Consider the following 144,179-nt stretch of genomic DNA (forward strand, 5'->3'; position numbering starts at 1 on the left):
CCTGATTTTTGCTGACGGATCTACTACATCTGCTTTCGCAGTTATTCTTTCAGCAGTATACGTCTATGAGGTGTAAAATGAGTTCTAAACTGAGATTTCAGAACAATGGACCACTCATTAAGCCTTGTGGACATCTTTTGGTAATTTTTATGAGATCCTTGTTCTGCCTCGGGAGTCAATGAGCAGTGCGTCCTGCGAAAAAATCGGCAAAGCTGTTGCAGAGATGCTGGGCAGGGAGATCTCGTAGAGGTGCAAACAGCGGAAGCCCACATTTATCATCGAAGGCGCCTATGTTGTTAGTGACGACTGGAATAGTTTATTTTCGTGTCGAGAAATTTGGTGTCGTACTAGCATTGAAGGCGATATTTCAGAGTAATTATCTGTAAAGAAGGAGACAAATAGCTGGCCGTGTACACTTGCCTCTCGAGTAGAGCCGCCGCTGCCGTGAGTTTTCGGCGTTGCCGCCGAGGCTCTGCCTCCCTCTGCGGCCCTCAGCTGACTAATGTGGTGTCATGAAGGCTGGACTGAAATCAGTTTTTTATGAGTTTGCTCAACAGGCGGCGAAGCCAGATCGCAAGTCACACGCGTGAGTTACGGCAGTAATTGAATAGTCCATACTATTTGAGCGCACGATATATTGCCTTCTAACTCTGTAGACCAACATTTCTGGTATACGAGTATATTATGGACAAGGTGGACATGCGACACACAGGACAATTCTAAGTTACGAAAGTCTACTTACGTATGTTTTATGCCATATCATTCCTTTTGCTCCTCTGAGGGACTGGTACAGTACCCAGTTCTAATTTTAGACACGTCATTTCTCGTTTGTAACAGTTTGTCCTCACTGCACCTACAGTCCTGGTTGCCGTCATTTCTGTAATCCGTGTGAATACTGCTCAGCTTCATTGTACCTGTCGGAAATCCACTCCGACAGGTGTGATAAATCGTGCCGATTTGTATGTAAATAGCCACAAAAATCTGGTCGGTGTTGTGAAACAAATTTTTTTTTGTTCATGGAGGCAAACTGCACAAAATAATTATACTAGGACATGATGGATCACAGGGAATTGTTATATGCTCCCTTTACCACAGAGGAAGACAATACTGTGTGACTAAGAAGATGAGCAGCCTTAAGATGAAAATAACAGGTTTTAACGGGAAAAGTTTGCTTCCCTTGAAGGTGAACATTGCTCCAGCGACCCAGATAGAAGCAACTATCTAAGAAGAAGTCTTGGTAGGCTGTCGTTTCTGGGGACAATTTTGTCGTTCATCGAAGGTATGCAGATATATATGACATCTTTGGTGAATGGTTTCAGTGAGTCATTAATTACATGTAAATATTGTTGGTATGGCTCTTCAGCTGCGTAATGTCTCTGTACTGAGGAAGGTCATGAGAAACAAACAGTTGACGTTCCTGTAAAACTGGGCTCGACGTTGTATAAAATTCTTCAGTTTTCTCTTAAAAGGCAAGGTCTAATAGTCGGCCGATACTTGTGAAGCGGCAACTGGAAAAATAAGATGTGGAACAATTTCTCGTAAAAATCAGAAGTATGCCATCCACGTAAGTCAATGGAATTTTGTGGATTCAAAGATTGCAAAAATTGTAGCCTGTAACATTTGCGACCTGAAGAGGAAGTAACTTTAACTCTGATTAATAGAAGATATTAATTCAAATATAATTCCACTCAAAAAAACATTTAAAGAAATTTAATCAATAAATTTTGTGTTTAACGGAGAAGTTATATTTTACAACAAATATTTGTATCGTTGGAATTAAAGAAACAACATGGACAACCAAAACCAGGTAGACCCATAGAGAGATTTCCTGGAACACAATTCAACATTTCGGCTATGAGCATCGCATACACATTCTGTTGTGCGCATTTCTGTTTGAGATATCGCTGCAGGGATTCCCGCTTCCACTAGATGTGTTCAAAGTCAGGCGCAGGTTAATGATGAAATTCAGAGGTTGAGTTTAGAAGAGGAAACGATAGAGAAATTTCATAGGCAGAGGTGACTTCCGAAATAACAGGCCACGAAAGCGCAGCACTGAATGAAACCACTCGTGAACCCACACCGCAGCCTTTAGGAGCATCGATCTGCAGAAATTTGTGATACGGATACTTCAAGAAAAGCGAGGAAGTATTAAAGAAAAACAAAAAACACAAGTGACTCGCAATTCGAAAAATTGGACGAATGATCCAAAAACGAGGAAATATCAAAGAAAAGCAAAGAGAAAAATGAACAGGATTAAAGAAAAGCGAGGAAAAAAGGACAAACAAATTGAAGAAAATTGCAAGCAATCTAAAAATCTGAACAAAAAGATAGACAAACAAGTAGGGGCCATGAATAAGAAACTTGATGAACATGTGAAGAAACACAAAGAGCAAATAAAATCGTTAGACAAGAAGACTGATAGCCGGGTCACCATGGCAAAGAAACAGCTGACGAAGAAGGTCGATGAGGAGGTACAAGACTTTTAATACGAAAGTAGACATGTTGACGCAGAATACAAAGGGAACTACAGACGGCTTAAATAAAGATACTGAGACAATCAAGTCATGGAAGGAGGAGTAAGAAGTAACAGAAGAATACGCTACGGAGTAACAGATCAAGTCGAAGTATTAACCAAGGCCGTCGAGCAGTTGTCGACATGCAGAGAAACTACATCTGATAGAATAGCACCAGCGAGCTTATGAAAAATTTTTTATTAGCTCTTCATTTACTATGTAATACTGAAATTTAATTTCCTGAATATTACGTTCCAATTCCACTCCTAAGTATGATAAAAATAATAACTGGCAAAATGTTGCACGAGGCCACGTCCCTTTCTTGTTCTGTATTTACTCATATTATTTATACATGCGGCGTTTCCTTCCAGTTTTATGCAATCACCATGCAGGGAATGTTTATGTACAACGCCAAGAAGTCTGTCGAACAGTATCACTATGACTGAATTTGTATTCTTTGGTTTATGGTGTTTGTTTACAAGTGGCTGCAAAGGAATAAAGTTTACGAAAGCTGTATGTAGATCTGTTATTACAATCTGCAGCATGCTTCGTTATAATAAAGTGTAATTACTACGCTTTAATAGTCTTGGCAGACTAAGAACTCTGCAGAGGCTAGGATTTGATCCAGGAGCTTTCACACAGTCCATATTGAAGGAAATCGATAACAGGAGAATTGCTGCAGGTGACATTAATGCTACTCAGTTTCAAAATCAGAGTAACCAAAGACAAGCAAAGAAAAGAATTCTTGGAGATGAAGACGAGTATGCCTATGTTTTGCACTAGTTCACCCGCAAAAGGTAAGGCCCCATACCAACACTGTCAAATCTTTGAATTAGGTTTCTCATAACTCACATTTTGAAAACTTTATGTACCTTTTCCTTACAAGCCACTGACCTTAGAGTACTTAAATTTGGCATGCAACTCTTCAGTGCTGTAGTGAAATATTCTGTGGACCAAATTCTCATTTAATGTAATAGTGAGGCTTTTATGTAAGAGAAATCCTTAAAATTTGGTGCATTTTTTCACAGACATCTGGATAGCCCATAAAAATCCAGCAAAATGAAGATCAAAATTTTGTTCCACAGATATTTGTAATAAGGGTATATTAAACTTTGTACAGAAATGCTTTACTACCTTATTAAAATTGAATTGTTTGTAATTAAAAATGATTAATTCCGATAAGCATGAAAACTGATGTGTGTATGCATATTAAATTTTTTAACAACTATGCCAAATGAAGGAACATTGTCTTGAGATCTCTGGCTTTTAGAAGTTTTTTTTTTTTTTAAGTATTACAATTTCGCATGCGTCCCCCATTAAGGAGAGGCGGCCCACATTAACTGGAAGAACAGGGAAATGAATAATGAAAGATAAGGAGAGTAGTAGAAAATCAAGCAGTAATGGTGGAAGAAAGGAGAGAAAAATTGGGAGGAAGGGAAATTTAAAAAACTTATGATAGGTCACGTCGCATCGGGGGAGTACCGACACATTAAAGTCCACCGGTAATCGCCACTACAACCGCCGAAACATAGACATGCGATGTAGATGAGAAAGAAATTAGAAAACAGTCACACAGACTGTTTTCTGATTTCTTCTTCTGGATGCATCGAACTGCTTACAACCAAAGATTTGGACTGAGCCGTTCTGAGATGCTTTACCTAGATAGTGGAACATGTTCTGAAGATTAATTTTGTATACACACACCTTAGAGAATAGGCGGCAACGAGAATGTGAGTGATTGCTGCAGAGTGTAAAATGTATGACGAGCTCAAATGCACTTTTCCTTCATGAGTACTGATCGAAGGCAAAACAGGATACGGATACTAGGGATATTGACAATGGATAATTATGCATATTCGAGGTGTCAGGGCCCCATATGGTTTTCCAAGGAGATGGCCGTCAGGAATCAATTTCTTGATGCACCTCACAAGCCAGCAGAACTAGTGAGTATTTGTTGGACGAAATTTCCGTGTCGTAGACGGAGAGAAATTATTATCAGCGATAGAAATGTGCACGATGTGGGAGGATTCCGGCATTTATTGCAAGAATTAAGTTACAGTCGAAGTACAGAAGCATTGATACCTAAGCACTTTATTCAGACGTACGTACTTGCCATGTGAAAGTCAGCAAACGAATAATCAAAAATAGAGAGCCAGACACCACAGTGAAGAACTGGAAATGGAGGGGATGTGTAAAGTGAAAACAGACGATGGGAACCACAATATTAGGCAGATGATTGGAGAAATAACTGGAGACGTGATGAGCACCAGTACAACAAGAAGTATGACGAACAAGATGGGAGAGTTGAAATTGTAGAAGTTTGCAGACCTGACCCAAGACACAACCAGAGGAATGAAAAACTAAGGATTACACAAAGAAGCTGATTAGCAATGAATGCTGTGGCAGCACAGCTAGTTACGGCCAGTGTACCAGGAAAATTATGTATAAACTGCAAAGAACTTAATGGAACGTTGGCATTATGAATTACGGAATTTGTCATCGCATATTCGATCGTAAGTGTGAACACGGGACAAAAGAAGTGCAGTGTATACTTGATTTAGGTAGACCAGTGTCGGTGTTGGACAGGGAATTCTATGGGTTGTGTGATAGGGAGAAGCAGTGGCCATTATTTAAGATGGAAGAAATACGAGGTGAAGTGAACAGAAACATGTGCAGAGGTTAAAGAGCCAGTCAGAGCGATTTTGAGCGCCAGTCACGTGCATTTAGGACACATTTTTTGATTGTGAAGAATTTGACGGTGAAAGCCATATTAGTACTCGGTTTTCTGAAACGTTACCGTGTCATACTACTTTTTAAGGAGAGGCTTGCACTTGTGGCTCTCGAGGACGAGAATAATAAATTAAAATTCGTAGATAACACAGAAATGTCCTGAAAAGGTAGTTATTCGATATCTCTGGTTAACACAAAAAGATTAGGGAACAAAGAGGAACAAGGTGGAGAAATAGTAGGTGAAGTTAACCACGAACCAGCAAGAGATTGTGAGTATTTTCAGTTGGGTGATTTGACAGAATGTCACTCTAGCTTAGATTGCAGAAGTTGTGAAGAAAACAGATGGTTTAGAAAATGAAAAAGACGACAAACATTAGGAAAATGTGTGGACCAGCGCATCATAAGATAGAATACGTAGGCTGCAAGTAATAGAAGAGGATTATCCAATTTTAACGTGAGAGAATTTGTTGATACACTATTAAGTGCACCAGAAGAGGAAGAGCACATGAGTGAGAATTAGGTCGTTTCAGCCGCTGGGAACTGCTCATTTGTGCTACTGATAGGAACAGAGAAGAAAGGGAAGAGCAACGAAGGGATAACAGATAGTGATTGTGTTCTGTGAGGTAACCTATATGATGGAAATAATTACACAATAAATACGCGTCTGGAATTTCAGAAAGGTGAAGGAACTTAGTGGAATCACTCTAAATGAAAATTGTGTAGTAGGATATGAGAAGGATTAGATAAAGGAGGATACTGAATAAGACTTTTAGACTAGCCACCTGTCAGGTGTAAATGCCAACAGGAAATCGTAAAATTAGCATTGGAGAGGATAAGTGCAAAAGCAGAGAAGTAGAAGGAAAATCAGCAAGGACTTTCTTGCGTTAAAGGAAGCAGTCAAAGAAGAGTTGATATTTAAGCAGCAAATCCTTTTACGTATTTATTTTGTGAACTTTACCGTATGGGGAAAATTAAGCATCACAACGTTGTATAATTAGAAACTCTATGAAGCTGCAAATCAATTGAAAATCACAACATTTCACAAATCAGGTTGTTTATGGAACGTAAAATTTTATGAAATGAGTGGAGACATGGCATCCAGTCTCACGCCTGTTGTAAGAGTGTGAAATAATAACACATGAAAAAGGAAAAGAATCATGAGGTCGTAAAAGAGAGTTCTTGTATGAAACCTGTCCAAGTGTCATCAGGAGAAGACATGGAGATAATGTACAAGGCACTGATAAGATGCATTAAATGAATCATCAGCTGCAGGTGCCCAATAATGAAGATGAACATAATGGTTCAGTTTTTTTGTGTATGTTCACCAGAGGCAAAGGAGCACAGAGCAAAAAGCCACGGAGCTCGATAACTCAGAGGAGTACGAATGTTGCCGGATTACTTTCGTCGTCGTCGTCACGACGGCCCACCATTTGTCGTGACAGTGTGGGGCTCCAGTGCGTGGACAACACGATCCCCTGTGGTTCGGATAGCCGGTAATGTGGAACCTAGGCGAGGAATCTCTGACGCGTTAAATTCGATAGCTGTGCCTTATCACCGAGGTCTCCGTGATGTTATGTTTCAGCAACCTAACATAAGATCGCATGTTGCCCGTGCTCTCCTGACCTACCTCGACACAGAGGCTATTCAGCTACTGGCCTGGCCAGAACGTTCTCGAGGTCTCTGACTCACTTGAAATATCTGGTGGTAAGTTTCCGAGCTACCGGCACGCCGCCAATGCCAGCCAGCACGACGGGTGAACTACAGCATACGATTGAAGCAAAATGGACTCACGTAGAATAGGAGAGGGTAAAGCCACACAGTTCTCAGTTTTTCTAACATTGTGGTTCAAAAAATTGTTCAAATGTGTGTGAAATCTTATGGGACTTAACTGCTAAGGTCATCAGTCCCTAAGCTTACACACTACTTAACCTAAATTATCCTAAGGACAAACGCACACACCCATGCCCGAGGGAGGACTCGAACCTCCGCCGGGACCAGCCGTACAGTCCATGACTGCAGCGCCCGAGACCGCTCGGCTAATCCCGCTCGGCCATGACTTTATGCACCTTTATATTTCTGGAATTAAAACATTCTCGACAATCTTGGAATCACTGGGACCGATATCTAACCAGTAGTAGTGTCGATAACAGGCAGAAATGGTCGAAATACTCGGTTTCGGAAGTGGATGAACTGCATATATACGTATTGAAGTTTGTACGGTGTCCTCAGCGCTCGAGTCCTATTCGCATCTGACATTTTTGTTTGTTTAATTTGTAACTGATGTACTGAAATCTAGCTGACGGCGTTTTGTTTCCATAGCATGTCTTCTTTCCCAGCACCAAGATCACATTTTCCCATGAATTCTTTTTCAATTCATTCTTTATTGGGTGTCGATGTTACAAGCACAGATTTCAATGCTTTGCCAGAAAGTTTCCTCTTAATACAAATGAAATGACACGATTACGTAGACTTTAATGGTCGCATACAGGTAGGATTTTATGTATATATACTGAAGCGGTGAATGAATACACCTGCCTAATAAGCAGGAGAGCCGGGTTCAATTTATGGCCATGGTAAAAATTTTCACTCACTGCTTCAGTCTGTATACTTAAAATCTTTCCTCTTAATCTTTATTTTGTATAGCAAGTGTGTACCTCTAAGTGAGAAAATCTTACGTAATGTGGACTAAATGTCATCTTTTTGAGCTTTTGAGCTGTTGTCATTGAAGAATTGCTGTCTCTTTGTTACAGGTGCGGGGATTTATCTCAAAACACCTGCGAGGTTTTCCCCCATTTCGCCATTTTCTGACAACTTTGCCCTCGTCGATTTTGGTTACCAACTGGAACAATTACGAGGGGTGTTTAGAAAGTATGGAGCGATCAGTCGTGAAATGGAAACAATTATGAAAATTTAAAAAAAAATGTTGTACCTCAAACAGTTAGCTACACCTTTCGCGTACTTCTTTACACAATCGCCAATCCGACGTAGACATTCGTTATACCGTTGTACCAGCTTTCCAGCAGCCTCGCTATACAGGGTGTTACAAAAAGGTACGGCCAAACTTTCAGAAAACATTCCTCACACACAAATAAAGAAAAGATGTTATGTGGACATGTGCCCGGAAACGCTTAATTTCCATGTTAGAGCTCATTTTAGTTTCGTCAGTATGTACTGTACTTCTTCGATTCACCGCCATGATTTCATACGCGATACTCTATCTGTGCTGCTAGAACATGTGCCTTAACAAGTACGACACAACATGTGGTTCATGCACGATGGAGCTCCTGCACATTTCAGTCGAAGTGTTCGTACGCTTCTCAACAACAGATTCGGTGACCGATGGATTGGTAGAGGCGGACCAATTCCATGGCCTCCACGCTCTCCTGACCTCAACCCTCTTGACTTTCATTTATGGGGGCATTTGAAAGCTCTTGTCTACGCAACCCCGGTGCCAAATGTAGAGATTCTTCGTGCTCGTATTGTGGACAGCTGTTATACAATACGCCATTCTCCAGGGCTGCATCAGCGCATCAGGGATTCCATGCGACAGAGGGTGGATGCATGTATCCTCGCTAACGGAGGACATTTTGAACATTTCCTGTAACAAAGTGTTTGAAGTCACGCTGGTACGTTCTGTTGCTGTGTGTTTCCATTCCATGATTAATGAGATTTGAAGAGAAGTAATAAAATGAGCTCTAACATGGAAAGTAAGCGTTTCCGGACACATGTCCACATAACATATTTTCTTTCTTTGTGTGTGAGGAATGTTTCCTGAAAGTTTGGCCGTACCTTTTTGTAACACGCTGTAGAAGGCAGCCGCCGGTGTTTACCGCCAATTCTCTACGCTAGTCTACACCCCGCTGTCTGTGCCAAAATATTGTTATCATAGCCAGTGGTTCGTGTAAGCAGAGATGACAGGGGAGCCAATTACAGACTGTATTCTGGCTGACCCAATACTTCCCCTCGAAAACGCTGCAGGAGAATCTTCATTGTCCGTGCAGAGTGCGGCCGAGAACTGTCGTGAAGAAGGAAATGCAAGGCATATGGGCTGCATGAGGACGGGCGAAATCTCTCACCAGGCTCTCAAACCTGGAGGGAGACTCACTTGTTCTAGTCGTTTTTTCAGCACTGAAAAGAGCGCAACGTGACGCGATCGACGGGCATACAAGGGACACTACTCAATATATCTGTGCAACGCTTCATCGGATTTTCATTGTGGTTTCCATTTTGCGCCCGATCGGACCTTTCTTTCCGAATATCCCTCATCTTTTCATTCAGAAGTTCAGTAGTGTCAGCAAGTAATTCGTTGAGTCTACTTTTCAAACCCTACATGATACAATGTTCAAATAAAACATCACAAAAGTTACCTAACCTATCCGTATCTGTCATCCAAGCTCAGCTCGACTCGATGCCTACCCATGTTAGATCCCTTGTTGGTGCCAGAGGTAGTACGAGGGCAGCTCAATAAGTAATGCAACACATTTTTTTTCTGAAACAGGGGTTGTTTTATTCAGCATTGAAATACACCAGGTTATTCCCTAATCTTTTAGCTACACAACACTATTTTTCAACGTAATCTCCATTCAATGCTACGGCCTTACGCCACCTTGAAATGAGGACCTGTATGCCTTCACGGTACCATTCCACTGGTCGATGTCGGAGCCAACGTCGTACTGCATCAATAACTTCTTCATCATCCGCATAGTGCCTCCCACGGATTGCGTCCTTCATTGGGCCAAACATATGGAAATCCGATGGTGCGAGATCGGGGCTGTAGGGTGCATGAGGAAGAACAGTCCACTGAAGTTTTGTGAGCTCCTCTCGGGTGCGAAGACTTGTGTGAGGTCTTGCGTTGTCATGAAGAAGGAGAAGTTCGTTCAGATTTTTGTGCCTACGAACACGCTGAAGTCGTTTCTTCAATTTCTGAAGAGTAGCAGAATACACTTCAGAGTTGATCGTTTGACCATGGGGAAGGACATCGAACAGAATAACCCCTTCAGCGTCCCAGAAGACTGTAACCATGACTTTACCGGCTGAGGGTATGGCTTTAAACTTTTTCTTGGTAGGGAAGTGGGTGTGGCGCCACTCCATTGATTGCCGTTTTGTTTCAGGTTCGAAGTGATGAACCCATGTTTCATCGCCTGTAACAATCTTTGACAAGAAATTGTCACCCTCAGCCACATGACGAGCAAGCAATTCCGCACAGATGGTTCTCCTTTGCTCTTTATGGTGTTCGGTTAGACAACGAGGGACCCAGCGGGAACAAACCTTTGAATATCCCAACTGGTGAACAATTGTGACAGCACTACCAACAGAGATGTCAAGTTGAGCACTGAGTTGTTTGATGGTGATCCGTCGATCATCTCGAACGAGTGTGTTCGCACGCTCCGCCATTGCAGGAGTCACAGCTGTGCACGGCCGGCCCGCACGCGGGAGATCAGACAGTCTTGCTTGACCTTGCGGCGATGATGACACACGCTTTGCCCAACGACTCACCGTGCTTTTGTCCACTGCCAGATCACCGTAGACATTCTGCAAGCGCCTATGAATATCTGAGATGCCCTGGTTTTCCGCCAAAAGAAACTCGATCACTGCCCATTGTTTGCAACGCACATCCGTTACAGACGCCATTTTAACAGCTCTGTACAGCGCTGCCACCTGCCCTCGTAATACTGTATACTAAATTTTGCATCCTCTATACCCCCAGTCACTTAAAAAATTAGTCATTTATTCTTCGTATTATACTGCATGAGCACAATTAGCCCAACTTCATTATTTACTGTCCTTTCTTAGAGATGTAGTTTCAATGGCGAGCAGTGTACTTCGAAGGCGACCATCAGCAAGCGAATGTATTTGGTAATTATATAAATTTTGCAGTGCTCGCCTCATTTCTACTGCGTCGTTCACCTTACACGACATCTCTAGGTGGATCGAAAGTGCGCGTCAGTAGTTAACTGCCCTTTCATTTGTACTGCGCTGACACGTTTTGACGGAACTTATCACTACGTACCCACGATGTTCTAATTTGGACAACATTCATGCACAAATAACCCACTACAAATAGACTTTCAGTTATGCAGGGAGTATTATTTCTCTTTTTTCTTACTTATTAGCCAGTTACTTGAGGTCGAAGATAGTAGTCAAACATGTGCAATAAAACTACTGATGTAGTCTAGCTACAAGTATGAAACGAAATGGACTAAAAGAAAGACAGTCCATTCGCTGTGTTCGCGCACAGACTGAGTGCACTAGCGTTGAACAGTTTGTGACCAAATATACATGCTGCTTTCTCCCGAAGGCGGTAGAACTCGGGCGCTAACAAATGGCTGCTCTTTCAACGGCCACGAACCTCTCATTACTTGGGCACGTGTGGTGAACACGTAGCGGAAATTGCTGAGCCGAAACGAATCACGAGGCGTGGTTGTCAGCTGAATCTGCTTATCGCGCGCTTACTGGCATCTCGTAAACAGCCCCAATGGCAGCTCTTGCAGCCATGCCTCTCTCTGCCGAGACTGGCTTTCAAGTACAATAAAAGCGATAGATTTTATGAAGTTACTAGGTGAAATACGAAATGAAGAGATAATAAAAAGAGTAGGCGATGAAAGAAGTTTGTGGGAAAGCGTTTATTACAAGTAGGACTCGGACGATGGATATTTAAGGGAACAAGGAATAATTAATTGTTGATGCAGTAGAGGCTAAATGTTACAGAAATAGGTCTGACAAATGTTCGAGACATGGTTGTTATAGTATGCATGATTTATGTTTGTGATTTGGGTAGTCAACGCAGCTAAGTACATTAAAACAGCTGTACTATAGTTCTGATACTAATTACGTGTAGAATGGAAGGCGCTTAATTGATCACTTAATTGTGAAATCTTTAGATTTTTTTCTAAGATTTCTGCGGGTCTGCTTTCATCTTACAAGATGAATAAGCGAGGATTTTCAGATATAGTGCAGAATACGTGGGCAAACAGGAGAAGGAACATGACAACGTTTCCTCTGACATAATTTTCCGCTTTGCCTTTCTACATCTAAAATTACATCTATACTCCTCAAGCAAACTATGGTGCGTGGCGAATGATACTTCTGGTGCCACTATATTTTTCCCCTTGCCTGTCCCATTCGCGAACGGGCGTGGGAAGAGTGGTTGTTGGTGAACCTTCATATCCTTCATATGAGATCTAATTTCTCTGATGTTGTCGTGGTTGTATCCTGAGACGTAAGTGGGAAGAAGTCAAATGTTGGCTGATTCTTATTGGGACGTAAGATCTCGAAAATCAACACTAAACCTCTCCGTGACGCACAATGCGCCTCTTGCAGCGTCTGCCACTAGAGTTTATAGAGCATTTTCATAACACTCTCTACCAAAATATCCCGTCAGGAAATGCACCACTCTTCGTTGGATGTTCTTTATCTCATCTCTTAATCCAACTGATGAGCAATACATAAACTACTGGCCATTAAAATTGCTACACCAAGAAGAAATGCAGATGATAAACGGGTATTCACTGGGCAAATATATTATACTGGAACTGACATGTGATTACATTTTCACGCAATTTGGGTGCATAGATCCTGAGAAATCAGTACCCAGAACGAACACCTCTGGCCGTAATAACGGCCTTGAGTCGAACAGAGCTTGGATGGCGTGTACAGGTACAGCTGCCCATGCAGCTTCAACACGATACCACAGTTCATCAAGAGTATTGTGACGAGCCAGTTGCTCGGCCACCATCGACCAGATCTTTTCATTTGGTGAGAGATCTGGACAATGTGCTGGCCAGGGCAGCAGTCGAACATTTTCTGTATCCAGAAAGGCCCGTACAGGACCTGCAACATGCGGTCGTGAAATGTAGGGTTTTGCAGGGATCGAATGAAGGGTAGAGCCACGGGTCGTAACACATATGAAATGTGACGTCCACTGTTCAAAGTGCCGTCAATGTGAACAAGAGGTGACCGAGACGTGTAACCAATGGCACCCCATACCATCACGCCGGGTGATACGCCAGTATGGCGATGACGAATACACGCTTCCAGTGTGCGTTCACCGCGATGTCGCCAAACACGGACGCGACCATCATGATGCTGTAAACAGAACCTGGATTCATCCGAAAAAATGTCGTTTTGCCATTCGTGCACCCAGGTTCGTCGCTGAGTACACCATCGCAGGCGCTCCTATCTGTGATGCAGCGTCAAGGGTAACCGCAGCCATGGTCTCCGAGCTGATAGTCAATGCTGCTGCAAACGTCGTCGAACTGTTCGTGCAGATGGTTGTTGTCTTGCAAACGTCCCCATCTGTTGACTCAGGGATCGAGACGTGGTTGCACGATTCGTTACAGCCATGCGGATAAGATGCCTGTGATCTCGACTGCTCGTGATACGAGGCCGTTGGGATCCAGCACGGCGTTCCGTTCCGTATTACCCTCCTGAACCCACGGATTCCATATTCTGCTAACAGTCATTGGATCTCAACCAACGCGAGCAGCAATGTCGCGATACGATAAACCGCAATCACGACAGGCTACAATCCGACCTTTATCAAAGTCGGAAACGTGATGGGACGCATTTCTCCTCCTTACACGAGGCATCACAACAACGTTTCACCAGGCAACGCCGGTCAACTGCTGTTTGTGTATGAGAAATCGGTTGGAAACTTTCCTCATGTCAGCACGTTGTAGGTGTCGCCACAGGCGCCAACCTTGTATGAATGCTCTGAAAAGCTAGTCATTTGCATATCACAGCATCTTCTTCCTGTCGGTTAAATTTCGCGTTTGTAGCACGTCATCTTCGTGGTTTAGCAATGTTAATGGCCAGTAGTGTAAGAGTCTATCGAACAAGTGTTTCGTATTGCACTCCTTTCGTGGATGTAATACGTTTACTTAAGTTTCTGCCAGTAAATTTAAGCCTGAAACCTGATTTTTCTATATTTGTTTTATATGGTTATTTCATGTTAGGTCGATCCAGATGGTTATTCACAAGTGTTTTTCGGTAGTTACTGTTTCCAACGATTTGTCGCCACTAGTGTACAGAGCACCGAGTAAGGTAACAAGCATAGAGACAGGAATTCAGCTCGGTAGGTAGATCAACTTCCTGGCCTCTGCGGATTATAGTTTTAAAACCACACAATGAGCAAGATCTGATTCAGATGGCAAGAGCGTTGATAGAAGAGGCAATGAGAGCAGGCTTGAAGATGAATGTGGATAACACCAAATACCTCGTAGTGAGCAGAGAGAACGGTGACAGACTTTCAAATGTGGATGGTAAAATCTTTGAAACGGTAAGAAACTTCAGGTGTCTTGGGACAATACGTGTTGAAATGAACGACGTAGATCATGAAATAATAGAAAGAATACAAGCAGGGAACAGGTCAAGGTTCGCCTCAGAAAGCTGTTCAAGTCCCGGGTTCTATGGAGATCCACGATCATCAAGATCTACGGGACGCAATATAACCTGTCATCCTGTACGGAGCAGAGAACTGACCTCTGACCCAAAAGACAGAAAGAACGCTCCTGGCTTCTGAGAATGCTGTTTTGAGACAGATTTTTGGACCAATGAAGCAGACCCGATCTACGATATTACCGAACCAAGGCAAAAACTTGCTAGTGCCCCCCCCCCCGCCCCCCACCCCCTGTCGAGCATTTGAGATAGGGCATCAAAGATTCAAGACATATCGATTTTTCAAAAGTATGTTCATTTTGTAGCTCACATCCTTCTGAAGAGATTGATATATAAAACATAGTGTGTTTCAGAAGTGATGGTCAATATTCAGAGATGACAGGGAACAAAAAAGTCAAGTAAACATGAACTCTCAAACGCATTCCTTAAGAACTATGAGCAATTGTTGATCTTCGATACTGTAAAACAAATCTCTTCTAATCTTCTTGTATGAGTACTTGTTCAACAGAAGACGAACAAGTAGCGAAGACGAACAAGTTCTCATGGTTCCTAAGGTATGCATTTTAGAGCATATGTTTACTGGACATTTTTTTACTGTTTTGGTCCATACTACCACTTCCCAAAATATCGAATGCAAAGAGCTTGCAGTAGAAGAGATCTGTGTCACAGTATCGAAAATCAAAAGTTTCTCATAGCTCTTAAGGTAGGCGTTTTAGAGTCCATGTTTATTTGAATTTTTTGTTTCGAATGATCATTCCTATCATATCCCTGAGTCTTAGCCATCACTTCTGAAACACCCTGTATGTGTTTAAGGAAATGTAAAACATGTTATTTGGTCTTAAGTGTGCTAAAGCGCAGCGCCACGCCTCTTCACACAGCATTATTCTAACGGTCGACACTGTATTTAGCTCTGTGGAATTCAAACGTGTATGTTTTCTAATGGAAGCCATCACGCCTATATTCAGGACAGTGGAAATTAAAAGGTCCCGCTCCCAGTCTGCCAGTTTGACATCCTACTCCCACTTAAAAAAATGTCACAATTAATACTGGGTGGGATTATGTATAACTGGGAGAATAAGAACTCTTCAGAAAATTTTCACTCCCTCTTGCCTATTAGCTAATAACTTTCTCTTTTGAGTGACACAAAATTAAATATAGGAAACACAAAACCAGTAAAGACAAGAGACAAGCAAGGCACTATACAGGTCTTCAGTTCACAGATCCCAGAATTTTTTCCTGTCTAATCTTGCTACAGCTTTACATGGCATACTTTCATTTCTGGGAAAGAATTTGTTACGCCATCAAAGTTCCTCAAACGTTACTACACGAAAAATTAATATGTCGCTGTCTAATACTGAAAAAGCTGGTAATACAAATAGTACCCAAGACGTGTGGTTTCTAGATTTGATTACATTTATGTTCTCACTGTCTGCTAGATAAAACGAAACAGGCCTTTCTAATAATGCAGCAGCTGTAACACACGCCAAATAAGCGAGACTGTTTTGGCACAAATGATCATTTTTATCTACTTCATTTACATAAATAACACGACAGAATATAATTCACGAACTACCAATATCAAATACCTATTAGGCCTACTACAAGCAAAAAGTTTTATGAAACCTACCGGCAGATTAAAACTATGTGCCCGACCGAGACTCGAACTCGGGACCTTTGCCTTTCGCGGGCAAGTGCTCTACCATCTGAGCTACCGAAGCACGACTCAGGCACGGTACTTCTAAAAAGTTTCATGTTAGGAAATAGTTTCATATTTCATTCATACGCTCCATTTTCTCAAGCATGAGATCGAAAAGAGCAGTACATAATTTTAATATAAAATTGGAATCGTCATATTCTTTCATATAATTTGTGTGATGTCACCATTTCTTCTCCTTTCTGATTCTAACAAACAATCTTGTCATTGCCAGTTCTATAACTATTCCTGCCATGTCAAAGCCAGAATCACGAGTTTAGTTATCCCGCGTTTATTCTCCGGTTAGACGTTGTTACGTGTTCGTACTACGCGTTTTCCGCGCTATTCCAAGAATAGAACTTAAGCGGCTGCTAACCGGGAACTGTACAACCGGCCCTTAGCAGTGTAGCGATCTAGCAAAAATTATCTGTCAAAATTTCATTTTCTTGGATGCACTGAGAAAATTAATATATACCGTGCTCTTTCTTACCTGTTATACCTGTTATTTATTTTCAGTCTGGTAATCTGAATGTATGGATTTCGCTAATGATTATAACAACGCTGATCATTTGCACATCCAGTCGACCTCATAAGCAAACAGCGATTGGTATTCATCCGTTTGGGTTTATTCGGCTCAGCTCGTGTAGTCCCGCCCCCTGTTGTCTGTAGCAAAGTTCTTTATTTCGAGATGTGACGGGAATTCCCTGGCAGAGGCATCACGTACACTATGCATTCATTCAATCAATTTATGATTCGTTTAGAAATCAACCTAGAATGTGTTCGAAAATGTTCAAAAACCAACAGGGATGCGCTTCACAATCATATGAATAATCGATAGATAACGTACGTTGGATGCTAGGCGCTTTGTGAAACAACGTTTTTTTCTTCAAAAATATGAATTTGGCGTCCCGTGAAATTGCCGTCCGGGGCAGATACCCTAGTTTCCCCCCCCCCCCCGCCCTCTCCCCTCCCCCTAGATCCGGGCTTGCAATGAAGTCTGGAGATGACTGGAGAAAAAGGAAAAACCGCGAAATGCAGGAATTGTACAAATCGCTGGACATTGTAGCCGTTGTTAAAGAGAGACGACTGAAGTATGGTGTGCACGTAATGCATCGAGAAGGCCAGACCACCAGGTCGGTGATGAAGAAGACATCAGACGCAACAGACCAAGGGGAAGACCACTGCTGAAATGGATTGACTGGATCAGAGAGGACGTGAGTTCGGCTAGATTAGCTGGAGAAGAATACATGGATCGAAGAAGATGGAGGAGGTTGATTGGCAGTGCCAAAGACCGACTGAGGTTTTTGTGGCCAACGTCGTAAGAAAGTAAGCGTAGTAGAACAGTAGTGTACCTTTTCACCAGTTTATTTACTCTCAATGTGAAATGACAGTTCCTGCGCCAAACATCTCTCCCAATATGAGACATTATCATAAGCTAAGGAGACATTTGTTCAAAAAAGTGTGTGTGAAATCTTATGGGACATAACTGCTAAGGCCATCAGTCCCTAAGCTTACACACTACTTAACCTAAATTATCCTAAGGACAAACACACACCCATGCCCGAGGGAGGACTCGAACCTCTGCTGGGACCAGCCGCACAGCCCATGACTATAGCGCCTCAGACCGCTCGGCTAATCCTGCGCGGCAATGAGACATTTGATTCGTCTTCGTTGATAACTGGCTATAAGCTTAGACTACACTTTCTTATCGATCTATTGATGCGTACTTTATCATGACTAATTTTTAGGGGTTTTTAATTTTTATTATTATTTTCGTATATACTGCTTACACAGAGAAGGCATAAAACATATGCATATTTTTTTAAAGTTTAGAGAGAAAGTAAGAGAGTTCCGTGAATACTACGGTCTACGCAACATAATGTTATTTGATTAGCGTTGTGTAATGAGATAAAGACGATCAGTTAGTGAGCTACTATCGCTTCCGCGGCACCGAAGCTGCGACGGAAGGGCGTACTGTTGCTGAGACTGTAGGTCAGTTGCCGAGCAACGGACGTCCTACAGAAGTAGCTCTGAAAGCTTGTTGATTTGATCGCTCTGAATTATTTGTCTTAAAACGAGAAATGTCGGGTGCGCATCTGTCGCGAGAGCGGTCCGCTAGCGTTGTGTTTCTGTTTGATACTTTATTCGGTGCAACTGATGGACAGTGGCCAACACGGCGAAGGGGGAGAATCGTTGGACTCTCGAAGCTGTACATCGAAAGCGCTGTGTCCACGCTATAGGCCCAGAACACAGACAGGAATAATACAGATTGTCCATCTACGAAGTTCTTTAAGCTGACAACAACCACGAGAGGCAGGTCACGGACCAACCAAGGAAACACCAACATGAAGAGAATAAAACAGAACGCCTATCGGCCAGCCAGTCTACAAGCGATACGCAGCTGACGTGGGCACCAACGCAATCCAGTGACATCAGCCTGAATCAGTGAACAGCGTGAGTAGTAACAGCAATGATCTGTTTTTAAATAATCACTCAGTCAACCAGTATGTGGTACATGATGGTAATCTGTTTAGACTATGTACATAAATTATCAGTAGCTTACATTTAATATCACTCAGGGAAAAAACAAACCAGTATAGCAGTAATACAGGAAACTAAGTATGGATTGGGACACAAAGTGAAGATTTTTATTTATCTGGCATTTATCAACGAACTATTAAACCACAAACTATGAACACGACGCGTTCCAGTGACAAGAGTACTGTAACAAAATGAAACACGTACGCGTAACGTAACGATGAACCACAATATCACTTAACAACAAAACACATGCAATTACGCACTCATCGCATCAGAGATATATGGAAATATACGTATTAACTTGACATAATAACAATTCAATGTTAGCAGTAAAAGTATATTCCTAAGGAACTCCGTATGTTTGTGGATTATTACAATCGATCCGATGCACTCAGGTCGTGGGACGTCAGTCTTCAACAGTTTAAATCGACACGTTCCTCTGTACGCACCGTTATTCCTTCAAGAGAAGATAATACTTTAAATTTTTCCCGCCGAATTGTAGTCACAGTCGTAACTGGGCGAATCTAACAAAAAAAAAAAAATTGGCTCTGAGCACTATGGGACTTAACATCTGATGTCATCAGTCCCCTACAACTTAGAACTACTTAAACCTAACTAACCTAAGGACATTACACACATCCATGCCCGAGGCAGGATTCGAACCTGCTACCGTAGCGGTCGCGCGGTTCCAGATTGAAGCGCCTAGAACCGCTCGGCTTCACCGGTTCGACGGCGAATCTAACAAATGAACTCTGTGTAGATAGGTGAGAAACTGCTGTCACTGAATCCAAAAGTCACATTCAGAGCACTAAACCATACTAATTTCCAATTTACGTTATTTCTAATACATGGCATACACTTACTGAGGACTTACATATTCCTCGAAACGACGTACGTAAACACGGTTACGGAAGGGTAACTATATTCACGATTTAGAATATACGGTATTCTTGTAATAACCATAGCAGTATTCCTTAGATCCACAAAATACTATGGAAACATGTTAGCTACCTACAAATTGCAGCATTACATCTTCGATGCAAGCTGGCCATTCCATGTCTGTAGAGAAGGCGACAAACAATGTGTAGATGTAATCGTGAAGATCGCAATGCTGATCTGTTAATGGCAGGCAAATCTATAGTGCTGCTAAATGACGGTTTCTCAGCAAGAGTAGTCTTAATGCTGCAGAAGAGATCAGGAAATAGATCTAAGCTTTGCATTACCACAAGTGTCGCTAGAAATCATTTCAGAAGTAGTTCCGTTAGGTTCCGATAACCTACACATTGTTTTGATAATCCCAGGTTTAGGGGAAGAATCAGAAATACCAACTGAAACCATATTGCAGATTAAATGTATAGTAGGAGATTCACCTGTGTGATAAGATAGTCTTATCTGTACAGTTACTTTTCGGACTTAGTCTGAGCTTTTTGCCATTCTCCACCAATCACAGTTTCAGATGTTTTCGTATGATTTTCGGCAGATCTTTTTCCCGATCATGGTTCACAATCGTGTCACAACTGAACCAATCCTTCGTTTCGTCGCACAAGAGTTAATTCAAACTGCTGTCGCTCCTATTGTGAACACTGAAGAACAATGGTTTTTGCTTGATCTTTTTCCAGAATGTTATTCATAATTCATGCAGGTAATTCCAACGTCTGCATATGAAAGCAAGAAAGGGAGACAAAGAGGGCGGGAAGTCGTCGAGGATACCTACATCCACATTTCAACACTACAGTCTACGGTGCCGTAATGAGCAATATTTGTGGCAGAAAAGAAATTCTACGATAAAACGGGGCAAAAGGCAAGTAAACAAGAATTCGCATAGGAAACGAACTATGTGTTTGCTGACCCTAGGTTTCCCGAGATTAATCTAATACCAAATAGCGAAAAGCGAATTTGATCTGAGAGTGCTGATCAAAAGGTTAAAGAATTTCATGGAAGTAATGTAGCTCAAATTAAGAGGGCAGTTCATTCAAAACTTTTACATTCTTCTACTCTGGAGATTTCAACCGAATTTTAAAATTATGTCTTAACATGTAAAAATGTAGCAATACCCAAGGTTTGACGTCTGGAACTTCAATGATTTTTTGAATTTTTGATATGATTTCAATGGCTTTTTGAAAAGCAACTTTAAGTATTCAGAACTCCATTTTCACATTCCAGATTTTTTTAAGTACACTAACAGTGCTTAGTTCAACAGTTACATGATTTTATGAGAAATATTATTAATTTGCTTTCAGGATTTTTGGAAGTTTCAAACTTAAATTTTCTTTAATTATCAGCACATAAATGTTACATTAAAGTAGACAAAATATATTTTGAATAATATTAATGCATAGAAGTATGCAAATATCACAAATCATTTCCTACAAAAATTTCATTGAGATTTTTTAATATTTACGATAAAACAGTTGTCACTGAACTTATTAAAAGAAACTTATGGGAAAATCGATTTAAAAATTTTATTAAAAAATAAATGTTAGTTCAAGACAAATCCTCATTAAAATTTACGATCACCAAAGTCTTCCAATCCTGCTTCTTGTCTTGCAATTTTGAGACCAGTGCAGCCTTTCTCTAGAATTCTTCCTTCTCTAGGCAGCATCTTATGGACTGGTTGATCCGTCGTTGATCTCTAGATAAGCAACGAAAGAAGTTTTGGCACTGCCGCTTTCTTCAGTCTCGAAGTATCACATGGTGAACTGAGAAACAAGACGCAAAAGCTTCTTTCTCTTTTGTGGCTTGCCATCCGTGCATCTTGCCAGTAGTGCCTCAGTTGCAGGTCTACGCCGGACGCGTACCACCATGACCACTCTTGCAGTTGTCAGTGTGCCACAGCCCCTCTTGCAGTCCATATTTCAAGTATGTTTTAGACGTACATGTAACTCGAATACAGTCAAATGATTTTGGGATCTGAGAGCAAACACTCCAAAGATGTGAAATAAGCATTTATTTTTTAAATTGAAGTTTTAACGTGGAGTCTGTCCTTAGATGAGTAACACAGCAGCTCTACAAAATTTTTGCGTATCTCTGAAGAAAAAGGTGATGGAACGCCTCAAAAAGTGAGAGAACGGTCGTTAGGCTGTAAAGCAATACTTACATGATTCGCGTGAATGAACTGAAAGAGGGACTTATATCTCCGTTTTATACGTACTGTGTATAGAGAATGCGAATAACGCCTCCCGTGACCCGGTAGAAATAATTAATTATTTGTGTCTAATGAGGAAAGATATATTTTGCGTTAACTACAGCGATCATGTAACGTTGATTGTCTGAGTGTTAATGCCAAGCTTACTATGATCGGGGTGGCATTAACATCTCTGTTACTACCATAAATTACGGTGCGTGACCGATTTTGAGCTGTATTGTTCTAGCACCTTTCTGTTAGACTCTCGAACTATCCGATTCTATCTTGTCAGACATTTTAGTTCTAGTGAGTTCTGTTTCCTAATACTGTAATTATTCCTTGTACCTTATGTCATATCGTCACCACAATTACTGCGATATTATTATTTTCCACGATGATTTCCTCTGCCGATGAGCATTCTAATTTCTAAACAGGACTAAACTTGGTAAACGATAGGTAATTTTCGCAGTAAGTTGGCAAATTCCATTGTGTTTTCTTTGCAGAAGATGTCTGCCTTGAAACTTATACATGTACGAAACAATTTTTCTAAATAATAATCTCAATTATTGTAAAATAAAAACGGGATAGTTTTCACAAAAAAAATATTTATTAGTTAGATTTACAGAGTGTCAGATATTCTATATTTCATCGTTAGTCGACCCCACTTCTGGGCACTAATAAGAAAGAATATTTTTTTCTGAGCGAAGTTTTACCTAGCTCTTTAAAAGCTAGCCGGTATATATATATATATATATATATATATATATATATATATATATATATATATATATATATATAAACCAATATTTTTACCAGTGAATGACTTCTTCCAGAACTCAGAACTTCGCTACAGAAACTACAAAAGGTAAATTTCAAGTTACTAACTTAACTTATAAAAGTTACTATTTATTGTCAATAGACGTCGTCTCAGTTATAAAATATTCTCTCTATTTAACAAGATTTAACATTTCTTCAAGTAAAATATAAATAGTAAGTTATATTTTAAGAAATCTTTTGAAATTGGGATTTTAAGGAATTTAGGTGATTCATAAGAGTTCTAAACTTCCGTTACTTGCCGAGAATACTTGTACGTGTATAATTGATTCTGAATGGAGCGTCTCGCGATCAAACAGAGGCGATAGCATAATTTGCCACTTTCCAAAGGGGAAAAAGATGTTGAAAGGAGTAATGTATCGGACGTGGGACGCTAATTTTAAATACGAAGCCAATTAAGACAGCCGTAGTGACAAATGTTCCGTTCTGCCGGCGCAGACGGTACGGAAAACCCTTGAGTTGAAAGCTGTGTTCTTTAGATTGCTCTCCTCGGTCTGCGTCCAAGGCGCGTCAGCCGCTAATGAGTGGAGGGTGCGGCGGGCAGCGCAATCTGTGGGGAGTCTGTCACCAGCGACAACAGGAACCTGCTCCCGCAGAAATGACGGACGCGCAGTGAGTGCTCGCCCACGCCGCAGGTGACCGATATCTGATCTGGCTCCCAGCCGTACTCATTGTCGTACCATTACGGCTACTCACACAAGTAACACCGCACTGGACGTCGACGCAGTGTCCATTATTGGTGTTATCTCGTCCTGACGGCCACATTGAAAATGCTTTGAAGTTATAATGTTTAATACATATCCTCGGTTTTCTTCGTGACTGACATCCTTACATAGTGTGCATATTTATGAACTGGACATTCATTTAAGAGAGGTGGAGATTATAGAAATGTATCTACACTACTGCCCATTGAAACTGCTACACCACGAAGATGACGTGCTACAAACGCGAAATTTGACCGTCAGGAAGAAGATGCTGTGATATGCAAATGATTAGATTTTCAGAGCATTCACACAAGGTTGGCGCCGGTGGCGACACCTACAACGTACTGACATGAGGAAAGTTTCCAACCGATTTCTCATACACAAACAGCAGTCGACCGGCGTTGTCTGGTGAAACGTTGTTGTGATGCCTCGTGTAAGGAGGAGAAATCCATACCATCACGTTTCCGACTTTGATAAAGGTCGGATTGTAGCCTATCGCGATTGCGGTTTATCGTACCGCGACATTGCTGTTCGGGTAGGTCGAGATCCGATGACTGTTAGCAGAATATGGAATCGGTGGGTTCAGGAGGGTAATACGGTACGCCGTGCTGGATTCCAACGGCCTCGTATCACTAGCAGTCCAGATGACAGGCGTCTTATCCGCTTGGCTGTAACGGATCGTGCAGCCACGTCTTGATCCCTGAGTCAACAGATGGGGACGTTTGCAAGACAACAACCATCAGCACGAACAGTTCGACGACGTTTGCAGCAGCACAGACTATCAGCTCGGAGACCATGGCTGCGGTTACCCTTGACGCTGCATCACAGACAGGAGCTCCTGCAATGGTGTACTCAGCGACGAACCTGGGTGCACGAATGGCAAAACGATATTTTTTCGGATGAATCCAGATTCTGTTTACAGCATCATGATAGTCGCATCCTTGTTTGGCGACATCGCGGTGAACGCACACTGGAAGCGTGTATTCGTCATCGCCATACTGGCGTATCACCCAGCGTGATGGTATGGGGTGCCGTCGGTTACACGTTTCGGCCACCTCTTGTTCGCATTGACGGCACTTTGAACAGTGGACGTTACATTTCAATGTGTTACGACCCGCGGCTCTATCCTTCATTTGATCCCTGCGAAACCCTATATTTCAGCTGGATAATGCACGACCGCATGTTGCAGGTCCTGTACAGGCCTTCTGGATACAGAAAATGTTCGACTGCTGTCGTGGCCAGCACATTGTCCAGATCTCTCACCAATTGAAAACGTCTGGTCAATGGTGGCTGAGCAACTGGCTCGTCACAATACGGCAGTCTACTCTTGATGAACTGTGGCGTCGTGTTGAAGCTGCGTGTGCAGCTGTACCTGTTCACGCCATCCAAGCTCTGTTTGACTCAATGCCCAGGTGTATCAAGGCGGTTATTACGGCCAGAGGTGGTAGATCTGGGTACTGATTTCTCAGGATCTATGCACCCAAATTGCGAGAAAATGTAATCACATGTCAGTTCTAGTATAATATATTTGTCCAATGAATACCCATTTATCATCTGCATTTCTTCTTGGTGTAGCAATTTTAATGGCCAGTAGTGTAATTTCATGAGGCAGCCTCTTTCATTTAGTAACTTTTACCAGCTCTTGCGTCTTTTATACGTGGGCACGTGTGACTGTATACAGTTACGTACGCTTTGCATTAAGCAATCTGGTCGTATGATCACTAGGCGGATCGAAGACTTCTGTCAAGTCACTTGTCGACGAGTCAGGTATGGCAATAGATGACGGCAGAAGAAAAGCTAAAGTTTTAAATTTCGCGTTTAAGAAACCATTCACGCAAGGGGATCGTACATATATGCCGTCGTTTGGGTGCCGCACAGAGTACAGCATGGAGAACATAGGAATAGGCATCCCTGGCCATATAGAGAAGCAACTGAAAGAGTTCAAAGTAAGTAAATCGCCAGGTCTAGATGGAAGCCCATTTCGGTTTTACAGACATTACTCTGCAGAATTGCCCCTTGCTTAGCTTGCATTTATCGTGAATCGCTCGCCCGTGGCAAAGCCCCGAGCGACTGGGAAAAGCCGCATGTGACTCCTCTGTATGAGGAAGGTAAAAGAAGGGACCCGCATAATTACGGACCAATATCCTGAACATCAGTTTGCTGCAGAATCTAACATATTCTGAATTTCAGTATCATAATTTTCCTTGAAACATATAAGCTAATGTCTACAAATCAGCATAGGTTTAGAAAGCATCGCTCGTGCAAAACTCAGTTTGATCTTTTCTGACGTCATATCCTGCAAACCATAGATGATGGGCAACAGGTAGATTCTACATCTACATCTACATGGTTACTCCGCAGTTCACTTTTAAGTACCTGGCAGAGGGTTCATCGAACCATCTTCATACTACTTCTCTACCATTCCCCTCTCGAATGGCGCGTGGGAAAAAGGAGCACCTAAATCTTTCCGTTCGAGCTCTGATTTCTCTTATTTTATTATTATGATCATTTCTCCCTACGTAGGTGGGTGTCAACAAAATATTTTCGCATTCGGAAGAGAAAGTTGGTGATTGAAATTTCGTAAATAGATCTCGCCGCAAAAAAAACTGCCTTGATTTCAGTGACTGCCACCCCAACTCGCGTATCATATCAGTGACACTCTCACCCCTATTTCGCGATAACACGAAACGGGCTGCCCTTCTTTGCACTTTTTCGATGTCCTCCGTCAATCCTGCGTGGTAAGGATCCCACACCGCGCAGCAACATTCCAGCAGAGGACGGAGAAGTGTAATGTAGGCTGTCTCTTTAGTGGGTTTGTCGCATCTTCTAAGTGTTCTACCAACAAAGCGCAGTCTTTGTTTCGCCTTCCTCACGATATTATCTATGTGGTCTTTCCAATTTAAGTTGCTCGTAAGTGTAATTTCTAGGTATTCAGTCGAATTGACAGCACTTAGATTTGTGCTATTTATCGTATACCCAAAATTTATCGGATTTCTTTCAGTACATATGTAGATGACCTCACACTTTTGTTTAGTGCCAGTTGCCACTTTTCGCACCATACAGAAATTCTCTCTACAACATTTTGTGATTGTAGTTGATCGTCTGATGATTTTACTAGACGTTAAATTACAGCATCATCTGCAAACAATCGAAGAGGGCTGCTCAGATTATCACCTAGATCATTTATGTAAATCAGGAACAGCAGATATCACTTCTGTTCTACTCGATGATTTACCGTCTATCACTACGAACTGCGACCTCTCTGAGAGGAAATCACGAATCCAGTCACACAACTGAGACGATCATATGCACGCAATTTGATTACCAGTCGCTTGTGAGGAACGGTATCAAAAGCCTTCTGGAAATCTAGGAATACGGAATCGATCTGAGATCCCTTGTCGACAGCACTCGTAACTTCATGGGAATAAAGAGCTAGCTGTGTTGCACAAGAACGATATTTTCTGAATCCGTGTTGGTTATGTATCAATAAGTCATTTTTTTCAAGGTGATTCATAATGTTCGAGTACAGTATTTGCTCCTTAAATCCTACTGCAAATTGAGGTCAGTGATATGGGTCTGTAACTCAATGGGTTACTCCTATTTACTTTCTTGAATATTGGTGTAACCTGTGCTACTTTCCAGTCTTTATGAACAGAACTTTCTTCAAGTGAGCGGTTGCATATGATTGCTAAGAAAGGCGCTATTGTGTGTGCATACTCTGAGAGTAGCCTGACTGGTATACCATCTGGACCGGAAGACTTGCCTTTCTTAAGTGATTTGAGTTGTTTCGCAACACCTAAGATATCTACTTTTATGTCACTCGTGTTAACAGCTGTTCTGGTTTCTAATTCTGGAATATTTACTTCATCTTCTTTCGTGAAGGAATTACGGAAAACTGTATTTAGTAACTCCGCTTTAGTGGCACCATCATCGCCAACATTTCCATCGATATCGCGCGGTGACGGTATTGACTGTATTACTGTATTTCTTCTAGATTTCCGGAAAGCGTTTAACGCGAAGCCCCATTGCAGACTGAGCATACGGATTAGGCGAGTGGCTCGAAGCCTTTTTAAGTAACAGAACACAATACGTGGTCCTCGATGATGACAGTTCGTCAAATATAAGGGTATCGTGAGGAGTACCCCAGAGAAGTGTGATAGGGCCGCTCTTATTCAAAAATGGCTCTGAGCACCATGGGACTTAACATCTGAGGTCAGCAGTCCCCTTGAACTTAGAACTACTTAAACCTAACTAACCTAAGGACATCATACACATCCATGCCCGAGGCAGGATTCGAACCTGGGACCGTAGTGGTCGCGCGGTTCCAGACTGTAGCGCCTAGAACCGCTCGGCCACCACCGCTCTTATTCTCTGTATACATAAATGATCTGCTGGGCAGTGTGCACTACAGTGTACGGTGTTTGCTGATGACGCTGTGGTGTACGGGAAGGAGTCGTCCTTGCGTGACTGTAGGAGGATACAAGATGACTTAGACAAAATACGTAGTTGGTGTGACGAACGGCAGCTCGCTCTAAACGTAGAAATATGAAGTTAATGCGGATGAGTGACTTTCAAATATATTATCAGTAATGGACTGCTTGATACAGACAGCTCGATTAAATACCTATGAGTAACTTGGGATGAGCACGTCAGGGTGGCATGGGGAAGGCGAATACTCGATTTTGTTTTATTGAGAGAATTTTCAGAAAGTGTAGCTCATCTATAAAGGAGATTGCATATAGGACGCTAGTGCTACCCATTTGCGAGTACTGCTCGAGTGTTTGGGATCCTTACCAGGTCCAATTAAAGGAAGATATCGAAGCAATTCAGAGGCGTGATGCTAGATTTGTTAACTGTAGGTTCGATCAGCACATGAGTGTTACGGAAATGTTTCGTGAATTCAAATGGGAATTCCTGCAAAGAAGGCGATGTTCTTTCCGCGACTCGCTATTGTGGAAAGGTAGAGGACCAGAATCTGTATATACACTGCTGGCCACCGTAAATGCAACACCAAGAAAGACAAGAGGTAGCACAACAAGATTTATTTTGTAGATAACATGTTGACCAAGTATCAAATGATTACGTTTACAGACGTCTGTGACATGTGGTTCCTGCCAGAATCAGTAGCCAGAGTAGCCGCCATTGTTGGAGATCACCGCTGCCACACGTCTCGGCATTGAGTCAAAGAGACGTTGGCTGTGTTCCTGGGGTACAGCAGCCCAAGCAGCTTCCACACGTTGCCAAAGATCATCTGGTGTGGCAGCTGGGGATGTAATCTGGGTCACTCGTTGAGCAACCATGGAGCACATGTTTTCTATCGGCGAAAGATCCGGAGAGCGAGCCGGCCAGGGAAGCAATTCAATCTGGTTATTGACGAAGAACCTTTGGACAATGCGTGCCACGTGTGGTCGCGCATTATCCTGTTGAAATATGGCTGTGGCCGAGCCCTGAAGGTAAGGAAGGACAACTGGCTCCAGCACCTCGGATATGTAGCGCCGGCTATTTAAAGTACCGGCAATGCGTACTAGAGGCGTGCGAGAGAAATATCCAATACCGCCCCATACCATAATACCCGGTGCAAGACCAGTGTGGCGGTGCATAATGCAGCTGTCCACCATCCTCTCTCCACGGTGTCTCCACACTCGAATCCGACCATCGTGGTGCTGCAGACAGAAGCGTGCCTCGTCGGTAAAGGCAACGTCATTCCATTCTGCCGTCCACATCCGTCTGTCATCACACCATTGGCGACGGAGACGTCTGTGGTTCTGCGTCAATGGTAGACGAAGCAATGGACGTCTTGCGGACAGACCACTCTGCTGTAAACGGCGTCGAATGGTACGCGCAGACACTGGATGATGCATTACAGACGCAATGTGCTGTGCTATGGTTCGGGATGTCACTGAGCGATCTGTCACTACCATGCACACAATTTGCCTATCAGCACGTGCAGTGGTGCACCGAGGTGAATGCGATCGACCACGTCAGTCCGTCGTACCCTCCTGCATCCAACGGTCACATATCCGCATTACAGTTGTTTGGTTTCGTCCAACACGACTAGCGATTTCTCTGTATGATAATCCACAATCTCGGTAAGCCACTATCCTTCCTCTGTCGAACTCGGATACTTGATCAAACGATGTTCGCTGTTGTCTACGAGGCATAACTGATCGTCTTGTGAAACAACCACAAGGTGAACACATGTGCCGAACGTACACTCGTCGAAATCGCTAAGCCTTAAATGGCGCTATGAGGTGGTGCCACAGGCGCACGTGATGTGCGTCTGCGCTGAAATTCTAATCAGTTGCATATCTCATCGCTGCAAACCCATGGTGTAAATTTCACTCGATTCGGATGCTTCCTTCAGGGTGTTGCATTTACGGTGGCCAGCAGTGTAGTCTTAGGTGAATGTTTTTTTTTCCGAAAACTGTCCCATAACTAATGTAAAATCAGAATATAAAGAGCGATCAGATCGGAATAATTAATCAACACAAGGAAATGAAGTGCACATCAGTACCAGCGACACTCACTAGTTACTTAACATAATTTACTCGCACATTTTATTCGTCATATAAATACAAAACCACGTTGAAAGTAGACTAGAATGAGCTACCAGCACTCAGGCGAGCAGTGAGGTCACATAGACGGACCAGGGGACCACCCCCAGCGGAATTTTCAGATGGTAGTGTTATAGGTCCTTTGCTGTTCCTTATCTATATTAACGATTTGGGAGACAATCTGAGCAGCCGTCTTCGGTTGTTTGCAGATGATGCTGTCGTTTATCGACTAATAAAGTCATCAGAAGATCAAAACAAACTGCAAAATGATTTAGAAAAGATATCTGAATGGTGTGAAAAGTGGCAGTTGACCCTAAATAACGAAACGTGTGAGGTCATCCACATGAGTGCTAAAAGGAACTCGTTAAACTTCGGTTACATGATAAATCAGTCTAATCTAAAAGCCGTAAATTCAACTAAATACGTAGGTATTACAATTACGAACAACTTAAATTGGAAGGAACACATAGAAAATGTTGTGGTGAAGGCTAACCAAAGACTGAGTTTTATTGGCAGGACACTTAGACCTACTGAGACTGCCTACACTACCCCTGTCCGTCCTCTTTTAGAATACTGCTGCGCGGTGTGGTATCCTTACCACATAGGACTGACGGAGGACATCGAAAAAGTTCAAAGAAAGGCAGCACGTTTTGTATTATCGCGAAATATGGGAGAGAGTGTCACAGAAATGATGCAGGATTTGGGCTGGACATCATTAAAAGAAAGGCGTTTTTCGTTGCGACGGAATCTTCTCACGAAATTCCAGTCTCCAACTTTCTCCTCCGAACGCGAAAATATTTTGTTGACACCGATCTACATAGGGATGAACGACCACCACGATAAAATAAAGGAAATCAGATCTCGTACGGAAAGATATAGGTGTTCATTCTTTCTGCGCACTATACGAAATTGGAATAATAGAGAATTGTGAAGGTGGTTCGATGAACCCTCTGCCAGGAAGTTAAATGTAATTTGCAAAGTATCAATGTAGATGTAGATGTAGATGGACGTGCCGGCAGAGCTGCAGATCAGTGCCTCTCGGCTGACCAGACTTCCCTTTGAGATACAACAACTGGACATTGGGTACTCCACATGCAAGATAGATAAGATCTCCCATGATGTAAGGCATCCAGCAATGCTGTTTTTAGCCAGTCCAGGAAAGGCACTATTGTGACACAGCCCTGCGGACCCCATTCTCCTGGATACGGGGGGGGGGGGGGGGGGGGGGGGGGGAACTATGGAAGGCACCAACTTGAACACGGAAAGTAAGAAGCGACAGGAAATTTCGATAAAAATCGGGAGCGGGCCTCTGAGACCCCTCTCGTGTAATGTGGCTAGAATATGGTGTCGCCAGCTGGTGTCATACACTTTTCGTAAATAAAAAAAGACGGCAACCAGGTGTTGGCGTCTGGAAAACGCTGTTCGGATGGCAGACTCGAGGGACACAACATTATCAGTGATAGAGCGAACCTGGCGGAGGCCGCCCTGACATGGAGCCAGTAGGCCACGTGACTCCAGGACCCAGCCCAACAGCTGACACACCTTACTTTCCAGCAGCTTACAAAGAACGCTGGTGAGGCTGATGGGCCAATAGCTATCCACGTCAAGCCGGATTTTATCGGGTATGAGCACCGGAATGATGGTGTTCCCCCGCCATTGCGATGGAAAGACGCCATCGCACCATATCCGTTTGAAGCCGACGAAGAGATGTCGCTTGTTGTCAGATGAGAGATGTTTAATCATCTGACTGTGGATCCGATCTGGCCCAGGAGCTGTGTCGGCGCAATGTGCAAGGGTACTGAGGAGCTCCCACTCTGTAAATGGGACATTATAGGATTCACTGTGGCGTGTAGTAAACGAGAGGACTTTCCCTTCCAGCCGCCGTTTGAGAGTGCGAAAGGCTGGGGGTAATTCTCTGATGCAGAGGCACGAGCGTAGTGCTCAGCAAAGTGCTCGGCAATCGCGTTTGAGTCGGTAGATAACACGCCATTTACGTTAACACCAGGAACAGCTGTTTGGTACCCAAAAACACGTTTCATCTTTGTCTAGACTTGGGAAGGTGATATATGTCACCCAATGGTCGGGACATATCTATCTAAACACCCCTGCTTCCGTCATTTGATAATTTGGCGAACGCGAGCACGAAGCTGTTTAAAGGCTATGAGGTGCTCCAAGGGAAGGGTGCCGCTTATGCTGCTGTAGAGCTCGCCGACGCTCCTTAATTGCCTCAGCGACTTCCGGCGACCACCAAGAGACTGTCTTTCGCTGGGGCACCCTAAAGAGCGAGGGATCGTGTTTTCTGCCACAGAAATGACTGTTGTAGGTACCTGCTCAACCGTCACATCGATGTTACCGTGTGGGGAGATTGAACGGTGACAACAGAGGTGAAAGTTTTCCAGTCCGCCTTGTTTAAAGCCCATCTGGGTAGTTGTCAGTGGGCCTGACGCCGGGGCAGTGACAGTAAGATGGAGAAGTGGTCTCTACCACACAGGTCGTCATGTGCTTTCCAGTGGATAGATGGGATAAGTCCTGGGCTGCAAATTGATAAACCAATGGCCGAGTAGCTACCATGAGCCACACTGAAATGTGTAGCAGCCCCAGTATTAAGAAACAGAGGTCGAACTGAGACAGTAAAGTTTTGATATCTCTGCATGGTGCCACCCCACTAAGGGTTATGGGCGTTAAAATCTCCCAAATGTCGGAGGGAGTTGATCAATCAGTGCAGTTAATACATTCAGGGATACTGCACCACCTGGAGGAAGATATACATTACAGACAGTTATTTCCTGCGTCGTCCTTATTCTGACAGCCACAGCTTCAAGATGGGTTTGAAGGGGCACAGGTTCACTATAGACTGAGCTTAGGACATAAACTCAAACTCCACTTGACACTCATAGTCGCTATGGTTCCTGTAGTATCCCTTATAGCTGCAGAGGGCAGGGGTCCTCATTGCCAGGAACCAGGTTTCCTGGAGGGCACTGCAGAAAGCAGGTGTAAAGCTTAACAGTGGCCAAGCGGTGGAAAAAACCGCCGGAATTCCACTGCAGGATGAAGTCATCGTGAGACTGGGAAGGCACGGAACATTCAATGAGGCAGTTTGGCCTCAGGGGCACCTGCTGCCACCGACTTTTTGTCTGAGCAGTCTATATCCATTGTGTCTGAGGGTCCGGGATGCCAGAATCTCCACCTCATTCGCAGATGCAGAACTTTTAGGTAGCAGTGGTGTGGATGCCACCGCAATTCCCTTGCTTTTGGGAACCTTCCTTTTGGATTTATCTCGCTGCTCTTTGGGTATCCCTGGCTGGGAGGACTTTACTGATTCAGTTCCTGGGACTGAGGATGAGCGTGAAGCCCTTCAACCAGCTGCCTTTGGGCTTTTCAGCTACTGGCAGGTGACATCTTTCCCACTAACAGAAACTTGGGAAGGGAGTGACCCAAGGGACCCCTTCCTAGCGAGAGGATCCGAAGAAGACTTACACTTCTCTGGCTCAGAAGTGGGGACTGATATCCCAGATGGTTGTGAGGGTGTTGCTCCCAAAGTAGGTGGTGTGGGAGCAACAGGAAGGGGGGTGCTCCCCCCACAATCAAGGGGGTAGGTGTAGTCTTCTGGTTCTGAGAGGCGACAGGAATGCGAAGAACTGATGGGGCGACAACTGTTCTCGTAGCGGCGGCATAAGAGGTGGTCATAGCTACAGGATGTAGGTGCTCAAATTTTCTCTTAGCCTCAGTGTAGTTCAGTCGGTCAGGCATTTTATATTCCACGATTTTCCTCTCTTTCTGTAAAATCCTGCAGCCTGACTAGCAAGGTGAATGCTGGTCTCCGCAGTTGACGCAGATGGGAAGGAGGGGGGCTCATGCAGTATTGGGATGTGATGGATGTCCACAATCTTGACATGTGATGCTGGAAGTACAGTAGGAAGACATATGGCTGAACTTCCAGCACTTAAAGCACCAATCAGAGGTAGGATATATGGCTTGACATCACAGCTGTAGATTATCACCTTGACCTTCTCAGGCAATGTGTCACCCTTGAAGGACAAGATGAAGGCACCGGTGACAACCTGATTATCCCTCGGACCTGATGGATGCGCCAGACGAAATGAACACGTCGCCACTCTAAATTGGCGTGCAGCTCGTCGTCAGACTGCAAAAGAAGGTCCCTGTGAAATATAATACCCTGGACCATATTTAAGCTCTTATGGGTCGTGATGGTAACAGAAACATCCCTCAACTTGTCAAAAGTGAGTAATTCCCGTGACTGGGTACAGGATGCTGTTTTTATCCAGACTGATCCAGAGTGCATTTTGGAAAAGCCCACCACCTCCCCAAACTTGTCCTCCAAATGCTCCACAAAAAACTGAGGCTTCATGGACTTGAAAGATTCCCTATTAACTCTCATAAATACGAGGTACTGGGGTGAATAAGCTTCACTGCCATCCTTAGTCTGGCGATCCTCCCATGGTGTGGCCAGCAATGGGAACGATTTGGGGTCATATTTCTTAACATTAAAGTTAGACTTTGCCCACTTAGAGACTGGTGACGGCGGACCACTAGCAAGAGATGATGTACTACGCTTCATGGCGTGTCATCCGCTTTGATTCCAACCACTCTGACCAGGGGCTCTCCCCACGGGCACCATTCAGCTTCAGCAAGGGCCACCTGGCAGGATGGCCATTACCAGGAGTCCCGAAGCCCCAGGGAGATGGGCATACCTGGGGAGTTAACGGAGCAGGCATCAGTAGAGCGATTCCTGTGTCGTCAGAGGGCTACAACCAACAGGGTACATGGCGGCCCTACCACAATGGACTGGCTACCATGATGGATATGAAGTGCAAAGAATTCCATGGTCCTCATCGGTGCAGAAAACGACCCTGCTTGGTGGGTGGAGGAAAACGCAGCCAGGAAGGTGTCCTCGCTCAAGAGATGGAGGATGAGTGGGACTGGAATGGCACGACGATAAAGTGGGCTAAAGATCTCAATGCACGATGGACATGATGCACCATGTAAGGTGCCCTTCTCCAATTGGCTCGCTCTTCAGGAACATTTTGAAAAATTGAGGCCAAAACCTACAGGGGACCATCACATGAAGGCCAAAATGTATGATACTCCTTTTAGTCACGTCTTATGACAGGCAGGAATACCTCAGGCCTATTCTAACCCCCAGGCCGGCAGGGGGGGGGGGGGGGCGGGGGGTCTCAGTGGTTAGCGCAGTGGACACTGTACAATGGTTCAATCCCACGTCTGGCCATCCTGATTTAGGTTTCCTGTGACTTCCCTAAATCGCTTCAGGCAAATACCGGGATCGTTCCTTTGAAAAGGGCGAAGCTGACTTCCTTCCCCATCCTTCCCTAATCCGATGAGACCGATGACCTCGCTGTTTGGTCTCCTCCCCCAAAACAACCCAACCCACAGTGGCACTTGACCTCGTATTTTGCTGATCGTTAGATGTGAAAAAAGAGATAAGTAACAGAAACAAATTGTAGGGTCAACTGGGGATCACACAACAGACGTTTAGATTTGTAGCTGGAACAATGCCCTCCCTGTTTTTCAACCTCCCTTATAGCTCCTTCTTGCGTTCACCATTTGTGCCTTCGTTGGTTAGCTTCTTTAGTTTTAGTAATTACAATAACTCTCCCCAACGCTCGTGTACATATTGAGCCACCGAGGCACATTTCTGCACAAACAATTAATAAGTTATTTATCAAACAGGAACTGCACTGAGCCCAGGAAGTACACAAAGAAAAAACGTTGCTCGTTATTTAAGTTATGATAATAAATAATTATTTGTGTTCGCAGAGAGGAATAATCTTGGTGTGTTTCTTCATAGCCACTCGCCCAAACATGACCCGCCTTCTTGTCTTCACAACTTCGCGTATCACAGATGGTTGACCCAAGATGGATTTAAGAATGGACGAGTTGCACTTCCTTTGATCGACCTTTTAGTTTGACGTGTGCTCCTTGAACAATTATCATAAGTTTGGACTTGGTGAGACTGATGTCTAATCCTTGTGATAGACTACATGTGTCAGTAGCTCAGCGAGTTCATCCTCCCTGCTGATGAAAAGGACTGTGTCATCGACAGATCGGAGGTTGTTAATAGTTGTGCCACCAACTGGTACACCTTTAGTCGAATCATCAAGCGCTTTCCTTATGACACAGTCGGAGTGTCAGGCAGTAGTAGCCGACCGCGACAGACGCAGCAACAGGTAAGTAAACCGATTTTGTGACTTTTACGAGTTCCTAACCAGGAGCTTATTTTATTATATCATCTGTGTGCTTTAATAGTTTAGTTTCTTGAGTTTCTGCGTGTAAATTTAAACTCTAATAGGCACAGTTCTCGTGTTTTCGTTTGCGTCAGAAAGTAAACCGATTTGTGATTACAAGTTCCTTATCAGGGGCAAATTATTTAGTTTCACCTGAGTGCTTCGGTAGTTAGTATCTTTAATATCTGCGTATTACTAGACACAGCTCGTGCCTTTTCGTCAGGGTCTATATTAGAGTTGCGCAGCACGTGCTGATAGTCCGTTTATCTGCATAGTTTAGTTTTCCACGGTCTTTGGTATGGACAGGGACTGCGATTGTTGTGTGCAGATGCGAGCCGAGTTGGTGACACTTCGCTCTCAGCTTCAGGCTGTTATGGCTTCGGTTGCACAGCTTGAGGCTGCAGTGGGTGGGCACCACTGTTGTGGGCCGGCCGTGGGGATCCAACACGTCCAGCGCTTCAGAGTCCTCGGTCCTCACCGGTGGCCAACCCAGTTACTGCTCGCACTGAGGCTGACCCCTCACCTGTGGTCGAGTGGGAGGTCGCTCTCGGGCGAAGCAGGCGGCGAAAGACTTCCCAGGCGGCTGCACATAAGGCGTCCCCAGTTTGTCTGACAAACAGGTTCCAGGTGATGTCTGTGGCTGACACTGTCGCTGAGCCGGATGCTGTCGCCTGTCCTGTTTCAGAGGAAACCACTCAGACTGCAAGATCCGGACAATCGCAGAGGATGGGACTACTGGTAGTTGGGAGATCCAACGTTAGGCGCGTTATAGGGACCCTTAGGGACTTGGCTGATAAGGAGGGTAAGAAAACCAATGTTCACTCCGTGTGCATATCGGGTGGGGTCATTCCAGATGTGGAAAGGTCCTCCCAGATGCCATGAGGAGCACAGGGTGCAGCCAACTGCAGGTGGTTGCTCATGTCGGTACCAATGATGTGTGTCGCTTTGGATCAAAAGAGATTCTCTCTGGTTTCGAGCGGCTAACAGAAGTGGTAAAGGCTGCCAGTCTTGCTTACAAGATGAAAGCAGAGCTGACCATTTGCAGCATAGACGACACGACCGATTGCGGACCTCTGGTACAGAGCCGAGTGGAGAGTCCGAATCAGAGGCTCAGACGGTTCTGCGACCGCGTAGGCTGCAGATTCCTCGACTTGCGCCAAAGGGTGGTTGGGTTTCGGGCTCCGCTGAATAAGTACCAGAGCTCCAAGCGCTAATAGAAAGCACTGATACCCAAATCGCTATAGGCACTGAAAGCTGGCTAAAGCCGGAGATATGCTCAACCGAAATTTTTGTGATGAACCTAACGGTGTTCCGAAAGGATAGGTTAAACACTGCTGGGGGTGGGCTGTTTGTTGCTGTTAGAAGTAGTTTAACCTGTCGCGAAATTGAAGTAGATACTTCCTGTGAGTTAGTATGGCCAGAGGTCATTGTTGGCAACCGGAATAAAATAATATTTGGATCCTTTTACCGACCTCACAGTTCAGAGGATACAGTTGCTGAAAGGTTCAAAGAAAACTTGAGTTTGATTTCTAACACGTACGCGACTCTTACGATAATAGTTGGTGGTGACTTTAATTTACCCTCGATATGTTGGCGAAAATACATGTTTAATTCCGGAGGTACGCATAAAATATCATCCGAATTTGTGCTAAACGCATTCTCTGAAAATTATTTCGAGCAGTTAGTTCATGAGCCCACGTGAATAGTAAACGGTTGTGAAAACACCTCTTAGCAACAAATAATACTGAGTTAATAACGAGCATCAGAACCGATTCAGGGGTTAGTGAACACAGGGTTGTCGTAGCGAGATTGAATGTTGTAATCCCCAAATCCTCGAAAAATAAGCGAAAAATATACATATTCAAAAAAGCAGATAAAAATTCACTTGACGCCTCCCTGAGAGACAATCTCCACTAATTTCAAATTAACAATATTAGTGTAGACCAGATGTGACTTAAATTCAAAGAAATAGTGTCGGCAGCAATTGAGAGGTTTATACCAAATAAACTAACAAACGACGGAACTGATCCTCCTTGGTACACAAAACGAGTTAGAACACTGTTGCAGAAACTACTAAACAAACATGCCAAATTTAAACAGACGCAAAATCCGCAAGGTTGGCGATCCTTTACGGAAGCTCGAGGGTTCAATGCGAGACACCTATAACAGTTTCCACAACGAAACTTTGTCTCGAAACCCGGCAGAAAATCCAAATAGATTCTGGTCGTATGTGAAGTATGTTAGCTGTAAGAAACAATCAATGCCTTCTCTGCGTGATAACAATGGACATACTATCGAAGACAGTGCTGCCAAAGCAGATTTACTAAACACAGCCTTCCGAAATGCCTTCACAAAAGAAGACGAAGTAAATACTCCAGAATTCGAATCGAGAACTGCTGCCACATGAGTAACGTAGAAGTAAATATCCTTGGAGTAGTGAAGCAACTCAACTCACTTAATAAAAGCAAGTCTTCTGGTCCAGACTGTATACCAATTAGGTTCCTTTCGAAGTATGCTGATACATTAGCTCCATACTTAACAATCATACACAACCGTTCACACACAGTCGAAATGAGTGTAGAAAACATCGTTCCTGTGAAACACAACTAGCTCTTTATTCACGTGAAGTGCTGAGTGCTATTGACAAGGGATTTCAGATCATTTCCGTATTTCTGGATTTCCGGAAGGCTTTTGACACTGTACCACACAAACGGCTCGTAGTAAAATTGCGTGCTTATGGAATATCGTCTCAGTTATGTGACTGGATTTGCGATTTCCTGTCAGAGAGGTCTCAGTTCGTAGTAATTGACGGAAAGTCATCCGCACCCAAACAATGGAAAGTTGCACAAGTCACACCAATATTCAAGAAAGATAGTACCAGTAATCCACTAAATTACAGGCCCATATCGTTAACGTCGATATGCAGCAGGATTTTAGAACATATTTTGTGTTCGAACTTTATGAATTACCTCGAAGAAAACTGACTATTCACACACAGTCGAAATGAGTGTAGAAAACATCGTTCCTGTGAAACACAACTAGCTCTTTATTCACGTGAAGTGCTGAATGCTATTGACAAGGGATTTCAGATCAATTCCGTATTTCTGGATTTCCGGAAGGCTTTTGACACTGTACCACACAAGCGGCTCGTAGTAAAATTGCGTGCTTATGGAATATCGTCTCAGTTATGTGACTGGATTTGCGATTTCCTGTCAGAGAGGTCTCAGTTCGTAGTAATTGACGGAAAGTCATCGAGTAAAACAGAAGTGATTTCAGGCGTTCCCCAAGGTAGTGTTATAGGTTCTTTGCTGTTCCTTATCTACATAAACGATTTGGGAGACAATCTGAGCAGCCGTCTTAGGTTGTTTGCAGATGACGCTGTCGTTTATCGACTAATAAAGTCATCAGAAGATCAAAACAAACTGCAAACCGATTTAGAAAAAATATCTGAATGGTGCGAAAAGTGGCAGTTGACCCTAAATAATGAAATGTGTGAGGTCATCCACATGAGTGCGAAAAGGAACTCGTTAAACTTCAGTTACACGATAAATCAGTCTAATCTAAAAGCCGTAAATTCAACTAAATACCTAGATATTACAATTACGAACAACTTAAATTGGAAAGAACACATAGAAAATGTTGTGGGGAAGGCTAACCAAAGGCTGCGTTTTATTGGCAGGACACTTAGAAAATGTAAAAGACCTACTTTTTGAGACTGCCTACACTACGCTTGTCCGTCCTCTTTTAGAATACTGCTGCACAGTGTGGGATCCTTACCAGGTAGGACTGACGGAGTACATCGAAAAAGTTCAAAGAAAGGCAGCACGTTTTGTATTATCGCGTAATATGGGAGAGAGTGTCACACAAATGATACAGGATTTGGGCTGGAAATCGTTAAAGGAAAGGCGTTTTTCGTTGCGACGGAATCTTGTCACGAAATTCCAATAACCAACTTTCTCCTCCGAATGCGAAAATATTTTGTTGACACCGACGTACATAGGGCGGAACGATCACCACGATAAAATAAGGGAAATCAGAGCTCGTACGGAAAGATATAGGTGTTCATTCTTTCCGCGCGCTATACGAGATTGGAATAATAGAGAATTGTGAAGGTGGTTCGATGAACCCTCTGCCAGGCACTTAAATGTGATTTGCAGAGTATCCATGTTGATGTAGATGTAGAATAGATGCTGCACAGATGGGCGGGCGGGACGCAACTCTGTCTCACACCTTACGATACATTGAAGGAATCAGGCGTGCCAGCATTAGTATTCACAGCTGCGAGATGACTGCACAGTCATCTCATCGGTGGTATCAACCGTGGTGAGACACCGAACTCTGGAAGCAGCTGCCACAGCTTTTCACAGACAAAAAGTCGAAGGCTTTCCCGTGGTCAAAGAAGGAAATAAAAAAGGGAATACAGAACTCTCGCGATTTCTCAGTTACTTGTATGTAGATCAGTTCATGAGTTCCTTTTGCTACAAGACCTGCTTGTACTGTGGATATGCGAGAATGAATGCACAGCTTCATGTGCAGATTCCAGATGTGGAGCAACATTTTGCTTGCGTGGGATACGAGAGGAAGAACTCGGTATTTGGAGCGGTTCCTGATTTTCCTGATTGATTCTTTTGTGTGCTAGGGGATGAAGAGTGACTTCGACCAGGCCTTGGACGCTCCTCAATTTTCCAGACTCTTTTACACAATGAACGCGGCACTATGAATTTTTGATCATTACTATTTCATTTGTCCGCCTCTGTAGCAGAGTTGTCAGTGGGGCTGACAGCCATGTGAGGTACATGGGTTCGATTCCCGGTACTGCCGGGGATATTTCATTGGTGGGAGGACAGGAAAGGAGTGCACTCTGCGTCGTGATGCCATCTGAAGACCTACTTGACAGAGTAATTGTGGTGTCACCGCTAGACACCACACTTGCTAGGTGGTAACTTAAATCGGCCGCGGTCCTGTAGTACATGTCGGACCCGCGTGTCGCCACTGTGTAATCGCAATCCTAGCGCCACCACATGGCAGGTCACAATACACGGACTAGACCTCGCCCCAGTTGTACGGACGACATAGCTTGCGACAAGACCTACTAAGTCTTCCTCTCAATTGCCGAGAGACTGATAGAATAGCCTTCAGCTTATTCCATAGCTACTACCTAGCAAGGCGCCATTTGTATCAGTGCTTATAGCTTACTACTATTCAAGAGATGTATTCCAACAAGAGAATAAAGTTAAGTATATTATTCCAGCTACGTACTTTTCTTCTTATTCATTAATAAGTCTCATGTTCCAGTACTTCACGCCCGTCTGCGTTAGTTTAGCGTGCACTTTCAGCCACTTCGATCTACAAGGTGTTGGCCCCGCTGCCGACACATCACATGGCGACGAGAGAAAGTGTTTTTTCTGCTTTGGACTGATTTGTTCTTTTTCCCTTTTTGTGCTCTGATTTGCTTGTGTCATGGCTTCGCCACAATCTCCAGATGTACTGTCCGAATTTTTTCGCTTGCAGAATCAGCAGACGCAGGCGTTATTGGAAGCCCTTGGACAGCTCGTCCAGGGTCAACGTGCGCTGCAAACCGATGCGGCAGCCGCCGCTTCTTCGCTACCACAGCCACACAACGCTGTCGCACCGCCATTTAGGCCCTTTGAGGCCACGTGCGAAACCTGGACTGAGTGGGCCAGCCAGTTCCAGTTTCATCTCGCGGCATACAGAATTCAAGGTAAAGAGCGGCAGCCGTTTTTGCTTTCTTGTGTCGGTGTGTCTACCTACCGTGTGATAGTGAAATTGTTTCCCCGACGCGACGTAGCAACTCTGTCCTACGAAGAAATTTTGTCTGCTTTAGATGCCTATTTCAAAGAAACAGTAAATGTAGTTGCAAAACGGTATACGTTCTTTCGTACAAAACGTACGGCCGGTCAGACTAATAGGGAGTGGGTTGCAACTTTGCAAGGCCTTACTAGAGACTGCGCGTTTGCCTGTGACTGTGGCCTCCCATATTCCGATACAATGGTGCGTGATGCAATAGCACAGAACGTTTCTGATGTTCGCATACGGGAACAGATTTTGAAACTCGTAAATCCCTCCCTTCAACAAGTGATAGACATATTGGATAGGCAAGACACACTTGACTTTGCTCAGGACTCATTTGAAACTTCGCCAGCAGTGTGTCACATTAATCAGCCCGCCGGGCCCGCTGCACGGGACGCTAAGCGGCCCTCGCGCCCGTCGCAGCCGCGCTCGCACACACGTGCGCCGCGTAAGCAAGCAACTGCAGTGAAATCATGCCCGCGGTGTGCAACTAGACATTCGCGTGAAAATTGCCCGTCACGCCAAGCTATTTGCTTTTACTGTCAAAAGAAAGGACATGTACAAAGTGTTTGCCAGAAAAAGCTTAGATCAGACAATCGCAATAATTCCAGGCCTTTTGCTTCGCGCCGGAATCGAACCCAGGACAATCAGGCTCGTGGACCTTCGCCCATGGACATTAATGTAGTTCATTCCCACCCGTCCAGTGACACTTTAGCTAACAGTGACTGTGTTCGTCCCACCCAAAGTGTGTGTCGACGTCGCAGGAAATCCCGTAAAGTCGCAAGTGCTTCTGTACCTGTATCAGTTCAAATTGCACGTGACAGTCGCTCTTGTCGTCAGCAGGACAATAAACTTTTTGTGGACTTAGACTTTGAAGGCAAAGTGATCCCATTCCAGCTCGATACCGGAGCTGCAGTTTCATTGCTCAATCACGACACGTACAAACAACTGGGCAAACCGCCATTGCGTGCCGCAAATGTTAAGTTACATGGTTACTCGGGACAGCAGATCCCTGTGTTAGGACAGTGCAGCCTTCTTGCAACATACAAGGGACAAACAACACTTGTATCATTTTACGTTCTTCGTTCTTCTAGTGCAGTGAACTTGTTTGGCTTAGATTTGTTTCAATTGTTTAATTTGTCTATAGTAAATCAGGTCCTATCAGTGAATCAGACTGTGCCTTCCGCCAGTGTTTCTAGTCTTTGTGAAGAATTTGCAGACATTTTTGCACCGGGCCTTGGTTGCGCTAAGAACTATGCAGCACATTTGGAATTGAAAGACAACGCGCAACCGAAATTTTTCAGAGCGCGCAATGTTCCCCACGCATTGCGTGATGAGGTCGCCAGAACCTTACACGATTTAGAATCTCAAGGTGTAATTGAACGTGTGCAGGCTTCTCTCTGGGCCTCACCCTTAGTAATTTTGCCAAAACCTTCCGGAAAATTAAGACTTTGTGTGGACTTCAAGGCCACTGTGAATCCACAACTTGTGACTGCTACTTTTCCTTTGCCCCGCCCGGAAGATCTTTTTGACAAACTGTGCCCGGGAAAATATTTTTCAAAATTGGACCTAGCAGATGCGTACTTGCAGATACCTGTGGACGAAGACTCCCAGCGCGTCTTGGTGGTAAACACGCATCTTGGCTTGTATCGCTTCAAAAGACTGCCATTCGGGTGTGCCTCCGCCCCTGCATTGTTTCAGCAATATTTACAAACTATTTGTGCGTCGGTCCCTACTGCTGCGAACTATCTGGACGATATTGTGATCTCAGGACAGACAGAAGCAGAACATTTGCAAAATCTCCGAACATTATTTCAGGTCTTGCGTCAGAATGGTCTTCGCTTGAGAAAGGACAAATGTGTGTTTTTTGCTCGGGACTTACCCTACCTGGGGCATGTTATAAATGCCCAAGGTATACATCCGAGTCCAGAGCACCTCCGTGCCATACAGGACTTACCTGCTCCGCAGAATTTGAAACAGCTACAGAGTGTGTTGGGTAAAATAAATTATTATCATAAATTTTTGCGCAATGCTTCTTCCATTTCAGCTCCGCTTCATCGCTTACGCCGTAAAGGTGTTCCGTTCGTCTGGACGACGGAATGCGAACGCGCCTTTCGCCAGTTGAAATCGGCGTTACTTTCAAATACTTGCCTTACGCCTTTCGATCCCCAGAAACCCCTTTTGTTGATGGTAGATGCATCGGATTTCGGGATCGGTGCTGTGCTTGCGCACAAGGATGGCTCGCATGATCGCCCTATTGCCTTTGCGTCCAAATTGCTCTCCTCTGCGCAAAGAAATTATTCACAAATAGAGAAAGAAGCTTTAGCTCTCGTGTTTGGTGTTACCAAGTTCCATGACTTCTTGTATGGTCGTCACTTTACCATCATCACAGACCACAAACCGTTGACATCGCTTTTTCATCCGAGCAAGCCTGTACCTCCACGTACAGCGCAGAAATTCATTCGCTGGTCACTTTTTCTCTCGCAGTACCGCTACGATATCTTGTATCGGTCCACTGCTAAGCACGGAAACGCTGATGCGTTGTCCCGTTTGCCTGTTGCTGAGGAAAAAGCATTCGATTCTTCCGAACTTGCTTGCATGTTCATTGATTCGGAAGCCGATGACGTGGTCGCATCGTTTCCGATTGATTTTCGTCGTGTAGCTACAGCCACAGCTGCTGACCCTGTCCTTGCTCCTGTTTTGCGTTTTGTTGCTACGCAATGGCCCTTGTCAAAGTCACGGATCGCGGATCCTTTGGTTCGCCGTTTTTTTGCTCACAGGGGGAGACTTTTTGTACGACGTGGTGTTTTGTTGTTGCGTTCTGATAATGATCAATCCCGAGTCGTGGTCCCACGTTCGTTGCAGTCCTCTGTCTTAAAGCTTCTTCACCAAGGACATTGGGGTATAGTGCGTACGAAACAACTTGCTCGTCAGCACTGTACTGGGTTCGGAATCGATGCTGCGATTACGAATATGTGCTCCTCTTGCGTGGCGTGTGCCGAACACCAATCCGCACCGCCGCGTAAATTCTTTGCATGGCCGAACGCCACTTCCCCTTGGCAACGCTTGCACATCGATTTTGCTGGTCCATTCTGGAATGCTCGATGGTTGGTTGTGGTCGATGCTTTCAGTAATTTTCCTTTTGTTGTCCGGATGTCTTCCACGACGTCTTCTGCCACAATCCAAGCCTTGTCTGCTATCTTTTGCATTGAAGGTCTCCCGCAGACTATTGTTTCCGACAATGGCCCACAATTCATGTCCGCAGAATTTCAGTCGTTCTGCAAGGCCAATGGTATTCAACATCTGACATCCGCGCCGTTTTCGCCTCAGTCAAACGGTGCCGCTGAACGATTGGTCCGGACTTTCAAGTCCCAGATGTTGAAATTGAAACAGTCGCATTCTCGGGAGGACGCTTTGTTACTCTTTTTGTCATCGTATCGCTCTCAGCCCCGCGATGGTCGCTCGCCGGCTGAATTGCTCCATGGTCGATCTCATTGCACCCTGATGTCTTTGCTGCATCCGCCACTTCAGGTTCTTGTGCAGCGGCAGACTCCTGTTTTTGCTCCTGGCGACGTTGTCTATTATCGCAACTATCGCGGTTCACAGCGTTGGCTTGCAGGGCGCATTCTTCGCTGCCTCGGCCGCGCGATGTATTTGGTTTTGGGGGCCTCTGGTGAGGTGCGTCGGCATCTCAATCAGCTGCGCCTCTGTCGTCGCCTGGGTTCTGCCGCTCCCCGTCTGCTTTCAGCGACGGAGCCGTCAGGTCAGCGCCTTGGGGACCCACCTACTGGCTCGCCTCATCCCCAGGTGTTACCGACGCTGCCTTCCATTTTGCCTCATGGCGTCGCGCCGCCGCCGCAGCCGCTGCCGGCGCCGCCCGCAGCGGACGCTTCGCTGCAGCCGCCTGGCGCCTCCCTGGGTCACGCGCCGCCGCTCGCTTCCCGTGACCAGCCGTCCTCCGCCATGGACCTCTTGCCCGCTCCGGACCAGATGTCGTCATCGCGCGTCGGATTCCCCGACGCAATGGAGGTCGACCCTTCGGCCCCTCCGGTGTCATTACGTGCGCATACACCGCATGTTGACGTGCACCCTGGACTAGGTTTTCAGGCGTTTCCTGGCTCCCCTCGGACCGAATGGCCGGGTGCGGGTGGCACAGCCTCGCCTGTTGTTAGGCTCCCCACCTCATCGCATACGTCAACATGGGGTCCTCCCCACGGCGGGCGGAAGCCTTATCTCACGACCGTTCGCCGATTTGCGGGGGAGGAATGTGGTGTCACCGCTAGACACCACACTTGCTAGGTGGTAACTTAAATCGGCCGCGGTCCTGTAGTACATGTCGGACCCGCGTGTCGCCACTGTGTAATCGCAATCCTAGCGCCACCACATGGCAGGTCACAATACACGGACTAGACCTCGCCCCAGTTGTACGGACGACATAGCTTGCGACAAGACCTACCAAGTCTTCCTCTCAATTGCCGAGAGACTGATAGAATAGCCTTCAGCTTATTCCATAGCTACTACCTAGCAAGGCGCCATTTGTATCAGTGCTTATAGCTTACTACTATTCAAGAGATGTATTCCAACAAGAGAATAAAGTTAAGTATATTATTCCAGCTACGTACTTTTCTTCTTATTCATTAATAAGTCTCATGTTCCAGTACTTCACGCCCGTCTGCGTTAGTTTAGCGTGCACTTTCAGCCACTTCGATCTACAAGGTGTTGGCCCCGCTGCCGACACATCAGTAATATCGGTTGTCTGGTCAAGAAACCCGACAACGACCAGAAGTGCGGTGTGCTGACCAGATGCCCCTCCATACCGCATGCAGTGACTCCGTTGGCAGAGGATGACACGGTTATCGGTCGGGCCAGACGGGGGACTTTACTTTTACTTTGCTATTTCATTTGTTTGTCTGCCACGAGGGATTAGCCGAGCGGTCTATGGCGCTGCAGTTATGGACTGTGCGGTTGGTCCCGGCGGAGGTTCGAGTCCTCCCTCGGGCATGGGTTTGTGTGTTTGTCTTTAGGATAATTTAGGTTAAGTAGTGTGTAAGCTTAGGGAGTGATGACCTTAGCGGTTAAGTCTCATAAGATTTCACACACACACATTTGTTTGTCTGGGGGCTAGGACGGGCGCAAACGCCAGTATGCCGCCACGTGGCGTTGCAGTATGTGTATGTATATATATGTGTGTGTGTGTGTGTGTGAAGGGGGAGGGGGTGAGAGAGGGAGGGAGACAGAGAAATGAGTTCCTCGATTTTTTGCCTATGTAGATAATAGACTTGAACTAGATGTTAACTCACAGATTCCAGTTTTGTTGAATTTGTCTGTAGAGTTGTTGGCTAATGTTAAGGTTTATCCCTACTGCGTTGTTTGTAAGGTATGTAATTTTTACTCCTCCTTTCTTCAGTATGACAACGGCAATAAAAACAGCCAGTAGAACAATGTACGCACTACAATAAGAAAAAGTCCACAAGGTCGGGAAGTATGTTTTGAAAAAATACACAAATAAACAATTACACAGCACTATATAACAAAAGACTGTTTACAATACTTCATGAATTGTACAGCAATACTTTCTCAAAGAAAACGTAACATGTCAAACAGTATCTCTCTCTCTCTCTCTCTCTCTCACACACACACACACAAGTGAGTGGCGACAAAACAGCGTCTCTCGATGAGTATAGCAACATAATTTCACTCCTAAATCTCGTTCTGTGTATGAAAATGTGTGACAACAGGTGAATGTGAAGCATGAAAGGTGTGAAGAACAGCGTGTGTGGCTACAATCAAAAAACAAAACACACCAAAGATGCATGTGAGGACGGAAAACATGAGTACAGGTACAAATGGCTCTGAGCACTATGGGACTTAACATCTCAGGTCATCAGTCCCCTAGAACTTAGAACTACTTAAACCTAACTAACCTAAGGACATCATACCCATCCATGCCCGAAGTAGGATTCGAACCTGCGACCGTAGCAGTCGCGCGGTTCCAGACTGAAGCGCCTATAATCGCATGGCCACCGAGGCCGGCATGAGTGCAGGATATATGCCATTACTATTTGCGGAAAAAGAATTTCAAAATGAATAACTCCTTAAGAAAACTTTTGCGACTCCTTGCAGACGACAGTCTGTCAAATTGTAGATACATATAAAACTACGCCTATCTATACAAATACAAAAGGCTTTAAACACAAAATCAGCCACGATATTTGTATAATATTTTTACGGAAATAAAACTAAACCCAAGATGTCGAACCATGTTTGGGCGAATAAAAAAAAAGGAAATAGTGCTTTGCGGAAGCTGAAATTTAAGAAACCCAGATTTAATTCGCAGTCACGGAAACGATAGCCAATAGAACAAGATGGATTTCTCAGCGCCATGTGGTATCTTAAATAATCACAAATTTGAAATGCATGAATGTTTCTTTTACGGCGTCTGTGGGTAGCCAACAGATGGAGGTACTCAGCACGTCTGCGTTGTTTGCAGTTGCCAATGCTGGAGTATCCATATTTGAAAACAGTACTTAAAAAGAGAAAAAAAATGAAGAACCTCGTTACACGTAAGCTTCTCTCTCATTCATGTTATACTCTATCTCCGTAGACAGCGTACATGACGTTAGCGCTGGTACAGAGCAGTTCAGGTTTCGCCACGTAAACGAAAGAAGCGCTGAACAGTAAAGGCGACTACAGAAAACAAACAGCGAGAGTTATGTGGCTCTCGGAATATACGTAGCATGTACTCGAGGCTGTGCACTCTTTCCGCGGCTCCGTGCGGCTACACACAGGGAGCGCAGCGCCAACAGCAAACGGCCGCGCCGTCTTGTCGGCGAGCAAGCCGCAGTGTCTTACATCGGTCGACCGCCCTCTGCTTTCGCATACGTTTAAGCGCACGCTGTCCGTTCCGATAAGGACGGATAAGCAACAGCCGGTTACGTCTAACGCGAGTTTTGTCGATCCAAACGATAAGACTGTATATGTAGAGTCGATCAGTACGCCAGCAGTGAAAATTTCACATCTGTTTCCTGCAAGCGGTGATCCCCTCTGCGCGCAATAATTTGGTATTACTGTGCAAAATAATTTATTCGACGAGTACGACTATCCTACTCACATCCACGTTTACACGGTGAACCCGTAATCTACCGACAAAGTTTAGGAGGGTGTTCAGGGGTATTTTCTGAGTATTTTTGTATAAGGGAACTGTGACCTTCTAAGCTTGTCACATGGTAATAATGTAATTACGATTTATTCAGTTTGTTCCCACAGTTACCATTCTTTATGGAAAACCTAGCTCAGCGTTGCCCCAGTATGTGTGTATACCGATTTTCTCTTAGCCTATTTCCTGTTTCCCCCTCTGTCCATCTGCTCTCGCCCCTCCCCCTTCCATGTCCGTCACCTCTTTCCCCCATGGCACAGGGCACAGGTGTTGTCGGAGTAGAAGCACTGAGACCAATAGAGGATACAAGTTTTAATTTATTCCAAAACATATAAAACAAGCTTCATTGGCACTAGCATAAACATGACTGAGTAACATGAAGAACTTATGAGAGTTAAATCAGCATTAAATAAAACGGTAAGGCAACAAACCTTACAAGAGGCCACACCCTTAAAAATTTCTTCCCACCACCATTTTTTTCAAACTTTTAACAACAATTAAACGACAATATCACTCCACAATGAGATTTTCACTCTTCAGACGAGTGTGCGCTGATATGAAACTTCCTGGCAGATTAAAACTGTGTGACGGACCGAGATTCGGACTCGGGACCCGAGTTCGAGTCTGGGTCCGGCTCACAGGTTTAATCTGCCAGGAAGTTTCGACAATATCACTGTTTCTCTCTTTTATTAGCTCCGCTAGCCTTTAGCTCGATACAATCGTTGCTCAAAATAAAAAATGGCTCTGAGCACTATGGGACTTAACTGCTGAGGTCATCAGTCCCCTAGAACTTAGAACTACTTAAACCTAACTAACCTAAGGACATCACACACATCCATGCCCGAGGCAGGATTGGAACCTGCGACCGTAGCACAAACCAGGCACAAACTTCTTTCTAAAAAGCTTTTTGATTACCATACATTATACAAATTGTGATAAAACAAGCTACAGCAGGACCCCAACCACTTTGTGTTAATTGAAAACGATAAACCCCTTTCCCCTTTTACAAATTTTCATTCTGTAGACTAACTATAATTACTAATACTACAAGCAAGACCAAAGACAGGCTCGTGGCCAGTTACAACAGCAAAAGCCGCTTAGCTAACTTGGTCGATCAACCGGACGCTGTGTCTAGGCAGGACACTTAGATTGCGAACAGCCAGATCTAAAACATAATAAAACACTATTAACACACAGACGTTGCTTCAGCAACTAAACCTTCTATGTCAGTCAGTAGACGATTTACAAGCTTTGGCACTGTCGCGAACAAGGGCATTATTGGTTAAATTATTTTCACAATGAATGAATGTCGTGTGACTAGGGCCCCTGTCTGGTAGACCGTTCGCCGGGTGTAAGTTTTTCGATTTGACGCCACTTCGGTGACTTGCGCGTCGATGGGGATGAAATGATGATGATTAGGACAACACAACACTCAGTCCCTGAGCGGAGAAAATCTCCGACCCAGCCGGGACTCGAACCCAGGCCCTTAGGATTGACACTCTGTCGCACTGACTACTCAGCTACCGGCGGCGGACATTTGCAGAATTATAGCTAGTGTTCGTACTCCAAACTATTTTTCAAAAGAAACAGAAGTACGAACCTTAAACGTGCCACCGAACATAAGTTTTGCTTCTGTAGCTTTCAAATATGGTAATCTCATAATAGCGTCTTTTATATGTGGCTTAAACAACCACTAGGAATATTAACTCACCAAACAGTTTTGAACTCTGCTTCAACAGCATTTGCTTAACATGTTAACTAGGACAGTCCCACAGCAACAATTAGCAAAAACGTTTTTACAGCTGTCAACAGAGATCACACAGAAATAAATACGTGTCTTTAGCGCAACAAGAAAGGACAGTCACGGTCCTTTCTACTGCTTATTCTTAACGCTACGTTCAGAACAGCCAGGGCACCATCAGAACCAAACAACGATATCGGACGAGGCACCAAACCGATACAACTACTAATGCAGGGCACAACTGCGTTAACTCCCTAACAGCGAAGAGCACGAACCGCTAGATAATGAGATGTGATGCAGTGGAAGTGGCTCACGGTTTAATATCAATTCGAGCAGCGCAGCATCTCCGCCTCGTCCCCAGACCGGCTACGGCGGGCGCAAACACTCGCCGACAACCCTCTGCAGCAACCACGTCTGCTTCACGCCCCCAGCCAAACACCAGTTCCGTTATAAGGAAGATGCCGTGCCACGTTATCCCACAGAGCCGGGCTGCCAAGCTAACCGCGACACTCACTGCCCAATGCTCGGTACCGACTGCCTCACTCGCGAGGCGAAGAGACCTGTCTCTAAACCTACGCCAGCCAACCTCAGTAGTTTTTATACTCTCTCAGACAAACCAGTGCGAACCAAGAGCGTCGCTAGGAGTTACGGCTCAGCCACTCCCTGGCAGTCTCCTCATCCCACCACTCTCTGTCCACATCCTCCTCTCCCTCTCTTCGCCCATCTTATACTCTCCCTTTCCTCTGTCCAGTTCCTCCTCCCTCCGTCTCTGTCATCCTCCTCCGTCACCATCTATATTCATCTCCTTCTTCCCCCTCTCTGTCCATATCCTCATCCTCACCTTCAATTTGTATCACTGACTTATCACGCCACATCAATAGACTTGACGTTTTTATCTCCCAAAGCATGTATTTCTTTCCAGATGGTAGGTAATATGTGTATCAAATTGTAAGACGTCATGGTCTCCTGACCTTCATTGCTTACATATTCCGCCCTCAGAATCATATTCCGCACATCAAGACGCTTCATTCGAACCCAAACTCGATAAGATGAAGTCAATGTTGTATGAATCCATGTAAACGATATGCAAATAACAAGTAAGTACACCGTGGTTGAAATACTCGAGGCTGGCGTACACACACACATTCCAGACACGACGGTCATAGGAGCTTTTAGTTTGGGAGAGAAACCGCACAACGGGACGCCGGTCCCTTCAGAGGATGACTCAGCCTATCTATGTCGGCCGGTAACAGCCCGTGGAGCGGACAGTGTTTGCCCGAGGGAAAGGAGGAACGACCCCTTGTTCGGCTTAAAACCAAATTCCGCTACACTGTGTGGGAGCGCCCAGCCTACGCATTCTTTACAACATAGCACGCAGTTTCAGAGACTTTCACAGCGAGACAGCAAATACCAAATGCCGATGCTACAGATTTCCAGATTGGTCGCCTTAAACGAAATGTCATTCTCCCGTTTTAGAAGAGCAATGCTGATTGGCAGACGATATTTCTGACGACTTGAGCTGAAGGAGTAATGGAAGAGACCGAAAGATATACCCCTTCATGTCTGGCGTGGAGAGGGGCCGTTCTGTTGTTGCTCTTGGAGCGAGAACACATATCGAGAGCGTGAGCGCTCGTACGTGTACTCATAGAGCGAAGAACAAGTCTCTCCTTAGTACTTCACTGGGAGATGTCGAGAGCGAATCGGAGTGCGTCCCTATATTGAGTCCTTGTGATTAAGCGTTGTTCACTGTGTTGGCCACCACACTTATTGTGCAGTGTGAACGGACAGAGTTATAGTTAAACGCCTGCGAGCGAATTTTTGAGTGGCATCGCGGTGGACTGGTTATCTGACTGGTGTACCACACTAATAGTTAGACTAGGGGCGAATAGGAGTCCTTGACTTCATCAAGGCGCAGGGAGAGTTTGACTGCCGAAAGTCAATCCAGATAGAACGAGAGTTATCTTTTTTGTCAGCAGCGAGCGGTGCAGATAGCAGCCATCGCAGCTTACGATATTGTGTGCTACAGCTCTTGCGAGCCCCATATTTCCTCCTCAACAGTACACTTCACTGCATTTTACACGCGACAGCCTCGACCGTACCTAGCAACATTCTAACGGATAAGTATTCAAGTTGAGTAGGCGCGGCTCTCAGCCATTCTGCCAAGTGAATAACAATCTTAAACTTTGTATGGAAATTTCATTAGCGAATCCTATCCTTCAGAGCTAACTTCACATTCCGAAAAGAACCTGGAAATAACATGTTCACTTCATAACTAAAAGTGCCATTGTGATTTCTCAGAATTTTTGCGAAATAAATAGTAATTTTCGTTAGTTTCATGTTTTTCTTACACTAACTAGCACTGCTCCAGTACCCAAGTATCCCACTAGTTATGTAAGAAATTTTGTGAATTTTTGTGTCATTTCCTTACAGCGGACGACTCCAGAAGATACTTATTGCTGAAAGTTTTTCAGGCATTTCACTTTAGAACGTCAGGAGCGTCTGTGTGACTTCTGTAGTGTGGGGGTGGAAATTGCATCTTGCAGGAGCCACAGGGTAAATGGTACATCGCAGATTAATCCGTTGCACATAATGACAGAATAGCACCCACACTCTCACAAAGTATGGTTGAAATCAATCCAGTGATTTAGGAGGAACCTTGCCAGAATACTCACGTGTAACAAATATTTAACGTATTTCGCAATGTTTTTATACATCTTTTACTTGTATCTGTAGCCAATTTAGCGCTGGAGTTACGTCTTCACGCAGCTCCATCTTTATAACGTCATATGTCCTGAACAATGCGTCGTATAGTGGTATAATTTTGTATGGGCATGCATCGGCATAAGTGGATACTGGTCGTGAAATTAGTTGCGAATAGAGTTAATAGCAAAGCAGTAGTAAATTTAAACGTCATATATGATGCGGCAGCGTTTCACGTATCTCAGTGTTTATTAAGTGGTATATCTGAATATAGTCTACAAAATGTGTCACGAATGCTGTTAGTAATCAAGATGCAATAAATTAAAACGTCATGCCTCATGCGGCTGTTTTACTGCATGAAAATCGAATTTTAGTAAGCTACAAACTTTTTTCCTTCTATCATTTTGTGGGGGCTGTCAGCGAGAAAAAGTTTCGTGAAGGTTTAAGGTTGTTTGCAAAGTTTGTTGCATGTCACTTAGTGCTCTCATTCCCAAATAGTGGATGACTGAAATCTGGGTATTGGCTCGTCTTGGGCTACACTTTTTTTCACTCCATCCCTTTGATGGGTAGGCGGTCGGGGTGCAGAATGGCAGTTCGACGTCCGCATCCTACTTTGCTGACACCATTTCCCCCACTTTGCAGTGCGTGCCACAGCTTGCACGATGTGGCCCTGAGTGAGAAGTGGTAGAGACGAGAATGTCCACTGAATTCTTGTAGGCGTCCACCAATACTGGGTTAGAAACTTGCCCTGGTGCAAATTTCGCGGCAATATTGCCCGAGTTGCGAAATGCAGCTTTGCAAGAGACGAGTTTGGTTGCTACCGTGTAGCCTGGGGACAGATCATCTCTCTTCTCGTTCTGCGTCCACGGGTGCTGGCTTAGAACTGTGAACTGCTCAGGTGAAGATGGCCAGACCAGCCTTGGCTGCTTGCTAGCGCATAACGTGGTGGAAGCATGTGATGGTCCTGATGTCATGGAGAGTGATGCCAGAATGCACAAGCCTGTTCTAAAATCAGATCGTATTCACACAGATTAATGGTATGCCTGTGGTGCCAATATATTGCTTCCAGGCATGCGCAGATCAACACCCTCATGTCTCAGTGGTGTGCGAATACTCTGCAGGCTGGTTCGCTGTTAGGTGGTCTTTCTGCGGTGTCACTATGATTGCACAGTTTGGCCTGACAATGTTGCGATGTACAAACAGTCTCGCTTGTGAAAGTACGTTCATATCAGCGCCTTTGTGCCTGTCTGATTGCCTCACATGTGGCTACAGTGGAGCTGCTTCACACACATTAATGCTCAAAATTCGCAACAGCATTACATACCTCCCCTCTTTGGGAAGACCTGGACCGCGGGTCGTAATCCTCGACTGGTCTGCAACATAGTACTCCACATTCATAGTTCTGACGTAGGTTGTAAGTTTCATCTTACGTTAAGTAACAAATCTCAGGAGCCACACAATCCGTTTACAATTCTTAACCCATAAGCTTGTCCATCCATCCTTATGCTACTACATAGAACCACCATTCTTGTTTGAGCTATCTCATAACTCTAAACGACGATTTACATAAATATCCACTAGTGCACCCTTATGGCGTCTTATAGTGTAAACTCGTAATAACGCTACTGAAGGTTCCTTCTCTTCCGAATCACAGTTATTTACGTACTTCAATACAACTGTCTTACTACTGTATCTTGTTTCTTGCAACCCTCGTACCTTCTCACGCACAAACGATTAACCAGTCCAGTGATATTTGATGCACTGCAGGACCGCACTGACGACTGGCCTTCTGCCTAAGGTAGACGAAGGCTGGTCAAAACAGAGTCGACACCGACACCGTGCCTATGGCTGTAACGCTTATCGTCAGTTTATAGGTTTGACGTCTTATTTTGAACATACATACCAGCATACCATACCTGTATAATACATGTCCCTGGTGGCATATCGAATTTTCACTGCGGATGCACAACAATGTTCTGACCTCTATTGGAAATACAGCAGGACTGTGACGGAAGAGGAATAATGGACAGTGGATACTAGTCTGTAGTGAGAGCAACTGGAAATTTTGGTCAGACTAGGGATGTGCTCTGATAGCTGAACCAATTTAGGTGGACGCTCGCATGAAGTGCGAAACTCGATTTCGAATCCCAGTCTGGCACAAATTTTCATCACTCACCATCGAATTATTCCAGTGCCCCAAAGCAGCAAATAGTCGGACATTTTCTCTAGTCACGCTTATTGTCATTACATGGCCCCGCAGGCGTTACCTGTGATAGATACCGGGGAAAACATCAGACAACGCCCGAAGTGGAAGTACGGGCAGGCACCGTATCTCTAACAAAAGTTTTTTTTTCCCTTTAAAATTTTACAGTTTTATTAACTTGATTTTAAAATAGCAGTTGAACATTCGTTATCATGAACAGCAAGATTCTCAATATAGTTTCTTCATGAAAGTTCCTGAAACATTATTTAACAAACACTATCTTGAATTAGTAACAGATCAAAAAGAACAGCTCACAGACACAATTTACAACGTTTAAAACTCAAAATCTCTTTTTAAGCAAGAAAAAAAATACAGATTGCATAATGCAAGGTTAAATAAAAGATTCTAACGCCACATGGCAATATAACAATTTTCCTAGACATCATCTGTGATGTCTAAAGCCAATAAAATATTTATCACACAATTTTAATTAAAACAACAACTTAAATGCAATAAAATCTAATTACTATCAACGTACACTCAAACCCCGTAGCCTCCACGATGCGCATCGTATCACAAAATATTTTCCTTCCTTTTAAACACTTTGCACCATAAACCTCCCTATATGTGATGAATACGACACTCAAAGAATTATGACATAACTAAGCATAGATGTTATAATTAACCAGGTATATAAAACTTTTCCTTTCAAAATAAATTAAAAAAAAACACACACACAAATCAAATCTTAAGCTCAGTGGTTACATCAATTACAAAAATAATATACAATACATATCATCTGATTTCGTCGTCGTCATACGCTGTTGTGCACCAGGCGGCCGAGCGGTTCTAAGCGCTACAGTCTGGAACCGCGCGACCGCTACGGTTGCAGGTTCGAATCCTGCCTCGGGCATGGATGTGTGTGATGTCCTTATGTTAGTTAGGTTTAAGTAGTTCTAAGTTCTATGGGACTGATGACCTCAGAAGTTAAGTCCCATTGTGCTCAGAGCTTTTTGAACCATTTTTTATTGTGCACCGTGCTGTCCTTCAGGATCATATGCAGCACGGGAAAGATTTTCCACGATGTACAAAACGTTAAAAGGGAACAACCAGCTTACAAAAATTCCACACTGTGATTATACGTCGATATGGATGCGGGTCGCAAATCTTAAAACGGGCGAGGGAGTAGATGCGGTACTACCGAACACTTCCACTATACCGCACAGCACCAAATAGCAGTACGTTGGGGTAGACAAGAGACAAGTCAACAACTGTTGCAAGGCAACCTCGGCAAAGGCAGTAAGAAAATATTTGGGCCTTTAAACTCTTGGGAGAGCCACACCAAACTACAGAATGACGTCCCAAGCTAAATTATAAAAATACTATCGGCGATTTCGCGACGGCAAATAGAACCGTAAAATACCATAAGAAGAGAACTGCAATTAACACGATTCATAAGAGTCCAACTGAAAAGCTCCACAGTCAATCTGGTCATTATTACAAACAGTTAACAGTACTTCGAAAGGTCACTCGTGAATACTACTAGAGTGTCAAATTACTAGTTATACCTGTAGATAACAGAGTTTAACACGCTAAACTCGCATTCGGGAGGATGACGGTTCAATCCCGCGTCTGGCCACCCTGATTTAGGTTTTCCGTGATTTCCCTAAATCGTTCCAGGAAAATGCCGGGATGGTTCCTTTGAAAGGGCACGGCCGACTTCCTTCCCCGTCCTTCCTTAATCCGATGAGACCGATGACCTCGCTGTCTGGCCTCCTCCCCCAAACTACTCAACCCACCCTTAACACGCTAGGTGCCGACTTAGGTTACTTAATAAGACAAGCAATGATTCGGTCCCTCACTTGGATCCACCTTCGATCCAAAACAGTAATTTACTTTAAAGCAGCTAAATAGATGACAATACCGATATCTACGCTCTCCTCCCAAGCAGCGCTCCAACTGGAGACTGCAGTACAGAAGCAAAGCTGACACCACTCACAAGTCTGATACACGCGCCACCAACGTGCACCCCTTTAGAATTCTTATGCTCACCTCATACCCGAGATTTGCCGTAATTCTTCGTCGGGATCCAAGGGCAGAACCAAGAAATCACTTTTCAGCCCTTGAATGGCCACACGATGACCGCCACGGGATGTCACCGGTCCTCCACACTAGGACCTTCGAGCCCACGGCGTTCCGCCCCCAACCGACTGCTTCCGCGGGGCCCACCGACCAAGCGGCGTCGCCCTCAGACACCGGCGTCGCTCCTCACACACAGCACGGAGCTAATTCACAGCACCCTTCTTCTTCCTCGTTCTGTCGCCTAGCGGAGCGCGGGAAGCCAACTCGCCAAAGATCTGCGGCAACCAGAGACTCCAATCTGATCTCGATATTGACATCGCGGCGAGTATTGAGCAAAAATGGCTCTGAGCACTATGGGACTCCACTGCTGAGGTCATAAGTCCCCTAGAACTTAGAACTACTTAAACCTAACTAACCTAAGGACAACACACACATCCATGCCCGAGGCAGGATTCGAACCTGCGACCGTAGCGGTCGCGCGGTTCCAGACTGTAGCGCCAGAACCGCTCGGCCACCAGCGGCCGGCAGTATTGAGCAAGCGGGTGAAAAAAAAAAAAATAAAAAAAACACAACAACGAGCCGTACCGGCTCAGTCGTTATAATGTGCTGCTGCTCCTCCATAAATTTCCGTACATGTGAAAGGATTTGCTGCGTTGAAACCATCTCAGACAGCTGGTTTAAGGATAGGATTAGGTTAGTATCAAACATTTGATTCAGAGGAATCATATTTCCGAAAGGATCCTTAATGGATTCTCTGGTCAATACAACTGCTGCTACGTAACATTCAACTTGGTTACTCTCACAACACAGGCTGACTTGTGAAAGGTCTGCACCTCACTGTTATGTCACAGTTCATCTCATTAAAAATTATTCCACTCCCGCACAGTTCCAAACGTTTAGTTCCTGCGAGCCTACCTTCCTCATAGCAGTTCGCTATAAAAGTTTCGGTGATGCTTACATAATTAACTCAATGCAGAACCGCTTTCTGGGAATAGGGTTGCGGCTCCTGGACGTCGTGTGGGGAATCCTGACCTTCTGCTTCACCTGTGGTGTCGTAAGCACAGCACGGAACACCAGGAGGCACCACAAGCGTCGATAGGTCGAAAACCCACTCCAGAGAGGGCGTGTAGCCCAGAAATAGGAGCACCAAGAAGTCTGAGTGGTGGCTCCGTCAGAGAAGTGATACTCGCCGGCGCCAAGGCAGAGTGGGCAGTTCCAAGTCAGCTCTACTACACAGAAGAGCACCTTCTGCTTATGTACTTCGCGTCCCATCCTCTGATTATAGCGAGTCCACACCAGCCCGTCTTCAGTGAATATTCTAGTTGGACAAGAACTGTTTGCTACCCAACCTTAGCTTCTGGAATAGCAGTTGAACTTGAGGATATGCTGCGTAAGCCAATTCGTAAAAAGTTGACTACTCGCCAATAAATGCGTGTTCTTGGCCTAATCATTATTAGTGTTTCAGTGTTCTCCTCGTTCTTGTCTCATAGTGTTTGCCTCAGCGTACTATAAATAGACGAGAGGGGCGACGAGTAAAATCTCCTTCTGTGGTTGTATCAAAAGCACGATACGACAGCTGGCGACGAGGAGGGCAAGGATCCTCGCAGGTTACATGATTAATTTTTGTTTTTACCCTCCCAGCCACCCTTGTTACTTGTTCTTTATTTCTTGCTGTTTCTTTTTGTACACTCCTGGAAATTGAAATAAGAACACCGTGAATTCATTGGCCCAGGAAGGGGAAACTTTATTGACACATTCCTGGGGTCAGATACATCACATGATCACACTGACAGAACCACAGGCACATAGACACAGGCAACAGAGCATGCACAATGTCGGCACTAGTACAGTGTATATCCACCTTTCGCAGCAATGCAGGCTGCTATTCTCCCATGGAGACGATCGTAGAGATGCTGGATGTAGTCCTGTGGAACGGCTTGCCATGCCATTTCCACCTGGCGCCTCAGTTGGACCAGCGTTCGTGCTGGACGTGCAGACCGCGTGAGACGACGCTTCATCCAGTCCCAAACATGCTCAATGGGGGACAGATCCGGAGATCTTGCTGGCCAGGGTAGTTGACTTACACCTTCTAGAGCACGTTGGGTGGCACGGGATACATGCGGACGTGCATTGTCCTGTTGGAACAGCAAGTTCCCTTGCCGGTCTAGGAATGGTAGAACGATGGGTTCGATGACGGTTTGGATGTACCGTGCACTATTCAGTGTCCCCTCGACGATCACCAGTGGTGTACGGCCAGTGTAGGAGATCGCTCCCCACACCATGATGCCGGGTGTTGGCCCTGTGTGCCTCGGTCGTATGCAGTCCTGATTGTGGCGCTCACCTGCACGGCGCCAAACACGCATACGACCATCATTGGCACCAAGGCAGAAGCGACTCTCATCGCTGAAGACGACACGTCTCCATTCGTCCCTCCATTCACGCCTGTCGCGACACCACTGGAGGCGGGCTGCGCGATGTTGGGGCGTGAGCGGAAGACGGCCTAACGGTGTGCGGGACCGTAGCCCAGCTTCGTGGAGACGGTTGCGAATGGTCCTCGCCGATACCCCAGGAGCAACAGTGTCCCTAATTTGCTGGGAAGTGGCGGTGCGGTCCCCTACGGCACTGCGTAGGATCCTACGGTCTTGGCGTGCATCCGTGCGTCGCTGCGGTCCGGTCCCAGGTCGACGGGCACGTGCATCTTCCGCCGACCACTGGCGACAACATCGATGTACTGTGGAGACCTCACGCCCCACGTGTTGAGCAATTCGGCGGTACGTCCACCCGGCCTCCCGCATGCCCACTATACGCCCTCGCTCAAAGTCCGTCAACTGCACATACGGTTCACGTCCACGCAGTCGCGGCATGCAACCAGTGTTAAAGACTGCGATGGAGCTCCGTATGCCACGGCAAACTGGCTGACACTGACGGCGGCGGTGCACAAATGCTGCGCAGCTAACGCCATTCGACGGCCAACACCGCTGTTCCTGGTGTGTCCGCTGTGCCGTGCGTGTGATCATTGCTTGTACAGCCCTCTCGCAGTGTCCGGAGCAAGTATGGTGGGTCTGACACACCGGTGTCAATGTGTTCTTTTTTCCATTTCCAGGAGTGTATGTCTAATGCATTAGTTGTGACTCAGGAGAGACACTACTTCTGACACGAGTTTGTCATTTTGTGTGTGGCGTTTAATCCAATTCCTTACAGTCATGGCTTCTGCGTCACAAGACGCTTTCCTATTGCGTGTTACTCAGTTACAGGGCGAGTAAATCCATCAGTTGCTGCAAGACCTGATGCAGTCAACACAACAAAAGCAGAATCTGCAAGCAACACAGCGGTCTCATCCGCAGCCTCCATCAGCCATTAACCATACCGCATTTTCCACAGACAGCATGAGTACTGGTCGGAATACGTAGCTCAATATTGATGAATCACATGGACGCACATCAGTTGCAAGGTATGAAGAGCAAAGTTTCTTTTCATTCCGTAGTGGGCACGGAAGTTTAAAGGCCCATAGTGAAATCGTTTCCTGCCAAACAACAGGAACAGTTAGTTTTCGACATTAGTTAGCAAGCTAACCGGTTACTTTGCTGAACAAACATTGCGGCTGCTGCAAGGTGCGAGTTTTTCCGCCTTCATCGGGCAGCAGGTCAAAATCACTGAATTACAAGATTTAACTAGGCATTGCAAATTTTTGTGTCGTCGTAGACAATTGTACAGTAACGTCATGCTACGTGACGCTATAGCACGAAATGTTTGTGACGATAAAATTCGTGTTACAATTTTAAAACAACCTGATCACAACCTGATCCTTCTTTAAATACAATTTTACAGCTAACTGAGACTCGGTACACTTATCATTTAGCTACGTGTGAGATGCAAATGTCAAATATTAACGAACTGCGTAGTGACAGTGTTAGTACTGTTGTAGAAAGTAAAGTTCCCTGGCCGTCCGGTTCGTATGACACAGCGTATAACCCCTCATATAGAGACAGTGCCATGCCGTGTCGGCAGAACGCCGGTAGACAGAAAAACATAGCAAAGTTTTATCCAAAGTGCTTCAGTCGCCATAAGCGTGCTCATTGCCCACGTAGCGAACCTATTTGTTATTTTTGCGCCACGCGGGATTAGCCGAGCGGTCCACGGCGCTGCAGTCATGGACTGTGCGGCTGGTCCCGGCGGAGGTTCGAGCCCTCCCTCGGGCATGGATGTGTGTGTTTGTCCTTAGGATAATTTAGGTTAAGTAGTGTGTAAGCTTAGGGACTGATGACCTTAGCAGTTAAGTCCCATAAGATTTCACACACTTTTTTTGTTATTTTTGCAACACAAAACGTCATGTTCAGTTAGTGTGCGTGAAAAAGCTGTGGCAACAAGCAAATTCCCAAGCAGTATGCCACTAAACCATTACAAATCATTAATGTTGTCACGGCGCAGCCAGCCACGGAAGAGTGCGACACGATGGCTGTGTTAAATGTTGCGGAAAGTCGTCCAAGTACGAAAGTTAGTAAACACCATGTGCCAAACAAGCCACGGCGACGCAAACACAGGTCCACTGCTAAATCTTTGCCCATTTCACCTGTCACGCATTGTTGTAGCTCACAGCAACAGGCAGGAAGTGATACTTCTCTCTTCGATGTGGAACGTAGTCGGAACAAGGTGTTTCTTTTTCGACAGTAGCTAAGGAAGGTGTCAAGTTGCAACTTGACATTGGTGCTCCAGTTACACGTCTGAACAAACTTACTTATCAACGATTGGGTTCACAAATACTGAGTCCCACTACTCACGTACTGTCAGCTTATAGCGGACAGGAAATTCCATTTTTAGGAAGTTTCAGTATGCCAGCTACTTTTCAATGTCTAACGAAGACAGATGTGTTAACAACGCTTCCTGCCAAATCTTCACAGAATGTTTTTGGCTTAGATTCTTTTGACATTTTCGGATTGTCAATCCATATGTCAATGTTGAAAATTTCAACAGATGTGCCTACAGACAAGTTTCAAGCTCTGTGTGACAGATTTAGTGAACCTTTTAGCGACGGTCTCGGTTGTGCGAAAAACATTTTACCCCATGTGTCGCTCAAAAACCATGCACAACCAAATTTTTGCCGAACTATGCAAATGTCCATTATAATTAGGGAACAGATCGCTGAACAGTTACGGCAATGGAAAGCAGATGGTGTCATCAAGCCGATCCTTGCAAGTCAGTGGTCTTCCCCATCAGTCAACCTTTGCAAACCTTCATGACGTCTTCGACTGTGTGCTAATTTGAAGTCGACTGTGAACTATCAGACAGTGCTAGACGTATACCCTTTGCCCTGCCCAGAGGAACTTATGAACAGATTAGGCGAGAGTGGTTATTTTTCCAAGATAGACTTGACGGATGCTTACTTCCAAATGCCTTTGGACGACTACTCAAAGAAATTTTTGGTTATCAACACTCACCTCGCGTTATTAGTTTTTCAATGCGTGCCCTTCGGTAGTGCCTTAGCACCGGCGATCCTTCAGCACTTTTTAGATCAAGTGACTGCCAAGGTGCCTTCTTGCTCAAGTTACCTGAATGACATTGTCATGGCTGGACTTTTTTTGCAGAAGAACATTTAGCCAGTCTCGAGTCCCTTTTTCAAGTACTGTTATCGACAGGCCTCAAGTGTCGCAAAGACAAGTGCTCTTTTTTCAAAGACAAGTGCTCTTTTTTTCCAGACGGAAATAAAATATCTCGGATATGTCATTAATATGCAGGCTATTCACCCCGCCCATACTGATCTGCGTGCCATCAAATCTCCCAAAAATCTGAGGAACTGAAAGCAATGTTAGACAAACTTAATTAATACTTCAAATACTTTCCTCACGCCTCTCAGATTGTAGCTCCACTTCACGGGTAATGGAGTAAGAATGTTCCGTTTGCATTGACCAAGGTATGTCAGTCGGCTTTTGGTCAACTGAAATGGGTACTATTTAGTAACACGTGCGTCGCACATTTTGATTCTAATAAACCAGTGGTGCTAGCAGTTGATGCTTCTTCTGTTGGCCTAGGCGCCATTCTCTCTCATTGTGTCGGATCAACGGATCGTCCGATAGCGTTTGCCTTCGAACTTCTGACTAAGACGCATGCAAATAACATTCAGATTGAAAAAGAAGGACTGGAGATCATTTATGGTGTAACGAAGTTTCATCATTACTTCTACGGAAGGAAGTTCTACTTGGTCACAGATCATAATCCGCTCACTTCACTCTTCCACCTAAGGAAGCCATTTCCGCCACAAACGGCGCAGAAATAGCAACGATGGACTTTTTGCTATCGAGCTACAACTATGAAGTCTTACACAGGCCTGCAGCTCAACATTCCAATGCCGATGTTTTGTCAAGGTTACCGATGGTAAAGGAAGATCAGTTCAACACCACTGAAGCATCGTGTTGTCACATAGATGCTCTGGACGCTTCCGCAGTTCACAGTTTTCCCTTACACTTCCGTCGCATAGCAAAGGAGGCAGCTACAGATTCAGATAAGCATTGTGCTCAATTACATGCGTACAGGGTGGCCAAGGAGAGTGAAATACATACATAGACCAGGGATGGACGACCAGACTGGAGACATGACGTCACGTTGCGCAGCTTGCACGGGGCAACAGGCGGCTCCACCTCAAAGCTTTTCTGGTTGCCCACGCCACCGTAGACTGTGAAAACGCATCCACATTGATATTGCTGGACCTTTCTGGAACACACGATGGCTTATTGTGCCTTCAGTAGTTTCCCCTTTATGGTTCTGATGAACTCTACGGTATCGGCTAGTACTATCAAAACACTTAACTTTTTAGCATCTAGGCCTTGCCGGAAGAGTTAGTGTCTCCAATGGACTACAACTCACGTCACAGGAATTTGCACAATTTTAAACAGCCAACGGTATTGAACATCTGACCACAGCGCTGTTCCACCATAATCAAATGGTGAAGCTGAACATTTCGTGCAAACATTCAAGGCGCAGATGAGTAAATTCCGTGGAACTCACGTATAGGAGCATGTCATGAAACTGTTCTTCTCCATGTACCATGCAATGCCTCGAGATGGACCTTCCCGACTGAACTCCTGCCCGACCACCGGAATTGCACCCTGCTTCATCTCCTCCATCCACCAACGATCAGTACTGGTCAGTATAAAAATTCTCATTTTCAGATCCAAGACACAGTATTCTTCAGAATCCTTTGGCACAGACATCGATGGAAACAGTAGACTGTTTCGTGTGTCCTTGGACACAACGTGTTCTTGGTTTCTTCCCCTGCGGAGCCGCTGCTCAAGACACCAGAACCAGCTTCGCCCTCTGAGACTCCATGCTCCAGCTGCTGCATTTTATTTACAGATTCAGCGTGCAACCACGAACCAGCTCGTGGGTGTTCACCATGACTAGATGGCATCTCAGCCAGAGGCACTTCCCATGGAGATGGATGCACCCTCATCTCCAATGCCATCATCCTAGCAGCCCATTTCGCCATGGGCCTCTCCTCTGCATCTTGCCGCCTTCCTCTTCAAGGGGGGTTCTCCAGCGTTCGAGGCTCTGACCCTGGATGTAAGCGTGTGCTGTCCCTGTGGTTTTGCCAGGCGTTCTTGTGGGGCTCAGGGCGAATGAGGGGGCGTGGACAGGAGCTGTCACTGGCTTCAGTTCCAGTTCCCATTCCATCTGTTGCGTCTCCACCCAGACCTCCCCCTCGCACCACAACCATATGCTACCACGGCCAGGGGATTTTGGAGGAAGGACTGTGGCGTTATAAGCACAGCACGCACCACCAGGCAGCACTACAGACATCGACATGTCGACAACCCACTCCTAGACAACATATAGCCCAGCGACTGCCACTCCAAGAAGTATCAGCAGTGGCACCGCCAGAAAAGTGATATGCGCTGGCGCCAGAGCGGAGTGGGCAATTCCAAGTCAGCTCCACTACCGAGCAGGCTTCAACTTTTGTACTTCGCGCCGCAACGTCCGCTTCTAGCGGGTCCACGCCAGATCGTCTTCAGCGGACATTCTAGTAGGTCAAGAAATGCTTACTATCCAGCCTTAACTTCTGGAATAGTAGCTGAACTTCAGGATCTGCTGCCTGAGCCGATTTGTACAAAGTTCAGTATTTTTCATTAAATATGCATGTTATTGGCACTAATCGTTGTCAGTGTTACAGTGTTCACGTCATTCTCATCTCATAGTGTTTCCCTCACTGCACTATAAATAGTTCAGTGGAGAAGAGTAAAATCTCCTTCTGTGGTTGTATCAAAAGCACAACATTACCTTGTACAATTGCGTCTTGCACGTGCTGGTACCCTTGTGCACAACACAGATTGGGCAGATCTCTTCGGCTGACAATGTTCATATTTGGTTAGCAACGTCACTGTGGGACTGCCACCATCTTCTGCCATCAGCAGTACCTCCTGTGCCTTTACTTGGACAAACTTCCCCAAAGTTACTCACTTTAATAGGTGTAACGTGTGAATCTGTCTCACTTGTTGCTAACCAGAAATCGTATTAACACATGAAATCATGCTAGACCTGTCTTGATCTCAACCACTGCTGTGTGGTAATATGGTGGCCGAATTGACTTGTGTGGCTGAAATATGAGCTCCAATTCTGGTGGCAACTTCTGCCTTTCCACAGGCCTACTGATCCAGCATTAACAGATCTGGACGCAGCTTCTCAAGTGCTGCATGTAAGACTGTTCCTGCAACTCCACTGGCACTACCTGAACATCCCCCAAGGTAGAAGCTAAAGACTGCAACTATCTTGCTACTGCCATTCTCTTATACAAAGTATCTGCACAACTTCCAGGTCCCAGTTCACAGTATTTAGTGTTTTCTAATCTCCATTACTAAGCGTCGTAATGCCCATGTGATGTTCAGTACCTCTTGTTCCAAGTTGCTTAACTTCTGGATGTCACCAATATCGACAGCCCTGAAACCGTTTCCAGTAGTCTATAGCCTGCATCTAACTAACATCACTTACATTGTCACGCAGTACATGGCACTACAACTATCTGCTGCATCTGCCCTCGTAATTGCTCATATGACTGGTGTAATTTACCCTACTAATTCCTCGTTTCCTTCAGCCTGTCTTTTCCTTCCATCTCCCAATGTAATAACATAAACCCATATTCTAAGCATTTCGCTTCATTATGCATTTCCCAAGCATTTAGGGTCAGCACCAGTGCTCAACGATGTCTTGTGAGTACTACATCATCTTACCTTATGAAAAGTACTCCAGTTTCCAATCCCTTATGCATTTAAATAACACGTCACCCAATTTAACTTTCAAGCATATATCTTGTTACACAAAAACGTGAAATATTCTCTCCTACTTCTTTGGTCTTATTGTAGAACCTTCTGTATAAGTCGTACAAAGTTTCTGCGCTCCCCGTTTTTCTTTCTATAACTTTATCCTCAATGGATGACAGCACTGGCGCCAAAAGATCTGGACCACTTTGAAATACCCTCAAATACCCGACATGAACAAGAGTTGTACAAGTTAGTAATTGTTTTACGAGAGATGGCGTTTCAATTACCTGATATGGTGCCTGATATATACTTTGGAATGTAAAAATTTGATAACATAACGCACTGAACAACTCTATACTTTGATAATCTGCCTGCACGATTTTCCAATTGCTCTTGGCGTTCCAGGGCTCTGGTGTTTCCTCCATGAACGCATTTCCTAAATTCCCTCACTGTTTTAGCAAAATCCTTGATGAATTCCCCAGCCTTGCCAAACCTTGGCCTTATGTTTCTGAATGGCGATGGCATGTGCCTCCTGTAAATCACCTAATATGATGATAGTCCTGCACGGAATAGACTTCTGAATTATCTGCGCTTACAACGAGTGATAGACACATGTCCCATTAGTTAGTGCCGGCCGAAGTGGCCGCGCGGTTCTGGCGCTGCAGTCTGGAACCGCGAGACCGCTACGGTCGCAGGTTCGAATCCTGCCTCGGGCATGGATGTGTGTGATGTCCTTAGGTTAGTTAGGTTTAACTAGTTCTAAGTTCTATGGGACTAATGACCTAAGCAGTTGAGTCCCATAGTGCTCAGAGCCATTTGAACCATTTTGAACCCATTAGTTATGATGTGAGTTCACATAATGACTCAACATCCATCTGGCTGTGTGATCTATCCTGTCCATCGTACCATTAGCCTGAGGCTGGAGTGGACTTACCCTTAACTTCCTAAGCTTTAGCAAATTAGGCAGCCCTTTTAAAAACCCAACATAAAGTTTGTCCCTTGGTCAGTAATCAAGCTTCTTTCACTCCAGATTTGAGCACCCAGCTGTTGACTAATGCTTGCACTACTGTAGCCGGCCGTTGGTTGGATTACAAGCATTTGCACATAGCTAGAAAAACGATAAATAATACTCAGCACAAATCGATTCCTGCGTGGAGTCCTGCTGAATGGTTCAAGGACATCAAATCCAGTCATTATAAATTGTTGTGTCAGTCTGATAACCTCTGCAAAGATATTGATTTAAGGCTCGTATCTGCCCACTGCATACATTGTACACAACCTCTCTCATTGTGATCCACAGCCTCCCTCCTTGGCTTCCACCAGTAGCATTCTGCTACTCGCCTATGCATTGCTCTACAGTCCCCATGTTTTGTGTTTACATTCCACGTCAGCCTATTGCGCTGTTTTCCATTGAGCAAGATCGTGACCCAGTGTATGTATGAGTGCTACCTTTTGGCTTAAACTATTCACATTCATATGTTTCTTACGAGACTTGGTGTATTACTTCATACTCAATCTCGCTTATCCGGTCGCTGTGGCCGAGCGGTTCTAGGCGCTTCAGTCCGGAACCGCGCATGCCTCGGGCATGAATGTGTGTGACGTCCTTAGGTTAGTTAGGTTTAAGTAGTTCTAAGTCTAGGGGACTGATGACCTCAGATGTTAAGTCCCATAGTGCTTAGAGCCATTTGAACCATTTGAATCTCGCTTAACCTTAACGCCCTCCAAGTTAGTTTAGTAGAAGGATCCTCAAGCCCCAACAACTACTGAAGAGCTGCATGGTCAATTACCACTTTAAACTTCTTTCCACGCAAATGATACTGGAAATACGTTATTCCATCTATCACGCGAAGCATCTCTTTTTCTGTTGTGGAGTAGTTTTTTTCTACCCTGTTCAACTGCCTAGAGGCATACATTATCGGATGCTCCTCCCATTTACTGTTTGATTGGAAGTGTCAGTTGACTAGATGAACTCGTTCTTGTAGTCCAGCAAAATTATACTACACTTGAAGTCAATGAATTTTTTAACTCCTCGAATGTGTCTTATAATTCCTCATTTAGTCGAACTTTGCACCGTTTTTAGCAGTCGTTTAGTGGTCCCACCACATAAGCAAACCTTTATATGAATTTTCTTGAATAGTTTTCTGAACTTAGGAAAGACTGGCATTACTAGAAACCGGAAATTCTCATACTGATTGTAGCAGCCTCACATCTGTTTTAACCCCCACTCTGCTAATAAAATGCTCTAAATAGGTAACCTCTTCCAATGCAAAGTGACATTTTTCCATTGTTGTTGTTGTTGCGGTCTTCAGTCCTGAGACTGGTGTGATGCAGCTCTCCGTGCTACTCTATCCTGTGCAAGCTTCTTCATCTCCCAGTACCTACTGCAACCTACATCCTTCTGAATCTGCTTAGTGTATTCATCTCTTGGTCTCCCCCTACGATTTTTACCCTCCACGCTGCCCTCCAATACTAAATTGGTGATCCCTTGATGCCTCAGAACATGTCCTACCAACCGATCCCTTCTTCTGGTCAAGTTGTGCCACAAACTCCTCTTCTAATGCTAAATTCACTGCTCGTAATGTTCTAAAAATCTTTGCCTTAAAACAGTTACATCATCTACGTATACCAAGAACTGGTGAGGTTTCAGTGCCTCAGCACTACATTCAGCAAATGCTGAAACGTTGCTGGGGGATTCTTTAACCCAAACGGCGTTCTACGATACCTACGGAACCGAGAATGCTTTTTCTTGGTGGTCCTCTGGGAATCTCTCTCTCTAAGGGTATGCACCCCTCAGATCTAAGGTAGAGTAGTGCTTGCACTGCTCCAAACTGTCAATAATTTCAGCGATGTTTGGGATTCGATATGCATCGATTACAGTTTTGCTGTTAAGATGTGTGTATTCACAACAGAATCTATATCTTTTAGTTCCATCGGATGATTTCTTTGGTACAACCACCATGGCTGCAATATTTGGGCTAGTAGTTTGTTCTGTTACCCCATCTGCTAGCTGTTGATCAATAAATGCTTCTAACACTGATCGCACAAATATCTTGGAATTCACTAAGCCCTATGATGAGCTGGCGACTCATTACTGTAGAAAATGACGCTGTGTTATGGTTGTTGCTGGTAAAGGTCCTTGAGAAAAAAACAAACCCTCAAATTCGAACAATAATTTTTCCATTTCCAATCTATGTGTACTTTTAAGATTCTCCAGCTTCCTATACAATGCAGTTTTATCGGCAGTTTGTACACTACCGTGGTGCACACGGACTGAGCCCCCACCCACATCATTCAGGACTTCCAGATTAGCTGTCAATATTTCTTTGATTAGATCTCATCCATCAGCACAAAAATCATCTAAATTCACATGCACTGCTTTCCCATTCAGTTCCACTCTTATGTATACAATGCTTCTCCTTACAAAGCAACGTGATGTATCTAATACATCATTTTCTGCATGAGGTTCTACCAAGTACAATGCATTGACAAGCCTTTACAGCCAAACATTTACCCAGACGAATTGCCCAGTGCCTTGTGGCACAATAACATGCGAATTAATCCTCAGTGCTGTTGATCGCAGTTCAAGTGGTTCACGCCTTAAGATTGCTGCACCTTGTGTCACTGATGCACTTTGTGTCCAAACTTCAGTGGCAACTGTATCCCCTAGCGCAGGGCCGGCCAAACGCTGCACAGTGTGCAGACGTGTGGAAGTGCTGCACATGTGCGCACGTGTGCGACAGCGAGCGACAGCGACATCTGTTATTAGACATGTGCCCTAAATGAACGGCGGCGGCACCACTTCCCTGTTTATGTGGTACAAGCAAGAGGAAAATTGGTCATTAAACCGATTGTTTGAATGTATACTTACATTTAGGGTTTTTTTAAATGTGTGAAGGGCTACGCTCAGCTGAAGTTGATAACACATAACATTCATCAGCTGTCGGTTATTATGCAGATTTCAGACGGCACTGATGAAAGAGATAGCAATAATTGTATTGAAATAACAGGTGATCATCGGGAGGTCTGCGGTTATCATTCTGCTCAGAGCTCAGTGAGACAGAAATTATGTGGGTGTAACTGAGGGCTCCGAGAATTAGTTGTAGGAAACCTTGCACTAGTTTAATGTTATTTGAAATCATGAATAAGGTTCGTTGGAAGTCGCTAAGTGCTCTCTTTCTTAAATACTAACTCAAAAACATTACGCGTATTTACCTGCCGTCAGTCAAGCTTGCTTAATAAAAACCCACGGTTGTTAACTGTATTCACGTCTTACTGGGTTAAACTGTTAACATAAAAGTAGATGTCTCAATGAGTAGACTGTGACAGTATTTTAAATGTTTAATACGCGAAATACCTTCCCATGGTTGGCTTGCAAGCTGTGGAAAGAGCACTAGAATGCGCCGGTACAGAGTAGCCCAGCAAGTGGATAAAGCGACATCTGTGCGTAGAAACATGCACTACATGGACGCTGACGGCTGCGGCGTGCACGCCGTGACCCGGAAGTTGCACATGTGCAGAAGCACCGCACGCGTGCAGAATTTCTGGCCGGCCCTGCCCTAGCGGGAATCTTGTCCCTCTAAGTTCAGCTACATGTCGATTCTGTCGATTTTGGCATGTTGTGTTATCAGAAAGTCTAATCCTAAGATCATGCAGTAACCATCACTTTTCCGGGGAATAACTTTTATGCATTGCTTAAAATGGTGTGCCTCACCCTAAAAACATACCATCGCTGAACCCAAGGACTCCAAATCACTATCTCCGACTCCACGTAAACTATAGTACGGAGTGTTGAATCGCCTCTGACCTATGAGCTCCATAGTTGCTACCGACACGTGTGCCCCTGTCTCCAATAAACACTTATACTTTCTACCCTTCACTAATCCCACTATACTTCGTTCTGCCTCTGCATCTGTATTCGTTGCATCGCAGCCTATCAGGAAATATGTATGGTGGACCTGGGGTTCCCTTTTGCGTTTAATATCTGCTTATTCATTACCCGTTTCCCTTTACCATTTCTATAATCGCGTTTGTGGTGTCCAGTCACATCTACCACAATGAGGTTGGCGACAATTCCTCTGCACATTTCCCGTCCACCCACATCTATGACACCTCACGTTAGCAGAGAATAGTCCTCACTTGTCCTGCATTCCTTCTGATACATCAATTTCTGCACACTCCATTGCTAATCTGAGCATAGAACATATATCCTTTGGGGTACTCGTTCTCATCCTTCTTGACATATCAGGCGATATCAGGCGGCAAGCGCCTTAAAAACGCATCCAGTGCCTCTGTTCAGCTCCATGGAGTATGACTCTGTTTGCCTCGTCACTCTCCTCTGATCATAAATCAGCACACTCACTTTCCAGATTTTGTCCGCAGGGTTCTCTACTGACTCATTATGCTTCTTTGACAGATTACCCTAATGCTCGCAAAAAGACTTCGTCCAGTTTTGCTTCTTGTGTCTTTGGAGCAGGCCCTTCTTCAATTCATCCAATGTTTGAGTGCCTCTATGTTCCTCTGTAAATCTGACATATGTCTTGGCTTCCTCTTCCAACTGTAACTTTGTCACCAGTAATAAATGATGCCGTGACCAAACCCAGTACTAGCTGCTAACTGCATGTCATCCAGAGAAGGACGTGATCAGACTGGCTGTGACTAGATCTAACATCGGAATAGGCTGCTCGGTTACTCCGAACTCTTCATCCCTAGTTACAATCCAATTACGCACGTCTGTATTTTCTGCTCTCACTTACGCCATTCCATTAACCAATGCTTGAACTGCCTCCCAACAAGTGAGACACTGCATTTGAGACTCTGCAGTTGTGGAACCTTAATCTCCAAGACACACTAAGGAACACAAAATACTGTCACAACGGACTGACACAACACACTTATATCCTACCTCTTAACGTCATCCATTTTGCTTTGTGCACTGACTAGCCGTATGTCTATACCGACGACAGTTAACACAAAAGCCCTGGAGAATTACATTAACCACACCTCAAAGAGCGTCAATAATACTCCTTTGAATTGCCACGGAATTTCGAAAGATCAGACGGTCACCTGGCTGCACAAACGTGTGTTCAAATCCCTATGCATCACTAGCTTAGACTGCATGCCTCCTACACACAAAACAGCCAAAAAAACCTACAGTCTGCTCATTCATCCTACTTTGAGGCTACAGCTCTCGGCCGATACACATCTACAGGGTGTCAAATTTAGTGTTCATCTTTTTCTGTGTATTCCTCGAAGTTTGTTTCTTAATTCTCGTGCGTGTTTTTCTGTTTAAGAGTTGTAAGCTCGCATTTAGTAAGTGTAAATCCAGGCAGTCTGTAGCGCAGTTTCATTTCTTCTGAACAGCCAGTTACATAGATCACTGAGGCATCAGCGTCCACTGGTGACATATCAGAAACGCAGCAAGTTGCATATCCAGGATTCTGTCTGCTTTTATAGTTTACTTCTTCATATAGTCTTGCTAGAATAAGTAGGATGTATGCATGCTATGTGCGGTCTCAGGAGGAGCTGACCAAATTTCGCGAAAGGTTAAATGCGCTTTTGGATATGGTGAATCCCCTTCAGGCTGCTGCCTAGGGGTGTAGCAGTGGCGGAGAATCTGGCGCGTCGCTCGAGATACCTCAGTTGTGGCTTGTTTCGCCCACGGGTTCTGCGTCCGAGACACCTCGTAGTGTATTCGACGCAGCGGATCCGTCCTCACACCAGAGTGAGTGGCGGCGAGTAGTAAGGCGTTCGCGTCATTCAAGGCGGATGACATGTCTGTCAGTGGACATGTGACCACTCCCTCAGAAGGGTCCGAGCAGCCACACGGGGGGAGGGGTTTATTAGTTGACGGGAGCTTCAACGTTTAATCGCATTATGGAGACCCTTAGTCAAATATCGTTCAGGGCTGGAAAGAAAGGCAATGCGCACTCGGTTTGTCAGCTGGGTGGGGGGGCTCATCCGAGGTGTGGAGGCGACCTTGCCTGCAGCTATCGAGCGAGCAGGGTGCAATTGTCTACAAGTTGTGGCTCGCTTTGGCACCAGCGACGTCTGTCACATAGGTTCTGAGGCCATACTCGGTTCGTACTGGCGACTGGCGGAAGTGGTAAAGACTGCTGGCCTCACACGTGGGGTGCAATCAGAGATAGCAATTTGCAGCATTGTTCCCAGAGTTTACGGGGGTCCTATGGTTTGGAGCAAGTGGAGGGTGTCAATCAATGGCTTTGTCGACTCTGTGACGGTCTTGGCCGCAAATCTCTAGGCCTAAATTATCGGTTGGGGATTTGTAGGATACCTCTTGATAAGTCATAAGTCAGGGGCGCAGTACACAAAGCAAGCAGCTACTTGGGTAGTAGAGTAGTTGTGAAGTACACATGATGGTTTTTTAGCCTACGCGGTGATCTGAGATACTCTGATAATCAGTCAATACGCAGCAAGGGAAGCCAGATTACATTCAGAGTAAAGACGCTTTGAATGTCAAAATTTTATCGGTAAACTGTCGAAGTATTCGTAAAAAGTTCCCGAGTTTACTGCCCTCCAGGAAAGTTCTCGCGCTCAAATTATTCTCGGGACTGAGAGCTGGCTGAAACTAGAAGTGGGAAGCTCTGAAATATTTAACGAGTAACGAAACGTATATCGGAAAGATAGATTAGAAGCCATAGGAGGGCGAGTGTTCATTGTAGTTTACAGAAATATTGTCTCCATTGAGGTCGTAGTTGAGCGTGACCGTGAAGTTACCTTGTCTCGTATAAGAAAATGGTTCAAATGGCTCTAAGCACTATGGGACTTAACATCTGAGGTCATCAGTCCCCTAGACTTATAGCTACTTAAACCTAACTAACCTAAGGACATCACACACATCCATGCCCGAGGCAGGAATCGAACCTGTAGTAGCAACGCGGTTCCGGATTCAAGCGCCTAGAACCGCTCGGCCGCAGCGGGCGGCCGCGTATAAGAGGTCTAGGTGAAACCAAGTGAATTGTTGTTTAGTTTTATCGGCCATCCAGTTCTGCTGTGGCAGTTTTAGAGTCATTAAAAGAAAGTCTACCGTCAGTAGCATGTGAATATCCAGATCAAGCAATACTACTTGGAGGCGACTTCGGCCTACCTGCCTGTAGAGATTGCAGTTTTTCGTAGTCCTTCTCAGTCCAACATTCCCATTCTCCAAGTTTAAATTATGTGTAACACTTATTGTTTCGTGGATGTATGAGTAAGGAACAAAATGTCAAAGTTATTTTGCTGTGAAATGGCCATCTGATGATGGACAGAGCACGAGACATGTCATTTGGAATAAATGCACCAAAAAATAAATAGTACCTGTTTGTCTGCGATAACTCAGCTTTTCTAAAATCCAGTCAATTATACTACCGAGTATAGACTGGGACGTCTATGGATTCATTGCAGTCTTGCGAAGTATTTTTGAACACGTTTTCTGAAAACTGTTTTGAACAGCCAGTTCGGCAGACCACACGTCGTGGCAGTATCTTAGACCTTGTAGCTACAAATAGACCGAATCTTATCGCCAACATTATTATAGAAACGGGGATTATCGATCATGATGTCATTATATCAACTATGGATACAAAGTTAATAATTCAGTTAAGAAGGCTAGGAGTTGTTCGCATCTCACTTAGAGAGTGAAGTGACATCCCTTAGTTCCAGTAGGATGTACGTAGAGGTATTAATGGGCAAAGTTTAAACAGATTGTAAATCATGGTCTGGAGAATTATGTACCTGGTTAGTGGATTAAGGACAGAAAAGACCCACCACGGTTTAACAACGAGATTCGGAAAATGCTAAGGAAGCGTGTACTGTTGCACTTTCGGCTCAAAGAAGAACACGCAAATGACGACAAGCAAATGTTAGTAGAGATTGGTGTGTCTGTGGAAAGATATAGGCGCGAAGCACAGAACAACTGTCACCGTCTTACTTAGCAAAGACCTAGCAGAGAACCTGAGAAAACTCTGGCCGTATGTAAAATCGCTAAATGGGTCTCAGGCTTCCGTCCATTCACTTGTTGACCGGTCAGATGTGACAGTCGAAGACAGAAAAACGAAAGCCGAAGTTTTAAATTTCAAGTTTAAGAAATCTGTCACGCAGGAGAATCGTACAAACATACCGTCATTTGACCATCGGATAGACTCCCGTATGGACGACATAGTAATAAAGATATTAGGCGTAGAGAAACAACTGAAGGATTTGAAAACAAATAAATCAGGTTACCCTCCATTCAGGGGCTGTTGCACGCAGCGACCGTTACTTTGATTTGTAAATAATAGATTTCAACTATCAGTCGTCCTTTGGAATTTTTATTGGCAGATCTAGATTTCAGCTAGTAACTAGTCATTCTCAATGCACTATCATTTTTTGGTCAATGCATGTAATGCCTGTTGGTCTGGCTTTGTACACAGTTCATTGACAATGGCTAGTTGATATCTGAAATCTAGATCTGCCAATAAAAATTCCAAAGGACGACTGAAAGCTGAAATCTATTATTTACAAAACAAATATATCACCAGGTCCGGATGGAATCCCAGTTCGATTTTACGAAGACTACTTTACGCATTGGCCCCTTATCTAGCTTGCATTTATCGTGAATCTCTGTCCTAGCACAAAGTTCCAAGCGACTGGAAAGAAGCGCAGGCGTCTCCTGTGTATGAGAAGGGCAAAGGAAAGGACCCGCAAAATTACAGACCAACATCCCTGATTCTGATTTGCTGCAGAATACTTGAACACATTCTCATTTCGAATGTAATAAATTTTCTTGAGACCGAGAAGCTTACGCCTACGAATCAGCATGGTTTTAGAAAGCATCGCTCGTGCGAAACTCAGCTTTCCCTTTTGTCACAGGATATACTACGAACTCTGGATCAAAGATTCCATATTTCTAGATATTCCATATTTCTAGATATCTGGGAAGTGTTTAGCACGATGCCCTATTGTAGGGTGTTAACTAAGGTAGGAGCATATGGAATCAGTGCACATGTATGTGAGTGGCTCGAAGACTTCTTAAGTTTTAGAACCCAGTATGTTGTCCCCGTCGGCGAGTGTCCATCAGAGACAATGGTGCGATAGAATCATTATTATTCTCTATATACATAAATGATTTAGCCAGCTGGAGTGTCCGAGCGGTTCTAGGCGCTACAGTCTGGAACCGTGCGACCGCTACGGTCGCAGGTTCGAATCCTGCCTCGGGCATGGATGTGTGTGGTGTCCTTAGGCTAGTTAGGTTTAAGTAGTTCTAAGTTCTAGGGGACTGATGACCACAGCAGTTAAGCCCCATAGTGCTCAGAGCCATTTGAACCAAGCCATAAATGATTTAGCGGTCTGAGTGGACAGTTGTCTGGTTTTTTGTTCGTGATGCCGTGGTGTACGGTAAGGATCGAAGTAGAGTGGCAGTAGGATACAAGACGATTAGATAAAATTTATAGTTGATGTGATGAATGGCAGCTAACTCTAAATATACCAAAATGTAAGTTAATCCGGAGAAGCAGGGAAAGTTATCCCGTGGTGTTCGAGTAGGGCATTACTAGTGTCCTGCTTGACGCAGTTACTTCATTTAAATACCTGGGCGTAACGTTGGTAAGCGGTATTAATCGACTTCGGTTTATTGGGAGAATTCTGGGAAAGTGTAGTTCGTCTGTAAAACAGGCCGCATATAGGACGCTAGTGCAATTTTTTTTGAGTACTGCTAGAGTGATTGGGATGGGTATCAGGTCGGATAAAAGAAAGACATCGAAACAATTCAGAGGCGAGCTGCTAGGTTTTTATTGGCAGGTTCGAACAACATGAAAGTGTTACGGACGTACTTCGTGAATTCAAATGGGACTCCCTGGAGGGAAGGCGACAAGGCGACATTCTTTTCATGGAACATAGCTGAGAAAATTTAGAGACCCACCATTTGAAGCTCACTGCAGAATGATTCTACTGCCTCCAACATAAATTGCGTCTAAGGGCTACGAAGATAAAGTAAGGGAAATCGGAGCTCATACAGGGGCATGTAGACAGTCGTTTCTCCCTCGCTCTGTCTGCGAGTGGAACAGAAAAGGAAGTGACTAGTGGTGGTATGGGGCACCCTCCGTCTCGCGCCGTATGGTAGGTTGCGGAGTATCTATATATAGATGTATATACACTACTGTCCATTAAAATTGCTACACCAAGAAGAAATGCACATGATAAACGGGTATTTATTGGACAAATATATTATACTAGAACTGACATGTGATTACATTTTCACGCAATTTGGGTGCATAGGTCCTGAGAAATCAGGATCACCTCTGGCCGTAATAACGGCCTTGATACGCCTGGGCTCTATTTAGAGCTTCGATGGCGTGTACAGGTACGGCTGCCCATGCTGCTTCAACACGATACAACGGTTCATCAAGAGTAGTTCACTGGCGTATTGTGACGAGCCAGTTGCTCGGCCACCATTGACCATACGTTTTCAATTGGTGAGAGATCAGGAGAATGTGATGGCCAGGGCAGCAGTCGAACATTCTCTGTGTCCAGAAAGGGCCGTACAAGACCTGCAACATGCGGTCGTGCATTGTCCTGCTCAAATGTAGGGTTTCGCAGAGATCGAATGAAGGGTAGAGCCACGGATCGTAACACATCTGAAATGTAACGTCCACTGTTCAAAGTGCCGTCAATGTGAACAGGAGGTGACCGAGACGTGTAACCAATGGCACCCCATACCATCACGCCGGGTGATACGCCAGTATGGCGATGACGAATACACGCTTACAATGTGCGTTCACCGCGATGTCGCCAAACACGGATGCGACCATCATGATGCTGTAACAGAACCTGGATTTATCCGAAAAAAAAAATGACTTTTGCCATTCGTGCACCGAGGTTCGTCGTTGAGTACACCATCGCAGGCGCTCCTGTCTGTGATGCAGCGTCAAGGATAAGCGCAGCCATGGTCTCCGAGCTGATAGTCCATGCTGCTGCAAACGTCGTCGAACGGTTCGTGCAGATGGTTGTTGTCTTGCAAACGTCCCCATCTGTTGACTCAGGGATCGAGACGTGGCTGCACGATCCGTTACAGCCATGCGGATAAGATGCCTGTCATCTCGACTGCTAGTGATACGAGGCCGTTGGGATACAGCACGGCGTTCCGTATTACCCTCCTGAACCCGCTGATTCCATATTCCGCTAACAGTCATTGGATCTCGACCAACGCGAGCAGCAATGTCGCGATACGATAAACCGCAATCGCGATAGGCTACAATCCGACCTTTATCAAAGTCGGAAATGTGATGGTACGCATTTCTCCTCCTTGCACGAGGCATCACAACAACGTTTCACCAGGCAACGCCGGTCAACTGCTGTTTGTGTATGAGAAATCGGTTGGAAACTTTCCCCATGTCACCACGTTGTAGGTGTCGCCACCGGAGCCAACCTTGTGTGGATGCTCTGAGAAGCTAATCATTTGCATATCACAGCATCTTCTTCCTGTCGGTTAAATTTCGAGTCTGTAGCACCTCATATTCTTGGTGTTGCAATTTTAATGACCAGTTGTGTACAATGTTTGACGGAACTGCATGCTGTGATTGCAAAACCGTGTCGAGTGGAGGTCGACTGTGCTGAAGCCAGTTGCCAGACATGGCCCACGTCTGATCTGATGACACTCGTTTATCTCGCTCAGCAGCACGAGCTGGCACGATGTGGCCCTGAGCGAGCAGTGCCAGTGATACGAACGTCCACTGAATTCTTGTCAGCGTCCGCTGCTACCAGTTTAGAACTCTCCCTGGTGCGGATGGCTGGTTACAGTACTTCCTGGCTGCGAACCACTGCCCTCGAACTCAGGAGTTCGATTGCTACCATGGAGCGCGTCTTTCTAAGTTCACAAGTGCGGACTCAGAACCGTGACCTGGTCTCGTGTTTAGGCTATCCAAACCAGCGTCGGCTTCTGGATCGCCCACAACATGGTGGAGGCACGTGTTGATCCGATATTAATAGTGTGCTCCAGATTTCACATAACTGTACTATTTTCAGACGGTATTTATAGTGATTAACAGCCGGTTTGTTGTGTCGATATACTGGTTCCAGGCACATACAGATCAACACTTTCGTGTCTCGATGGTGTAGTAATACTCCACTGCCCAGTCCGTAGCTGCAGTGTCTTCAACAATGTCAGCACGTCTGCGGGCTCGGCCTGGCTGCGTTTTGGGATGCTAAGAGGCTTACTTGTGAAATTACGTATCAGCCTCTGTGCATGCCTGCTTGCCTCACACATGGTTGCAATGGAGCCGCTTCTCAGCCAGTAACGTCCAAAATTTGCGATGGCGTAGCACCGCTAAAACACTAGTACAGACAGAAAATTCCCTCTTGCCAGGTGTGTTGTCATGCGTGCTTTAGATGTCTGAAATCTGCACCGTCAAAGATCTGTTATCTCCGTCTTCAAATGTCATTTTCGACTCCTTATTCTCGTGCAGTTCGCTCCCATTTAGTATATTCACTGTATACGTAGGAAAAAGAAAATGTCGATTGACTTTTCTAGGAGCACACGCTCTTGGTAATTTTAACAGTAAGCCATTCCGTGATCCAAATGCCTCTCTTGTAGCGTCTACCACTGGATTTAGATGAGCATTTCCGAGACGCTTACATGCTTGCGAAACTAACCCCTCATGAAACACAGTGCTCCTCTTTGAGTCCTCTGTACTTCGTATATTGATCCTACCTGGTAATAGTCCCAGACTAAGAATCAACAATGAAGCATCAGCCGAAGTAGTGTTTTGTAATCTACTTCTTTCTTTATTGGCCCCCACTTCCTGAGGATTTTTCTATTGGCACCAGTTTTTCCTTCTAGTTATTCCTCTTTAAATCACTCGTGAGACCTGTTCGATAATATTTGATACACTCCTGGAAATTGAAATAAGAACACCGTGAATTCATTGTCCCAGGAAGGGGAAACTTTATTGACACATTCCTGGGGTCAGATACATCACATGATCACACTGACAGAACCACAGGCACATAGACACAGGCAACAGAGCATGCACAATGTCGGCACTAGTACAGTGTATATCCACCTTTCGCAGCAATGCAGGCTGCTATTCTCCCATGGAGACGATCGTAGAGATGCTGGATGTAGTCCTGTGGAACGGCTTGCCATGCCATTTCCACCTGGCGCCTCAGTTGGACCAGCGTTTGTGCTGGACGTGCAGACCGCGTGAGACGACGCTTCATCCAGTCCCAAACATGCTCAATGGGGGACAGATCCGGAGATCTTGCTGGCCAGGGTAGTTGACTTACACCTTCTAGAGCACGTTGGGTGGCACGGGATTCATGCGGACGTGCATTGTCCTGTTGGAACAGCAAGTTCCCTTGCCGGTCTAGGAATGGTAGAACGATGGGTTCGATGACGGTTTGGATATACCGTGCACTATTCAGTGTCCCCTCGACGATCACCAGTGGTGTACGGCCAGTGTAGGAGATCGCTCCCCACACCATGATGCCGGGTGTTGGCCCTGTGTGCCTCGATCGTATGCAGTCCTGATTGTGGCGCTCACCTGCACGGCGACAAACACGCATACGACCATCATTGGCACCAAGGCAGAAGCGACTCTCATCGCTGAAGACGACACGTCTCCATTCGTCCCTACATTCACGCCTGTCGCGACACCACTGGAGGCGGGCTGCACGATGTTGGGGCGTGAGCGGAAGACGGCCTAACGGTGTGCGGGACCGTAGCCCAGCTTCATGGAGACGGTTGCGAATGGTCCTCGCCGATACCTCAGGAGCAACAGTGTCCCTAATTTGCTGGGAAGTGGCGGTGCGGTCCCCTACGGCACTGCGTAGGATCCTACGGTCTTGGCGTGCATCCGTGCGTCGCTGCGGTCCGGTCCCAGGTCGACGGGCACGTGCACCTTCCGCCAACCACTGGCGACAACATCGATGTACTGTGGAGACCTCACACCCCACGTGTTGAGCAATTCGGCGGTACGTCCAGCCGGCCTCCCGCATGCCCACTATACGCCCTCGCTCAAAGTCCGTCAACTGCACATACGGTTCACGTCCACGCTGTCGCGGCATGCTACCAGTGTTAAAGACTGCGATGGAGCTCCGTATGCCACGGCAAACTGGCTGACACTGACGGCGGCGGTGCACAAATGCTGCGCAGCTAGCGCCATTCGACGGCCAACACCGCGGTTCCTGGTGTGTCCGCTGTGCCGTGCGTGTGATCATTGCTTGTACAGCCCTCTCGCAGTGTCCGGAGCAAGTATGGTGGGTCTGACACACCGGTGTCAATGTGTTCTTTTTTCCATTTCCAGGAGTGTAGATTTGGCGGTTTCCAGTGACAGCTCAGGAGTCGTGTAATCAAAAAGTAACGGCTCTTCCGCATATCTGTAGGCAGTACGTTTCCTAGCCTTATGTGGAGGGTCAAGTATCTTAGATCTTTTTGTATATAATCCTCTGCATAATCCGGTTAGCGTGTGTTGAGTTTAAATGTTGTGTTTACGTCTCTGTGGACGATACTTAAAATAAAGCCAAAGAGAGAGCGAATTTTAGTTTTAACTGTAATCTGTTTCTATTCAGCTTAATTACCTAATATGCCGGACAGAGTAGCTGTAACAGTCCTTTACCAACCACCGAATAAGATACTGCAGCTAGATATTTATGAACTGGGACGCTTGGTCCAGAGCATGATGACGAACTATTATCTGTAAAAATTTTCTGTCACGATATAATCAGCAACAACCAACAATAATAACACGGAAAAAGTTAATAACTATGTTACTATTTGTTAGATACGGTAATAGCTTAATATTACGGCTTCTTTGGCGCTGAGTCTATACCTGATCTCAGCTTTTACCTATCATGCACTGTTTTCTTAGAATGTAACTTAGTGCTACAGCAGAAAATTAGCAAAACACGTATGTAATCTAAATGAAAAGTTCTTTTGCTTATATTTTCTTTATCTTTTTTCATTAAAGCATCTAATTTAGTTTCTTATTCGATGAATTGCCTGTTGTAGGCGTCGGTAGAATGCTTAACATCATACTGGTATCCGAGTAGTCGATACAGTCCTTCCATTATTTTTACGCCTTGATGAAAGCGCTCAATTTGTTCTCACAGACAACATCCAGTTTTTCAGAGATAATATCAAGGTGACTGTTGAAACAGTGAATCGTGCAACATATGAAACAGCCAAACTTCTTGATCTGCTCCAGCACGTTCGCTGTAACACAAATATAATGTGAGTTCTTTTTGTTGCCTAAGAACTTAGTAAGTAACAATCTCGTTGAACTCATTGAAGCGCAGCGGTCGCTATCTTGCAAAGATGGTAATAAATGTCAGGCGCTTCTTGCCGAAAACCGGATTTACAACGTCGCACAAATAAAAACACGAAGACTTGTTAGGCATTAAGGGAGACGACTTGGGCACGAGTTGCATGTTTTTCCTTTATCGGAGAAACTGTAACAGTGCATTTCTTATGTCAACGCACTTGCAACAAGGAATTAAAGATATTAAACATACAACATGTACAAAGTCACGACCAAATTGAAAGTAACGAAGTGAATGCAGCTGGTTTTTTTTATCGAAGTTCCTTTAACCACCGTAACAGACGACTCTGATGCTTCAAGATAAATCTACACGTGAAACAAATTCAGCTGATGAGGTGACTTAAAGCTTAATCTCTAAAGGAATTTATCAAACCCTGCCCACTGAACGAACCCCGTCTGTCCAATTTGGACATTACAGTTCCATAAGCCTTTCAGATGTGCAGTAATACGAGAAATACTTAGCTATGTTGGCCGAAGGAGTTACTTGTTTACGACATAAATGCAATTAATTTTGTACGTGTCAACCTGGTACTAACTGCCACTCCTGGTGTCGTACAATAAACCTTACCATTTGAATGTCCTTGAAAGGCAGGTGATTTCTATTTATTTATTTATTTCTTAGAAATATTGTTGGGAAAACGTTTCTGCTACTACCTTTGTGTATGTCATAGATAAAGCAGGAGAACGAGATTAGAACGCATTCGGAGTATTTCACATTGTGATTTTTTTGACGTTTCGTTTTCGAGTATTCCCCCCGACGAGTAAAATGAAATTTTCTGACGGATGAAAACAAAAGGATTAGATTGTGTTTTGGTCACGAAACAAAATAATATTTAAAATATCGTTACCATTACCACTACTTCATGAGAGTATAATAATGATCATTTAAGTTAGCAATAATTACATTCTTTTCAAATACTACCATTAATGTGTGACTAAATGTGGTGTAGGTAACAGCTTTTGAAAAGAATGTGTAAATACTAACATTTTCCTGACATAGTCCACCCACTGAACACATACTTTGTATCATGTATCTATGATACTAAAATTCAGACATGTATATCATACATACTTAAATATCTCATGAAAATGCCTTCTTTGAGTTCCAGATGGTTCCAATTATGGGCCAGAAATTGTTTCATTGTTCACGTCGTAACAGGTAAGCGAAGTAATTGAGAACTCGACGCCCGCATCTCGTGGTCGTGCGGTAGCGTTCTCGCTTCCCACGCCCGGGTTCCCGGGCTCGATTCCCGGCGGGGTCAGGGATTTTCTCTGCCTCGTGATGGCTGGGTGTTGTGTGCTGTCCTTAGGTTAGTTAGGTTTAAGTAGTTCTAAGTTCTAGGGGACTGATGACCACAGATGTTAAGTCCCATAGTGCTCAGAGCCATTTGAACCATTTTTTGAGAACTCGACAAAACAGTAACTACCGATACTACACTGCTATGGGACCTACACATTCTTATTATATTATTCCTCAATTATTATTAGTGGCAGTGGTTAGACACAGAGCATTGGCAGACTGAAATCTTTCTGTTTCAGAAGTAAGGAAACCAGCAATCAAATGATTTACGAACAGTCATGAAGAGACAGCCTCTCCGCTCCTTCCATAAACAGAGTATGCCGGCACATTTTTATTTGTTTGATTTTAAATGGTGGTGCTGGGTATGGTTGAACTAAGTGCTAATAGAGGGGGTGGTGGTACAAAGGGAGATTGTTTCATAATAATCGTCTATGCTCAATGCGGATAGATAGAGTTCTTTTCTGAGAAGTAAGCAATAGCGACTATCTCAGTGACTAATTATAAAAACTAAACATTTAGTGTTAATCGTTTTAAAAAGACAACAGTTGAATGAAAATTCTTTTTCAGTCTGAAGTTTACTGACGTGCTTATGTTGGTGGTGGTGGGGAAAGGGGAGGTGGGTACTAGCTAGTATTTTCTTGCACGCAGGGATAGTGGTCTCAGAAAGGTCGGGTCCCACTGCCGCAGGCGATGGTGAAGGTTGTGCAGCATACACGTGAAAGACTAAACGACTGTAGGAAGCCGTAACAACAGTCCAACAAAGAAGTTCTTTCACAGTAGAACTGCCACGCATCGTGCCCCTGTGCTCCATCTGCGGTTAAATACACCACTAGCTAGAATCTAGGCTGTGCTTTGAGGACCTGTCTATCAGGCGACCGCCACCAAGCACAGGGTCTTATGGCCGGCATATTCCGTTTACGGAAGGAGCGGAGAGGCTGTCTCTTCATGACTGCATCTCTAACTGTTTCAGTAGCTCACAGAACTTACCAGCAGTTACTGGCTCAGCGTTCCGGTCGTGAAGACCGCGTGATGTCGACCAGCTACCGTCCTGTCCTCAGTCAATGGCTTCAACTGGATGGGTTGTGGAAGGAAGGAAGATTAGGATTTAGCATCCCTTTGACGACGAGGACATTGAATACGGAGCACGATCCCAAACTGGGGAGGGAAATCGGCAGTGCCCTAAAAAAAAAAAAAAAAAAAAAAAAACCATTCCTAGCATTCATTTCAAGCGATTTAACTAAAGCAGAGAAATTCTAAATCTGGATGGTCGGACGAGAATTTGAACTGGAGTTAGGTCCAGTGTTCGAGGTGGTTCTGAAAAGTAATGCCTTCGAATACTTTATGTGAAAGGTCTTAAGGATTTTTAAATAAAACAAATATCATTGACAATATCATCCTGCATCTTTGTTCTTGATGACTACATACTTACTTCTCTACGTACCCACCTTGGCGACGAACACATTTCTTCCAACGAGAAACCAGTTTATTTATACCTAGACTGTAGAATGTTTGACTTTGTTGACAAAGACACAACCTCACCTCTGCTTGTACCGCTTCATCCCCATCAGGGGAAAGTCCCGGAAGATTTTCTTTAAGTTTTAGAAACAGATGAAAATCGGATGGGGCCAAGTCGTGACTGTATGGAGGATGATCGATGACAGTGAACCCAAGGCGTGGAATTTATAGCGTCCCCAGTGCCAAATTTTTATCATGTAGCCGTAAAATAATAATTTCTCTGTGTAGGTTTAGATTGCAAAGAAATAATTTATGACAGAATGATCTAAAGAGACGACAAGATACGCTCTTTTGTTAATTTTTTTTAGTCGACTTCATTTCCTCTTTTGTCTTGAATGTGTATAGACGGACATCTTGCGAGTGCTGGCAAATGTAAGCATATTTGTATGAGTTAAGCATATAATATACTGATTTAATATTATTGTGCACTTTTAATTTGTAAGAGGTGATCCCGATTTCATGTCCGCCTTCCTTGAATTAACCTACATTCAAGTAATTTACAGCTCAACAATCGCAGCGGCCGATGCAGCCAACGACGCCATTACGTGGCGATCTTAACTTATGAAAAATTAGCGGAAGCGGAAAACTCGCCCGCTATTAGCATAATATTAATTTTTCTCCACAGCCGCCCGACGTTGCAGAAAATACTTAGCTTTAAGATTCTTATTTTCAGTACCATAGCCGAGAGCCAGAGCCAGGACTCTGACTACAATACAATGGTTAATGGAGGTAAGAAAAATACTCTCGCGCGTGTGTGGGCCGCAATTTTAATTAATAACTAAAGATTTCTTGCTTTAAAGTGAACTGACTAGCCGAAGAAATTAATATGAAAAGTTTATTACATTGTTCAACTTAAATATCATTTTTAATAAGGCCCACCACGTAAGTCGGCAACAATCAAAAAATAATAATAACAATAATATATATATATATATATTAAATTACGACGGCCGACGGACGCGAGAAATTGTTGCAGATGTCGCAGCGCTCGTGTGTGGTCTGACAATGTCATGCCGAACGAGAGGGTAATCCATGTGGGGAGGGACTCTTCGGATTCGAAACTCGATGACAGCAACTTGTTTCTCACGGCCCGACATAGTTACGTCACACTTTGTCGTGGTACATGCTACAACTCGGAGCCCTCTAGCGGCAAAGTACTGCAAATAAATAGACATGAAGAATAAAGGTGTATAATGTTAATAACGATTGTTTTATTTAAAAAGCGTAGAAAATGGAAGGTATTAATTTTCAGAACGCCCTCGTACTAGCCACTGCACCACTTCATTCGACTGTTACATGGGAGGTCACTGGACTAGCGTACCGGCCTCCCACCCAATGTCACCTTTCGAGGCGTTGGAGACGCTACTTCTCATTTAATTACGAGGCTGAATGTTGCCTGTTTCAGTCTTATCACGAAGGAAAAATCACTGACAGTATCAGATATTAAATCCGTGCCTTCTTTAACGTTGTTAGACACGATGTCAGCTCAGCTATGGAGGCCGAGATTTTCGAGCAGTAATAGGAGATTATGTGTCGTAAATGAATTATTGTACTATGGCTGGGGAGTATCAGTGTTTTACGGTGTCTGTACAGTTGGATACAATGTTCCTACCGATACGCATGCACGTCCGAAGGAACAGACACTGCCGACAGTTGACAGCCGCATTAAATTATGAAATACATTCGTAAATTGCGAATACGATTGTACAATGGCTATACCAATTACTAGAAACATATTAAAACTTGTGTCAGAACGTGACTCGAACCCGGATTTGCCGCTTTACGCAGGCAGTCGCCTTAAACTCCTCTGTCATCTGTGCCAAACTTCCATATGTCCTACTGCAGTGGTTCCAAACCTAGAGGTAATTACCCCCTGAGGGGTAAAATGAAATCTTATGAGGGGTAAAAACTAAACGATTCGATGCTGTTTCAGTCACGAAACTGAATTATTTTCAAAAGATCATTACTATTATCACAATTTTGTAAGACTCTAACATTGATTATATAAGTTATAAGTAATTACTTTTTCCGATTAGTAGCGTTAATGCGGTGGACGCTACAGGTTCCTCTGATAGTCCATCCAGTACACACATATGTTGTGCTTTGTCCCGTACATCGCTGATGATAAAAGTTAGTCATATACGTATAATAAATGCTAATATCTTAAGAAAATGTCTTCTTCAAGTTGTAGATAGTACCTGCAGTAGTCCAGAAATGACTTCATTACGCGCTTAGAAACAGATAAATGAATTAATTGACAGCACAACACAGCATTAACTACTTAAGCCTGAAGTCGTCCGATTTCTGCCAGTTCAGGAGTAAGGAGTGCAGCAATGAAGCGATTTACGAACAGGAAGTATAGTACACACATCTGAACTTGTTTGATTTTAACTGGGGTTGCAGTGTGCAGGTCAAGCAAGTGTCGCAATGGAGAGGAGTAATGTAGCGGAAGCATGTTTCGTAACAAGCTGTGGATAGTTTGCTTTCGTTTCTGAGAAGGAGTCGTTGGTAGCACTTGCGATGCAACATGAATTCCTTCGTCATTCATTCTAACTCAGACACACACAATCACGCACAGACAAACTAATAAATATTATTTATCTTTCGTCATTTTAAAAATAAGTTTTACAAGAAAAGTCTTTCATTCTACAGTTTAGTTAGGTGCTTAAGTTTGTTGTAACGTGGGAGAGGCGGGGGAGCGGGGGGAGGCTACAGATGGTAGGAGGGGGAGGGGGAGTTCGGGGGTACTAGCTAATGTCTGATTGCACTCAGGCGTAATGGTCTAAGAATGGTTCTTGTGTCTACGTCCCATAACGCTCGCAACCAAATCGTTTGATTTCCTCTGAGGGAGAGACTGTTTCGTCAGATGACCTTGCTTTGACATGAAATACAATAGGGCAGTGTCGGTATTTTATAGTGTCTGTATAGTTAGAAGCGATGTTCCTTCGAACATACAACTAAATCCGAAAATGTCCAAAGTAGTCTTAGTATCGCATCAGAAACGAATAAGTTCAGAATTTCGCAACGTTTATCTCATTTTCTTCTCGACGGGGTTTCGAATACCGTATCAAAAATCAGTGAAGAATTTAGGTGTAACTTTGGACGAGTATCTCAACTGAGCAGAACATAACGTCACAACATGGAGGGAGACTTAAGTTTGCCTCTGTGCTCTCAAAAAGTTTCCGACACATTTACGAAGTATGTTAAGAGTAAAATTGGGCAGTCACTCTTTCTACCGAACCTCTACTAATGTGATGTAATGCAAGAGGACACGAGTAATGAGAACAGTAGACGGTTAGAACTAACCTCATTACGCTCATTTAAGGTGGCTGCGGCGAGATGAATTGGGTGCCTACCACACACTGTCTTCGTTATCGGCCGCACAGTGCGTACTTCATCCCTGCATTCGTGGACGTTAAAGACCTGTCATCTCATCATAATCGAAACGCAAGATCCCACTTATCTAACAACCTATCTGTGCCCATTCAGAAAACAAAAACACTCGCGAATTCCTTCTGTGTTGCTGCTGTCCGCCTCTCGAAGGTACCGTGCGCACTGCGCACATTTGGATGCCCTGTTGCTTTTACGAAGAAACTGAAATACTTCGTTCTTTCTCCCTCACAAAGTTTCCTGCAAATTAACGTATGCGACCAGCTTCCCTCTGTAAAACAGTAAAACAAATTCTCTCGTCTTTCCCAGTTACTTCTTCCTCTTTTTATTTCTCAACCAGTCACGCCACTTTTTCCTCCTCTATTTTCATTAAATATAGTATTATATTCCTCTATCCCTCCCTCTTTCACCATTCCTCTCGTGTACATCACTGCTAGGGCTAATATTTTGAATCTAATTTGTATTTATTGCTGTACTTCTCGGATCTGAATGTAAACTTGTAGTTTTTTTGTCTACTGCAGTAATTTGTACTCTAGGGCGTTATTACGAATGGCTGAAGCGATTTCAGACGTTCGCTGTAGTTATAATGTCTGACATATACTCACGGGGCTTTGCACACACGTAGAAAACTCCAAGTTTTTTTGACGTATTATAACAGCTCCATATGTGACCCCTATGGATTCTGAAGATAACCACTCCTTAATCGAGTTCCTCCCACGTTCGGCGCAGCACGTCCCTATCAGTCTGTTCAAAAGCATTGTTGATGTGAGCTCACAGTTCTGGTGGGTTTGTTGGTGGAGGAAGCGGGAAAGGCTGAATATTTCACACAAACGCACACAAAAAAGTCTCGTGGGGTTGGGTCGGGGAGCGTGGAGGCCATGATGTAAATTGCTGATCATCAACCCCACCATGATCAATCCATCGTTTTCTCAATTTACTGTTTAAGAATTCACGAACATAACAACGGGAGTGAGGTGGAGCAATAAGCTGTTGGTTGATGAAGTCCACTGAGTTGGCCTCCGATGACGGCTTGAGCCATTTTCCCAGGTTATCCGGGTACACGTGTTCTATAACGGTCTTTCTGTATAAGAAAAAGGGATCGTAAACTTTAAATTGTGAGACTGCACAGAACACATTAACTTTTGGTTTATCTCGAATGTGCTGCACGATAGAGTGTGGATTCCCTGTCCCTCAGATTCGCACATTGTGTCTGTTCACTGTGACATTCACAAAAAGAATGTTGCTTTGTTGCTGGAGATGAATTTCTCACAAAACTCATCCTCTTCCGATAGCTGTTACAATTGTGCCGAAAATTGTAAGCATGTGACTTAAGTCATCGGCAGTCAAACCTTGTAGCAGCTGCAAGCGGTAAGGATTTAGTTTCAGTCGTTTCTGTAACGTCTTCCAAACAAACTGTTGTGGTATGCTCAGCTCTCTGCTCGCTCTTTACGTTGACTTCTGTGGGATACGTGCGAAACTCGCCTGCATGCGGTCAACGTTTCTTCACCCACTGCAGACCGACCAGTTGATTTCCCCTTTCAGAAGCATCCCGAAGCTTTAAAATGCGCATGCCATTGCCGAATGGAGTTGACAGGTGGTGGATCTTTGTTGAATTTCGTTTTGAAGTGTCGTTGTATGTATTACAGCAGACTGAGGTGAATCCATTTCAGACACAACATACGCTTTCTCGCCGCCTGTCGCCATCTAGTCTAAGTGTGTAACTGCTCACTGCTGTGCTCTCGTGGCAGAAATACACTGATGAACCAACAAAGTGTGAGCACTGCCCACCGCCACGTTGGCTGCCGCCTCCTAGCTTTGCGGGCACTTTACGCCTAACAAAATTATGTAAGCGGAGCAAACACGGACAGGGGATCACGCTAGTGAAGACATGGGCTGCAAATGGAAATCCATTGAGATACGGGATTTTGAGTTGGCTGCAAAGCAGATTGAGAAATGACAGTGACGATGAGCGTAGCTTGTTAACAAAATGGCTCTGAGCACTATGGGACTCAACTGCTGTGGTTATCAGTCCCCTAGAACTTAGAACTACTTAAACCTAACTAACCTAAGGACATCACACACATCCATGCCCGAGGCAGGATTCGAACCTGCGACCGTAGCTTGTTAACACCAACTTGTAATGAAGTGACAAATATTCAAAACAATAATTTGGTAATTGTGCATAGGGAAATGGACCAGGCAGTAAATAACGCTGTAGACAGTGAAACAATCAGTGAACAGGGAAGTATTGTCGAGCGATTGGTCGGTAACAGTTTGCCTCAGGAACACGATAGAACAGAAAAAAAATCTTGCAAATACCGTGGATTCAGGTTTTGCGTCATTAAATTTTCCTCAATTAAGTCTCGACACACTTTCTGCTTTTCGAAATATGAGTATTGCCGGTGCGAATACACTGCCGAAAAGCATAAAGGAACATAAAACAACAGAACAAAATCTTGCGTTATTACCCTTTTCTCAAGTAAGTCAACATTCATTCTTTGCTCATCAAAATCCGAATATTGCCAGTGCAAGTGCACTGTCGAAAATCGCAAAGCAACGTGTTTCATTCACTAATACATTCTTATTGCAAATAAAGGAACAAATAGAAATAAATCAGAATCAAATGGAACAAAATCAAAAACAAACACAGCAACAACTTCAAAAGTTAGATGTTGTTGTTGTTGTTGTTGTGGTCTTCAGTCCTGAGACTGGTTTGATGCAGCTCTCCATGCTACTCTGTCCTGTGCAAGCTTCTTCATCTCCCAGTACCTACTGCAACCTACATCCTTCTGAATCTGCTTAGTGTATGCATCTCTTGGTCTCCCCCTACGATTTTTACCCTCCACGCTGCCCTCCAATACTAAATTGGTGATCCCTTGATGCCTCAGAACATGTCCTACCAACCGATCCCTTCTTCTGGTCAAGTTGTGCCACAAACTCCTCTTCTCCCCAATCCGATTCAGTACCACCTCATTAGTTATGTGATCTACCCATCTAATCTTCAGCATTCTTCTGTAGCACCACATTTCGAAAGCTTCTATTCTCTTCTTGTCCAAACTATTTATCGTCCATGTTTCACTTCCATACATGGCTACACTCCATACAAATACTTTCAGAAAAGACTTCCTGACACTTAAATCTATACTCGATGTTAACAAATTTCTCTTCTTCAGAAACGCTTTCCTTGCCATTGCCAGTCTACATTTTATATCCTCTCTACTTCGACCATCATCGGTTATTTTGCTCCCCAAATAGCAAAACTCCTTTACTACTTTAAGTGTCTCATTTCCTAATCTAATACCCTCAACATCACCCGACTTACTTCGACTACATTCCATTATCCTCGTTTTGCTTTTGTTGATGTTCATCTTATATCCTCCCTTCAAGACACCATCCATTCCGTTCAACTGCTCTTCCAAGTCCTTTGCTGTCTCTGACAGAATTACAATGTCATCGGCGAACCTCAAAGTTTTTATTTCTTCTCCATTGATTTTAATACCTACTCCAAATTTTTCTTTTGTTTCCTTCACTGCTTGCTCAATATACAGATTGAATAACATCGGGGAGAGGCTACAACCCTGTCTTACTCCCTTCCCAACCACTGCTTCCCTTTCGTGTCCCTCGACTCTTATAACTGCCATCTGGTTTCTGTACAAATTGTAAATAGCCTTTCGCTCCCTGTATTTTACCCCTGCCACCTTTAGAATTTGAAAGAGAGTATTCCAGTCAACATTGTCAAAAGCTTTCTCTAAGTCTACAAATACTAGACACGTAGGTTTGCCTTTCCGATACAACGTTAAGATTTGACTGCTGAGCTACTTAAAATCGAATCGAAATGTCAAAAACTTTGTAAAGATGTAAAAACACAAATTGTGAGCATTTTCAGCCTGTTTTTTCGCGACATGAAAACGCATTACAGAATCATGAAGCAGCCATAAAAGAACTACAGATCATTGTTCACAAAAATTACGACATCTTGCAGGCCAAAATCAGTTGCATCTACCGATACGGTTACGCAACTTGCAAAAAATCAGGAAAACTTAAAGGACACAGTAGATACTCAAAAATTTGGTTCAGAAAAACACACGGAGGAAATCAGCACATTATCGGAAAAAGTACCGAACTTTCGATCAGTTAACAAATTTATCTACGAGGGAAGAGGATGATTTGAATGATACAAGACCGGTAGCCCTTACTGACACAAAGGAGTACAAGGAAATTAGGAAATTTAAACAAAGTCAGAAGCAAATTAATATGCAACATACAAGGGAAATGCGGGAAGTACAAGATCAGTTGGCACCTGTGATACAAGGATTACATATTTCAGAGGATACTCGCGTTCCGACACGGGAAGAGGGATTTAGAACCACGGAAAAGTCACGAAGTAATAACACAGGGTATTTCGGAGATCCTGAAAGGAGTTGGCAAGGTGCACCGAATCTTGAGATGGAACCGCCGACCCGACATGACAATGACCGATTTGCGACTCGTCGACACGATGACTTTGACTATAAGCTCTTCATCACTACATGTAAATTTAAAACATTCAATAATTCGATACATCCACAAGATTGGCTTCATCAGTTTTCTCATTGTTTTCCTCCTAATTGGTGATTAGAGCATTTATGTGTGGCTGTTTATAAAATGAACCAGCTGTAAGAATGCGATCGGTTATTCGCGACTGTCACAGTGAAGGAAATTTCTATCATGCCTTCCTTTCTGCATATTGGTCTCAGGCTACTCAAGATCTAGTAAGACACAGCATTATAATGATGAAATATTTCGAACAGTCTGAATTTTCCACTCCTGTAAAAAAATTTGAAGAGATGTGGCACAAAAATCAGTATTTGTCAATCCCATACAGCCCCTCGGAACTCATTCGCATTTGCTTAATTAAGTTGCCTCAACATTTAAGACATGTTATTTTGGCTGGGCGTTGTAAGGATGATATGGGAGCTTTTCAGAGAATTTTACAAGAATTGGAAATCGACACAGACAGTCGTGGGATGCGAAAACAACAATTATAGGCCACATCCGTCACAATTCCGTGGCAACAGAAATAATAACAGGACACGACAAGACTATTCTTATAACGCAAATCTTGATCAAAACAGACACCAACCATATGACAACCATTGGCAGAATAATAATAGTTACAGAGAAAGATCAAATTTCCGTAGCAATGACTATGCCAGAGACAACCGTGGAAACAGACAATATGAGAACCAAAACAATTATTATCAAGGGAGACAAAATGACTTCAGACGCAACAACGCACGTCGTAATTACGATTCCGGGAGAAATTCTCCACCACCTAACCGACAAGAAAGAAATTACAGAAATTACCGACAACACGACACGCTATAGTCATGACGATAAACCTGAATTTAATTAGAACTGGCGCGATTCAAACAGGGCAGGACCCTCTCGACAAGCTGACGTAGAAATTAGTCTTCCAGATCCCAGTAACGGCGTGCGACAACAAAGAGTAATAGGCAATGACTCACACCACAGACAGCCACAAAACGTACCACCAAAAAGTATGTGGTATGCAGATAGAATAGCTAAGTCTCAGGATAAAATTAAAACCATATGGTCAGTCGTAAAGGAAGTTGCTGGTCTGCAGAGACAGGTCGAGGATATAGAATCAGTGCGTAGTGGGAATTTCCGTGTTACTGATAAGTCGCATATATGTGCAGTATTTAATAATCACTTTCTGAATATAGCAGGTGAACTTAATAGAAACCTAGTCCCAACAGGGAATCATATAGCGCTCTTAGACAAAAGTGTTCCGAGACTGTTACCTGAAATGCTCCTCCATGATACTGACAAGAGGGAGATTGAGTTAATAATTAAATAACTAAAGACCAAGAACTCTCATGGATATGACGGGGTATCTAGCAGAATACTGACGTATTGTTCTATGTATGTTAGCCCAGTTCTCAGCCATATCTGTAACTTTTCCTTTTATAAAAAGGGAGACATTGATAATGTTGACAATTTTAGACCTATTTCTATGCCATCGGTGTTTGCTAAAGTTATCGAGAAGGTTGTATATACAAGGTTACTGGAGCATTTAAATTCACATAATTTGCTGTCAAATGTTCAGTTTGGTTTTAGAAATGGTTTAACAACTGAAAATGCTATATTCTCTTTTCTCTGTGAGGTTTTGGACGGATTAAATAAAAGGTTGCGAACGCTAGGTGTTTTCTTTGATTTAACGAAGGCTTTTGACTGTGTTGACCACAAAATATTACTGCAGAAGTTGGATCATTATGGAGTAAGGGGAGTAGCTTACAATTGGTTCGCCTCTTACTTTAAGAACAGAAAGCAGAGGGTAATTCTCCGCAATATTGAGAGTGGTAGTGATGTTCAGTCCCAATGGGGCACTGTTAAGTGGGGCGTTCCCCAAGGGTCAGTGCTGGGGCCACTGCTGTTTCTTATTTATGTAAATGATATGCCTTCTAGTATTACAGGTGATTCAAAAATATTTCTGTTTGCTGGTGACACCAGCTTGATAGTGAAGGATCTTGCATGTAATATTGAAACAGTAACAAATAATGTAGTTCATGAAATAAGTTCGTGGCTTGTGGAAAATAATTTGATGCTAAATCACAGTAAGACTCAGTTTTTACAGTTTCTAACTCACAATTCAACAAGAACCGATATTTTGATCAGACAGAATAGGCATATTATAAGCGAGACGGAACAGTTCAAGTTCCTAGGCGTTCGGATAGATAGTAAGCTGTTGTGGAAAGCCCATGTCCAGGATCTTGTTCAGAAGCTAAATGCTGCTTTATTTACCATTAGAACAGTATCTGAAATAAGTGACACTTCAACACGAAAAGTAGTCTACTTCGCATATTTTGATATGCTTATGTCGTATGGTATTATTTTTTGGGGTAATTCTTCTGATTCAAAAAGGGTATTTTTGGCTCAAAAACGGGGTCATCAGTCCCCCAGAACTTAGAACTATTTAAACCTAACTAACCTAAGGACACCACACACATCCATGCCCGAGGCAGGATTCGAACCTGCGTCCGTAGCAGTCCCGTATGTGTAGTAATAAACAGCTTATAGTCAAAATCATCATGTCGGCGAGTCGCATAACGGTCATTGTTACGTCGTGTCGGCGGTTCCATCTCAAAATTCGGTGCACCTTGCCAATTTCTTTCATAATTTCCGAAATGCCCTGTGTTATTATTTTGCGGCTTTTCCGTATTTCTAAGTCCCTCTTCCCGTGTTGGAGCGCGAGTGTCCTCTGAAATATGTAATTTTTGTAATACTTGTGCCAACTGATCTTGTACTTCCCGGATTTCTCTTTTGTGTTGCATATTAATTTGATTCTGATTTTGTTTGAATTTCTTAATTTGTTCATACTCTTCAGTGTCAGTGATGGCTACAGGTCTTGTGTCATTCAGATCATCATCTACCTTTGTAGATAAGTTAGTGAACTGATCCGAAAGTTCGGCTACTTTCTCCGATAGTGTACTTATTTCCTCAGTGTGTTTTTCTGAACCAAGTTTCAGAGTGTCCATTTGTGTTGAAATCGTATCTACTGTATAATTTAAGTTTTCCTGAGTTTTTGCAAGTTGCGTAACCGAATCGGTAGATGCAACTGAGTCAATTTTAGCTTGCAAGATCTCATGATTTTCATGAACAATAGTTTGCAGTTCTTTTATGGCTGCTTCGTGATTCTGTAATGTAATTTCATGCCGCGAAAAAATAGGTTGGAAATTCTCACAAATATGTGTCTTTACGTCATTACAGACTTTTTGACATTTCGATTCGATTTTATGTAACTCAGTCGTTAAATCTTCACGTGTTTGTTCAAGCGTGGTGTGAAGATGTTGTTCCATTGCGTCTAACTTTTGAAGATTTTATCCCATTTGTTTCTGATTTTGTTCAAGTGTTGTGTCTAACTTTTGTAGGCTTTCTCCCATTTCCTGCATTAACTGTAATAACAATGCACTGGTGTCTGAAACATGTTCCTCAGTGCTATTCGGCAGTGCATTTGCACCGGCAACATTCATATTTTGACAAGCAGAAAATGTGTCTTGACTTATTTGAGAAAACGGTGAGGACGCAAAACCTGAATCTACAGTATTTGCAAGATTGTGTCCTGTCATTTCGGATTCCTGAGGCGAGCTGTTGCCGACCGATCGATCGATAATGCTTCCCTGTTCACTACTTGTTTCACTGTCTACGCCATTATTTGCCGCCCGCTCCATTTCCCTATGCACAATTACCAAGTTACAACTTTGTATGTCTGTTAATTCATTACACAGTGGTGCTGATAAGCTACGCTCGTCGTCACTATTATTTCTCAGTTTACTTTGTAGCCTAGTGTTACGTTTTTCACACGCCATAATTATCGCGTATTTCACACGATAACACAGAAAAGCACAATTTGAAGAGCAAAATAAGAAAACACATTAACATAGCACTGAAAATAATATCTACTTAATTGCAAGCGCAGCAGCGAAATACTTGCTGCAAATCTACATGCATGCCACAACTGTTTGACTGTACAACAATGAAAAACTACAACTACAAAGGAAATTCTCTCTATAATTACGCGCTAGCAATAAACAATAGCTGCACTAATTACACAAACTACAAGAAAAAATCAGAAGATTCCAGTGAGGTATCCTCGGCTAAGGGTCGACATATGAAACGTCCCCTTGGAAAAATTACAAATGACTGTGCTTAAACTGACACACAATATTTTTAGCGCAACGCAATCTGACTTTCAAAAATCCCTACAAAAGAATGGCCCTGACTAACATTAACCTATACCTTTCACAAATCACTTACCTCACAAAATCTTCATTACTCGAACTACTGCAATACAGCGAGCGCCACTACTGCCAGCTAAATAAAAGATTCAAACTACTGAAGACACTAACTACTGATAGGCATAGTTAGCAAATGAAAGATTTTGATAGAGAACAAACAATGTATTTACCTTAATAGTGTTCAAAAGTCGTAATATATGTATAGCAGTTCATGACATCCATTCTTACAAATGTACTGTTTCTGATGGACACACGTCCAGATCATCCGCTCTAAAAAATCCGCCATCTCACTTCCCCACATCCACCACTGCTGGCGGCTCACCTCCAACTGCACAACGCTATGCGTTGTTCACAGCCAACTAACTGCCCAACGCTGTAATGGCGAGTATTACAACAATGCCAACCAGCCACAGACCGCACACAGCACAGCCAGTGATTTTCATACAGAGCGCTACGTGGCGGCGGCGTTACCAATATAAGAACCTAAATAGCCTACTTACATCTGTTTTAAGAGTTTGGGATTCTAACAGTTCCATCTGAGCACACCTTCTAATACATTACACACATTGAAAAACTATTAATAATTATCACACTAGCAATACTATTCTTCATCACAGAAAACACATAACACCGAAAAACTAAATAAAAAGTTCAGAGCAGTATTGTCTGCCTAGAAATCGAACTGTATAACATTTTTTTGGAAGAACCCGCCAGGGTAGCCGAGGGCGGTAACACGCTGCTTCCTGAACTCGGGTATGCGCGCCGGCCCCAGATAGAATCCACCCGGCGGATTAACGACAAGGGCCGGTGTGCCGGGCAGCCTGGATGTGGTTTTATGCGGTTTTCCACATCCCAGTAGGTGAATACTGGGCTGGTCCCCATGTTCCGCCTCAGTTACACAGCTCACAGACATCTGAGCACATTCACACTATTCCTTGGATTACACTCGATGCAGACACCTGGGGTACACTAATTCCTTCCCAGGGGGTATGGGGTGATGACAGGAAGGGCATCCGGCCACCCCTCAAACTTAAAATGCCACATCTGATTAACCAGCAGACCCAGCAAGTTGGGATAAATGCTAGGAAAGAGAGAGATGACAGTTTTTCAAAGAGAAAGAGATAACATGTTTAAAATGGCAGTTAAAGCACACTTTTTAAATAACACATTCTACATAAATAAGGGTTACTTATCTTTAGAACCACAGCTGGATCACTTGTGAATAGTTCCTTAATTCTTTCGGTGGCCACTATGTTTTATTATTGCTAAACTGCTGAATTCCTATGACTTTGTATCAAATAAATTAGTTGACTATCACACTTTATTTTATTTTATATGTGGAAACTTTAAAAGCGAAAAATCAGTATTCACCTAGAACCGTGGATTGGTCAATTCTGATCGCAGTGCTGTAGCCTATATAGTAATCTTATATAATCTTTTAGCTTCATGTTTATTTTTAGATTGTGTTTGCTCAAGAATCTCAAAACTCACTTTTATGTCACTATCTGACGACGTCGCAGTTCTCCAGCCGAGGAGGAAAAGGAGATCAGTTGGAAACACGTCTGAGCGTACACACAAGTACCGCACAACTAGTGCTTTGTCCCTTGAAACACGGTGTTAGTAGTGGAGTCTAATTGTGTAAATAGTACTTGAAACAAACACATTAACTGTGGAAAAACGTCTAAAAATAGAAGAGGACATTGAAAACGCCAAAAATGAGATTTTGACTCATGAATCTGAGGGTGAGCTACTGGAGCTTTCATCTGAGGAAGAATTGCCACAAAGTATAGATTCAGATTCTTCATCAGAAGATAATGTTAACTGCACATGATGGTTTACTGAATACTGATGAAGAAGATATACCTTTTTACATGTTTATTTTATGGTTGTTTATCTACGCTCTGCTTGGACGCCCTTTTGATTTGCACAATTATGCTTATACTTTGTTGCAACCTTTATTGAATGAGGAAGGAAATGTCACATGGGACGCTTTTTTCACCTCCTTGGCTGTCTCTGAAATCTTGAAAGCAAATGCTACAAGTATTGTGGCACCATAAATCGATCTTGCAAGAAAATACTAGTCTGTCAAGAAGGCAAAAGAAGAGTAATATAGCACAGTATTGTCGAACAGGAATGATGCGACGTTAACTGGTTATCAGGGATAGAGCAGCAAGAATGTCCTGATTTTCAGCACTGTGTATCCTTATAAAAAAAACTGAGGCTGATTTGAAAAAGAGGCCAGATACTGTTATGTTTTATAACTGTTCTAAACATGGAGTGGACGTGCTCGACCAAATGGCTCTCAAATACACAGTCCAAGCACCATTCAGACGTTGCCTGTTCAGACATTTCATAACTTGCGGCGTATGCCTAGGATATGTGCCTGGCTTTTGTGAAATGCTCTAAACGAGAAACAGCTGGAACGCAGGGACTGAAATACGTATTGCAGCTGGGGAAGGAGCTAGCTGAAAAGTACAGATTAGTCCCCGCATCACTCCCTAAAATGTTCCTGAGAGACAAAAGAAGCGAATATGTTACGTTATAAAGTCTGACTGCGCTTGAAACATCATTTGTTAAAGTGTCACACGCATAAAAGACTATCTTCAATAAATTCACGTCAGAAGACTATTACTTGTCCCTATAATGCGAAGTTAACCAGTAAAGGCACCCAGAAAATGTGTGTAAATTTTCTTAGTAATAATTGATAAATTGAGAAAAGCTACTTTATTTTTATTGACTTTATAATGAAATAACGAACACTTTAAAGAACAGATTCATCAGTAGCCACAATAGCTCACCGAGGCAGGATAATAAAATAGAAAGATTCCTGCGTCATAACTGACCTAGCCGCGGTAGTAAATGTCATCAAATCAGAGGTTCCAGTGTTAACACAAAGTAGAGAGTAGAGATTGGTAAAAAATGGCAGTGTTGGTAAATATCTGATTGATTTCATAGTAAACATTCAGAGTGTAAAGGACATTACTAAAAACTGTATGCATAAGCTCTCTAATAGAATATGCTAATCTCGTTTCATCTTCCAGAGACCAACATACCCTTCACAACGAAGGGATGCTGACCCAGTTCTTCAGACATTCGGAGGATGGAAAGGAGTAGCAAGGTTATCACCATGATTCTGGTGTCAGCCGAAAAGTCGTGTTTGTAGTGTCTTCAGTGGGTGTTACTCGGGAGGACGACGGTTCAAATTACCTTCTGGCCATCCAGATTTAGTTTTTCTATGGTTTTCCCATATCGTTTCAGGCAAATGCCGGGATGGTTCCCTTGATAAGAACATGGTCGATTTCCTTCTTCATCGTTTCCTAATCCGAAATTGTGCTCAATCTGTAATGAACTCGTGGTCGATCATACGTTAAACCCCAATCTTTCTTCTGTACTTCCTTCAGTGTGTGGAATGATGCGTGATGAGACGTGAATAAAAAGTGTATAATTAGTTTTGGAGTCAACTGGAGCAGTAAGTAACTGTATGCCTGCGTGTTTGTTAAACATCATTAAGATTTATTGCTGTCTTAAGTTGACATGCCTGATATCATTGTAAATCTATGGGTACTTGACAGTAGTCGATTCGAAATATCTAGCAGAGTTTTTGTTTATATGGTAAAGCGTCAGTGGTTAGTCCTATTCCATCTATAAGGGGCAGTCAAATGAAAAAGAGACACGTGGAAAAAATTAAGCAAACTGTTTATTATTTCCAATGTAATTGCTGTAACTGTTAATACATTTATCCCCCTGGGAGGCAAGACGATCAATGCCTTCACAGAAAAATGTTTAAGGTTGTCTATGGAACAGTGATTGTACGCAGGCTTGAACCTCTTCCTCCGAGGAAAATTGACGGCCAAGAATGTCTTTCTTCGGGGCTACAAAAACGTAGAAATCGCATGGGAAGAGACCCGGACTGTATGCAGGATGTGTAAGGACTTTTCAGCTAAACTTCTGCAGTATACTCGAAACAACGTTGGCAATACGTGGACCCGCTCACTTTTGAAATAATAAGGTTTACTTAATTTCTTTCCCATCTGCCCGGTTTACATTTGGGTGCCTCTTGTACATCAATCTCAGAAACTAAAAGACGCCATACAGAATAAACACAGGACACTACAGAACGGACTCAAGTCGGTCACGCATTTATACCTGAGAAACAACTCTCGGCGCGGTGTCACATTGGTTTACGGTCGTTTTCAACCTCAGCTTAAGGTGGCCCATAAACAGTCGCTTTATAGCCGCCATAAAGGGGACGGTCCCGTAGAAAACACGTTCGGGACGTCAGATTAGCCACAGCCTCCAATAGCTGTTCCTGGCTCACTCTGTCGGTTTTCATTTGCATTTAGTATCTGGCAAATCGTTTTTCGTTGACTGTATGAGTCAACCAGTTTAAGGAAGGAGTGGGAGTACATCTTTCCCGTTGATGGCTGACGGTAGTTAATATTTGGGAAAGAGGGAGAGAAAGTGTCCACAACTTCATCGACGTCTTTCGTATGTTTATTTGAAGAACTTAAAACCGTCATTATCTACTACTTCATCCTCTTACGTGGCAGTTACAGGTGTTTGGCTATTTTTAAGTCTTAACATCCCATTTAAAGTTTTATGACTATGATACTGAATGTTGGGTTGAGATTCGAAGTGCAATCCCCAATTACTCATAGTATTTTTCGTGACAATCAAAAGAAAAAAAAAAAAACAGAAAGAAAAATTATGAAATCGATCAGTCAAGTAGAGACTTTCTGCTTATTAAAATAATCATAGTTAGTTTTGGAAATCATTTTGACTTAAATGTGAATCATTTAGTCTACAAAAATTTAACACACGACGATGTATTCAGTACGTCTATGTATTCGTAAACGAAAGCACACGGAGTTAAAGACCACAGATCGAATTTGAAATGGTTTAAATTTACTGATAAGTTCAATGAAGGTGCTACTCATACTCAACATTTAAAGCTAAGACTGCTAGTGATTGGAAACAAGTCGATACGAGGCAAAAGTCCTACACAGTCTCTACTTCTATCGGAACAGCTACTCCCGTCACTCACTGCTGTAAGAGTCTTCCTAGAATGAACGATTAATACTAGTTGTGTCAGATCATAGGGTACAGAATGGCGTAAGAGGTCATGTACAAACGGTACTCACTGCTAAAGATTACATATCTCAGAAATGAGACACAGCATTAAACAATGACGACTGTCGTGTCGAGCCTATTGCGCAAGGTATCATTGTAGCTCCAAAGTTGGCAGCGGGAATGATTAATCTATCAGTAGTACAAATTCCAGCGAACCTTACTTATTCAAAACCGCCGGCCGGAGTGGCCGAGCGGTTCTAGACGCTACAGTCCGGAACGGCGAGACCGCTACGGTCTCAGGTTCTAATCCTGCCTCGGGCATGGATGTGTGTGATGTCCTTAGGTTAGTTAGGTTTAAGTAGTTCTAAGTTCTAGGGGACTGATGTCCTGAGAAGTTATGTCCCATAGTGCTCAGAGCCATTTGAACCATTTTATTCAAAACTAGGGAGATAGGGTGGCGAGAAAAATGTTGGCGCACTGTATTGGAATTGAGAATACGGAGATGAAAGCTGGCTCGTCTTATTTAATTATGCGTAATCATGAACAATAATTTCAAATAGCATTTCGTTTCGTTTATAGCACGCTTTTAATGTTTGAAATTCGTCTGTAACCGTCAGAAATTTTTGTAAAAATGTGTTATTTCTTCTGCTACGTCCACGGAAAATGTTTTTCAATACACCACGGTGACACTCGACCTTTCGAACACCTGTTTCTTCACGAGCGAATACAGGGATCACTTGCTTCGGAAATTTCGTAGGTGAATGTAGAATTTACGTCAATTAACAACCTATAGGGGAAGGTAATAAAAATTGCAACTGCTAACCATGAAAGAATCAAGATCAACTGAATGGTGAGTGCTCCAGGACAAATTATAAGTGTGGATTACAAAAGTGTGGGTGTGGAAGCATAGATAGAAACATTCATTGTTAGTATCAACTGACGGATTGTGAGTCGTGCATGGGTAGATCATTCGGTAGAGCACTTTCCTGAGAAAGGCAAAGGCCACGAGGTCGAGTCGCGGTCTGTGTCTGGCGCACGGTTTCAATCTGATGCGAAGTTTCAACAATAAAGAAACTTCATATACAGCATGTTGTCATTTATAACAGATCTTCAGTCATCTGTAATTACCTAGTCGATTCGTCACGAAAGACAGGTAGACTGTTTATACCTGTGTCGTCTCCTTTAAAGATCTCATCAGCGAACAATTAAACAAACTGTGATACATCTAAAATTCAAAAGGGAGAGATTTAAGTAATACATATTGTTCCATGACGACATGTTTTGACTTATGATTATGTAATGGCACTCCGTTAGAAAAACTTGATGACATAAGTGAACTCTGGGACCAGAAGCCTAGAATTCGACTGCAGGCACTGAAATTCACCACAGGATTTGATGAAATCCATAAGTTGGATTCGTGACACGACTGAATGGCGGCTGATACACATTTTTATAATCTCTAAGCGTAGGAAACGTGACAACTTCCTCAGACAAACCATGATAAACAGTGTGGACGACTGGTGTGGAAAATCATATTAGCCTGAATAAAATTTTAGTGCTGAAAATTTCCATATTCATTAAATATACATACTTGTGAGAACTATGCGGCCGCAGAAAGCTGCAATCGATTTGAACCTGTGTCTTTGGCGGAACGGTTTGACGGAACTTAGATGTTTCTTGAGGCTTATCTTCTGACTGCTATCGTTACTTCGTGCTCTTGCTGAATTTCACGAGTTTTTTGCTTTTCCTGACTTCGAAGGACACATCCATTTAGCTCGTTAGTGGCCTCTTTCTCAGCTGATGCTAAGCAACGGCATGGGCGCTGAAGATATCCCTGTATTGTGTGAGAAGTGAGGCTCTTTGCGATGTGTTGCTTACTCTAAGAAGATAAGCGGAAAACCATCAACTCACAGTTAAGGAAACTATCCTGTGATAACAGCTGGTGTGCAACTACGCTTGGATGATCGGCGCTGTGACCCAGAATAAGGTGCCTCTTGATCAGTGTATATGAGGATTCGAATATCAGTTATTTGAATATATAGAACGAAAAGCACTTGATGCGAGCATCTGTTTAGGCCAAGACTATGGAGGAGCATTCGTCATAAGTAGCGTACGCAATAGTGTGAGAAAGAAAAGAATCACGGTACAATTTAAATTTAACCCTTAAGTTCCATAGTGCTCAGAGCTATTTGAACCATTTTTTTTCACATTTATGAAACTGTTCTTTGTAAAGTGTTCATATATTTTCGGAATCATTGTGATACTGTGAGAGATTTGAATGATGTATTTTGTATGGGACCATGATCATTGAAGTACATTTGAGGTAGATGACACTACTGAAACGACCAGACAGAAATTTTTTTAAGGTTTTGAGATTATTGACGGAAGCTACGACGATTTTTAGATTATGATGTTGAGGTATGTTTATGATCAGTAAGATGATGTTACATGAGAAAAGTGATTATGCTACGAATTTATTATGATGAAATATTGAAGAAGAATCGACGAATATATGTGGAATGAGGCAATGGATAATAAGTAGTTGTTAGAGACTTTATAACGTAACATATTCGCTTCTTTTGTCTCTCAGGAACATTTTAGGGAGTGATGCGGGGACTAATCTGTACTTTTCAGCTAGCTCCTTCCCCAGCTGCAATACGTATTTCAGTCCCTGCGTTCCAGCTGTTTCTCGTTTAGAGCATTTCACAAAAGCCAGGCACATATCCTAGGCATACGCCGCAAGTTATGAAATGTCTGAACAGGCAACGTCTGAATGGTGCTTGGACTGTGTATTTGAGAGCCATTTGGTCGAGCACGTCCACTCCATGTTTAGAACAGTTATAAAACATAACAGTATCTGGCCTCTTTTTCAAATCAGCCTCAGTTTTTTTTATAAGGATACACAGTGCTGAAAATCAGGACATTCTTGCTGCTCTATCCCTGATAACCAGTTAACGTCGCATCATTCCTGTTCGACAATACTGTGCTATATTACTCTTCTTTTGCCTTCTTGACAGACTAGTATTTTCTTGCAAGATCGATTTATGGTGCCACAATACTTGTAGCATTTGCTTTCAAGATTTCAGAGACAGCCAAGGAGGTGAAAAAAGCGTCCCATGTGACATTTCCTTCCTCATTCAATAAAGGTTGCAACAAAGTATAAGCATAATTGTGCAAATCAAAAGGGCGTCCAAGCAGAGCGTAGATAAACAACCATAAAATAAACATGTAAAAAGGTATATCTTCTTCATCAGTATTCAGTAAACCATCATGTGCAGTTAACATTATCTTCTGATGAAGAATCTGAATCTATACTTTGTGGCAATTCTTCCTCAGATGAAAGCTCCAGTAGCTCACCCTCAGATTCATGAGTCAAAATCTCATTTTTGGCGTTTTCAATGTCCTCTTCTATTTTTAGACGTTTTTCCACAGTTAATGTGTTTGTTTCAAGTACTATTTACACAATTAGACTCCACTACTAACACCGTGTTTCAAGGGACAAAGCACTAGTTGTGCGGTACTTGTGTGTACGCTCAGACGTGTTTCCAACTGATCTCCTTTTCCTCCTCGGCTGGAGAACTGCGACGTCGTCAGATAGTGACATAAAAGTGAGTTTTGAGATTCTTGAGCAAACACAATCTAAAAATAAACATGAAGCTAAAAGATTATATAAGATTACTATATAGGCTACAGCACTGCGATCAGAATTGACCAATCCACGGTTCTAGGTGAATACTGATTTTTCGCTTTTAAAGTTTCCACATATAAAATAAAATAAAGTGTGATAGTCAACTAATTTATTTGATACAAAGTCATAGGAATTCAGCAGTTTAGCAATAATAAAACATAGTGGCCACCGAAAGAATTAAGGAACTATTCACAAGTGATCCAGCTGTGGTTCTAAAGATAAGTAACCCTTATTTATGTAGAATGTGTTATTTAAAAAGTGTGCTTTAACTGCCATTTTAAACATGTTATCTCTTTCTCTTTGAAAAACTGTCATCTCTCTCTTTCCTAGCATTTATCCCAACTTGCTGGGTCTGCTGGTTAATCAGATGTGGCATTTTAAGTTTGAGGGGTGGCCGGATGCCCTTCCTGTCATCACCCCATACCCCCTGGGAAGGAATTAGTGTACCCCAGGTGTCTGCATCGAGTGTAATCCAAGGAATAGTGTGAATGTGCTCAGATGTCTGTGAGCTGTGTAACTGAGGCGGAACATGGGGACCAGCCCAGTATTCACCTACTGGGATGTGGAAAACCGCATAAAACCACATCCAGGCTGCCCGGCACACCAGCCCTTGTCGTTAATCCGCCGGGTGGATTCTATCTGGGGCCGGCGCGCATACCCGAGTTCAGGAAGCAGCGTGTTACCGCCCTCGGCTACCCTGGCGGGTTCTTCCAAAAAAATGTTATACAGTTCGATTTCTAGGCAGACAATACTGCTCTGAACTTTTTATTTAGTTTTTCGGTGTTATGTGTTTTCTGTGATGAAGAATAGTATTGCTAGTGTGATAATTATTAATAGTTTTTCAATGTGTGTAATGTATTAGAAGGTGTGCTCAGATGGAACTGTTAGAATCCCAAACTCTTAAAACAGATGTAAGTAGGCTATTTAGGTTCTTATATTGGTAACGCCGCCGCCACGTAGCGCTCTGTATGAAAATCACTGGCTGTGCTGTGTGCGGTCTGTGGCTGGTTGGCATTGTTGTAATACTCGCCATTACAGCGTTGGGCAGTTAGTTGGCTGTGAACAACGCATAGCGTTGTGCAGTTGGAGGTGAGCCGCCAGCAGTGGTGGATGTGGGGAAGTGAGATGGCGGATTTTTTAGAGCGGATGATCTGGACGTGTGTCCATCAGAAACAGTACATTTGTAAGAATGGATGTCATGAACTGCTATACATATATTACGACTTTTGAACACTATTAAGGTAAATACATTGTTTGTTCTCTATCAAAATCTTTCATTTGCTAACTATGCCTATCAGTAGTTAGTGTCTTCAGTAGTTTGAATCTTTTATTTAGCTGGCAGTAGTGGCGCTCGCTGTATTGCAGTAGTTCGAGTAACGAAGATTTTGTGAGGTAAGTGATTTGTGAAAGGTATAGGTTAATGTTAGTCAGGGCCATTCTTTTGTAGGGATTTTTGAAAGTCAGATTACGTTGCGCTAAAAATTTGTGTGTCAGTTTAAGCACAGTCATTTATAATTTTTCCAAGGGGACGTTTCATATGTCGACCCTTAGCCGAGGATACCTCACTGGAATCTTCTGATTTTTTCTTGTAGTTTGTGTAATTAGTGCAGCTATTGTTTATTGCTAGCGCGTAATTATAGAGAGAATTTCCTTTGTAGTTGTAGTTTTTCATTGTTGTGCAGTCAAACAGTTGTGGCATGCATGTAGATTTGCAGCAAGTATTTCGCTGCTGCGCTTGCAATTAAGTAGATATTATTTTCAGTGCTATGTTAATGTGTTTTCTTATTTTGATCTTCAAATTGTGCTTTTCTGTGTCATCGTGTGAAATACGCGATAATTATGGCGTGTGAAAAACGTAACACTAGGCTACAAAGTAAACTGAGAAATAATAGTGACGACGAGCGTAGCTTATCAGCACCACTGTGTAATGAACTAACAGACATACAAAGTTGTAACTTGGTAATTGTGCATAGGGAAATGGAGCGGGCGGCAAATAATGGCGTAGACAGTGAAACAAGTAGTGAACAGGGAAGCATTATCGATCGATCGGTCGGCAACAGCTCGCCTCAGGAATCCGAAATGACAGGACACAATCTTGCAAATACTGTAGATTCAGGTTTTGCGTCCTCACCGTTTTCTCAAATAAGTCAAGACACATTTTCTGCTTGTCAAAATATGAATGTTGCCGGTGCAAATGCACTGCCGAATAGCACTGAGGAACATGTTTCAGACACCAGTGCATTGTTATTACAGTTAATGCAGGAAATGGGAGAAAGCCTACAGAAGTTAGACACAACACTTGAACAAAATCAGAAACAAATGGGATAAAATCTTCAAAAGTTAGACGCAATGGAACAAAATCTTCACACCACGCTTGAACAAACACGTGAAGATTTAACGACTGAGTTACATAAAATCGAATCGAAATGTCAAAAAGTCTGTAATGACGTAAAGACACAAATTTGTGAGCATTTCCAACCTATTTTTTCGCGGCATGAAATTACATTACAGAATCACGAAGCAGCCATAAAAGAACTGCAAACTATTGTTCATGAAAATCATGAGATCTTGCAAGCTAAAATTGACTCAGTTGCATCTACCGATTCGGTTACGCAACTTGCAAAAACTCAGGAAAACTTAAAGGACACAGTAGATACGATTTCAACACAAATGGACACTCTGAAACTTGGTTCAGAAAAACACACTGAGGAAATAAGTACACTATCGGAGAAAGTAGCCGAACTTTCGGATCAGTTCACTAACTTATCTACAAAGGTAGATGATGATCTGAATGACACAAGACCTGTAGCCATCACTGACACTGAAGAGTATGAACAAATTAAGAAATTCAAACAAAATCAGAATCAAATTAATATGCAGCACAAAAGAGAAATCCGGGAAGTACAAGATCAGTTGGCACAAGTATTACAAAAATTACATATTTCAGAGGACACTCGCGCTCCAACACGGGAAGAGGGACTTAGAAATACGGAAAAGCCGCAAAATAATAACACAGGGCATTTCGGAAATTATGAAGGAAATTGGCAAGGTGCACCGAATTTTGAGATGGAACCGCCCACACGACGTAACAATGACCGTTATGCGACTCGCCGACATGATGATTTTGACTATAAGCTGTTTATTACTACACATAAATTCAAAACATTTAAGAATTCCGGCAACGACATTCATCCACAAGCGTGGCTCCATCAATTCTCTCACTGTTTTCCTCCCAACTGGTCATTAGAGCACAGATTAGAATTTATGTGTGGCTACTTAGAGAATGAACCAGCTGTAAGAATGCGATCGGCCATTCACGATTACCACAGTGAAGGAGAATTTTACCATGCCTTCCTCTCAGCATATTGGTCTCAAGCCACACAAGACCGAGTAAAACATAGCATCATAATGATGAAACATTTCGAACAATCTGAATTTTCCAGTCTTGTGAAATATTTTGAAGACATTTTGCACAAGAATCAGTACCTGTCAAACCCATACAGCCCCTCAGAACTCATCATCATTTGCTTAATCAAATTACCTGAACATTTACGACATATTGTTTTAGCAGGACGTTGCAAAGACGACATTGAAGCTTTTCAGGGACTGTTACAAGAATTGGAAATTGACACTGACAATCGCGGGACGCGAAAACAGGAACACAGCAATTACAGGTCACAACCGTCACAATTCCACGATGAAAGAAATAATAACTGGACACGACAAGGCTATTCTCACAACACAAATCGTGACCAAAACAGACACCACCCGTATGACAACCGTTGGCAGAATAATAGTTACAGAGAAAGATCGCATTTCCGTAGTAATGAATATGACAGAGATAACCATAGAAACAGACAATATGGGAACCAAAACAATTATTATCAAGGGAGACAGAATAACTTAAGACGCAACAGTTCATCGCGCAGTTACGATTCAGGGAGAAATTCTCCACCACGTGACCGACAAGAAAGAAATTATGGGATCTACCGAGTTGACGACAGACGATTTAAGCGTAACGACAGACCTGAATTGCATCAGAACTGGCGGGATTCAAACAGGGCAGGGCCCTCTCGACAACGTGAATTTGTAGAAGTTAGGTCACCTAATTCCAAAAACGACACACGCCAACAAAGAGATAGCAGACAATGACTCGCACCGCAGGCAGCCACGTGCGCCGGTTGGCTCAGAGGAAAAACATAGACGCTAACCTTGAGAAAAATTTGAGCATTATTTACCGATGTACCATATACCACACGATGATTACGTTGAAGCTGGAGCTCTGCATAGTAGTAAGAGTAAAGGCTTGCACCACATTTCACATGTAAAACAGTTTATTGAAAGATAATCTGCTTTTTAACTTTGTCTTTGCCATAAAACTTTTCACTTCACATTTCTAGTATGCTTTGTCAGACTTAGAAACTGTTAACATGCAGCAATTTTTTAAAGTTAACTATCCAGCCTAGAACCTAGGGAACATATTTAGACAGTAATTTCCACTGCATTTTGATAGTGAACAGAGGACACAGTGTTACTGTGTGTGTACATTCTTGCTTGTTAGTTGCACGATTACGTAACGAATATACGGCTTACATACTTAGACCATATACTGCTAATGAGATTTTAATGCAACATTTTGGTTTACTTGAAAAGATATTCTTTATTTGAGGTACATTCTGTGAGATTAAAGATGACTTAGCTTTTGGTTTCTTTGACAGCTACACGATTATGTCATGACGCTACTAATGTGTGACACAATTTACATTGTTGCTTTTGTGCTGTATCTGCTTTATACCTGCACAGTTTTTCTGAATTCTTCTGGAAAGTAAGACATGTTTTAGTAGTAACTTTTGTGGTATAGCTACAATGAAACAGCCTTTTTTCGTAGCACAACAATACGTTACAGTATAGTACTTTCTTGATCACGCTAATGTACGTAATAACTACGATATCTATACACATAGCATTTCACTTTTGTTTATGATGAGGTAAGTACATTGACTTCAGCAGAACTTAGCTTTCGGAGGACGATAACCAAGACACTTCCACAGAATTATCTTACAGCAAGATGCACATTTAGTGCTAAAGGACACGTATTTGAGTGATTAAATTTGTACTTAAACCATTTATTTTTCAAGTTTTTTGAATTACAAAGAAAGTTTTCCATGATACATTTCATTCCATTGCTGTAATCTGTAACACCTGAGGGTATAATTATATTAATCCTCAGGGGGTACACGCCTACATTGTGTACTATGTGTCTGGCAAGCACAAGGAGCCCTAGCTAATATGGTATTTGCTTATACAACTTTACACATCGGTACCATGTTTCTCTAACACAGAATTACACAGCTATCTGATTATTTAACTGAGAGAGACAAACGAAATGGCTCTGAGCGCTATGGGGCTCAACTGCTGAGGTCATTAGTCCCCTAGAGCCTAGAACTAGTTAAACCTAACTAACCTAAGGACATCAGAAACATCCATTCCCGAGGCAGGATTCGAACCTGCGACCGTAGCGGTCTTGCGGTTCCAGACTGCAGCGCCTTTAACCGCACGGCCACTTCGGCCGGCTGAGACAAACATTTATTTTACTACCTCAATGACAGATGTTTACGTAATTACACCATTGGATAACTTCACACTTATGAAATTGTATTTGTCTGCACTTTGTGAACTGTTCATATTTTTTCGGAAACATTGTGATACTATGAGAGCTTTGAATGTCGTATTTGGTATGGGATCATGATTTTAAAGTACGTTTGAGGTAGATGACACTTTTGAAATGAGCAGAGATTTTTTTTTTTTTATAATGACGACGATGTGTATTATGCTGTTGAGGTATGTTTATGATCAATGAGATGATGCTATATGAGGAATCTGATTATGCTATGTATTTATTATGATGAAATATTGAAGACATGTTGATGAATATATATATGTGTAATAAGGTAAGGAATAAGGAGTAGTGGTTAGGGACTCTGAGTTGTGAAAAAGGATGATGGAAACCAAGAATCGTACTTTAAAGAGTTATGAAATGTGTGTAAATGCGTGAATGTATCACAATGCCACCGAAAATTTTTTGGACACTATTATATTTAAAGGATTTTTGTTTCTACACATTTGTGACACAAATTCTCGACCTGTGAAATTTTATATGAGACAGTCACTGTAGTGCAAACTGGTGTCGTAAATATTTCGGTAAGAAAGTTAAGTGACCACCTTCATGTAATACATCGTGGGCACCCAGCTGCACGACAATCACCTGGAAAAAAGCCATTAGTGTTTGCCTTTCAGAGGTACAGGTGGGAAAAAAGGAGGCCATTATCCTCACTGTTGACATTTCTTTGTAGAAAGCATCGCAAATACAACACGCTCAAACTTGAAAACATATGATTACACTGTGGAGATCGTAATTTATGATATTTGCTAAAATGCCTAATGAAATGATGAGAAACATTTTATATCTATTGTCTTTGTAGTTGAGAGATTGCTCATTTTGTTTAATATCTAGTATCTAGCTCCACTGCAGCATTGGTTAAAATAAAATTTTATAGATGTACTAATATAAATATTTTATGCCTACAGATCCAGTAAATAATAACTTTATGATCTACTTCAATAAAAACGAAGGAGCACAAAAAGACATTTCCCTTCACAGGAATTGCATACGGAATTTTCTCTTCAACCACTTGGTAATTTTTTTGGTAGAATAACTTCTTGTGGTGCACCACTTTAATTACATAGACATTAAGATGTGAATAGACATTTCCCTTATCTGCATTGTTGTCTTTAGTGTACTATTTTTTCTGCTTGAGCTTTGTCATGATTGGATATCAGTTATAGCATTTGCTGCTGCTGTTTGCCAGGCGTAGTGTTACTGAATTTGACTTTGTAATACTCTGTTAAGCCAGTTTTACTACTGATTTAGTTTTCTTGTTTGCTGCACAGTGCCTTATATTAGTTGTAATATTGCAATTGCTTTGCCAATTTGCATTTTTTGTCATTGCTGTTTGTGTTAATTGTTTTGTGCTGCTGCATTGCATCGTCCCTTAGTTTAGCATCTGAGCTCAGTAGATTTAAGTTAGCTTAAGATGGGGTAGGCTATATAAGAGAACGAGTTGTGATGAGTTGGAAGAAATGCATTGAGAAGCTATAGGAAAATGATTTGGCCAAAAAAATATTTTGAAAGAGGATATGAACAAAAAAGTAGGGTTTAAGGACAACAGGTTTAGGTAGGATTTTCTTGGAAATAAATGATGAGGTAAGATAATGGAAAATAAATAATGAGTTAACAAAAATGTGAACATATAAATACAGAAAGCATGCTTGGATAGGATTTTTTTGATGGAAAAAATGTTGAAATAAGACGAAAGAACTATGGAATGAAGTTTTGGGTTGGACTGCAGTACCAAATGTTACACTGAAAACAAACCCAGTCCAGTCCTTTCGTAATATTCCGCTATGTGTTTGTGTACCCTTGTGTATTTGTGTTCTTCCTGTATGTCTTTAGCTGATGAGAGTTATGTTGTAGAATTTTTCTAATACTATGTCATTTACTTTGTAAAGATGTTTAGACATTATTTATCTGTTCTGTTTTATTTCTCATGTGTGAAGTTAATGTTTCAGAAGTTATTCTGATATTTTATGTATGTACTTATGTCATAATTCTTGTAACACTGATGTACATGTTTATTTCTATTCTTTTGTAAAGCCTGTTTTATTAAAAATGTTATCTGTATTGTTATGTTCTTTAATGATGTATTTTGTACCTTTGTTATTGTATTCTTATAAAATTGTAATTGTCACCAGTTCATCAAATTAAGTAACTTGTAAGTTACATTTCACTGCACACGTTTCTGTTGGTCATAGTATATGGACAATATGTGAGAAGTAGGGACTGATAGTGTTTGCACGTGTGTTAATAATTCAGCAAGGGACTGGATAACAGCATTGCTGGTTCTAAGGACAATTCCTAAAACTTTGTGAGTGCACAAGTGGTGGTTATGGACTTGCTATATTCTCTGCAAGACTCTTCGATGGTGATTGTGCACCTGCACAGTCGCAACAGATGACTGCTGGCCGTCTCTATAAGGACTACAGTGGGTCTGCATCTTTGATGGCCCACCAATTCCATTATTTCTACAATGACTGCACTGGGTCTGCACCTCTGGTGGCCCACCAATACCGTAATCTCTACCAGGACTACAGTGGGTCTACGCTGTGATGACCTACCTACCAATATTCTTCAAAACTTCGACTGACTCTGCGGTGGGTTTGCTCTGTTGTGGCCCATTGCCTGTTAGCATGTCAAGAGTCAGCACTGTCTTTCCGTTGGAAGGACAACACTACTTCTTCAAGACTGCATGGAAATCCACCACTTCCGTGTGCATTTTCTTTTACTGCTCAGACTTTGAGAAAAAAAACTGCAATTTTACTATGATGGATGATCAGGACCGTCTTTATGGACTGTGAGAGAATTTTAGCTTTTGACCAGCATTGTATCAATAAGTGTGTGCATTTGATTTCTTTGTTATTGTAATTATGAAATTTTTTTCAAATTATTATTGGCCACTGCCCAAAACAATTTGTAAAATTTTTTGTGGGCAGCAAGGGGGCTACGTAAGTAGGCTGTTTAGGTTCTTATATTGGTAACGCCGCCGCCACGTAGCGCTCTGTATGAAAATCACTGGCTGTGCTGTGTGCAGTCTGTGGCTGGTTGACATTGTTGTAATACTAGCCATTGTAGCGTTGGGCAGTTGACTGTTAACAGCGCGTAGCGTTGTACAGTTGGAGGTGAGCCGCCAGCAGTGGTGGATGTGGGGAAGTGAGATGGCGGATTTTTGAGAGCGGATGATCTGGACGTGTGTCCATCAGAAACAGTACATTTGTAAGAATGGATGTCATGAACTGCTATACATATATTATGACTTTTGAACACTATTAAGGTAAATACATTGTTTGTTCTCTATCAAAATCTTTCATTTGCTAACTATGCCTATCAGTAGTTAGTGTCTTCAGTAGTATGAATCTTTTATTTAGCTGGCAGTAGTGGCGCTCGCTGTATTGCAGTAGTTCGAGTAACGAAGATTTTGTGAGGTTAGTGATTTGTGAAAGGTATAGGTTAATGTTAGTCAGGGCCATTCTTTTGTAGGGATTTTTGAAAGTCAGATTGCGTTGCGCTAAAAATATTGTGTGTCAGTTTAAGCACAGTCATTTATAATTTTTCCAAGGGGACGTTTCACAGAATTTTGCAGTTATGTCCAAAAAATGGTTCAAATGGTTCTGAGCACTATGCGACTTAACTTCTGAGGTTATCAGTCGCCTAGAACTTAGAACTAATTAAACCTAACTAACCTAAGGACATCACACACATCCATGCCCGAGGCAGGATTCGAACCTGCTACCGTAGCGGTCGCTCGGTTCCAGACTGTAGCGCCTAGAGCCGCACGGCCACTCCGGCCGACAGTTATGTCCATTATCATTCTTTATTTATTATTCTTTTGGCCATTTTCTGCAGTCTGAATGTTGTGCCCATATTTTTTGCACTTGATCTCTCTAAAGTTTCAATATTACAAAATAAATATTTAAATTATTTACATTGTTGTATTTGGCCTTTATAAAAATTCTTATAAAGATTGAAATGGGTTTGCTAGCAAGAAGATCTGTAGTTTTTCTTAAATGATTTTATTGGCATGCTTGTGACTAGTTTACACCGTTTCTTATACATTTGATTGCATTTAGGTATGATTAGGGTTTGTTTTTGTTAGTCTATCTGGGGTAAGAGCGGACTATTACTGGTTCCTGTGTTATAATCATATATTTGATTTGTTACACTTAAATTTGGTAGTTCATTGAGTCGGTCTTTAACAATTTCAACATCTAACACTTAGTGAAGAAAGGCTTGCAATGAGTTCTGTTGTCTGCTCTTGCCATTACTGTAATTGCTTTCTTCTGAGTTACAAAAAATTCATTTATTTTTTTGCTCTTTCCCCAGAGTATTAATCCGTACATTAAAACAGATCGAAAGAATGCAAAATTCGCTGTCCTTACATATTTAGAGGTGACATACGACATCAGTTTCTCCAGCAAGTATATTAATGTTGATAACCTATTACTTGTTCTACATGGGTGTTCCATGTTATTTTGTATTTTGTGTGTGTGTTTCTGCAGTCTTTGACAGGCTGAACCGCATATTCTGCATCTTATTTACAGTTAACAGTAAGCAATTTGCGCTGAACCTGGATGCTGCACTTTGTTTCACCAAATTAATTTTTTCAAGGTCTTCGATACATTGTTTACACACAGAGAAGTACGTTTTCCCCCTTCTCCGATAACCGTTGCAATTTGATGTCATTCTGACCAATGGTGTTATTTCTACAGCGTTTTGAAAGTTTAACTTTAATTATAATCACCCTGTATAGCTCGCGTGGTGTACACGCACAATAACTGCAGTATTTTTAGCTCTGAGCTATTTTTCAGTGACGTTACAGATTAGTACCACAGAGTCGTTAAGAAGTAAATGTGCTGACCCAAACGTCAAATGAAACAAATCATCTTACTCATCAACATACTCGCATTACGGCACAAATCTGGCCCTTTGAACAGGACAATTGTCTTGTTACAAAATCTCATGCCCGTTGGCAGAGACATTAGTTAGTAACATTAATGAACCAGGCCATTGCTCTTGAGGTGCTATGTACAACCACAGGTTCCATTCAGGTCGTTTGAATGTTTGTTATACCGAAATTCTTCAACAGTCGATATGTATCGTTACACGGTTGCTTTTTCGAGTTAATATATCCTGATACGAGTGTCCTAACTCCTCGTTCCATTGTTACATGGACCATTCACATTCTGATACCTACAATGACCCATGAAGAATTATTTGCTGCAGAGTTCCGCCTGCAAAATTTGTTATGAACGATTGTGTCTTTCCTAACATCTTCCACTGTTGTCGTTTTTGTTCTTTTCGTTAGTAGTCTTCGTTCCCTCTGTCAACGTCACCCAGATCACTTGCTGCCCACAATCTCTGCAAAGAGAGTAGACGGGATGACTATTCTGTACACTATACGTATTTAAGTGCTGCATCAACCACTCATCCTTGATATATTCATTGAAATGAGAGAGGAGGTGACTAGAATTCCAAACAAAGGAAAATCAGGGTTTAACGACACGACGACGACTAAGTGAAAAACTAACCAGAAGATCGGGCTGGGGAAGTAAATCGTCGGGTCCTTTTAGGAGCAAGCATTCCGGCACGTACATTAAGATATATCGAATTTCCTCGAAGATCAGCGTTTACTGCATATAGATACTAGAAAATATAATTTAAGGTTCCGTATTTAAGTCATTTTACAAGATTTTTAGTGAACTGCTTGCTAAGACTGCCTTTCTGATGGATGCAGATGGAAGTGCTACAGTACAGAGGTTCTGTTGTGTTTATTACACACTGGTGCGTGAATTAGTTACTTAGTGTAGTCTCATCGTTCGTATCTATCGAATCTTAAAACTACGCGAAGTATTTCGCAATTACGACACTTCTGTTTGTACAGTTCTCGGATCTTATTCTATGCAGCTCTGCTAACTGAACCTTTATTTTGGCTTAGTAGAATCCAATAAAGTTGTTACAGTTCCTTAAGCCTTTAAGGTTCTTGGAATTGGAAGAGATGCAGTACTCTTTTCCCCAGTGATAGAACACTGATCAGACGATGAGAAGTTTTGCCGAGTGTAACAGGTGAGAGTAATTACTTACGAAGAGGCTAAACGCAATTTACTGTTGGAAATGGAATACTGGTGGGTTTATCTTTCCATTACTAGGGGTCAGTAGAAAGTTGATTTTTAAGTAGGTAAATGAATAAGACGAAATATACATTTAGAGAAGCAAGTATCCATCCACCATCGCTGTTTCTCACCACCTCGATAGTCTGCTACCGACGAGGCCGTGAAGGGTAACACATTTCTTTTACCTCCCTACTCGCAGAATGTTGAACATCGACTGTAACACATTGTCGGTTAGCACGTGAAGCCAGAGCAGCTCTTGATACACAGCGAGAAGCCACGCGAGCCAAGTCGCTTTTAATTGGCTGCATTATTTATGAGCTTCCGACTCAAAATTGATTGCTCATCCCCAGCAGTTCATCGTCACGTTCGATGTAGGGCACAGCATGTCAACATTCTGCTGAACAGGAGAACGGAAAAAGCTACGGTAGTCCTGTAGCTGATTCATGACGCATGATGTTCTATTTATGCCCATTAATAGCGCAGTTTCTTGGACACAAATATTTCCTCTCGTTCCTTAACACCGTCAAAACTTTTGGAGCTGTTTAATATGCCTGTTCTCGTTTCTAAAGTTTATATTGTCCATTTTTTGTTGATAAACAGTTTGTAACACATTTACGAAGTTTATGAAAATTTTTCGTGTTCCCTAACACCGCGGATAACGCCACTGTTCCTATGAAACGTACTGAATGGTAGCTGAAGTCTTTTACTAGTGCGTCTTACTGATAAAATCGCCTACACAAAATATCTCTTTACTGACTCCTTAACTCCCAAGAATGAGTCTGCAGGTAGGCACTACGTTTGCTTGCCTGCAACAAGTACCAAAACAACATTTCTGATTAGTGGACTTAATTCATTTAAATATTAATTAATTAAACTGATATAAAGGCAGCATCTCACAGATCAATTGATAATTTAATAAAATACAAATCCATATACTGGATATACAATAATCTAGGTAAATCTCTTTGAAACATCTGTAAGAGAAGGTGCAAACTGACTGATTTTAAGGCTCCTGATTAAGGAGTGGAATGGCGCTGTGATAATAACAAAGAATTTAGCAATAATTCACATTTATTTTCTCACTAACAGTAACACTCACTCACACACACACACACACACACACACACACACACACACACACGGAAGTTAAAATACAGTTACTAGGGATGCTAGAGCGTGGATCGACACAAAGCACATTATACAGCGCAGCATCTGGACTGATACATGTGGGGCAAGACTGCTAAATTATTGGATACAATGTATCAAGATCACGTTCACATTGGTCACTCACACCACGAAAGATAGGATTTAGGGAAAAAAAAACCTTCCCTATGCCACATGTAACCTCACTGGGTCATAGCGTGACTACCTTTAACGGTCAACAAAGTCCACTGCTAAAATTCAGTACAACTCAGTAATTTTGTAAATAAGTTTTCCAAAGAAGAACACATCTACTACGTCAGGAAACTGAGGCTTCAATTCGAACACGGGAGGTGTTTACGTCGAACTGGAGCTTCATGGCATACACAGAGAAACACGTGGTGCGCCGTACGGGCTACTAAGTCCGTGGGAATGAAACACAAATTGGACGGTAAATTAAATAAATTTTTAGCAGAAACATTCCACAAAACACACATCACTTTCATGCCTAATACGCTAAATTAACTAAAGCTGTACATCATGTGGTGGCACCGCTAGTCCACGCCAAGTTGGAGTTTAAAAAAAAATCTCACCGAATAAACTGAATATTGAAATTAACACCGTTCCCTGATTGAATTAGTTGGTGCGTCACGATTATCAATGCCACGCACCAGAGTAACTACCGGAAACTCAAAGCTGCCACACATTACAACTCAGCAAACAGAGATGCTGCTCAGAGTATCCGTATTCAACGGCGTCCTAGGGAACTGTAACCTAATCGTCTCTCGCGTCCGGAGTCCACACACGGTGGCCGGAAGGGCTCAGAGAGCGTAAGCGGTTTCTACCTGTACCAACCTCACAATGGGTGCTTATCAGTGGCCACTAATGCCTCTCTGATCCAACGTAGCCGCATTCGAAGCTCTACACAGTGGTTGGATATACTGCTCCTAACCATGTAGCGGCATACATGGAGACGTTACAGTATCCATTTTAATCAATATTAACTGAAGCTCAAAGATATGGATGGTTATTAAAGTATGTTACTTGAATGGCGAATACAACTTTATCTCAGACATGTCGATTTAATACACTTCATACTTTAATAAACACGATTTTTTTTTAAAAAAATAACATAATACTACACTACAGCCCATATCAGGATTAGCTTATGTCCTGTATGAACAATAAAAACGTTCAGAAAAGCGAGAGTGAACCTGTGTGCTAGCTAGGGAACGGCTACAATGCACCGATCTCCGTCTATCGGTTTGAGCCAGCGCATACCCTGCCTGAGCAGTCAGCATTGTTGGGCTCCAGAAATAGCAGCTGTTCTTATCAGTAGCCGCATATTTCGCTGATGCGTTGCTGTTCTTTAACATTATGTGTGTACGCAAGATTAACAAGTGTGTAGTAGCAAAGAAATCAATAAAACGGGAAATGTTATTCTGAGCATGTTGTGCGTAGTCTGACATAAATATTATCTGCGGTTGTTATCGTCATCAGTGCAGAGTTTGCGTGTAGCGTCCGTCAAGTTCAAAATGAACAATTTGTTACATTCGAATTAAAATTACTTAGCTACTGGCCGACCGCTGTGGACAGAGGGGGGTGGGGTGGGGGGGGGGGGGCGTGTTGCCGGCGTGGAGACAGCCACGCTTCACATGGCGCTACAACTAACTACAAAACTCAACACAGCAAGCACGTGGCACTGGGGGAAGAACGATGATTGGATGGCAACTGGCCCCTGCAACTTGACTCGCTGAAACGCCAGTCACAAAGTCGTTTTAAACGTAGTATATAATCTCTTATTCTTTTACTATTAGTATACAGGGTGAAAAGTATTTAAACCGACAAACTCTGGGAGGTTGTAGGGGACACCAAAACAAATTTTTTTCCCTATGAGGATTATTTAAACCGGTGGAGGCCGTACTACGCTCTTCGGTTGTTAGAGGCCGTATTACGATCTTCAGTTGTTGTTGTTGTTGTGGTCTTCAGTCCTGAGACTGGTTTGATGCAGCTCTCCATGCTACTCTATCCTGTGCAAGCTTCTTCATCTCCCAGTACCTACTGCAACCTACATCCTTCTGAATCTGCTTAGTGTATTCATCTCTTGGTCTCCCTCTACGATTTTTACCCTACACGCTGCCCTCCAATGCTATATTTGTGATCCCTTGATGCCTCAAAACATGTCCTACCAACCGATCGCTTCTTCTAGTCAAGTTGTGCCACAAACTTCTCCCCAATCCTATTCAATACCTCCTCATTAGTTACGTGATCTACCCACCTTATCTTCAGCATTCTTCTGTAGCACCACATTTCGAAAGCTTCTATTCTCTTCCTGTCCAAACTGGTTATCGTCCATGTTTCACTTCCATACATGGCTACACTCCATACAAATACTTCCAGAAACGACTTCCTGAGACTTAAATCTATACTCGATGTTAACAAATTTCTCTTCTTCAGAAACGATTTCCTTGCCATTGCCAGTCTACATTTTATATCCTCTCTACTTCGACCATCATCAGTTATTTTGCTTCCTAAATAGCAAAACTCCTTTACTATTTTAAGTGTCTCATTTCCTAATCTAATCCCCTCAGCATCACCCGATTTAATTTGACTACATTCCATTATCCTCGTTTTGCTTTTGTTGATGTTCATCTTATATCGTCCTTTCAAGACACTGTCCATTCCGTTCAACTGCTCTTCCAAGTCCTTTGCTGTCTCTGACAGAATTACAATGTCATCGGCGAAACTCAAAGTTTTTATTTCTTCTCCATGGATTTTAATACCTACTCCGAATTTTTCTTTTGTTTCCTTCACTGCTTGCTCGATATACAGACTGAATAACATCGGGCAGAGGCTACAACCCTGTCTCACTCCCTTCCCAACCACTGCTTCCCTTTCATGCCCCTCGACTCTTATAACTGCCATCTGGTTTCTGTACAAATTGTAAATAGCCCTTTGCTCCCTGTATTTTACCCCTGCCACCTTCAGAATTTGAAAGAGAGTATTCCAGTTAACGTTGTCAAAAGCTTTCTCTAAGTCTACAAATGCTAGAAACGTACGTTTGCCTTTTCTTAATCTTTCTTCTAAGATAAGTCGTAAGGTTAGTATTGCCTCACGTGTTCCAACATTTCTACGGAATCCAAACTGATCTTCCCCGAGGTCCGCTTCTACCAGTTTTTTCATTCGTCTGTGAAGAATTCGCGTTAGTATTTTGCTGCTGTGACTTATTAAACTGATAGTTCGGTAATTTTCACATCTGTCAACACCTGCTTTCTTTGGGATTGGAATTATTATATTCTTCTTCAGTTGTTAGAGGGCGTATTACGCTGTTCAGTTGTAGGCAACTGCTGCCCACCAGTGTAGTAGTGCATTGTCTCTGTTTACTAATGGAGCGATACACCTGGAGTGAGTACACTGATATGGTTGGTGCGTACTACGTAGTGCACCACAACGGACGAGCTGCACAGCGGGTTTATCAACTACAATATCCTAATCGCCGTATCCCACATCATACGACCTTTGCTGCTGTGTACCAACGTCTGCGTGAGACCGGGTCATTTAGCAGATTACCTGGACAGGGACGCCGTCGCACGGTAAGAACGCTGCGATTTGAGGAAGCTGTCTTGCAGCATGTGGAGCGGGATCCTTCAATCAGCACTCGTGCAATTGCACGTAACATGGGGTCGAATCAGACGAATGTAAGAACAGTCCTCCGAGAGAAGTTGTTACGTCCATTTCATTTACAGCGTGTCCACAACATGGAACCAGTTGATTATCCACCCAGAGCACCGTTTTCGCAGTGGTACCTGGAACAGTGTGAAATGCATCCTACATTTCCATCCTCTGTGTTGTTTACCGCGGAAGCAACGTTCGGGCGTGATGGAGTCTTCAACATTCACAATTCGCATGTTTGGAGTGGGGATAACCCACATGCCACAGTTACTAGCGCTCATCAAGTGCGGTTCTTCGTTAATGTGTGGTTCGGTGTTGTTGGGGATTGTTTAATTGGGCCGTATCTGCTACCTAGGCCATTGAATGGCAGGCACTATTCAAATTTTGTCGCCAGAGCATTGCCAGAATTGTTGGAAGAGTCCCGCTCCCTAGAAGATCATGTGGTTGCAACATGACGGGGCGCCGGCACATTTCAGTCGTCGTTTGCGTCGATTCCTGGACCGACGGTTCCCAGAAACGTGGATTGGCATAGGTGGTCCTTTAACATGGCCTGCTCGATCCCCAGATATGTCCCCTCTGAACTTATTTGTGTGGGGAGAGATGCGCAACCTTGTTTACGCAACTCCTGTTGCATCAGAAGAGGATCTGGTTGCCCGGATAGTAGCAGCAGCAGGAACAATTCAGAGTAGTCCTGGAGTTTTTGCCCGTGTCAGTCAGAACATGATCCGACGGTGTAACCTTTGTTTACATGTCAACGGAGGCATCTTTGAAAATCTACTGTAACAGAAATTGGGTTGTGTTAATGTGTTGTCTCTTGGTCATAAAAAAATAGGAAAGTGTTTGTTGGCTTACTTAATTTGCCGCTAGAGAAATCTTCCTCTACCGGTTTAAATAATCCTCATAAGAAAAAATGACATTACGGAAAAATATTTGTTTTGATGTCCGCAACAACCTCCCAGAGTTTGTCGTTTTAAATACTTTTCACCCTGTATAATGTTTGTGGCCATCTGGTATGACTTCGTGTCACTTCTGGCATTGATACAGGGAACTCGGACGCTACAGCTGCGTGCCACAAGTATCCTTTGTCCACATGTGTTACGTCTCATGGGACAGTATCCTGTTTATTCTTTTAACACGGTAATGCTCGTCTGCACATGGCATGTGTGTTATGAACTTTGTGTATGGGACTGAGACGCACCCTTGGCCTCCAACTTCCTTTATATATCCTATATATGACATGTGTCAGTCCAGCTCGGACGTTAACTTTGTCTCAGTCAATCTACAGAATGTCGAAGGTAAGTTACAACAGTTGTGGGCCAACATACCTCAAATGGAGATACATTGGCTGCAAGACATCCTCCACAACCAAATGAGTGCACGCATCCACCACCAATGCGGTGCCACTTAATAGTGATATAGAACCAGCATTGTGCTCATACGGGCAATTCTTTGTTGATTTAGCTTGATTTTCTAACAACTGAAATAAAACCACATAACCTTTCATTTCACTTACATCTCTTCCTCATGGAGCTTAACTTTTTCCTTTTAGTGAGTATATCATCATCCAAAGCGCTACTTTCACCTGTATTTTATTTTGTATGGATTATCGGTCATGGTAAATTTATTAATTGAAACCATTTCGATGATTAGAAAGATGAAAATGGCAAATCATCCCGCACCCACAATACAACATACATCTGTCGGACAATGTAAAAGCACGATGATGAACTTCTGACAGAAAAAATAAGAGACAACATGATAGATGTCTACAATAGATGTCTGCAATAAAAGTAGTACATCAGGTAATACAGAATCTATGCTAGAGGAAGAAGTAAAAGAGATGCTGAAAAAGGCAAGAAATGGAAGGGAAGTGGACATAGAGGAGTTGTGATGGAATTGTGAAAATATGCCCCCCCTCCCCCCTCCCCCCCTCCCCCCCTCCCCAAATAGTGATACCAATATGTGAATTGTTCATTAAGAGTGTGGGTGCAGAGAAAATACCAAGTAAGTTCTGTGTATCAGACATACATGCTGTCTATAAGAAAGGAAAAAAGAAACACCCAAATAATTACAGGGAAATTTGTGTTATGGCATCTATCAGCAGAATTTTTAGGGAGATACTGACAAACAGGTTGGAGAATGTAATTGAGAGGAATATGCGAGAGGAGCAGGCAGGTTGTACGGTTGGGCGATGTTGTATGGATCATATTTCTAACCTTAGAGGGATAAATAAGAAGGTGTATTCTAAGGGTCAGGAAGTACACGTAAATATTTATGGATTTAGAAAAAGCTTATGATTCTGTATCCGCCAACGCACTATGGGAAGTGATGGAGTATGTAGGTGTAGAAGGACAACAAATATTACTAATTCGGATAATGTCCCACCAATGTCAAGCACTAGTTAAAGCAGGGAAAAAGTTAAGTGAGACATTCCAAACATCGGGAAGGCTTGAACAGGGCTGCAGTATGTCTCCGACCCTGTTTAGAATGTATATGCAATATAAATTGGCTGGCCGAAGTGGCCGAGCGGTTCTAGGTGCTACAGTCTGGAACCGCGCGACCGCTACGGACGCAGGTTCGAATCCTGCCTCGGGCATGGATGTGTGTGATGTCCTTAGGTTAGTTAGGTTTAAGTAGTTCTAAGTTCTAAGGGACTGATGACCTCAGAAGTTGAGTCCCATAGTGCTCAGAGTCATTTGAATCACTATAAATTGGAGAGGTGGAATCAGTCATGCGGAGGTATGGGAATTCTTCTGATTATTATTTGCTGATGATGAAGTACTGATAGCACAAAGCAGACAGGATGTCAAATTTGTGATAAAGAAGTTAATGGAAGCATCTGAAAGAGGCGAGTGTAGAATGAATATGAACAAAACATAATATCTAGCAGGGGAAGGAGAAGGAATGGACATACTACTGCTGCATGGTTCTATTAAAGCCGTGAAACAATTTCAATACTTAGGATCGATTATCCATTCCTCGGGAAGCTGTGAAGCAGGTGTGGAACGCTGGATCCAGCAGGCAAGAGGAGCAATCAAAATGCTAAATGGAGTTCTGTGGAGCCGGGAAATGTCAAAAGGAACAAAGAAGAGGGTTCAGTAAACAGTAGTGGAAAGTATACTATCGTATAATGCAGAAGGATGGACCCTGGAAGAGCTACAGAGAAGTAGAGTACAGGCAGTAGAGATGGATGGGAATATGGAGGGCAGCCAGGATAGTCAGAACAGAGCGGAGAAGAAATGAGGGAATTAGGGAGATACCGATATGGAACAACCAGTAGTGCACTGAACTGAGAATAGATCTCTGCAATGGATGGCTATGTATGGTGAATGGAGCAAGGATGACTGCCAAAAGAGGTCCTGGAATGGTCGCCACCAGGAAGGAGGAAGCGTGGACGGCCGAGATTGACGTGGAGAGCACGAGCAACTAGAATGATGACGAAGAGAGAGAATGATAACGGAAGCTGGGATACAGAGCAACTGCTGCAGAGTGGAGCGCCCTTGAAAGAAGACACCATTTTTCATGCAAGACCTTTTTAAATAATAAATTCAACTGAAAAAACCATCGTTGCGGGAAAAATTTATTATTTAAAAATAGAGCCTTGCAGGAAAAATGGTCCTAGAAAGTTGTTAAATGGTCCTACAATTAAAGCGGTGTTGCTGTGATACTATCGTCCGTCCTCATCGAATAGAACACATTGTCAAGGACCTTAATTATGTACTGCAAGTCTCAGTTTATCTAATTTTATAGTGATGGGGCAAAAAGTCTCATTATCTGTCGCTGACTCACCCAAAAAAATGACGAAGCTATCAATTAATACAATGAACAAGAAAGCCACGGTCAAGAAGTGGAGCTGTAGAACTAAATACAGGATGTAATTATTATTATGTGGTGTCGGCCGGTGAAATAGAAAGGAAATATCTCACTGTGTTATGCATTACTGCAGTCGCCTGCGGAGGTTTGGAATTTATTACCGAGCAGTTGCATTGCGCAGTCGTCCACTTATTCATTTTTGGTGAATCTCCAATTACCTGACCGCCGAACATTGTACAAGCTCGCCGAGAGAATTAATCTTGTGGAGCTGAGCGTCTCTACCGCAGAGCTGTTTATATGTAGAGGAAGGGCGTCGACCTGCGTGAGGTCAGCGGGCTGTAAGTGTGGCGGTGCGGTGGGGGCTGCCCTCGCTCCCCCCCCCCCTCCCCTCCCCCCCACCCCCCTCGTCACTGCTACCATGAGGCGTCTGCTTCTAGAGACACAGGTAAGGGCGCGCCGAGACAGCAGGCTGGCGCCAGCGGGGTGACAAGATAATTAAACCCGTCTGCGGAGCCAACTCTGAGCCCGCGACTGATGAATGGAACGCTGTCTGCAGCGTAACAAGTACAAGGATTCTTTTAAACTGTTGTATGCTAATGATTACATGATAACACTTAACCCCCACTGTTGCACGCTTTGTTTGCGAACCGGCTGTCATTGTAAACACGCACAGTTGTCGCTGCACTTCTGACTGTAAGTCTGGAACACTTAAATATATTTCCGTAGTGAGCTAGAGTAAATTATTTCCACCATTTATATCTAAATAATGTGGAAAGAGTCAGTTTACAGCTTGCAAAAACATGAAATGTTTGTGAGTGTAGCTACATGATAGTTATTTACAAGCTACTGAACAGCACACTAGCTTAAATTTGAGAGCAACGAACATATTAGCCATTAGTAGTACCCATGTAAGAGGTACCTCTCACGTTAATAACAATGAACATTTGAGTCCTTAATATTACTAACATAAGAAGTGTTTTGTGTTTAGACATAGATGCTAGAAATGTTGAATGGAAGGAGCATTCCAAAAGAAAATTTTTGAGCTAATTAAAATTTTCTTTGTGGCCATCAAACATTTTATGTCATTGTGCAAATGACAAAAGATTCTTGTGGATTCATTTCGAATTTCTTGCTAAGCTACTGATAGATTAAATAACATTATAATGAATTTCGCTAGCAAATATACATATTATGAAAGGATTGACAACATGGCTAATTTCTTGAATAGTTCAAATGGTTCAAATGGCTCTGAGCACTATGGGACTTAACATCTGTGGTCACCAGTCCCCTAGAACTTAGAACTACTTAAACCTAACTAACCTTCGACATCACACACAGCCATGCCCGAGGCAGGATTCGAACCTGCGACCGTAGACTGAAGCCCCTAGAACCGCACGGCCACACCGGCCGGCTCTTGATTAGTCGTATACAATATGATTGTGGGTGAACGCCACAGATCATTCTCACTGGTTATTTTCTATCCCAAAAAGTGATGCATAAGACATTGCTAGGAGGAAATATGCAGACTGTGTTAGAGAGCTGATTCTTTTGGTTCCCAAATTAGCGCCACACGAATGGCAAAAGTGGGTGAACTTGCTCAAGTGGCGTTAAAAACTGATTACATACGACAGTTATCTTTTTTCTCTTAAGCCGTCATTGCAAAATGTGACACCTAGGTGGGCGAACCTCACTCTAGGTACGTCAAAATGTGTGGATCTAAACATACTGATGGTAGATGGCTGCACGTCACTACAGCAATAGGCTATTTTCCAGTGTTAAAAGTATGATTCGGATTATTGTTATTCTGACTTATTATAGCATTTAACTAGCATTTACGTTCAATATCCTCACAAAATATCTGTTCTTTTTATGTAATTAAGTCTTAAAAATCATTGAATTTCAAGATCTGGTCACGTAATCGAAAACGCTCTGTTATTGACCGATGCTCTGGTGACGTCACAGACTAGGAGCAACACGAAGCTATACGTTTGTTATAAGAGCGTTGGCCGAAGTTACGAGGTTTTTATGTACATTTTCTGCAAATAGTTTAGCTGCTTAGTGATGGAAAACACAATTAAACTTCTAAGCAATAATAGACAGGCATTTTGTGAGCGTTGATAGTGGAAGTCTCGCGAAAGTTGATGCCTTTATGCTACACCCATTTAGATCGGCGATATGAGCAACGACGGACATCCTTTTCGTTGTTCTCTGCAACATCATTAAACTCGCTCAAAAGTAAGGAATTGTAGAATTTTAGCAAATGGGTCCGTATGTTATAACTAGATTGTTGATAATTAGTCATGAGCTACGTCCTAAAGTGCAATAAAATTATTCTTGGGAAAACTTAGTGCTGAGTTCCTCTGCAGAGATACTGAATCCTGCAGGCTTTCGGTGGCGCAACGGGTAGCGCATCTAAGTGCAGTTAAAGAGATCACATGTTCTAATAGCGGCGGGGTCATATACTTTTAAATGTTTTATACGAAATATGAAAACAGCGTTAGCAAGAACTGATTGTAGCAGGTTTCTCGATTGTGGGATGTATTATATTATATAGCTTCACTTTAGTCTCAGTCTGAGAAATGGATAACAAAGGATAAATGCATTTGCTTTGCGAACAAACAGTTCACCTTTTTGGAAAGCAGCGCTAGTAGTGAAGATACCATCATATGTCCAAGTACAACGACGTGTAGGAAGATGAAGTTCTTACGGAGAGATATAAAGCGTGTACAGCCTGCAGGTGACACAAACGTTAAGAGCTGTAATGTTTGTGAGTGTTAACTAAAGTTAGTGTCTTAAGTATGCCTACTTCATCTTCATGTAACATCATGAAACTGGGAAAGTCTAAACAATAAGGATTGTACTTGGACAGCACGAAGATAAAAACATTGTTTCTAATAAAGTAAAACGTGTGTGGTCAGATTAACTAGAAAATATCTTTTTTAAAACTGACTTGTATTAAAAGCGATTGTAAATGTAAGTAAGCCCACTAAGACAGCAAGGAAAACACAATCTGTAACTGATCGGTGTGTTGAAGATTTGTAATTGTGATTTGGTTTTCATACGAGAGGACTGTCGAGTCGTTTCACGAATAAGTTATAATGTTCTAACGAGTCAGATTCGAACCAGCAATCCATGGACATCATCTTATAAAATTCGACGGTCTACCTCTACAACAATTGAACTACCGAACAATTATCGCGTAGCTGGGTAAAACGACAACCACTAGAAGTTTAATTTCGTTCAATGACGCTATCCTTCGTTACAACAGTGGGACAGCAAACCACAGAGGTAAATTTATGCTAACTTCACAGTGTAATTCATTTTTAATGACATTCAGTGAATTTGTGCGTCGACGTGGTGGCCGGTACAGTACAACCACATCTTACGCATCTTTTCATTCTCTGGAACCCTCAAAAACAACTTTTCAGGAGTTTTTGTAGATGTAAGTGTATGGTATCGTACTAGACACCATTTGTAACCCATTTTCCGAAACGTAAATTCCAAAAACAGACATCAGCCTGAATTACCATTGTGACAGTAGCAGTAGTTAGCTAGCGAGGGACGTCACAGGCTCCAGATGACCCGAACGGAGCGTTTTAGCGGGATTTTACATTATTTGAATTTCATTTCCGTTTTTATAGAAGAATGCTGAAATTCAAGTAGAAAAAGGCATGTTACGACTACAAAATGATATAACTGATCGTTTACGACAGTTCTCACGTCTACGGTGTATTCAGAAATGTGTCTTCGGTTTCTTCGAAGTTATTTCACAAATGAATTTATACCTATTTAGTACGTTCCTGTAACTTTCTTGCCATGCCATTCCGTCTTTTGATGCTCTGTTATTCCTTCAGTCCGAAATTCATGTCTGTTTTTTTCCTCCATCTGCAGAAGCTTAAGCATTATGATGTGATACAACACTGACGACAAGAAGTAAGTAACTATCGATTATTCTATTACGCAAAATCGGCACAGGATGCTGTGCCCTCGTGGTGCAACGAGATGATCTTGTGTACAGCACGGTTTGCAATCAAAAATTGATCTCCAACACTCTGTAAGCTATATCACCATGTTAATACAGACCATTGCTAGGCGTTTCCAAGTCTCTTAAAAAGTAATTTAACAGTATATGCCAATGACACCACATTTGCGATCAAAAGATCATTAAAAATTAATAAGTGTCTGTCGTCATTATTGCATTGCCAAGTCCGGAGTCACTTGCGGAATTTTTACGTAATTATTAAGAGTAAAATAATTTCGTCTTTCGGATAACAACTTTGGATACGAGTAATTTGGAGAAACGTTCGAATGTTGAACTTACTCTGAATATGGTTCTGCTGTCCTTCGGATTCGGAAGAGGGCCACATCAGAAACCAGTCCTGCACGTCGTCAATTGAACTGATAAACAATCTAACATTCTAGGTAAATCGTACATATTGTTAAATGCGTCTGCGCCCTCTGAAACCAATTCACCTTGATCACAGCGGCCTAGAGTCACACTGAAATCATAAGGAAACAAGGAAAAAATTACTTTTGATGGTCCTTTCTGTTAAACAAACATAATATATTGTCACGGAACAATTTACTATGTCAAATAAAGACGTGTGCCTCCAGTTAACTCTCTGTACTAGGTCGCTAGCCTCGCAGGGGCGGGCTTGTACTGTTGCAATGATTCAGCACCTATCCTTTTCTCGTACACGTGTGTCCCATTTGCATATTAAGTGTACTCCGACACTTTATGTAATGGCCACTGTTGTCGTCATAATATTTCAAAGATAAAATCTCATCCGCTTCTCGTACATATCGGTCTTACATTAAGCTGCGACTTCACTCACACGCAAACCAGCTTATGCGATGTTTAGATATCGGCTTATACTAGCAAATGCATCCCGACTACGCGCGTATAGCAAGATCCTTGTTACTACAGTGGTCGACGTTCACTCGTAAATGACATAAAGTATTTTATTCCACTACCATCAGCATCATTATTTTTCACATCACTGTTCCCAGCATGAAGCTCTGATAACATCTACACTTGTCTGAAAGTGTTTCTTGTTTCTTTACCTTACTTGAATTTCAAAAGCAAATTGAAGTCTACGCTGTCTTGTTATCTATGCAGGAATGTAAGTTTTGTAATTTTATATTTCATCGGAAACATTAACATTTGGGAAGTTTTTTTCTGACGATTTAAATGTTCGTGACGACCCAATGCATACATTACGGCTTCGAACGAGTATAAAACAGGTTCTCTTCTGACATGTACTTTTCCTTGCAGCTGCTGCCAAAGATGGAATCCAGTATTGTACGTCAGGAAGATCTCGCTGACCTATAAACGGTTTTCGTTGTATGATCTGCAGAACATGAACAGTGTAATTGAGTCATGTCATTTGTGTCAGGGTGACATTGGGGGGTGGGGGAGAGCAGGGAGTGGGGAGGGGGATGGGAAGGGGAGAGAAGGGAGCGGAAAATAAGATCGCGCATGAAGCGCACATATCAAAAGTATTGTCTCATTATCCAGCAACAGATTGAATAAATGTTTCTAGCATTTGTTCTTACTTCCATACATTCATTCCATCACGAAAAACGTATGAAATCAGAATTAATGTCATTTGATATACTCGTAGAGGGAGACATGGATATTTCTTAATTTCTCCGTATTTTTTGTACGAGAAGAGCACTAATGACAGTTATGGCGACTGACGAAACCGCCAGTACGGAAGACAGCTTCACCTTTTCATGACATTTTAATACAGACACTGGATTATTCTTATATGCTGGCATAAATTTAAGAAATTTTCATTTTTATGGGGCACTGATAGATGGCAGTAAAGACGATTATTAAAACTACTGTATCGTAGACGGAATAGCAACCCAGTGCTGATCATGAAAATGCTGAGATCACAACTATGTTTGACTTTCTGAAAGAGTTATCTGTTGTTTCGAGTGCCGCACCTGGTTAGTAACTGATGGAGGCAACCAAGTACGGCTGCTATGATCACAATTGCAACAAATACTTGAATTTGACATAAGGGGCGTTGTGAACCTTTGCTGGCTCAAGTTCTGTAAATGGAAAATATGACCAGTTTGTCGACGGTCGCCATTTTGGTCTCATCGTGCAGCTGCTCATGTACTGTTGTAGTAAATTTAGCCTTTTTTTATTAAAGAAGCGAATCCAACTACCTCATGTATTCTTAAGGTAGAGCAGTAGCTTCAAATCGGATGTCTGCAATCCCAAGTAACAAAATTTTATAAGCAAAATGTATACTGCCAGTAGTCAAGTATGGAGGAGGTGGTGTTAGGTTTCAGGGGCGTTTTTCGTTGTAGGGGTGTTTTCCCCTTATTGGGCATAAGAAAACGCGATTCTGGAAGAACTCATTTCACGGCATTGTATACCGCATACCATGGATGAACACTTCAGAGACGATGATCTTATCAGCATGACAGTGCACCCTGTCATAAAGCAACAACTGTGAGGCAAAGGCTTGCGGACAGTAACAGTCCTAAAATGGATTGGCCTCCACAGAGTCCCGACCTGAACCCAATGGAACACCTTTGGGATGAATTAAAATGTCGATTTCACTCCAGACCCCAGCGTCCAACATAACTGCCTTTTCTGGTTTGTGTTCCTGACGAAGAATGGGCTAACATTCCTCCACAGACGTCATTGAAAGTATCCCCAGCAGATTTCAAGCCGTCGTAAAGAAACTGGGAGGACACATCCCATTTTAATATCCCCTAATATACGTCTGGATACTTCCCATTATATACACACACACACACCAAAAAAAGTTTCACCTCACCTCGGTTTGGAGAGTTCCGGAACCTGACAGGAAATATGAATAGAGATCAAAATAAAGATCATTTCCGCCCTTTTTATTGGTCATGAAAACCACACATTGCATGTTGTACCACCATACAGCGAGGCCTTCAGTGGTGGTGGTCCAGATTGCTGTACACACCGGTACCTCTAATACCCAGTAGCATGTCCTCTTTCATTGATGCATGCCTGTATTCGTCGTGACATACTATCCACAAGTTCATCAAGGCACTGTTGGTTCAGATTGTCCCACTCCTCAACCTCGATTCGGCGTAGATCCCTGAGAGTGGTTGGTGGGTCGCGTCGTCCATAAACAGCCCTTTTCAATCTATCACAGGCATGTTCGATAGGGTTCATATCTGGAGAACATGCTGGCCACTCTAGTCCAGCGATGTCGTTATCCTGAAAGAAGTCATTCATAAGATGTGCACGATGGAGGCGCGAATTGTCGCCCATGAAGCCGAATGCCTCGCCGATATGCTGCCGATATGTTCGCACTATCGGTCGGAGGATGGCATTCACGTATCATACAGCCGTTGCGGTGCCTTCCATGACCACCAGCGGCGTACGTCGGTCCCACATAATGCCACCCCAAAACAGCAGGGAGCCTCCTTCTTGCTGCTGGACAGCGTGTCCCCAAACACGTCTCCGACGATTGTCTGGTTGAAGGTATATGCGACACTCATCGGTGAAGAAAACATGATGCCAGTCCTGAGCGGTCCATTCGGCATGTTTTTGGGCCCATCTGTACCGCGCTGCATGGTGCCATGGTTGCAAAGATGGACTCCGCCATGGACGTCGTGAGTGAAGTTGCGCATTATGTAGTCTACTGCGCACAGTTGAGTCGTAACACATCGTTCTGTGCCTGCACGAAAAGCATTATTCAACATGGTGGCGTTGCTGTCAGGGTACCTCCGAGCCATAGTCCGTAGCAGCGGTCATCCACTGCAGTAGTAGCCCTTGGGCGGCCTGAGCGAGGCATGTCATCGACAGTTACTGTCTCTCTGTATCTCTTCCATGTCCGAACAATATAGCTTTGGTTCACTCAGAGACACCTGGAGACTTCCCTTTTTGAGAGCCCTTCCTGGCACAAAGTAACAATGCGGGTGCGATCGAACCGCGGTAATGACCGTCTAGGCATGGTTGAACTACAAACAACACGAGCCATGTACCTGCTTCCTCGTGGAATGACTGGAACTGATGGGCCGTCGGGCCCCTCCGTCTAATAGGCGCTGCTCATGCATGGTTGTTTACATCTTTGGGCGAGTTTAGTGACATCTATGAACTGTCAAAGGGACTATGTCTGTGATACAATATCCACAGTCAAGTTCTATCTCCAGGAATTCTGGGAACCGGGATGATGCAAAACTTTTTTTAGCAAGAACATTATGACTACCTATCTAATAGCCAGTATGCCAACCTTTTGGCATGGATAACAGCAGCGATGCGTCGTGGCATAGAAGCATTGAGGCATTAGGAGGTCGATAGAGGGAGCTGTCACCACATCTGCACACACAGGTAACCTAACTGCGGAAAATTCCGTGGAGGGGGGGGGGGGGCGATGAGCTCTTGTGTCATGTGCAATCTCATCGCAGATGTGTTCCATCAAGCTCAGATCTGGCGAGATAGGGGAGGCCAGCTTATCAATTGGAACTTGCCACTATGTTCCACCAACCACTCCATCACACTCCTGTCCTTGTGACATGGCGCATTATAATGATGGAACAAGGGCACTGCCATCAGGAAACAAGATCTACATGAAGGGGAGTACGTGGTCTGCAACCAGCATATGAAACTCCTTGGCCGTCATGGTGCCTTGCACGAGCTCCACTGCACCCATGGATGCCAACGTGAACGTTCCCCAGAGCAGAATGGAGAAGCCGCCAGCTTGTCCCTGTTCCCCTGGAAGACGACCGATACCCGCCCTCCCGTCGGCATGATGAGGAAGGTATTGGGATTCATCATACCATGCAACGTTCTGCCACTGCGCCAATGTCTAACGCTGATGGCCACTTACCAATTTCAGGTGTAGATGCCAATGTCATGGTGTTAACATTGACGTATCAATGGGTCGTCGGCTGCAGAGGCCCGTCGGCAGGAGTGTTCAGTGCACTGAGTGTTTAGACACACTTTTACTCTCCACAGCTTTAAAGTCTGATGTTAATTCCGTCACAGTTCGCCGCCTGTCCTGTTTTACCAGTCTGCCCAGTCTACGACGTCCTGCGTTGTAATGAGGGATGGCCACCCATCTCCACAACGTCTAGACATACTTTCACAATGGTTTCGCCACGTGTTGAAGACATTCACCACAGCACTCTTCGAACACCCGACAAGTCGTGCAGTTTCGGGGCCATCACAATCTGCCCTCGGTCAAACTCAAATAGATCGCGCACCTTCCCCGTTCTGCACACGTTCAGCAAGCTCACCGATACTGCATGTGCTGTGTGTTCTAAATCTGCATGGATACTCTGCAAATCACACTTAAGTGCATGGCAGAAGGTTCGTCGAATCAGCTTTACAATAATTCTCTATTATTCCACTCTCGAACAGTGTGGGGGGAAAAACGATCACCTATATCTTCCCGTGCGGGCTCTGACTTCCCCTATTTTATTATGATTATCGTTTCTCCCTATGTACGTCGGCGTCGATAAAATATTTTCGCATTCGGAGGACAAAATTGGTGATTGAAATTTCGTGAGAAGATTCCGCCGCAACGAAAAACGCATTTGTTTTAATGGTGTCCATCCCAAATCCTGTATCATGTTCATGATTCTCTCTCCCTTATTTCGCGATAATACAAAACGAGCTACTCTTCTTTCAACTTTCTCGATATAAGCCGTTAATCCTATCTGGTAAGGATCCCAGATCGTGCAGCAGTAATCCAAAATTGGTCGGACAAAGTAGAGTAGGCAGTCTCTTTAGTAGATCTGTTACATTTTCTAAGTGTCCGCCAATAAAACGCAGTCTTTGGTTTGCCTTCCCTACAAAATTTTCCGTGTGTTCTTTCCAATTCAGATTGTTCGTAATTGCAATTCCTAGGTACTTAGTTGAAATTATAGCCTTTAGATTAGACTGAATTATCGTGTAACCGAAGGTTAACGGATACCTTTTAGCATTCATGTGGATGACCTCACACTTTTAAATATTTAGAGACAGTTGACAATTTTCACACCATTCAGGTATCTTTTCTAAATCGGTTTGTAATTTGTTTTGATCTTCTTATGTTTCAATCCAGGATGAAACATTCGTAATATTCTTGCTGTAAGGTAAAAGCCCACACATATCTCTACTATCTGTATTTGCTGCATGTCATATAAAGCTAACTTTAGTCAGGTTGAAAACATTGTGCTAAAATATGCAACAAACGTTGATTGATGTATATGTTGTACCTAGTGTTTGCGGTACATAGTTTCTTAGTCTAGTACAAAAATAGATAAAAATCCTGATGATAAAAAAAAATTCGATTGTAGCAGAGAGTATTGTAGCATTGAATACTTGTAGCCAACCCACCGATAGGAATTTAATACATTTTCTTACTTAATTTTGAAATTACAGCTTTCTCTTGAGGTGTTTTCCCCTTATTGGGCATAAGAAAACGCGATTCTGGAAGAACTCATTTCACGGCATTGTATACCGCATACCATGGATGAACACTTCAGAGACGATGATCTTATCAGCATGACAGTGCACCCTGTCATAAAGCAACAACTGTGAGGCAAAGGCTTGCGGACAGTAACAGTCCCTAAATGGATTGGCCTCCACAGAGTCCCGACCTGAACCCAATGGAACACCTTTGGGATGAATTAAAATGTCGATTTCACTCCAGACCCCAGCGTCCAACATAACTGCCTTTTCTGGTTTGTGTTCCTGACGAAGAATGGGCTAACATTCCTCCACAGACGTCATTGAAAGTATCCCCAGCAGATTTCAAGCCGTCGTAAAGAAACTGGGAGGACACATCCCATTTTAATATCCCCTAATATACGTCTGGATACTTCCCATTATATACACACACACACACCAAAAAAAGTTTCACCTCACCTCGGTTTGGAGAGTTCCGGAACCTGACAGGAAATATGAATAGAGATCAAAATAAAGATCATTTCCGCCCTTTTTTTGGTCATGAAAACCACACATTGCATGTTGTACCACCATACAGCGAGGCCTTCAGTGGTGGTGGTCCAGATTGCTGTACACACCGGTACCTCTAATACCCAGTAGCATGTCCTCTTTCATTGATGCATGCCTGTATTCGTCGTGACATACTATCCACAAGTTCATCAAGGCACTGTTGGTTCAGATTGTCCCACTCCTCAACCTCGATTCGGCGTAGATCCCTGAGAGTGGTTGGTGGGTCGCGTCGTCCATAAACAGCCCTTTTCAATCTATCACAGGCATGTTCGATAGGGTTCATATCTGGAGAACATGCTGGCCACTCTAGTCCAGCGATGTCGTTATCCTGAAAGAAGTCATTCATAAGATGTGCACGATGGAGGCGCGAATTGTCGTCCATGAAGCCGAATGCCTCGCCGATATGCTGCCGATATGTTCGCACTATCGGTCGGAGGATGGCATTCACGTATCATACAGCCGTTGCGGTGCCTTCCATGACCACCAGCGGCGTACGTCGGTCCCACATAATGCCACCCCAAAACAGCAGGGAGCCTCCTTCTTGCTGCTGGACAGCGTGTACCCAAACACGTCTCCGACGATTGTCTGGTTGAAGGTATATGCGACACTCATCGGTGAAGAAAACATTATGCAAGTCCTGAGCGGTCCATTCGGCATGTTCTTGGGCCCATCTGTACCGCGCTGCATGGTGCCATGGTTGCAAAGATGGGCTCCGCCATGGACGTCGTGAGTGAAGTTGCGCATCATGCAGTCTATTGCGCACAGTTGAGTCGTAACACAACGTTCTGTGCCTGCACGAAAAGCATTATTCAACATGGTGGCGTTGCTGTCAGGGTTCCTCCGAGCCATAATCCGTAGGCAGCGGTCATCCACTGCAGTAGTAGCCCTTGGGCGGCCTGAGCGAGGCATGTACATTCACGCATAATAATGCGACGTCTTTGCTATGACGGTCGTCTCACTAAACTTTATTTCATGATCACCTTCCTGAAACACATGTTCCGCTACAGCCGATTTATCAATATGTCCGAGGCGGCAGTTCCTTTTATGTTCACCCAGACGGGTGTTGACGCTTCTTTTTGTTGTGCATTTCCACAACTGCATGGAATTTTATAGACACGTGGTGTAGCTAGAGGATGTCGTTTATCTTTTGCCGTGCTTAAACATTCTTTTATTTTCGTGGTGGGTCTGAAAACAGTTTCCACATCGTTCTTGCTTAAAATTTTTTCCAATGCGATCAGTGACCTTACTGATGAATGGTAGGAACATTTTCCCCTTGGTATGGTGTCGTCCGTCCTGGTTGTCAGTCTAGGGCGTAGTGCACGATCTATCTCTTTGTTGGAGTAGCCATTCTTCTTGAAGGTCGCTCTAAGGTGTTCAATCTCATCATGTAAGTGAGCTGGTTCACGTATTTTGTGCGCCCAGTCTATTAATGTTTTAATCACCCCTCTTTTATGTCTTGGGTGGTCGTTAGAATCTTTCTGCAGATAACGATGAGTGTGTGTGTCTTTTCTGAAAACCTTATGACCCAATGATCCGTCCTCTCGTTTGATTACAGTCACATCTAAGATGTTCAGTTGACCATCGATTTCCTTTTCCATAGTGAATTGAATTCTTGGATTAATACTATTCAGATGTAACAGGAAGGCATCCAGTTCCTCTTCCCCATGGGTCCATATAACAATAGTATCGTCTACATAACGATACCATCTGGCAGGTCTTTTTCTAGCTGTTTGCAGCGCCCGTTGTTCAAAGTTATCCATGAACAAGTTAGCCACAGAGGACTTCCCATAGCCACCCCGTGAATCTGTTCATAAAAAACATTATTATATTGAAAATAAGTTGTTGCAAGGCAATATCTGAATAATGTCAAAATATCACTGTTGCACTGTTGCCATCTTTTCAACTACTAAGCGCTAACAGCTGCAGGTGAAAACAGTGGCCATCTACAGAGCTCTGACAACACTGAGGCGTTGCCATAGAGACGTTTAAAAAATCGCGTTAAGCTTTTGCCTGAGGTACGTCTGTGAAGCTGCAACGCCCTGCACGCTGCAACTATCAGGGATCAACTTCTGCACTCAACTATAGAGTGAAATATCGAGGAGGAAACATCATTTATTCCTAGTAACATATCTTCCAGGTACAGCCCTCTCCCCTACTATCCTGATTACAGTTGCATGTCTTTTGTACTTTTCTTATCTTCCTTTATATCTTAATGTGCTGTAACGAAACTCTAAACGCAAGTTAACAAATGAGAAAACCAGGGAACAATTTTCAAGAATTTAACATTCACTATGAAACGAAGTAAAAAAATAATCATATGCGTTGCGTCAATCGTATATAATATTCTTTTGAGCGTTCAGCCATCTGCAGACAAATATATGAGACGTCAATACGTCAATAATTCAATCTCATATCATTAAGCAACAACTGCGACAGCGAATTCGTGAAAACTGAATGAGTGCAGCTCTGTTATACGATATACTCACAGGCGAAACTTGAATTTTAAGATGGTTTGCATTAATGCATAAAAATCTTCTTACTGTATCTCTCACTGAGCAGAATTTCTATAAAATTTCTCTCTTTCGGCCTGGAAATATCCTGTGTTACGTGCCACTTCAGTCAACCGACAGCTGCAGGTTGCGGCAAGCGGAGGGGAAAATAATGGCCATGCTTTCCCTGTACAGAATCTTATCAGGTGATTGAATGGGTCTACCGAAGTGATGTCAGACATTTGGACGTGAAGTTTCGGCTGTGTATCGCGTCTCTTTTTGCTTACTATGATAGGGGCAAGCACTAGGAAACACGCTTTTGTCGTTAGAATTTCGGAAATTCTGTCGTTTGACTTTTTTGAAAATATTTATAGGTCTCCATTTCGATGTAACCAGAATCGTAACTGCATCTCCAACATCTTCAACAAGTAACGTTTTCTTTACGCTCTTAACGTCGAGCATTTAAATGTTTTTCATAGTCTTAAGATTAAATTTCTCTATCTTATTTGGGTGTTGCTCTATCGTCCTGCAAACACTTAGTGCAATACGTGTTAATACACTGAACTGCAGCTCTTTTAGATGACATTTTTTATTTACGTCAGTATAAAGAATTACAGATTCTACTGACCTTGTTTTACACTTATAGACGGCTTGCGACTTACAATTTTATCATGTGGCAACAGCTGGCTTCTGTTCGCTAATCTTTCTCATAATGTCCGACTTTACACATACTTCCTCCTTCTCTGACATCTTATCAGTTTCCATTTGTGTTCTGTGTTACACTGAGCTGCCAAAAGTCACGGGATATCGATATACACATATACAGATGGTGGTTGTATCTCGTACACACGGTATGAGAAGGGAGTACATTGGTGAAGCTGTCTTCTGTACTCAGCTGATTCATGTGATACGGTTTCCGACGGGATTGTGGGCGCACGACGGAACGCCGAATGGTAGTTGGAACTAGACACATTGGACATTCCATTTCGGAAATCGTTAGAAAATTCATTATTACGAGATCTGCAGTGTCAAGACTGTGCCGAGAATATCGAACTTCAGGCATTGCCTCTCTCCAAGGATAAAGCAGTGGCCGACGACCTTCACTTAACATCCGGGAGCAGTGGCGCTCGTCGCTGCTAACAGACAAGCAACGCTGCATGCAATAAGAGAAGAAATGAATGAGGGACGTACGACGAAAGTATTCGTTAGTAAAATGCCGCGAAATTTGGCGTTAATGGGCTAGGCGAGCAAACGATCGACGTCAGTTGCTTTGCTAACAAGACGACATCGCCTGCAGCGTCTCTCCTGGATTCGTGACTATATCGGTTGGGCCATAGATGACTGGCAAACTGTGGTCTGGTCAAATGAGTGCCGATTTCAGTTGGTAAGAGTCTGATGGAATGGTTCGAGTCTGGCCAGACCCTACCATGATATGGACCCAAGCTGTCAACAAGGCACTGTGAAAGCTGGTGGTGGCTTCATAATGATGTGGGCCGTGTTTACATGGAATGGACTCGGTTTTCTGTTCCATTTCAACAGATCATTGACTGAAAATGGTTATGTTCCGCTACTTGGAGACCATTTGCAGCCATTCATGGGGTTCATGTTCCCGAACAACAATGTCATGTCACAGGACCACAATTGTTCACAGTTGATTTGAAGAACGTTCTGACAATTCTTGCGAATGAATTGGTTACCCAGATCGCCTGACCTGTATCCCCTCGAATATTTACGGGACATAGTCGAGAGGTCAGTTCGTGGACAAACTCCTGCACCGGTAATACTTTCGCAGCTATATATGGCTAAAGAGGCAGCGGGGCTCAATATTTCTGCAGGGGACTTCCAACGACTTGCTGAGTCCCTGCGAGGCACGGTTGCTGCGCGTCCGACCTGATATTAGGAAGTACCCTATATGACTTTTGTAAGCTCGGTGTATTTCCACTATTTTACAGTAAAATTGGTTTTATCTTTCACGTAACCCAACTGCAAACTTTTTTCATTGCTTAAAATCGTATTTGTTACTTACAGTCATTTGTCATGTGTCGATGGCGTTGTAAGGGGAAACACTGTGACATAATTAGTCATTACCATCAGCGCATTTAAAAATTTGTGTTTCCGTTCTGATGTTATTTTTGTGTGGGCCGATGGCAAAGATGTACGCCATTTCGATGCCACGCGATAGTCACACACGAATCAACGAGCACGTCATGAGTATTTATCTCCGAATTCTTTGTGCACTCAGTTCTTAGCTATGGCATTCTTCTTTGGGGAACAAACGCACAAAACATGAACACAATTTTCAAACTCCAGAAAAGTGCCATAAGAATAATAACCAAAAATACTAGTCGAGCTCATTGTAAAGATCTCTTCAAAACACGGGGGATTTTAATTGCTCCATGTGAGTACATTTACCAGTCAGTTGCACACATCAAAAATGACCATGCAACAAGAGCTAGACTCAACTTACATTTACCAATAAAAAATAAACAGAAAACTCAAAATATCATTTTCTACCATGGAATAAAACTGCACAATAAATTACCAAAAGAGATTAAAGAAATTGCAAAAATACACTTATTTAAAAAGGCTGCTAAAAAGTACCTGTTATGCAATACATGTTATTGATTGAAGGATTACTTAGGTGAAAGAGAGTAGGGGTTTCATAAGAAATGTTATACAAATAAATAATAATAATAATCCATAAGGAGATTTTCACTCTGCAACGGAGTGTGCGCTGATATGAAACTTCCTGGCAGATTAAAACTGTGTGCCGGGCCGAAACTCGAACTCGGGACCTTTGCCTTTCGCGGACAAGTGCTCTGCCATCTGAGCTACCCAAGCACGACTCACGCCCCGTCCTCAAGCTTTACTTCTGCCAGTACCTCGTTCGCAGGAGAGCTTCTTCAAAGTTTGGAAGGTAGGAGCGAGGTACTGGCAGAAGTAAAGCTGTGAGGACGGGGCGTGAGTCGTGCTTGGGTATCTCAGATGGCAGA

The sequence above is a fragment of the Schistocerca nitens genome, chromosome 1 (genome assembly GCF_023898315.1).
Source record: "Schistocerca nitens isolate TAMUIC-IGC-003100 chromosome 1, iqSchNite1.1, whole genome shotgun sequence".
NCBI classification, from domain to species: Eukaryota; Metazoa; Arthropoda; class Insecta; order Orthoptera; family Acrididae; genus Schistocerca; species Schistocerca nitens.